The sequence below is a fragment of the Dendrobates tinctorius genome, unplaced genomic scaffold (genome assembly GCF_039654945.1).
Source record: "Dendrobates tinctorius isolate UK_male_01 unplaced genomic scaffold, ASM3965494v1 ptg000151l, whole genome shotgun sequence".
NCBI classification, from domain to species: Eukaryota; Metazoa; Chordata; class Amphibia; order Anura; family Dendrobatidae; genus Dendrobates; species Dendrobates tinctorius.
The window spans coordinates 7,238,091-7,359,986 of NW_027361818.1; the positions used below are offsets into that span (position 1 = coordinate 7,238,091).

At 47.9% G+C, this 121,896-nt stretch overlaps 1 protein-coding gene across 1 annotated transcript; it reads left to right on the forward strand.

Moving 5' to 3' along the window:
- Nucleotides 1–20,920: 20,920 nt before the first annotated feature.
- CHD3 (chromodomain helicase DNA binding protein 3) lies at nt 20,921–117,397 on the forward strand. The gene is made up of 40 exons (XM_073547040.1): nt 20,921–21,671; nt 52,781–52,908; nt 54,861–55,022; nt 55,121–55,242; nt 55,784–56,022; nt 56,154–56,278; nt 58,292–58,424; nt 58,594–58,778; nt 60,984–61,214; nt 61,409–61,612; nt 61,887–62,092; nt 62,363–62,494; nt 73,412–73,511; nt 73,591–73,782; nt 80,672–80,872; nt 80,948–81,085; nt 81,191–81,312; nt 91,202–91,375; nt 91,840–91,981; nt 92,159–92,290; nt 93,676–93,793; nt 93,873–93,997; nt 94,105–94,336; nt 96,452–96,618; nt 96,699–96,876; nt 97,065–97,130; nt 97,201–97,286; nt 97,671–97,804; nt 98,577–98,721; nt 98,792–98,957; nt 99,034–99,179; nt 107,267–107,411; nt 108,136–108,225; nt 108,345–108,497; nt 108,851–108,959; nt 109,521–109,653; nt 110,300–110,495; nt 111,145–111,308; nt 111,455–111,569; nt 116,729–117,397. Exons 1-40 carry the CDS (start codon nt 21,389–21,391, stop codon nt 116,827–116,829), a joined length of 6,120 nt encoding a protein of 2,039 aa, XP_073403141.1. The 5' UTR covers nt 20,921–21,388; the 3' UTR covers nt 116,830–117,397.
- Nucleotides 117,398–121,896: the final 4,499 nt, after the last annotated feature.

Consider the following 121,896-nt stretch of genomic DNA (forward strand, 5'->3'; position numbering starts at 1 on the left):
CCGATCGCTAGCTCTCTCAAGGGACGTCTTAGTCTCCTCCCAAATTTTAGAGAATTCTGAGGACAAGGAGTCCGCCGCCGGCACGCCCGAGGTGGGGGACACGGGAAGAGGAATGCCCGGATGCTGCCCAAAAACTACAAAAAAGGGAGACTTGGAAGAGGACTCGTTGGGGTGATTGTTGTGAGCAAATTCCGCCCAGGGTAGCAGTGAGACCCAGTTACTTTGGTGTGCATTAGAAAAATGTCGAAGATAAGTGGTTAACACCTGATTGATCCGCTCCACTTGGCCGTTGGATTGTGGATGATAGGCGGAGGAGAAGTCCAGGACTACCCCCATTGAGCTAGAGAGAGCTCTCCAGAAACGAGAGGTGAATTGAACACCACGGTCAGACACGATGTGCTGGGGAAAACCATGAAGTCGGAAAACATGATGCACGAAGATCTTCGCCAACTCGGGCGCAGAGGGCAGACCAGGTAGCGGGATGAAATGAGCCATTTTGGAAAAACGGTCTACCACCACCAAAATGACAGAGCAGCCGGAAGATGGAGGTAGATCCGTGACGAAATCCATGGCGATGTGGCTCCAGGGAACTGATGGAACCGGCAAAGGATGTAAGAGACCAGAGGGTAGCTGTCGTGGAATCTTATTGCGGGCGCAGGATGAGCAAGAAGCGGTAAATTCCAGGACATCCTGGCGGAGTGAAGGCTACCAATAATGGCGGGAGATGAGGGATAGAGTCCTCTTGGCTCCGACATGCCCGGCGATCTTAGAAGAGTGTCCCCAGTGCAGAACCCTTACTCTGTCATGGTCCAATACCAAGGTCTTGCCTGGTAGTGGGTTGACCAAACTTAGAGGGGCTAGGGTGACGATCTTTGCTGGATCGATGATGTGAGCGGAGCTCTCCTCTTCATCGGTCGGGAGAAACGATCTTGATAAGGCATCAGCTCTGATGTTCTTATTACCCGGACGAAAGCGGAGCTCGAAATCAAAGCGTCCAAAAAATAGGGACCATCGGGCTTGCCGGGGATTGAGCCTTTGGGCAGACTGAACATAGGCCAAATTCTTGTGGTCGGTAAATATCGTAAAGGGATGGACCGCTCCTTCGAGAAGGTAACACCATTCCTCTAAAGCCAGTTTGATTGCCAGTAGTTCCTTGTCCCCAATGGAGTAATTGCGTTCGGGGGGAGAAAAGGCTTTAGAAAAGAACCCACAGGTGACAGTCCGGCCAGAGGAGGTTCTTTGCAGGAGAACCGCCCCCGCTCCCATGGAGGATGCGTCGACCTCGAGAATGAAGGGTCTCTCGGCATCAGGACGGTGGAGAACGGGCGCTGTAGCGAATTCTCTCTTCAGAGTTTGAAAGGCGTCTTCTGCCTCGGGAGGCCAGAGGCGGGGATTGACTCCTTTGCGCACAAGAGCAGAGATGGGCTTGGTTATGGTGGAAAAATGAGGAACGAATTGCCTATAATAGTTAGCAAAGCCGAGAAAGCGTTGAATGGCTTTGAGACTAAGGGGAAGGGGCCAGGCCAGGATCGTGGACACTTTCTCGGGATCCATCCTCAATCCAGACTTCGAAACGATATACCCAAGGAACGGCAGGGACGGTTGTTCGAAGGCGCATTTCTCCAACTTGGCAAATAGGTGGTTCTCCCTTAGACGCTGCAACACTTGCCGTACATCTCGTCGATGGGTGGAGAGATCTGGAGAGAAGACAAGAATGTCGTCGAGATAAACCACGACACAGGAGTAAAGGAGATCCCGAAAAATATCATTAACGAGCTCCTGGAATACCGCTGGTGCGTTACAGAGGCCAAACGGCATCACCAGGTATTCATAGTGACCGTCACGGGTGTTGAATGCGGTCTTCCACTCATCCCCAGCGCGAATTCGGACCAAGTTATAGGCTCCTCGAAGATCAAGTTTGGTAAATATTTGCGCCCCTCTCAGGCGATCAAAGAGTTCGGGGATGAGGGGTAACGGGTACTTGTTCTTAATCGTGATGCTGTTCAGACCTCTGTAATCAATGCACGGACGGAGCGACCCGTCCTTCTTCTTGACAAAAAAGAAGCCTGCGCCCGCAGGGGAGGAAGACTTCCGTATGAAACCCTTGGCTAAGTTCTCTTGCACGTATTCCGACATGGCTTGCGTCTCTGCCGGCGAGAGCGGATAAATCCTACCCCGCGGAGGGGTGGCTCCAGGGACGAGCTCGATGGGGCAATCATAGGGTCGGTGAGGCGGAAGGTTCTCGGCCTCCCTCTTGTCAAAAACATCCGAAAAAGAGCTGTAAGCAATGGGCAACCCGGGGGGTAAGGAGGGGGAAGGAGAACCACCCACGGGACGCACCGGCAGCAGACACCTAGACCCACAGGACTCCCCCCAGCGCAGGATATTACCCTTATGCCAGTCTAAGGTAGGGCTGTGGGCTCGTAACCAGGGAAGGCCTAGAAGGATAGGGTGAGAGATGCTCGCTAGAACATAAAAAGCGATCCTCTCCTTGTGTAGGACCCCTACCTGGAGTTCTACCTCATGGGTGACCAAGGTAATGGTCTCTTGGAGAGGTTTACCATCCACGGAAGCAAGGATCCGTGGAGTTTCTAAGGTCTTGACCGGGACCGAAAATTTAAGAACCTCTTCGAGCCTAATAAAATTTCCCGCTGCGCCGGAATCCACGTAGGCGGCCAGAGAAAAACGTTTTCCACCAACGTGCAACAAGACAGACAGAGTGAGGGGTAGAGAGGTATCATACACACCTAGGGAGGCCTCTCTTACCTGACCTAGGCGGAGGAGTTTTCCGGACGTTCCGGGCAGGTACGGACCAGATGGGAGTCACTACCACAGTAGAAGCAGAGACCGTGAGTGCGTCTTTCCTCCCGGCGTTGTGCAGATACCTTAAGCCGGTCTACTTGCATGGGTTCTGGCATGGAAACAGAAGCGGATATTCCGGGTCGAAGACAGGGTAGAGCGCAGATAGTTGGGGAGGCACGGGGAAGTCTCCTCTCACGAGCACGTTCCTGGAACCGAAGGTCGATACGTGTAGCTAGCGAAATGAGGTCTTCTAAGGCAGTGGGAGTATCCCGCCCAGCTAACTCATCCTTAATTCGACCCGCGAGGCCTCGCCAAAAGGCCCCTACCAAGGCCTCGTTATTCCATCCCAAATCAGAAGATAAGGTTCGGAATCGGATGGCATACTGACCCACGGTTTGGGACCCTTGGTGGAGGTTAAATAAAGATTCCGTAGTAGAGGCCAGGCGACCCGGCTCGTCGAACACTCGACGAAACGTCTCGAAGAAAGTACCTAGCTGGGAGACTACCGGATCATCACGTTCCCAGAGGGGGTTAACCCACGCTAAAGCGTCTCCCTCAAGATGGGAGACAATAAAAGCCACCTTAGCCCGCTCAGTGGGATATTGCAGGGGCAGGAGTTCGAAATGGAGGCGGCATTGATTCAGGAAACCTCGGCACAGCTTGGGATCCCCGTTATAGCGGGGCGGCTTAGCTAAACGGGGTGGCGGGTGAGGCGCCTGGGCTGGAACGGGGGCTGCAGCGGCCGACTGTAAGGAGAGTAAGCGGTCATCTATGGAGGCCATATAACTAAGGATATGGGTCTGGGTATCTCTTTGCTGGGCCAGTTCCTGCTGCAGTCCAGCCAGTTGGGAGGCATTCCCAGGGTCAGAGGACTGGAGCCCGGAAAGACGAGAATCCATGGATTTCATGAAAGCCATGATACGAGTTTGATTCTCTCGCAAAAACAGCAACTCCTTTTGAGCCGCAGCGGCTCCAGCGGGGTCCATGGCCTGTTTGTTCTGTTACGATTCTAGTAGGAACCGGAGAGTGGACCCTCTGGGTCGTGGCTCCAGAGCCCCCGAGGGCGAGCGGCCCAGGTGATGACCACCCCCTATACAGGGAGTGTTAGGGGCAGGCCCAAGGGGGGTGAGACCACGACAGCCGGAACCAAAGGGACGACCCAGGGAGTGTACAGAGGGAAAGGCCAAAGGATACTGACTAGAGTAGGCCCGGAGCAGGAGGGAGACAGAACGTAGGGAACCAGGACCAATCAGGATGGAGCCAGAGCAGGAACGCTGGAAGAAAGAAGGAAGAAAGGTTAGGGGGGACTGACCTAGGGGTGAGGACGGAACCCTAGCTAAGGAACCACCGGTGACAGGAGCAGAGAAGGACCAGGCGAGGTACAGGCACGGAGGCAGCAGAGGGGACTGAGCGGGAGTCCAGTCGGGGCTATGGAGCGGAGAGCAGAGCGCAGACCAGAGAGAGGGGGGACCTGAGAGTCGGGTGCGACGCTGCGCAGGGACGCCAAGCGCCACAGAGGAAGACAAACAGGCGTCTTACCATTCCAGATGCCAGACAGAAATACCCGGTGGGCGCCGCCATGTTGGGGGCGGAGTCACCGGGTCACGTGCTCCCAGGATGCCCCGCGGTGAGAAACGAGCGAGTGCGCATGTGCGTGCCTCTGACGCGCCGTGACCCTGCAAAGCCAGACAGGGCACGGCGCGAGGAAGAAGGAGGGACGCGCCGGGAGGAGGGGGACCCCAGGTGAGCATCGGGGCGCGTAATAACGACCCTGCTCGTGAGAGCGTACAATCTACAATGAGGTGAGGGAGATACAGAGTACAGGTGTGTATTTACAATGGTGTATTTACAATGAAGGTCCAGCCATATTGCAGGAGTGAAGGATGGATGGAGATAGTGAATGGGCTACGCACGCACACTTACACAGAGAATGACTTTGATTAGTGAATGTGATAGGCCGCTCTGAACAGGTGTGTTTTGAGGGAGCGCCTAAAACTATGCAAATTGTGGATAGTCCTGATTTCTTGGGGTAGAGCATTCCAGAGGATAGGAGCAGCACGGGAGAAGTCTTGGAGTCGGGAGTGGGAGGTACGGATTAGTGCAGAGGTTAGTCGAAAGTCGTTTGCAGAGCGCAGCGATCGGCTAGGCCGATAGACAGAAATGAGAGACGCAATGTGTACATGTAGGAGGGGGAGCCCCCCGCTGTGTATCCGGGCCAGAACCAAGGGAACTGACACCAAGGTTCCTAGGGGGACTGTTTCCGGGGCACATAATTGGAGGACGGACCAGATAGGGTTCTAGAAGGGATGGGGGCGGAGCAATTATAAAAGGAGAGCGGTGGGACTGTGGACAGTTTGAGGGGTGGAGGCGGGACTGGGGTGGCCTGAAAATTTTGCTAGTATGGGGCCCCGAAAATTCCTAGTGGCAGCCCTGTCTAGGACCCCTACTCTTCTCAATCTATACACTTGGCCTGGGACAACTCTTAAAAGTCCCATGGATTCCAGTACCAACTTTATGCTGATGACACTCAGATCTACCTCTCTGGCCCAGACGTCACCTCTCTGCTGTCTAGAATCCCATAGTGTCTATCAGCCACATCCTCCTTCTTCTCTCGCTTCCTCAAACTCAATGTGGACAAATCTGAACTCATCATCTTTCCTCCATCTCACAGATCTTCCTTACCTGATCTATTACAATAAATCACGCCTTCCCCCGTACAGAAGTCGGCTGCCTCGGAGTAAAGCCCCCGTCACACACAGCAATCTCGCAAGCAAGATCGCTGCTGAGTCACAAGTTTTGTAACACAACAGCGATCTCATCGGCGAGATCGCTGTGTGTGACAGCTATCAGCGACCGCCCCCCCTGCCGGGTATCGCTGATCGTTGTTGCTAATCGTCTGGACATTTTTGGGGTCGCTGGTCTCCCGCTGGCCAGCACGCATCACTGCATGTGACAGGCGGGAGACCAGCGAGCAGGAGCTGGTAACCAAGGTACACATCGGGTTTCTAAGGGGCACGCGGCGCCTAGAAACCCGATGTGTACCTTAGTTACCAGCATGCTGATGCAGGGAGCTGGTAACCAAGGTACACATCGGGTTTCTAAGTGCCGCGCACCCCTTAGAAACCCGATGTGTACCTTGGTTACCAGCTCCCTGCATCAGCGCGCTAGTAACTAAGATACACTGCGGGTAACTAAGCGACGTGCGTCGCTTGTTACTGCGTGTCGCTGGTCCTGATCGCTGGTGAAGCTGCCTGTTTGACAGCTCACCAGCGATCATGCAGCGACACACCAGAGATCCTGACAAGGTGATATCGTTGTCGGGATCGCTGGTGAGTTGCTATGTGTGATGGGGCCCTAACCCTTGACTCTGCCCTGTCCTTCAAGCCGCACATTCAAGCTGTTTCTACCTCCTGTCGCCTCCAGCTCAAAAATATTTCCAGCATCCGTCCTCTGCTCAACCCTCAATCTACTAAAATGCTTGTGCATGACCTCATCATCTCCCGCCTCGACTACTGCAACATCCTCCTCTGTGGCCTCCCTGCTAACACTCTCGCATCTCTCCAGTCCATCCTTAACTATGTTGCCTGATTAATTCATCTCTATTCCTCCCCTTCTCCCCTCTGCAAATCTCTTCACTGGCTCCCATTCCCTCAGCGTATCCAGTTCAAATTACTAATACTGACCTACAAAGCCATCCATAACCTGTCTCCTCTATATACAGTATCTCTGAACTAATCTCCCGATATCTCCCCTCACATAATCTCCGGTCCTCCCAAGATCTCCTTCTCTCTTCCTTTCTTATTCGCTCCTCACCTAGTCACCTCCAAGACTTCTCCCGAATATCCCCCATTCCTCTGGAATTCTGTGCCCTAACAAGTCCGACTATCAACCACATTCGGATCCTTCAGACGAAACCTGAAAACCCGCCTCTTCAAGAAAGCCTACAGCCTGCAATGATCTCCGCACCTCCTCACCACTACCGGAGATATCACCTCAACCAACTCCGGAACTGCTGCCACCCACCAACCTACTGTCTCCTTCCCCACCATCCTGTAGAATGTAAGCCCACAAGGGCAGGGTCCTCTCCCCTCTATATCAGTCTGTCAATGTTAGTTTGTTTATTGTAAGTGATATCTGTAATTTGTATGTAACCCCTTCTCATGTACAGTACCATGTAATCAATGGTGCTATATAAATAAATAATAATAATAACCTTGTGAAGACTTACAGAAAACATTTGACCTCTGTCATTGCCAACAAAGGATATATAACAAAATATTTAGATGAACTTTTGTTAATGACCAAATACTTATTTTCCACCTTAATTTGCAAAATAAATCTTGCCAAATCAGACAAGGTGATTTTCTGGATTTGTTTTCTTATTTTGACTCCTATAGTTGTGGTCTACCTATGATGTCAATTACAGGCCTCTCTCATCATTTTTTTTTTAACTGGCAATTTTTCTTGAAATTTTAACAATTTTGACAAATAGTGAAGAGTCGAGTCAAACTTTAAGGGTATGTGCACACGCTGCGGATTCTGCTGCGTTTCCGCAGCGGTTTTGGCCGCTGCGGACCCGCAGCAGTTTTAGCTGCGGTGTACAGTACCATTCAAATGAATGGTACTAAAAAAATGCTGTGTAGACGTTGCGGAAAAATCCGCGCGGATTTGCTGCGGTTTTGAATCCGCAGAAAGAATTGCATGTCAATTCTTTCTGCGGAATCCACAGCGGGTTCCTATCTCCACCATTGTGGAGATGGTGAATCCGCAGGGCCAAACCGCAGGCAAAACCGCAGATAATCCGCAGGTCTTTTGACCTGCGGATTATCTGCGGTTTTTGCAAAATCCGTGCGGATTCCACAGCGTGTGTACACACCCTTACATTACAAAGCAGAGAAAATGAGAAAAATGTCAATGACTCACGGGCCACATTACAAAATAAAGCATAAACCATTTATCAAACATATAACCTGTATTTAAACAGACAATAAGACAGGACACACACCATAAGAAAAGGAAGGGAAGGGGAGAGAGTAAGTGTCAGGAGAAAGCAGGATCCAGCATTCCAGTACAGAGTTAGTCAATTCTCTGCGCCCAAAAGTAATCCCATGGGGCCCATACCGAGTCAAAATTCTCCACTTTTGCATTCGGTATTACCGTCATATATTCCATCCTTTGACTGTCTTTAACAAATAGCAAATGAATGTGTGATGGCGGGGAGACCTATCTCCAATTGAGGGCAATCAAACATCTAGCTGCGGTAAGAATGAGCAGTAGCAGTTTAGCTGGCCTTTTCCCCATCCCCTTTGGAGTAAGATTTAGCAAATAGATGGACGGATCTAAATCCACATCAGTAAAGAGAACCTTGGAAATCAGCGAGCCCACCTCCCTCCAAAAATTTCCAATCTCCGGACAAAACCAGAAGATATGATACAGGGTGCCCACATCCGAGCCGCAACACCAACACACATCCGGTATAGAAGGGTTCAGTCTATGAAGGAGGTAAGGAGTTTGGTACTAGAACATGAAAATCTTTTCCTATTTTTCCTTATAAAGGGTGCTGATAGAAGACTTTTTCCCAGATGACCTGCCAGTTTTGGGGGGAGAGTTCCTTTCCCAGAATAGATTCCCATTTGTGCATGTAAGAGTGTTTTGGTTGACACCCATCTTGGGGAGAACTTAGAATCTTATAAATCTCTGAAATCAAACCCTTGGTCGATGATCCTCTTTTGCAAATTCTCTCAAAGTCCGTCAGCAGGGAGACTCCAGACATACCAAAAAGGGAGAAGGCAAAATGCTTAATCTGCAGATATTACTAAAATTCTTTATTGGTAATAGAAAATTTAGATTCTATGTCATCAAATGTAAGGAGCTCCAACATGTCCCCGTCTACCATGTCTGCAAAGCTAAACAAGCCCGAAGAGGACCAAGGGTGGGCCATCCTATGTTCAAGACTGCTTGGCAGCAGGGGTTGGAATATAAATGAAACCATGGGCGAGTTAGGAGAGGCCAGGCCAAACCTTCACATACAGAAGAGCCAGATCTCTCTCGTAAAACGGATGGGGCCTAGTAGGGACTCCGGGGTCTTAAGTCATTTTTTTAAGTGGGAGAACTTGCACAATTGGTGGCTGACTAAATACTTTTTTTCCCCCACTGTATAACTTTAATAATGGATTCAATAAGTGATTGGTGGTACGAAAATGGAATTGGGAATAGCTAAAGGGTCTACAAAACCTGGCATGTTTGTGCATTATACATGGTGATCAGTGGCGGACACAGACAGAAGAGGGTCCCTGTGCTACAACAGTATATGTGCTCCTCATTGTGTCTGCGACAGGACCTTCTTGCTGATTTAAAGGGGAAAGAGGGCCCTTTTACCTCTTGGGCCCGTCAGCATCGGACTGGAGTACCTTGGACCCACCTGAGAAAATTATTCTTGGGGCCCACTATGTAGCTACATAGAAATAAATACAAGACCACCAATTGTGTGGTAAAACACGCTAATATCAGGTTATAATATAAGGTAGTACACATCTTAATTATGTAGCAGGGGTTGGGGTAGCCCCCCTCATAGAATATAAAGTAGGCAACTCATAGAATATAAAATAGCCCCCTCATAGGATACAATGCAGCCCCCTCATAGTATATAGAGTAGCCCCCTAATATAGTATAATGTAGCCCCCCTCAAAGAATATAATGCAGACCTCATATAGTATAATGTAGCCCTCCTCGTAGAATATAATGCAGCTCCCATAGAATATAATGCAAACAGCATCATAGAGTATAATGCAGCCCCCCATAGGATACAATGTAGCCCCCGTAGAGTATAATGCAACCACCTCATAAGGTATAATGCAGCACTTCCATAGAATATGTAGTCCTCTCATAGGGTATAATGCAGCCCCCCCATAGGGTATAATGCAGCCTCCATATGGTATAAAACAGCCCCCCCCAAAGAATATAATGTAGCCTCGTCAGAATATAATGCAGCCCCCTCATAGGGTATCATGCTGCATCCTCATGGGGTATCATGCTGCCCCCCCTTATATGGGGTATCATACTGCCCTCTCATACGGGTATCATGCTGCCCCCTCATATGGGGTATAATGGTGCCCCCCTCACATGAGGTATCATGCTTCCCCCCTCATACGGGGTATCATGCTGCCCCCTTTATACGGGGTATCATGCTGCCCCCATCATACTGGGTATCATGCTGCCCCCCTCATACGGGGTATCATGCAACCAGAACTCACTATATAATAAAAAAAAAACACTATACTCACCTCTCCTCCTCACTCCCACGCTGATTCCGTCAGCAGCTCTGCTCCGATGTCAGGAGCTGCGCTACAGTCAGCCCAGCACACAGCGGGGACGCGATGAAGTGACGTCATTGTGCACCCGCTGTGTTTCAGAGGAAGAGGGGAATGATGTGAGAGGCCGCGTGGGCTGGGGGCTCCTGGGGGGAGCGGGGACCCTGGTCTGTGGGCCCTTATAGCAGGCAGTGTTAGCCACAGCCTGCGGCAAACACTGACCGCTTAATATTCATGCCTCTCCACGCCCATGGGGGCGTAGGGAAGCGTGAATATTCATTTCACTTTAGCAGCGGGAACAGGCTTTGGCTTCCTGTCACCCGCTGCTGCTCTGCTGGCACCGGGGGCCCCATAGCAGCTGAGTGGTGTGCCGCAATTAGCAACACATCACTGGCTGGGGAACCCTTGAGCAGCAGGGGCCCTAGGCAGCTGGCCCTATATGCCAGCAAGTGTCAGTGCCTGGGCCCACCGGAGAATCCTCCATTTCTCCGGTGGCCCAGTTCGACCCTGGCCCATGCATCTGTACACGTTGCGCCAATGATATCTCTGCCCCTGACGATGATGTTACTCCAAACCTTAGAAAGAAATCTAATTAGTCTCAAAATCTTGTTATTTGTCATCTTCTTTTCAGCTGGGGCACTTTTTAGGCCTCATTCAGACATTAGTTATTTTTCTTGTCTACAAAATATTGTCCAAGTTTCATGACTTCCTTGAATCAATTTTTGGTCAGGGAGTCAGTTTTTACCACCAGAGTTTGGTCAGAGTTCAATCGTTTTTTCTCGGATTAAAAAAAATAAATGGAGTTTTCTTAAAGAGGTTGTCCACTACTAAGGCAACCGCCTTCTTGATCAAAATGTTTGGCCCCCATAAAATAATAAAACCTATGCTTACCTCCCATCCCGGGTCAGTTTCCGTGGAGTCAGCACTTGCTCTCCCCGAGGCTCTAATGCGGTGTTGTGACAAGAGCCCAATCAGTGCAGACGTCATTGTCTCTGTCTTCGGACAAATCGAACATGAAGTGGAAGTCAGGGCTGCAGCTGATCTCAGACTTCCTCTTCCTGCTCACTTCGACAGGCGGCGGGATCAGTGACACCAGCGCTGATTGGATGCTGGCGTCCCGTGTCACAAAAACAGCACGGGAGCCTCGGGGAGATTGAGTGCCAGCACGGGAGGTGAGTATAAGCTTTATTATTTGATGAGGACCAAGCGAGGGGTATGATTAAAATTTATCCAAATAGTGGACAACTTCTTTATGCTTCTCATATCAATCTGTCTGTGAAGGACGGACTGCAGACATATGACATCTGAGCAATGTATGGATTTTTTTTTAAGCATCCATAGACTTGCATTGCCGAGTTTGATCTGAAAGTCGGATGAAAATCGGTCATTTCGCCAAGAATACACAGACATGTGAACAGCTTCATGGACTACAATAGGTACAAGTTTTATCTGTGAAAACCTCATTTGAGAAAAATTGACATCTGAATGAGCCATTATACAGAGACAGATGGCTAAAACGAGTGCCACCAACTGCAACCAGCAGGGCGATCGTTTATCTTAGCACCGCTTATGCTGATTCCATTACAAGCCGCTTGGATTTACATTGGACAAGGAATGGAATTAATGTTTGGGCACTAATGTTGAAGTGTAAGGCTACTTTCACACTTGCGCTTTTTTGCGCTGCGCACCGTGCGCAGTGCAAACGCACATAAAAAATGCATCATGCATTTGTGTGCTTTTTTAGCGGGTTTGGGTGCGTTTTTTTTTTTAAAACGCATGCTTTTTTTGTGCATACGTGCACAATACCATGCGCACGTATGTGCACCCATAGACTATAATGGGTGTTTGGCTGTTTTTTGGGGCAAGTTGGACGCACAAAAAATGCAACAGGATGCATTTTGTGCACCCGAGCGCACACTACAAAAAAACGCATGCGCATACAAACGCATGTGTATGCGCACCTATGCGCACCCATGTAAAAGATAGGGAAAAAAGGCTGCGCTTATTTGCGCTAAAAAACAGCACAAAAAACATAAGTGTGAAACCAGCCTAATAGGTATTAATGAAAGCCTCTCCCTTTTTATCTTGTGGCTGCCTTGGCACAAAGACACTTTCCTTTTTTTTTGCAGCCATCTCACTGATTTCAGTATACACTAGGTTAAATCTTCATTTATCCTGTGGTGGCGCTGCAGACTCGCCCACAGAGTTGATTGCTCGGTGCCTCTTCGTAGTAGGACACCATGCGATCACTTTTATTATAAGGGTCTCTTTCAATTTCTACGACTATCTCATCCACGGTTTCCACTTATCACCGTCTTCCCTTTTTTTTCCCCTCTTGTGCCTTTTTGCCCATCTCCTGCTTTCGTAAAATTAATCGTAGGCTCGAGTGAAAATTATACATCTGTCTTGGCGCGTCGCGTGAGGTCTGTTCTTACTCTTCGTTTTTCGATAATTACGAAGATGAATAAGGATAAGGTTGAGTTTTTCTAATTGCTCATGTATCTATGCACGGAAGATCAAAATGTTCTGTGAAAATCTGGAGTCATTGCTTCTCTCCCGCTCCCCCTCCCCGCACTGAACGTTGCTGTAGAATCCGGACTTCTGACACTTTCTGAATGGCATTGTGATATATATTATTATATACAAGGGTAATGTAAAGACGATGGATGACCGGTCGTCAGAATATTTTTATGCCTTGTTATTATTTTTGCATTCTCAGCCTTTTTTTTTTGTTTTTACGCTATACATATATATTTTTTTTTTCTCCATTTCCAGACAAGGCATCCAGCTTTGCAGGCAGAGTTAAATCTTAATGTGAGTCTGATGTCAGACTGAGCATGACTGCTGAACGCCTCACCCCTCCCTCGCCTCACAAAAGAAATATATATTTATTGTCTTTCTTCTCTTAGCTGAAAGGAAGAAAGAAAAAAAAAATAAACAAATGAGAAGCGGCTTGCTGCAGGAAGCCATTTTGAGTCCTACATTTTTTTTTATTTTATTCTTTAAAGGACAAAGAAAAAAAAAAAAAACAAAATTGTGAAATGTATTCATTGCTGCTCAAAAGCTCGTAAATAAAAAATAAAACATTTGTATGTTGAAGGGGGAGGGGGGCAAGTGTAATAAAATTATCATCTTTTCCCCCTGACGGTCTGTAAAATTCATTTCTTTTATAAATGGAATGACATCTTTTCTTTAGCAGATCTTCCGTGTTGATGGGTCGTTGAGGTAATTACAGAATCTCTTCACCTCCGGGTCTGAGCTTCTTGGCACCATCGATGTTTGACATATGTTCCTTTATTCGAAGGGGATAAATCTGATTAGAAAAGGAAAATTAATGCGACACCACTTAAGAAGATGGATTCAGACAAGTGACAGAGCAAGAGGGTCTCCGAGACGACGTAGGAGGGGGCTTTGTACGTGATTCTCTGAGTCAAGATATAGGAGATAGCTCACTGATCTCTGGGGGACCACCACAATCTCAACAATATGTGGGGACAGGGTATAACTGACAATCTTGCGACAAACCCTTTAACCAATTCCTTTGTTTCCCATGAGCCAAAAGGCGCCAAAGTTTCTGAGCAATTCAACAGGAGTCATAAGAGGATGACTGAGTACTGAATTTACTGTCATTGCTCAGCCTAAATGTGCAGCGATTGCACGATCTGCCAAAAATGTAATGACTTTCCTGGGTTCAAATCTTTGGTAATGTCCTAAAAACTGCTGTCATATCCCCTTGTGTAAACAGGCTGCTTCTTGTCCTTACCGGATGGGCTAAAACAGAGCTTATAGGCAATCAAAATTAAAAAAAAAACAAAACATATGATTGTTTCATATTATGATGTAGGGGCAGGCACCAGGATTCCAGCAATGTGTCACTTACTGGGCTGCAGTTTTGATAGAATCCCTGTTTTCTCTGCTGTAGATGTAGCTGAGCTAGAATGCTGAGCTGTGTATAACCCCTCCCACGCCCCTGATTGGCAGCTTCCTGTGTACACTGTCAGCAAGTTGCCAATCAGTGGTAGGGGCGGGGTTACAGTTTAACCTAACTGGCCTGCACGTCACCTAGTCCTGCTGATAAAACACTAATTGTATTGAAACTACAAGTTGCTGAGAAAGTAGCAAATCCCTGGAATCAGGCTCTCTGCCCCTACATTATGCTGCTCTAAGATCAAATAGCAAAAACATGCTGACAGATTCCCTTTAAAGTCAGGTCAGGAATGACGCTGTGCAGGTAGCGTATATATGATCTTGAGTATTTTGGCCAAAATATCGACCAATACCTCATGCATTTCATACATAATTTTTCATCTTTTTACTGCACACTTTTCCATTTTTATACAGGGTGCAGCCAAGTCCTTTATTGTTGGTTGGACGAATTGCGGTGTCTGTCCTTGTGGGGTGAATGCCTGATCTAATAGTATGGGAGTCATCAATAATTTGTCAGCCAGACATTGTGCGTCACATGTACCTGTGTGACTGGCATCCTATGAAAGCCTCATCTGTGTGCATTTTTAATACTAAGCAGCCACCCCTTCCATGAATTGTTAGGTTTTTGAATGGTTGCTTCATCAGTATTTTGCTGACTCCGTTCTGCACAAACTAAAAATTGTTGTGAAATATGATAATTAGGTTGCTCGGTGCACCCTTGGTGTGGCCAAGAGTGCTTACAATACTAAAGGTGTGATTTTGAGAGGGGCTATATCCTCTACAAGGCCATGTGCTTAGTTTACACCATCAGTTTGGGTTGTCAAGACTCCTTTTAAATGCCAACCACATACAGACTGAAGCTGCTGCCATCTGAGCAACTGTTCAGCCACCAGCTGTCTTCTCCAATTCCCACGGAAAAATGAGTGTCTGCCAGATGCCAATACTGCAGCTCTTTGGGTCCTGTTGGACAATCCTTGAAGACATTACAATATCTGCAGCTAGTGATGAAAATTGATCAAATCTGGAATCTACACCTATTCCCGGCATCACACCTTAATGTATATTAATGTAAATGGCTTATAAAGACTTACCGACTGATAGGCTTTTTTCACCGAAATAGGGTCTTCCAGCACAATGTGATTTATTAGTTAATGTGTTTCCAGTGCTGGCACAAAAATTCAGGTCTTGAGATTCCTGTTTTGCCTCTACATACTGTATAATTGCTCCTTAATGCTTCACCAATAAAAATGTCAATTACTTGGTTGTTTAACTAAGTACTCAGTATTGCCCTTCACCACAGGCATCAGAAAAGACTCTAGACTTAAGGTACTGTCACACTTAGCGATGCACCAGCGATCCCGACCAGCGATATGACGCCGTCAGGATCGCTGGTGCATCGCTAAGTGGTCGCTATTGAGCTGCCACACAGGCAGATCTCACCAGCGACATCGCTGGGGACGGGGGTCGCTACTTACCTGTCACACTAGGCGATCCTGCGTCCTCCCGCCTGGCTCCACGCTCGTCGCTCGTCTCTCCGCAGGAAGCGCCGCAGGAAGCTGACGACGAGAAACGGTCCAGGACGTTCTCACACGATCAGCGATAACCAGCGGGGGAGCCGGTCGTAGGTTTGTATCACACACAGCGATATCGCTAGCAATATCGCTATAACGTCACAAGTTATAGCGATATTGCTAGAGATATCGCTTAGTGTGACAGGCCCTTAAGGGGATACCAACAGTGGGCCCTCAAGAATCAGCCATGGGTTGTGTCTCAAGCTTAATTATGCATGACTCAACTAATTGAATTCCCTGGGTTAATGATTAACTATTGGAAGGTGCTTATCTAGAATGGAAGAGGAGAGTACTTGCCATAATGGAAGTTTTGTAGTTTTTGTTTTAAGCACAAGAAAATTATTATATTGGAGGAATACCGCTTTACGACTGAAAATCTTATCATTGGGCTTTGTTGCTCCTGAGTATTGATTAGGCCTCAGTGGCCCTGTCGTACCAGTATACAGTAAATTTCCTAACTCTTACATGTTCTAAAGGTTTAGTTCCTCCTTGATATATTAGCTTTTGTATTCTTCCGCTTTTCCTACTAAGATGCTTTTAAAAACCTTTTGGGAGTATAAGGCATACAAATTATCCGGCATTATCTCTTATGTAATATCCCATTAATGACAAATAAATACATTATCCAAAACTGCTTTTCCACTTAAATGCCCAAAGACAATTTCCTAGTCTTCTGATAAAAATCCTCCCGTTAAGCAGTAACTTCTCACTGCTGCCAAAGCTACGCTCCACTTTACAAGAGCCTTCCTACTGACAAGGACTTCCCTACGTCATTGCTCTCCCTCTCACCTTTGACATGATCCCTTTGCCTGCTCTGCTCACAAAGCTTCTGCTTCCGTACTGAAGATATTAAATAATGTGTGTGCCAAGCCATTAATCCAACACAGGTAATTAGCAATAATTTAAGGTAAATCACACATATGAACTACTATTTGTTACCCTTAAGTGTCCTAATTGTGTCAAATATGTCCATCAAACTTCCACAACTCTACGGGACAGGAAAAGAGCAGCACGTTCTATAGAAGTATACAATTAGTGTATTTTCATGTGACGTTTCTTCACTATGGTTCTGACATTCTTGCCAACAAATGGGATTAATGGAAACCGGTGGGGCAGGAGAGAAGAATTTCAACATAAGTATACCAACAAATCTCCGTCAAGTGCAATTATTATTGGTCATTTGACCGTCTATCCTCCCTAGCCACCCAACACAACTCCATTTCATGAGGCAACTCCACCAGAGATAAATAAGAAGGAAAGCTGCAACAAAGAAAATCATCATGTAAACTGGGTCAATCGCCATCATTGTGCAACAGAGCTGGCATAGTATCGTGGTTTTCCGTTCTCAAAGGAAACCAAAATGCACATGTGAACAGAGACTTAAGGCCTGCATTCACAGTTAAGTTGGCCGAACTCGTCGATGACGACAGAATCGGCCGACTACCTAATGAATAGTTGAGCCAACTGAGGGCTCATTCCATTTTTCGAGTACGAGTTCTTTGACATCGTACCTATTATAGTCTATGGGGCTGTTCACATGTCCGTGTATTATTACAGACCCAGTGGTCAACACCAAAACCTCAGAGCCATGTCCAATCTTGACTCAAGATCCAAGACTTGAATTGACAAGTCCAAACTTGTCAATTCAAGTCTATGTGTCTGTAAAAAAAAAAAAATCAGACAGCACTCGGATATTTAGAGGTCTGTTTGATAAGATAAGCTTGAGAAATCTCCAGCCTTTTTTATTTGCATAGAGGAATAACTGATGAAATTTTCATGGTAGAAACTAAAGGGCCCGTTACACTATGCGATATCGCTAGCAATATCGCTATAACGTCACTGGTTTTGTGACGCAGCAGCGATATCGCTATGTCTTATACTTACCTCCAACCGGCTCCCCCGCTGATTATCACTAATCGCACGAGAACGTCCTGGACCGTTTCTCGTCGTCAGCTTCCTGCTGGGCTTCCTGCTGTGGCGACGAAACGCGTGGACGCGGGCGGGAGGACGTCAGGATCGCCTCGTCTGACAGGTAAGTAGCGACCCCCGACCCCTGCTATGTCGCTGGTGAGATCTGCCTGTGTGGCAGCTCACTAGCGACCACTTAGCGATGCACCAGCGATCCTGACCGCGTCATATCGTGGTCGGGATCGCTGGTGCATCGCTAAGTGTAACGGTACCCTAACACTCAAATCAATTTTTTTGGCTGACGAGAAAAATCACTGATCTCTGAATGGGTCCTGATGTGATATCAGAGGCAATTTAAAACTTGATCCTTCTGTTACATTGTTATCAGAGGTATCTGAGGAGACAAAATAGACCCCCATAGAAAACACTTAAAGAAGCTGATAGTTCATGCATATGGTGGAGTCAGGAAAGATAGCCCACGGCTATCTAAGGTGTTGTGGTCCACCTTGTGCTCGAGACTCTATTGTGCAATGAGCTTGAGGGGTACATTATCAGGAGCATTTCTAGACACATGCTATTGTATACTCATAAGGTGGCATCTACCGCCCATTAGTAAACATTTAATATGTATGGATAAAAAATAAACTGACTAAAAAAACACACTTTATGTTACATCACAAGCAGAGGTATCTGGTGGGGAAAGAGAAGCCCCCCATGGAAAACACATGAACAAGCCTAGTGTTTGCATGAATGGTGAAGTTGTGAAAGACAGCCGACAGCCATCCAAGGCGTTGTGGACCAGCTTTAGGGTCTTCACAGACTCTATTTTGCAATGTCCTTCAGGAATAAACATCGGGGGCATTTCCTGACGCATGCATTGGCCCATAGGCTCTTTAAAGGAAACCTGTCAGCTGGATTGTGGATAACCTACAGACAGTGTCAGGTCGGCGCCGTTATACTGATTAAAATGATACCTTGGTTGATGAATTCCATCTTGTGGTTGTTGTTTAATCTTTACTTGCAGTTTTGAGTTAATGATATTCTCGTGCCCCGGGGCGGCCTGTGGGGGTCTTCATGTGGTGCTCTACTTAGGTAATCATAATGCAGACTGCTGACAACTGACTGATCCCTCAGTGACCTCCCCCTGTTTGCATAATAAATATCTGTACATACGTAAAAAAAACCTGTTTCATGTGCCTATAATACATGTTCTCAACGTTATTCAGCTAGAAAAAAACATCAATTTGAAAATTGCGCCAGTCACGCCTGCACAGTAGCAGCTATCAGTGTATATATTATTATACATTTCTATAGCGTCACTTATTCCATGGTGCTTTACATGTGAAAAGGGGCAAATATAGACAAGTACAATAAACAAGAGCAAAACAAGGCACACACAAGTAACACTAGGAGAAGGTAGACCTGGTCGTGCGGCGGTTCAGTAGACTGAGGATCACTGCAGGTTGTAGGCTTGTCGGAAGAGGTGGGTCTTCGGGTTCTTTTTGAAGGTTTCCATGGTAGGCGAGAGTCTGATGTGTTGGGGTAGAGAGTTCCAGAATATGGGGAAAGCACGGGAGAAGTCTTCTATGCGATTGTGAGAATAAGAGATAAGAGGTGAGTAGAGAAGGAGATCTTGAGAGGATCGAAGGTTGTGTGTAGGTAAATACCGGGACACCATGTCACAGATGTAAGTAGACAGGTTGTGGATTGCTTTGTATGTCATAGTTAGGGTTTTGGACTGGAGCCTCTTGATGATAGGAAGCCAATGAAGGGCAATATAGCTGTGATCCGACAGCTGCTATTGCGCTGGTGGCGCCATCTTGCTGGAGAAGAAAAAAAAAATTCTCCAAGATGGTGCCACCTGCGGAGTAGCAGCTCTCCGAGATAGATGTTGCAGATGTTGCCTTTGGTTGGATTTGCACCCAAGACCCCATTGTTGCGAAGTGTATTCTCGAATTGCACTCTCACCGAAAATATGACCATGTGCACGAGTCCTAAGCCTCACTTATATGGCGCCATCAAGTCCCCATTGTGGACTCAAAATTTAAATTCCGTATCCGTTTTGAGTATGAGGAAACCCACGCAAACACGGGAAGTACAGCTTCCTTGCAGAAGTTGTGTTCAGTGGCATTTGCACTCAGGACCAACATCTTTGCGGAGTGTTTTCTCGAATCGCACTCTGACCGAAAAAATGGCCATGTGCACGAGTCCTAAGCCTGACTTATATAGCACCATTAGGTCCACATTCCGGGCTGAAAATCTAAATTCCCTATCTGTTTTGAGTATGAGAAAACCCACGAAAAACACAGGAAGAACTTACAACCTCCTCACAAATGTTGTCTTAGGTGGGATTTGAACCCATCGTTACAAGTGCTAACCACTGAATGGCCTGACATGTATGGAGACTATATAGCATCCATCAAGAATAGGCTCCCAAAGTATATATACTGTATATTGCATATATATGTGTGTGTGTGTATACATATATATATATTCAAGTGTGTTATTGTGATGCGTCCTGGCGTCAGAGGGGCGCAGTGCGCTTGATCGGAAGTGCAGAAAACCCGATGACGCCGGCACGCGTACACCCGGCTTCAGAGGAATCAATCCGGGGGGGAAAGAATCCCGAGGTAAGCGTAGCGCCAGCGATGACGCCAGGGATGTGATATCTCTAAGTTGGCCGACTACTCTGGGAACGGGAACGCCCCCCGGACTAGTCAAAGCCTTCACTTCCATATCAGAAACTTACTTTTCCTAAAGCTCTGTTTATGTGTAATGTAACAGCGGGATCGTTAGGCAGGGTGTCTACAGTACTTACGCCGACACAACTGCCGGTCATTCTTTAACGGGAACGCGACAGGTGAAATCATAACGTGGAAAAAATAGAAAAAAACCCTCTTTTGGGTCGAAAAAATGATATAAATACACGTCTAAAAAAGAGGGGAAAAAATGCAGCGAAAAGAATGAGCTTCACCTTCGTCCGTTGGATTTTTGTGTATTTTAGTAATGTTTTTTTTTTTAGTCTCCGACACTTCTCCCCCTCCTCCTCCTCCTTCCTCTTCTTTTTTCTTCTCTTTGCCTGCACATTTACATCTGTCTGGCCTTACTCTGATGTAGCCCCACCCCGGGATTATTATATGCCTATCATATCCTATATCTCTATATTTCTTTTTTTTTATGTTTTTTTTCTTTTGTGCCACTTCTTCGCTCTCTTCTCTCCCCCCCCCAGCCATTTTGTGCAGCTCTTTCACCAGAGAGAGGCTGCTGTGTATAATAGAAATGGTCTTAATAAAAAAGGGGGAGTAGCTGCTGTGTGATTCAGGTGGGGGAGGGATGAGGAAGGTTTATAAATATCTCACACAGCCTCATTTTATTATTTTTTTTTTTAACTTTACATATAATAATTGAAGGGGCGGCCATCTTGGTTCCCTGTCAACTTTCCTATTTGATCTGAATAAAAATAAATCCCTGATTCTTTTTTACCACAGATTTTTTTTCCCCAAGACTTCCTGACTATATATATATATATATCTTTTTTACACCCCTTTAAGTTTCTTCTTAAAGGGGAGGAAGGAGATTTTTTTTTTTCTGTCATTTTTTTTTTGGGTGCTGGTTCACAAATATAAAACACAGGAACAAAGAAAAAAAATAGTTTTTTTTTTTTGCTTTTTTACTCCCTCCCTTTTTTTTTTATTATTATTTGAGTGATTTGTGAAGATTTTACTGAGGAGAATTTTCTGGAATACCGTCGGATGAAGTGGTTTTTTCGATTATTTTTGCTTATTTGAAGCATTTTTTTTTCCTGTCAGGAAAGTTTATCGACTGAAGGGGGAAAAACATAAGAGGCAAAAAAAAAAGAAAAGGCGGGCGATGTCCTCCTTCCCGCTGAGGGACGAAGGAGAAGAAGAGGAGGAAGACGGAGAAGAAGAGGAGATGGCCGTGTCCGAAGAAGGGGACGGCGAAAAGGAGGAGGATGATGATGATGATGAAGAAGAGGACGGAGAGGAGGAGGAAAGAGACGACGACAACGAAGACGAGGAGCCTGAGGCGACACCGAGGCGCCATAGCCCCAGCCTTCTTTTCCCGCCAACGTCCTCCAGGGAGCCGGGGAGTGTTGAAACCGACGACGCGCCGACCGTCGCCGCTACCGCAGGTAAACGGGGGGGGGGAAGGGGGGGAGACAGGGACAAGAACACGGGGGCGGCTTCAAGTCCCCCCTCTCTGGCTTAGCCCACCGCATTAACCGTTGGACGGTCTCACTGCATCCACCTAGGGAGGGGTGGCGGGGGTGACTGGAGCCGAGTGTCCCCTTATTGTTTGAATTGGTGACGGCCCCCCCCCCCCGTGTCCACCTCACCCCTCCCCCTCCTCTCAGTGGTGTGGTCTTGTCCTGTCACCTTTAAATAGAGTGACACCACAGTGTGTTCCCGCCATTTTCTTAGCATGTCGTAAGCGTGTTCTCAGCTGTGTGACCAGGTCAGAGTCGTCCTCTCACTGCCAGGCTAGCTTCCGGGTGACTACAAGAGGCCCTAAATGATAAAAATGGGGGATTTTTCCTGTCAGAATTATTACCTGTGGTTCGATAAAAGGTACCACTACCTGCGATGGATTTAGAATGGCCGTAATATCAAATAAACTGATCGTTTTGCCTCGCTGCCGTGTTCTGTCAGCGCGACGTCCTCATTGTCTTATACGGGCGGAATACGGTCCTGAAAGTTGCGGAGTAATGGCGGCCGGAGGACGCAACCTTAATAATACAGAATTGTGCTTTCATGAGTCCAGTGAGAGGTGTCGGTGCTCGTCGTAAATCGCTGTCGGGTCACGATTTCCGGAAACAAAATGATTTGGGCACGATCTTAGAAAAGCACATCCGCAAAACGCGTTATTGACTGGTCATTAGAAAAAAAACTATCACAACACGTGTTAGTGTGGGTCAAAATAAAAAAAGACTCGTGAAATGCGTTATTGAGTGGTCATTAGAAAAACATGATTATCGAGAAACGCGTTAGTGTGGGTCATTCGTGACATATCGGGCATGAAGAGACGGCTCGTGACAGATCGGGCATGAAGAGACGGCTCGTGACAGATCGGGCATAAAAAGACGGCTCGTGACAGATCGGGCATAAAAAGACGGCTCGTGACAGATCGGGCATAAAAAGACGGCTCGTGACAGATCGGGCATAAAAAGACGGCTCGTGACAGATCGGGCATAAAGAGACGGCTCGTGACAGATCGGGCATGAAGAGACGGCTCGTGACAGATCGGGCATAAAGAGACGGCTCGAGACAGATCGGGCATAAAAAGACGGCTCGTGACAGATCGGGCATAAAGAGACTGCTCGTGACAGATCGGGCATAAAGAGACGGCTCGCGACAGATCGGGCATAAAGAGTCGGCTCATCACCGAGTAGGCATAATGAGCTAGCTCCCTACCGTGAACGAAGGGTGAAATGACAGTGATCGTCAGCTGACAGCATCGGACGACCATATGGGATCTAAATGATCTGTCTTTTTTTGGTGAGCCGAAAGAGCCGCACTGTCCATAGCCATAAAGTATTATCTCTGGTTCAGTAACAGGCATCACTACATGCAGCTATTAGGGTATTGTTACGCTGTTTTGCTGTCCTTATTAGAGCTTGTTCACACGTTGCTTTTCTTCATGCTGAAAAAAATGCAGTGTTTCTCAAAAAAAAATTTTCTTGTGTTCTTTGACTTGCGGCCCTTTTTTTTTTTTTTTTTTTTTTTTTTCAATTTTGTCAGAGTTGTTTTTACCCATTCAATTGAATGCGTAAAAAAAATGCATGAAATGTACTTACAAAATAGCACTGTGTTAATAAACCCTTAGGCCGTGATCACACATGTGAGAAACACGGCCGAGTCTCGCATGTTAATACCGGGCACTGCCTCCGGCACTCGGATCAGAGCGTGCGACCGCATAGCAATACTACATGCAGGCTCTGCTCCCGAGTGCCGGCGGCAGTGCCGGGTATTAACATGCGAGACTCGGCCGTGTTTCTCACGTGTGATCCCGGCCTTAGTCTAGGTTCCCACGATGAGTATTCGCTGTATTTGGAGCATTTCTGCACCTACCAGCTAAATTAAGATATTTGCGTATTTTTTAAAATTGATTTTGAGTGCGTTTTTTTCTTTGCATGCGTTTTTATCGCCTTTTTAATGTTGTGGTTTTTGTCTCTTTTTTGGTATGTCATGTTTTAAATAAAGCTGCATTGTTTTGGATACTTACTGTTAATTAGTTTTGATAAAACTTTATTGATAAAGTCATGTGCCAATTACAAAGTTTATTTTTGTGTGCTTCCACACACATAAGTGTGATTTTTACCTGCAGATTTTTCTCATATCATTCATCTCTATGGGGAAAAATCCCGGGTGAGTGGAGGCTCTTTTTATTTTACATGAAACAAATCCAAAGTGGAAAAAAGAGCCGGGCTGAATAAACCGCGCTGACCAGAAAAAAAACGCACCTTCGGCAGTCCATATAATAAAAAACTTCTTTAATAAGCCTACGTGTTTCGTGGCAAAACCAGCCACTTCATCAGGGCATAAAAAATAATCACAAATTCAGGATATAAATGCAATCACAAACTGTTTCAATACAATCACAAACTGGGGAAATATAGTAATTGAGAAAGGGTTGTCCAAGTAGTGGACAACCCCTTCAACGCAAATACGAGTATATAATGTAATTTTACTCACCTAGAGACCCATGACACTGATTGCACTGCACGTCTGCGTCTTGACTTCTCTTCGTAACTGAAGTCGCAGCGATCTTTCAGATCCGTTGCGAACAGGGATGTGAAGTTGGGGATGCCTAGATTCTGGCTCTTTATTTTTTCCAAATAAACTATCTGTATTCTCCTCCGGCGCCGGGTCTCCCGGGGCTCTCATGACATTATGTCATGTGAGCCCTGCAGCCAGTCACTTCCTTCAAATATAACTGACATCTGGAGAAGGTCAGAGAGCTGCAGCAGTTCTCACTTCTTGCGAATGTCATTTTTGTCCAAAGGAAGTAAGAGTCAAGTGGACGCTGATTGACTGTTGGGCTCACATGACATAACATCAAGAGAGCCTCGTGAGACCCAGCGCCAGGACTAGGTAAAGGCTGTGGAGTCAAGGACGCAAAGGTTTATGACTCTTTTTTTTTTTTTCCTTCCCCCCCCCCCCACACTCTGACTTCTTCATAAATGACCATTATTTAGTAATCCGAAATTTAATTTAGCAAAATAAAAAACATCACTGCGTCACTTTTCCTTTTTTTGTGCTAAATTGATAGGAGATTAAATATACGGTAGTTATGTTATTAACATTTTTTTAAACTTGGCTAAATCCCTATGAAAGATAATAGATTAATTTATCAATTTTTTTTTTTTAGTCGGAGTTAATACATTTTTTTTCAACTCTACCGACACTTGATTGTGAGATGGCTTTAACACGTCCCGTTGACTGTACGAGGCTTTGTCCATATCTCTTTCTTGGTTCTGTCAGAGATTAATTTGGGGGTCATTCCCTGATATGTATCGTATTTTTCGGACTATAAGACGCATCCCAAATTTTCGAGTGAAAAATAGCAGAAAAAAGATTTTTATAAGATGGGGGTCCGTCTTATTGTCCAAATTTAAGGTATCTTACCTGAGGGCCGGCGTTGGTACAGCGGGGTCACAGGAGGCATGGTCCCTTCCTCAGGAAGCCGGCGGCGGCAGAAGTGGGGCAATGCCCCCAGTCCCGGGGTGCAATGGTGAGGCAGAGCATCGGAGCAGCGTCCCTTCCTCAGGATGCCAGTGGCAGAAATGTGTCCACGCTGCGGCCCAGTGTCTCACTGGTTTCCCTGCGGCTCTCTTCCTGAAGAAGTGGGACGCCGGAGGCTTCAGGAAAATGGCCACTGGAGCCCGCGTGTGCGCAGATTGAGATCTCTGCGGCCATTTTTCTGAAGCCGAGTGACGCTGAGATCTCAATCTGCGCACGCACGGCCTCCGGCAGCCATTTTCCTGAAGCCTCCGGAGGCCAACGGCTTGAGCTTGAGAAAGATGGCCGCAGGGAAACCGGTGATGCATGGCTCAGCTCGGTGTGGACATCGGGCCGCGACGTCAGCACCGGGCCGCGGTGTGGACACATTTCTGCCTCTGGCATCCTGAGGAAGGGACCCTGCTCAGGTGCACTCTGCATCACCCACCGCCGCAGCATCGCCACACCTCTGCCACCGCTACACCACTGCCGCAATCCCCCGGTAAGCCTGCATTCGCACTATAAGATGCACCCACCCCCCATTTTCCTCCCAAATTTTTTGGGAATAAAGTGCGTCTTATAGTCTGAAAAATACGGTACCTCTGATTTCTCATTAGACCCCAAGCCCTCCAGAATGCTGTAAGATACATAATGCTGCTATTGCCCTTACGCCGCCCGGTTCCCCTCCTCGTCTTTCCTGGTCCAGAGCCTCAACTCCTCGTTCTATGAGGCTTTTTAGTTCTGGTGAGGAGCTAAGCGGCCGGTCCGTACGTCTCAGTCATTGAATGTCGGGCTGGTGAAACTGGTCTTATATTAAGTCTTGTTTAGTCGGACCCACGGGAGGTCCAGATACTGCAACTGCATTATGGACATCCGAGTGCGGCCTAATACTGTTGTACCATCGCTCTGTTGATGGTTAGTTTGAATAATTTTTATGTTTTTATGGATTTTGTTAGTCCATTTTAATTGTAATTTTTGTATTTGGAAAGGAATGGTGTATGTAAATTACTGCTGCTTTTTTTTTTTTTTTTTTGCAATATTTTATAAATTGGAATAAATACAAAAAGAAATGAAAAAATGAAATAATTGCCATAAGCCTACAATTACGGTACCAGCTCCGTTTAATTTTGCACTTGCAATCTTCCTACTCTCGAGGGCATTGTTCTATGATAATTCATCGACACTCCCTGCGGTTTGCTGCTTCCTAATCAAATGCATCAAGTTGCTTTGTTTTTTTTTTTTTTCCTTTCGGTATCCATTTTGCAAAATATTTTGGGCGTGTTCTGTCTTAACAATATTGGCAACAGATCAGGAGGTGCTGCCGTAAAGCTCCACATCCTTCAGCTTTCATTTGCCTGGAACATGTACTATTGCTTTTTTTGCTGCAGTCGTTTTTGGTTATTGCTGTGGTCTGTAGACAACACTTGTCATCGGTCTTGTAAAGGCTCCACGGCAGAATTTATTAACCTTTTGTGGTGTCTGTAGATCTCTAGATTACGGCCGGAGCCAGGGCTGTGGAGTCGGAGTCGTGGAGTCGGAGTCGGTGCTCATTTTGGTGGAGTCGGAGTTGGAGTCGGTATAAAATGGACCGACTCCGACTCCTAAAATATATAATAAATTGGGTACAGTAATTCAATGCAGGATGTGCTGAATATTTTTTTATAGGAGTTTAGGAAAGTTATGAAATGTCCTATAAATGGCTGTTATATTCCTGATCTAAGGCTACATTCACACACAGCGTTTTTCCTGTGTTTTTTAAGGATACGTTTTTCAGCTGCAAAAGCTGATCATCTTTTTAAAAAACTGCATCACCTGAAAGGTTTTTGAGCTCATAGATAATGTTTTCAATAGCAAAAGCAGATTAGAAATCTGCTCTATCTATATATCCATTTATCCATATCTGTCTATCCATATCGTATCTGTACCAAAAAGAATGAAAACCGGGTAGTACACCAATATATATTCTGTTCTATCTAAATATCTTGATTATTGGATCATAAAAATGATTAAATGTCTGAGGTTCACATTGTACTACAATTAATTTTTCACTTAAATATAAGCAATATGTGTGGGAGTCGGAGTCGTGGAGTCGGAGTCGGAGTCGGTGTAAGGGAAATTGAGGAGTCGGAGTAGGAGTCGCAGGTTTGGCTTACCGACTCCACAGCCCTGGCCGGAGCACTGTCTTTTGGAATCAGGGATTGTTTTTGGATACTGTGTGTGATACCTCAGTGTGGTTTTCAGCCAATACCTCGACCCTCAATTTTTATTACAGACCTCATTCTTCTTCCCCGGGGTTCCACCAGCATTTCATAATCACTGCCAGACCTTTCCATTGCAAGCCTCAGATTTATGTGCTCTTGAGGAATGTGCAGGCGGGAGATTTTAAATATGAATGAAAGGAAATGCAAAGCTGAATGTACAAGGCCCCCCGGGGTCAGGTACTGAACCATGATAAATATAGTCACCAATATGAGGGTCAGTGACCTATATAGAAATCACAGGGCCCCATAGCATAAGTCCTAATTGGTCCCCCCTTCCTCTTATGATGCTTGCCACAGTAACCCAGCACAGTATGTCTTTCACAGCATGTTGCCCTCAAAGTTCCCCCACACAGCATGACACAGCCACCTATACTGAACCTGATGACACAAAATCCCCCACAGGCAGTGTGAGAGTCACCACACACAGTATGATGGCCCCCACAGCCTCATTATACACAGCATGATGGCCCCATAGCCGTCTACGCACAATATGACACAGTCAGTATGAGGGCCCCCACTCAGAATATGATGGTTTCACAGCCACCACTGGCAGTGTGCTGGCCACAACACACAGTATGATGATCGAAGCCCCAACGGGTAGTATGAGTGTCCTCACACACAGTATCATGACCCCCACAGCTTCGTTATACACAGCGTGATAAACCCACAGCCCCCCTATACACAATATGATGACCCCAAATCCCCCACAGGCAGTGTGAGAATCACCACACACAGTATGATGGCCCCCACAGCCTCATTATACACAGCATGATGGCCTCAAAGCCCCACAGAGCAAAATGAGGGCCTTCAGCCTCCACACACAGTGTAATGTCCCCATAACCTTTCAGATTATGAGGGCCCACACAGCCATTGACACAGCATGAGGGTTTCCACGCACAGTGTAATGTCCTCACCAGCTTCTCAGACAATGTGAGAGTCCACACAGCACCAAGCACAGTATGAGGGCCTGCACAGAGAGTATGGTGACTCCTATAACTATTCAGATAGCATGATGGCCCCCACAGCCCCTCACACAGTATGAAGGCCCCCACACAGGCAGTATGAGGGGGACCCGGAGCCTCCTTCTCAGTATGAGGGCCCACACTGCCTCCAACACTGTTGTGGACCTCCAAACATAGCTGGACTGTCCTGCAGCCTCTGCAACACACAGTATAAGGCCGGGATCACACTACTGTGTGTGATGCAAGAAATTCGCACAAGTCTCTCGCGTCAACATCGGGCGCTGCCGCCGGCACTCAGAACCGAAGCTGCTGCTGCATGTATTTCTATGCAGCCCGCAGCTCCGGTCCTTCAGCACCGGGTGTTGATGCAAGAGACTCACATCACACACGGTAGTGTGATCCCAGCCTAAAGGCCCCCCCACACACAACTAATGGGTATAAAGAATAAAAAAAATACAAATTTCTCTCCTTCCGTCATTTGCCCGATGACTGTTTCGGTCAGTGCACTGTGCATACTGAGGCTCTGTCTGCATCGGAGGTGCGATCTAATGATGTTATTGCACTTGCTGCGCGGAGTCACTCAGATGGACACTCAGGGGGTTGCCGCAAGGAACTGTTCAAATTGTGACAAGAAGCAGAGGAAGTTGGGGTGGTCGGTGACGAGCCCCTCAGCTGATCTACCGCTATATTGCAGATTTTCTGCATCTATTATGTAAATTAGGTTACTCGCTTTTTTTGTACATGCGTTTTTGTTTCTCGTTTTTGATGCTGTGGTTTTTGTGTCTTTGTTATCTCTTGTTTTAAATAAAGCTGCATTGTTTTCAATACATCCAGGTACTTGGCATTGACAATATTTTATTGCTAAAGTTACCTGCGGATTATATGCGATTTTAGCACAAATATTCTTAAAACTCATACCTTATTTTTAAGATTATAAGACGCACTTTTCTTCCCCCAAATTTGGGGCGAAAATGGGGGTGCATGTTATAATGTGGATATGCCTTACCGGCCGCAAGCTGGGATGAGGGTGGTGTTCGGATGTGCGGTGCGGCTCGCCGCTGTGGGTGTTCGGAGCTGCGGGGGCTCTGCCAACATCTTGTGAAAGCCCAGAGCCCCCACAGTTACATGGTTTCCTAAGCAGTGGACTTGACTCCAGGAAAATGGCTGCTGGCCGGGGGCGGCGCATGCGCTGAGCTGAGATCTCATCTCTTGAGATCTTGGTGCCGAGATCTCCATCTGCGTATGCGCCACCCCCAGCCGGCAGCCATTTTCCTGGAGTCCAGTCCACCTGTGGGCTTTCACAAGATGTTGGCAGAGCCCCCGCAGCGGCGTGTCCGCACCGCACATCCGAACACCCCCTCATTCCAGCCCATGACGTATGGATTATAAGAAGCAGGGGTGGATTAAGGGTAGCCAGGGCCCGGGGCAGTTCAGACTCTGTGGGCCCCCCTTGTCACGTGACGGGGGTCACGAATCGTAGAGCCACACTCTACATAGAGAATAATGGGGCCTCCAGCACCGACCTCCACCCGCAGAGCCACACTCTACATAGAGAATAATGGGGCCTCCAGCACCGACCTCCACCTGCAGAGCCCCACTCCACATAGAGAATAATGGAGCCTCCAGCACCGACCTCCACCCGCAGAGCCCCACTCCACATAGAGAATAATGGAGCCTCCAGCACCGACCTCCACCCGCAGAGCCGCACTCCACATAGAGAATAATGGAGCCTCCAGCACCGACCTCCACCCACAGAGCCGCACTCCACATAGAGAATAATGGAGCCTCCAGATCCGACCTCCACCCGCAGAGCCGCACTCCACATAGAGAATAATGGAGCCTCCAGCACCGACCTCCACCCGCAGAGCCGCACTCCACATAGAGAATAATGGAGCCTCCAGCACCGACCTCCACCCGCAGAGCCACACTCCACATAGAGAATAATGGGGCCTACAGCACCTACCTCCACCCGCAGAGCCGCACTCCACATAGAGAATAATGGAGCCTCCAGCACCGACCTCCACCCGCAGAGCCGCACTCCACATAGAGAATAATGGAGCCTCCGGCACCGACCTCCACCCGCAGAGCCGCACTCCACATAGAGAATAATGGAGCCTCCGGCACCGACCTCCACCCGCAGAGCCGCACTCCACATAGAGAATAATGGAGCCTCCGGCACCGACCTCCACCCGCAGAGCCGCACTCCACATAGAGAATAATGGAGCCTCCAGCACCGACCTCCACCCGCACTCCACATAGAGAATAATGGGGCCTCCAGCACTGACCACCACCCGCAGAGCCGCACTCCACATAGAGAATAATGGAGCCTCCAGCACCGACCTCCACCCGCAGAGCCGCACTCCACATAGAGAATAATGGAGCCTCCAGCACCGACCTCCACCCGCAGAGCCACACTCCACATAGAGAATAATGGGGCCTCCAGCACCTACCTCCACCCGCAGAGCCGCACTCCACATACATGGCTGCTCTCTGTGCTGTGCGCACAGGACCTGTGATGAGGTCACAGGAGGGGAGGAGACAGGGGTCACATGATCGGGGGCCCTGACACCTTACCTCCTGTGATCTCATCACAAGCCTTTGCACGCTACCAGCAGCATCAGCGTTCACGCTACTTGTAGATGCTGCTGGTAGCAGAGCACATAATGCCGACCCACGGTCACTCACTTTTAGGTGGGGAGAAGATGGAGACCCATTGCAGCAGCCAGCAGGAATGTGGTGGGGGCCCCCTTAGAAGCTCTTGTGGTGGGGGCCCCGGGGCTGAAGCCCCGCCTGCCCTGCCTATAATCCGGCCCTGCGCGGTGGCGGATTATAATGGGGCAATTTACTGGCCTGGGCTGTGGGCCCCTTAACCCCACTGGGCCCGGGGCAACTGCCCAAATTGACCTCATTATAATCCGCCACTGATAAGAAGCACCACCATTTTATTAAAAAGTTTTTTTTCCTATTTTTCTCCTCAAAATTTGGGGTGCGTCTTTTGTGTATGGGGCTAAGAACTTATTCCCAGGTAGTTGCTAACTACCTGCCTGTTTTGCCGGGGACGATATCAGTTGGTGATTCCTTTCCTTCATTTCACCTGTCTTCGACAAAGCAACGTCTTTCTCTCTCTGCTCTACCTACGGGGTATCACTGCTGATGTCATGCTGATTGACAGCCTGCTCCCCGCAGCTAGGTAGCAAGGAGCTGGCTGAGAATCAGCATGACATCAGCAGTGAAGCCTCGTTGACAAAGCGAAAGCGAATACATCAACAGAAGCAGGAGAATCGCCTCATACCCAAAAGTAATAAAAGTCCCAGATAAATCTTTTTAATGAATCGGGGCTTTAGAGTCCATTCACACTGCATTAATAGTACAAGTCAGAGGTATTCATCTCCTATGACTATAGGCACACAGTGGCATTTGTCGCCTATATACTCCGACTGCAAAAACTATGTGATTGTAACCTAATGAACCATCTTAGGCCAGGTGCTCTTTTTCAGGAATTCAGATCAGGAGACCCACGGCCAAGCTGTGCATCGCGGTATGTACTCAGACCATGTTTCATGGATGTCTAAATGAGGCTTAAGGCCCCGTTACACATAACGATGTCCCAGCGATCCCACCAACGATTCGACATGGATGGGATCGCTGGGACATCGTTAGGCTGATCGCTGGTGAGCTGTCACATAGACAGCCCCTCCAGCAATCAGGACCAGCGAGCAAGCTGGTTTCCAATGTAAACAGCGAGTATTAAGAGCCGCGCAGCTCTTAGATACCCGCTGTTTACCCTAGATACCAGTGCGCTGGTATCTAGGGTAAACAACGGGTATCCAAGAGCCGCGTGGCTCTTAGTTACCCGATGTTTATGTTGGAAACCAGAGTCCAGCGTCACTGGTTTCTCGCTGCCACACGCAGCGATGCGTGCTGGCCAGCGGGAGATCAACGATCATAAAATGTCCCAGGACGATCGAGCACGATCAGCGATACCCGGCAGGGGGGCCGGTCGCTGATCCCCGTCACACACAGCGATATCGCTGGAGAGATCGCTGATGCGTCACAAAATCAGCGATCTCGTTGTGTGTGACGGGGCCCTTATAGTTACTTTAATTTTTCACTATGGGCCTAATAGTAACAGGCAGGTAGTTGCTAACTATTTGCCCTGCTCCAATCTCTGCCGGCACAGAGCAACTCCAGCTACCGTCATGTCATCAGTGGCTTCTGCTGTGCTGACAGGGCGTTACTGCCAATACCATGCTGATTGACAGTTGGCTCCCCGCTGCCTAACCTGCAGGGAGCCGGCTGGCAATCAGCATGACATCGACAGCAGCCCGGAAGAGGAAGAGCTGCTCTGTTGCCACTCTGAGCCTGCGATGGGTTGTGCAGGCAGGTAGTTAGCACGTTTGTCATTAAAATTTTGCGTTTGTAGATGGATAGGTGCAGATGAAAAAAATCATGGCAGTTCACTAGATCATATGATTATTTGGTCAGAGGGGGGAAGGGCAGTGAAGAGAGAGGATGTCTGAGATCACTCAAGAAACCCATTAACATTTAAGTGTGGAAGACGCCTAGAGCATGATTCCTACAGAAATACTTAATATTACAATATTGATTTCTTATCCTTAGGGTCAGCCATTAATCTCAGACTGGTATTTAAATCAATAGGAGGCGGATGTGTAGTACCCTGCCGTGGCCACTATCAGAAAACAGAGCAGCTCCACGATTGAGCAGTTCCGGCCAGCAGCTACACCGGCACCAGGAACAGCTGGCCGGGTTTGTGACCCCGATAGATCAGACATTGCATCAATGACAAAGTAGTGTACAACCTCTTTAAGCTCCATCCATGGAGTCTGTCAGGTTCTTCATTTTTTTGAGCAGCACCAACCACAGCCCCAGACAATGATCAGAGAGAGGACTGTTCTCCACTGAAAATCTCCCGTGTACGAAGGGCTCACAAGTTCTCACTAGGGTTTTGTCCGATGATGAAGTGGCCAGGTCATTATTTGTCATCTTTACGGCCTTTCCTGGCACCGTGCAGTAGAGCCTTTGATGCTGCAATGGAGCCGTGTCCTGCAGAACAATCCTGGTTTTCTTGAAAGATGCAGATATTTCCCTGCTCCACTGTTGGAAGAAAGTGTCTTCTAATCATCAGCAGGAGGTTTAGGGGTCGACTTTGAGTCTATCTTCAACCTAAAAACTAGAACTAGCTCTTCTGTAATAATCCCAACCCATAGCAGTGTCCACCTCCATCTCACTGGTGTCTGAGGGGAAGTGGAGATCTGTGCCCTGTACTGATCCAGCCCCGGCCCATCCATCTACTCCGTCCAGAATCGCTATCAACTCCTCAGTCCATAAAACCTGGGAACAATCTGTATCAGATATTTCTTGATCCAGTCTTGACAATTCAGAAATATTCTCTGATGAATGGCTCCAATTTTTCATGCATCCAACATAGGCCAAGAATGTCCCACCGGCATGTGCAGAGCATATCTTATTTTTTACTGTATAAGACATCTCCAGTATGTTCCTATTTGTTTTTTTGTTTTTTTTTTCGTTTTAACAATTTGAGTCAATAGTTACCATATGCCCATACATATAATGACATATGCTGAAAACTTTTGTCGGGGTTTTACTTCAAGGAATACTCCTGAGACAAACCTCTGACTTTGCTGAAGTTAACAGAGCCTCCAACTGAATTCTGACTGCCATAAAATGTTCAAATTTTAGCATTCACTTTACGCTATCAATATACACTCACTGGCCACTTTATTAGGTACACCATGCTAGTAACGGGTTGGACCCCCTTTTGCCTTCAGAACTGCCTCAATTCTTCGTGGCAGAGATTCAACAAGGTGCTGGAAGCATTCCTCAGAGATTTTGGACCATATTGACATGATGGCATCACACAGTTGGCGCAGATTTGTCGGCTGCACATCCCTGATGCGAATCTCCCGTTCCACCACATCCCAAAGATGCTCTATTGGATTGAGATCTGGTGACTGAGGAGGCCATTTGAGTACAGTGAACTCATTGTCATGTTCAAGAAACCAATCTGAGATGATTCGAGCTTTATGACATGGCGCATTATCCTGCTGAAAGTAGCCATCAGATGTTGGGTACATTGTGGTCATAAAGGGATGGACATGGTCAGCAACAATACTCAGGTAGGCTGTGGCGTTGCAACGATGCTCAATTGGTACCAAGGGGCCCAAAGAGTGCCAAGAAAAAATTCCCCACACCATGACACCACCACCACCAGCCTGAACCGTTGATACAAGGCTGGATGGATCCATGCTTTCATGTTGTTTACGCCAAATTCTGACCCTACCATCCGAATGTCGCAGCAGAAATCGAGACTCATCAGACCAGGCAACGTTTTTCCAATCTTCTACTGTCCAATTTCGATGAGCTTGTGCAAATTGTAGCCTCAGTTTCCTGTTCTTAGCTGAGAGGAGTGGTACCCAGTGTGGTCTTCTGCTGCTGTAGCCCATCTGCCTCAAAGTTCGACGCACTGTGCGTTCAGAGATGCTCTTCTGCCTACCTTGGTTGTAACGGGTGGCAATTTGAGTCACTGTTGCCTTTCTATCAGCTCGAACCAGTATGCCCATTCTCCTCTGACCTCTGGCATCAACAAGGCATTTCCGGCCACAGAACTGCCGCTCACTGGATTTTTTTTCTTTTTCGGACCATTCTCTGTAAACCCTAGAGATGGTTGTGCGTGAAAATCCCAGTAGATCAGCAGTTTCTGAAATACTCAGACCAGCCCTTCTGGCACCAACAATCATGCCACGTTCAAAGGCACTCAAATCACCTTTCTTCCCCATACTGATGCTCGGTTTGAACTGCAGGAGATTGTCTTGACCATGTCTACATGCCTAAATGCACTGAGTTGCTGCCATGTGATTGGCTGATTAGAAATTAAGTCTTAACACACAGTTGGACAGGTGTACCTAATAAAGTGGCCAGTGAGTGTATAGATGTTATATGCTTCTACTGAACTTAGGTAACCATAAGATCCAGTTCAGGGTAAGATGTTGCCTGGTGGAGTCTGGTAATTAATTAGTTCCACTCTGTCCTTTATTTAAAGGGAACCTGTCAGCCGGATTGTGCTCAGTAAACTACAGGCACTGTCAGGTTGACGCCATTACACTAAATAAAATACTACCTTGGTTGATGAAATTCGTCTTGTGGTTGTTGTTTAATCTTTATTTTCACATGTGAGTTAATGAGATGCTCATGCTTCGGGGCGGACTGTGGGCGGGCCTGTTGGCGAGGCTGTGGGCGGGGTATTGTGATACTCTGCTTACATATTCATCTGTATGGCTAATAACAGGTCACTGATCCCTCAGTGTCCTGCCCCTATTTTACATACTGCTTAAAATGTGCTGTAGCATGATTGCATGTATTAATGTCCATGTAATTATTTTATTTAGTTATATAACTTTCTTCAGAAAAATTAAAATGGCACCGCCTTCGTAGCAGCTTCTATTGGCGATCCGATAGATGCTACTGTGCAGGCGCCATCTTGTTGGAGACAATTTTTTTTTTCCTCTAGCAAAATGGTGCCGGTGGCAGCTGCGCAGTAGCATCTATCGGATCGCCGATAGATGCAGCTGCACCGGCGGCACAATTTTAAGAATTTTATTTTTCTGAAGAAAGTTATATCGCTAAATAAATTAATTGCATGGATACAATACATGTGATCATTCTACAGCGGCGGTGCCTGCCTGCTGAAGGTGAATTTTTTCCCCCAAAGCATATTATATTCAGTATGTAAAATAGGGGTCAGGTCACTGAGGGGTCAGTCACCGGTCAGAAGCCATACAGATGAATATGTAAGCGGAGCACCAGATAAAGCCCTGCCTACAGCACCGCCCACAGGCCGCCTACAGCACCGCCCACAGGCCGCCTACAGCACCGCTCACAGGCCGCCTACAGCACCGCTCACTGGCCGCCTACAGCACCGCTCACTGGCCGCCTACAGCACCGCTCACTGGCCGCCTACAGCACCGCTCACAGGCCGCCTACAGCACCGCTCACAGGCCGCCTACAGCACCGCTCACTGGCCGCCTACAGCACCGCTCACAGGCCGCCTACAGCACCGCTCACAGGCCGCCTACAGCACCGCCCACAGGCCGCCTACAGCACCGCCCACAGGCCGCCTACAGCACCGCCCACAGGCCGCCTACAGCACCGCCCACAGGCCGCCTACAGCACCACTCACAGGCCGCCTACAGCGCTGCCTACAGCACCACCCACAGGCTTCCTACAGCACCGCCCACAGGCCGCCTACAGCACCGCCCACAGGCCGCCTACAGCACCGCCCACAGGCCGCCTACAGCACCGCTCACAGGCCGCCTACAGCACCGCTCACAGGCCGCCTACAGCACCGCTCACAGGCCGCCTACAGCACCGCTCACAGGCCGCCTACAGCACCGCTCACTGGCCGCCTACAGCACCGCTCACTGGCCGCCTACAGCACCGCTCACTGGCCGCCTACAGCACCGCTCACTGGCCGCCTACAGCACCGCTCACTGGCCGCCTACAGCACCGCTCACTGGCCGCTTACAGCACCGCTCACTGGCCGCTTACAGCACCGCTCACTGGCCGCTTACAGCACCGCTCACTGGCCGCTTACAGCACCTCTCACAAGGCCGCCTACAGCACTGCTCACAGGCCGCCTACAGCACTGCTCACCGGCCACCTACAGCACCGCTCACTGGCAGCTTACAGTACCGCTCACAGGCCGCCTACAGCACCGCTCACAGGCCGCCTACAGCACCGCTCACTGGCAGCTTACAGCACCGCTCACAGGCCGCCTACAGCACTGCTCACAGGCCACCTACAGCACCGCTCACTGGCAGCTTACAGCACCGCTCACAGGCCGCCTACAGCACTGCTCACAGGCCACCTACAGCACCGCTCACTGTCAGCTTACAGCACCGCTCACAGGCCGCCTACAGCACCGCTCACAGGCCGCCTACAGCACCGCTCACAGGCCGCCTACAGCACCGCTCACTGGCCACCTACAGCACCGCTCACAGGCCACCTACAGCACCGCTCACAGGCCGCCTACAGCACCGCTCACAGGCCGCCTACAGCACCGCTCACAGGCCGCCTACAGCACCGCTCACTGGCCACCTACAGCACCGCTCACTGGCCGCTTACAACACCGCTCACTGGCCACCTACAGCACCGCTCACTGGCCGCTTACAGCACCGCTCACTGGCCACCTACAGCACCACTCACTGGCAGCTTACAGCACCTCTCACAAGGCCGCCTACAGCACTGCTCACAGGCCGCCTACAGCACTGCTCACAGGCCGCCTACAGCACAGCTCACAGGCCGCCTACAGCACCGCTCACAGGCCGCCTACAGCACCGCTCACAGGCCGCCTACAGCACCGCTCACAGGCCGCCTACAGCACCGCTCACAGGCCGCCTACAGCACCGCTCACTGGCCGCCTACAGCACCGCTCACAGGCCGCCTACAGCACCGCTCACAGGCCACCTACAGCACCGCTCACTGGCAGCTTACAGCACCGCTCACAGGCCGCCTACAGCACCGCTCACAGGCCGCCTACAGCACCGCTCACTGGCCGCCTACAGCACCGCTCACTGGCCGCCTACAGCACCGCTCACTGGCCGCCTACAGCACCGCTCACTGGCCGCCTACAGCACCGCTCACTGGCCGCCTACAGCACCGCTCACTGGCCGCCTACAGCACCGCTCACTGGCCGCCTACAGCACCGCTCACTGGCCGCCTACAGCACCGCTCACAGGCCGCCTACAGCACCGCTCACTGGCAGCTTACAGCACCGCTCACAGGCCGCCTACAGCACCGCTCACAGGCCGCCTACAGCACCGCTCACAGGCCGCCTACAGCACCGCTCACAGGCCGCCTACAGCACCGCTCACTGGCCGCCTACAGCACCGCTCACTGGCCGCCTACAGCACCGCTCACTGGCCGCCTACAGCACCGCTCACTGGCCGCTTACAGCACCGCTCACTGGCCGCTTACAGCACCGCTCACTGGCCGCTTACAGCACCGCTCACTGGCCGCTTACAGCACCTCTCACAAGGCCGCCTACAGCACTGCTCACAGGCCGCCTACAGCACTGCTCACCGGCCACCTACAGCACCGCTCACTGGCAGCTTACAGTACCGCTCACAGGCCGCCTACAGCACCGCTCACAGGCCGCCTACAGCACCGCTCACTGGCAGCTTACAGCACCGCTCACAGGCCGCCTACAGCACTGCTCACAGGCCACCTACAGCACCGCTCACTGGCAGCTTACAGCACCGCTCACAGGCCGCCTACAGCACTGCTCACAGGCCACCTACAGCACCGCTCACTGTCAGCTTACAGCACCGCTCACAGGCCGCCTACAGCACCGCTCACAGGCCGCCTACAGCACCGCTCACAGGCCGCCTACAGCACCGCTCACTGGCCACCTACAGCACCGCTCACAGGCCACCTACAGCACCGCTCACAGGCCGCCTACAGCACCGCTCACAGGCCGCCTACAGCACCGCTCACAGGCCGCCTACAGCACCGCTCACTGGCCACATACAGCACCGCTCACTGGCCGCTTACAACACCGCTCACTGGCCACCTACAGCACCGCTCACTGGCCGCTTACAGCACCGCTCACTGGCCACCTACAGCACCACTCACTGGCAGCTTACAGCACCTCTCACAAGGCCGCCTACAGCACTGCTCACAGGCCGCCTACAGCACTGCTCACAGGCCGCCTACAGCACAGCTCACAGGCCGCCTACAGCACCGCTCACAGGCCGCCTACAGCACCGCTCACAGGCCGCCTACAGCACCGCTCACAGGCCGCCTACAGCACCGCTCACAGGCCGCCTACAGCACCGCTCACTGGCCGCCTACAGCACCGCTCACAGGCCGCCTACAGCACCGCTCACAGGCCACCTACAGCACCGCTCACTGGCAGCTTACAGCACCGCTCACAGGCCGCCTACAGCACCGCTCACAGGCCGCCTACAGCACCGCTCACAGGCCGCCTACAGCACCGCTCACTGGCCGCCTACAGCACCGCTCACTGGCCGCCTACAGCACCGCTCACTGGCCGCCTACAGCACCGCTCACTGGCCGCCTACAGCACCGCTCACTGGCCGCCTACAGCACCGCTCACTGGCCGCCTACAGCACCGCTCACTGGCCGCCTACAGCACCGCTCACTGGCCGCCTACAGCACCGCTCACTGGCCGCCTACAGCACCGCTCACAGGCCGCCTACAGCACCGCTCACTGGCAGCTTACAGCACCGCTCACAGGCCGCCTACAGCACCGCTCACAGGCCGCCTACAGCACCGCTCACAGGCCGCCTACAGCACCGCTCACAGGCCGCCTACAGCACCGCTCACAGGCCGCCTACAGCACCGCTCACAGGCCGCCTACAGCACCGCTCACAGGCCGCCTACAGCACCGCTCACAGGCCGCCTACAGCACTGCTCACAGGCCGCCTACAGCACCGCTCACAGGCCACCCCGAAGCACGAGAATCTCATTAACAGACACACAAGACAGATTTCATCAACCAAGGTATCATTTTAATCAGTGTAACGGTGCCAATATGACACCGTCTGTAGGTTACTGTGCACAATCCTGCCGACAGGTTCCCTTTAAAAAAAAAATAGAATCTAAAGCAGTTATTGGTATAGTCGGGAGCAATGGTTGTCTTTTGTCAATCAGTTTTCTTAGAGAATCTGTCACCAGGTTTTTGCTACCTTATCTGAGAGCAATATGACGTAGGGCAAAGGCGCTGATTCTGGCAATGTGTCACTTAGTATACACGGTGCAGTAGTTGATATAAAATCCCTGCTTTCTCTGCTGCAGAACTAGCAGAGCTCGGAATGCTTAGCCCTGTATAACTCCGCCCATGTCCCTGATTGGCAGCTTTCTGTATATTGACAGAAAGCTGCCAATCAGTGATGGGGTGGGTAACTTAGAGGAGCAGGACTAGAAAGGATGAGAAACCTAGTCCTGTAGCGATAATCTCCTGCTGATAAAACCCTGATTTTATTGAAATACCGAGTGATTCATCACTGGAATCACGGTCTCTGCTCCTAGATCATGCAACATTTTCAGACACATCATTAGATATGTCAGTAGCCAAGATTCCAAGTGAACTGTATAAAATTGGAAGGTGAATGTCAGGGCCTACTCAACTGTAAAATTAGTAAAAAAGCAATAGTACATATAGGGTACTTAGCAAACACTGCTTTTAAATAAAAAAAAAAGTAAAATCCATCCCAAGGTGTACCCCAGTCGGTGCTATACTGTCTGTAGTATTAACCCTTTCATGAGCTTTTTTTCGTTTTTCGCTCCCCTTCTTTTCAGAGCCATAACTTTAATTTTTCCGTCAGTATGGCCATGTGAGGGCTTATTTTTTGCGGGACGAGTTGTAATTTTGAACGACACCATTGGTTTTACCATGTAGTGAACTCAAAAACGGGAAAAAAATTCCAAGTGCGGTGAAATTGTAAAAAAAGTGCAATCCCACACTTGTTTTTTGTTCGGGTTTTTTGCCAGGTTCACTAACTGCTAAAACTGCCCTGCCATTATGATTCTCCAGGTCATTACGAGTTCATAGACACCAAAAATGTCTAGGTTCTTTTTTTTATCTCAGTGGTAAAAAATTTTCCAAACTTTGCTAAAAAAAAAAAAAAAAAAAATGTAATCTATTTTCTGAGACCCGTAGCGTTTCCATTTTTCGTGACCTCGGGTCGGGTGAGGGGTTATTTTTTGTGTGCCGAGCTGACATTTTTAATGATACAATTTTGGTGCAGATACGATCTTTTGATCGTCCGTTATCACATTTCAGTGTAATGTCACGGTGACCAAAAAATGTAATTCTGGCATTTCGACTTTTTTCTCGCTACGCCGTTTAGCGATCAGGTTAATCCTGTTTTTTTATTAATAAATCGGGTGATTCTGAATGTGGCGATACCAAATATGTGTATGTGTGATTTTTTTGAATTTTTTTTATTGTTTTATTTTGAATGGGACGAAGGGGGGGTGATTTAAACTTATTTATTTTAATATTTTTAAAACTATTTTTCTTTAAGTTTTGGCATGCTTCAATAGCCTCCATGGCAGACTAGAAGCTGCCACAACTTGATCGGCTCTGCTACATAGAGGCGATGCTCAGATCGCCTCTATGTAGCAGAATTACAGCATTGCTATGAGCGCCGACCACAGGGTGGCGCTCATAGTAATTCGGCATCAGCAACCATAGAGGTCTCCAGGAGACCTCTGGTTGTTATGCCGATGAACTGATGACCCCCGATCACTTGATGGGGGTCAGCGGTGAGTGCATTTCTAACATTTAACTAGTTAATAGGTGCGGGTGGATCGCAATTCCACCCACGCCTATTGCGGGCACATGTCAGCTGTTCAAAACAGCTGACATGTCCTGGCTTTGATGCGGGCTCACCGCCGGAGCCCTCAAAGCAGGGGTACTGCCATTGGACGTACTATCCCGTCCACGTGTCATATGTAACCTCTTGCCTGAGGATAATGAAGCATCTCTAAGTCTCTCCGAAGTCATCGAGTTTATGTAACTCCACAATGAATGTGGTCACTGCTACTCTCTGTAAGCCGCAGTATTTCCCAATATTAATCTCCTTTCTATCAGACCCGCTTTAAAGGAAGACACTGAACTTAATCAGGTTGTTGGACTGCGTGATCCAGGTACTAGAACATGAAGCTGTGCAGATGGTACAGTGAACCGGAATGATGCCCTTTTAATCCTAATTTACGTAGTTACAGCAAACTATGAGATCCCACAGATTCTTGGGTGCTATTTTAGGGTATTGGTGGTGCCCAGTGTGTAAATACAGTGGGGGGAAAAAGTATTTAGTCAGCCACCAATAGTGCAAGTTCTCCTACTTATAAAGACGAGAGAGGCCTGTAATTGACATCATGGGTAGACCACAACTAAAAGAGTCACAATGAGAAAACAAATCCAGAAAATCACCTTGTCTGATTTTGTAAGATTTATTTTGCAAATTATGGTGGAAAATAAGTATTTGGTCATTAACAAAAGTTAATCTCAATATTTTGTTATATATCCTTTGTTGGCAATGACAGAGGTCAAACATTTTCTGTAAGTCTTCACAAGGTTGGCACACACTGTTGGTGGTATGTTGGCCCATTCCTCCATGCAGATCTCCTCTAGAGCAGTGATGGTTTGGGCCTGTTGCTGGGCAACACAGACTTACAAATCCCTCCAAAAGTGTTCTATGGGGATGAGATCTGGAGACTGGCTAGGCCACTCCAGGACCTTCATATGCTCCTTACGAAGCCACTCCATCATTTCCCTGGCGGTGGCCTTGGGATCATTATCATACTGAAACACCCATCCACGTTTCATCTTAAGTGCCCTTGCTGATGAAAGGAGGTTTGCACTCAAAATCTCACGATACATGGCCCCATTCATTCTTTCATGTACACGGATCAGTCTTCCTGGTCCCTTTGCAGAGAAACAGCCTCAAAGCATGATGTTGCCACCCCCATGCTTCACAGTAGGTATGGTCTTCTTTGGATGCAACTCAGCATTCTGTCTCCTCCAAACACGACGAGTTTTGTTTCTACCAAACAGTTCATCTTTAGTTTCATCAGACCATATGACATTCTCCCAATACTCTTCTGGATAATCCAAATGATCTCTAGCAAACTTCAGACGGGCCCAGGCATGTACTGGCTTAAGCAGGGGGACACGTCTGGCACTGCAGGATCTGAGTCCCTGGCGGCGTAGTGTGTTACTGATGGAGCCTTTGTTACTGTGTTCACAGCTCTATGCAGGTCATTCACTAGGTTCCCCGTGTGGTCCTGGGATTTTTGCTCACCGTTCTTGTGATCATTTTGACCCCACGGGGTGAGATCTTGCGTGGAGCCCCAGATCAAGGGAGACTATCAGTGGTCTTGTATGTCTTCCATTTTCTTATTATTGCTCCCACAGTTGATTTCATCACACCAAGCTGCTTGCCTATTACAGATTCAGTCTTCCCAGCCTGGTGCAGGGCTACAATTTTGTTTCTGGTGTCCTTCAACAGCTCTTTGGTCTTCACCATAGTGGAGTTTGGAGTGTGACTGTTTGGGGTTGTAGACAGGTGTCTTTTATACTGATAACAAGTTCAAACAGCTGCCATTACTACAGGCAATGAGTGGAGGACAGAGGAGCCTCTTAAAGAAGAAGTTACAGGTCTGTGAGAGCCAGAAATCTTGCATGTTTTTAGGTGACCAAATACTTATTTTCTATCATAATTTGCAAAATAAATCTTGTCAAATCAGACAAGGTGATTTTCTGGATTTGTTTTCTCATTTTGACACTCAGGCTATGTGCCCACGTTGCAGAAATGCTGCAGAAATTTCTGCAGCATTTCCGCAATTCCCTCCACGGGTAAAACGCATGTGAATTCGCAATTGTTTTTCCCGCTAAAAACAAGCGTTTTGCAAGCGTTTTTCGCTTGCAGAATGCTTGCGCATTCCAAGCAATTTGGCGCATCGCTTGGAAATGTGATTGACAGGTTGGTCACACTTGTCAAGCATAGTGCTTGACAAGTGTGACCAACTTTTTAATATTGATGCTGCCTATGCAGCATCAGTAGTAAAAGATAGGATGTAAAAAATAATAAAAAAAATATTGTTATTCTCACCTTCCGATGGCCCCAGATCTCCTTCCCACCTCTCTCCACTCTCCTGGCATCTTCCGGTCCCAGTAATGCTTTGCAAGAAGGACCTGCGATGACGTCACGCTCGCGAGTATGACGTCATCGCGGTCATTCGCGCAAAGCATAACTGGGACCAGAAGATGCCGGGAGCGTGGCAGACAGACGGGAAGGCTCGGCGCCCGTCGCAAGGTGAGAATAACAATATTTTTTATTTTTATTCTATTTTTTACAGGATTATGATACCCAGGACCTGGAGGACAGTCTCCTCTCCTCCAGACCCTGGGTACCATCCGTACATGAAGCGCTTACTTCACGCATGGTGGGCATAGCCACATGCGTAAAATGAGCGTTTCCATGCAATCCTATGGGTACAGAAGTGCTGCGATTCCGCAAAAAGAATGGGCATGCTGCAGATTTTTCCGCTTTGTGATTCCGCAGCGGAAAAATCCGCAGAATTAGCACAGCAATTGCGGAATCCCATATGATTGCTTGGGATGCTTTTTTTTTTTTGCGGGAAAATTGCGTGTTAGAAAATGCAAAAAAAACCCTATGTGTGCACACAGCCTCATAGTTGTGGTCTACCTATGATGTCAATTACAGGCCTCTCTCATCTTTTTAAATGGTAGAACTTGCACAATTGGTGGCTGACTAAATACTTTTTTTTCCCACTGTATGCCCTTGATATTTCTATTTGGCATTGGTTTTGAATTTTCTATTTGCATGACTTTTTTGTTCATGGTTTTCCTGCTTCCCTATTCTAAAATGTTCTTCAATTTTTGCAAGAAATACGCAGATGGATCTCTGTATGCACATGCTGGTCTTCATACCAATCATCAAACTGGGTTAAAATATTGCTTAATGAATGGCCAAAAGAGGGGCCAAAGAGAAAAACCCAACATGATGCCCCATTTTTCATTATCCACTAGTAAAGTTGTGATTATCAAGGTCCTTGTTCTGTCAAACATGTCTTGCCCTCCATCCCTTTAACTTTTCTATATTCCAGTATGTACTGCTCCTCTTTTTCTAATCCATCTCCTTATGGGGACCATTGGTTATTGGGCTTCCATTTGATTTGTCCCATAACATACGCCGTGTTTGAGGACCTTTTTTTTTTTTTACTTCTGTGAATACTGTGGTCGGTTTTGGAACACGATGGAGATATTATTGATCTGCCAATGATGGAAAAATGGGAACAAGTTTTTCCAAACATCTGTCGAGTTTTGGCACTACGTGCAGAAATTCTGAACTTCCAGCTTTGGCTGCTCTCAGTGAAGTTATTAATGGCTGTCTGAGGAAGGTTCTACCTTGCTGATCTAGACAAATCATCAATAGCCACTGCTGGCAGCTCCTGTGTAATCACCGACCAATGATGTCCAGGATGTGCTCAATGGTATACAAGCCCGGAGACGTTGTAGGTTATGGTAGCATGTTTAGGCCACTGTTGCTGCTCACAGTAGCACCAGGAACTAGCGGTATCGTTTTTAAAAGCAAATTCTGGAAAACATTGGAGAAATGGCCGAACCACTGGTTTCACGACTAATTGAATGTAGCAACGAACTGTGCATCTGATATGAAGATTGGAATGGTCCAGCTATTGTACATATTGGCTCACCACAACATAATCTCAGGAGTAGGAAAGGGACTATCCCTCGTGAAGGCCAATCTCCCGGGACTTCAGTGTATTCAGCACAGTAGAAAATTCCCTGTGGGCTTCATAGCTGGAGCTTCCACTGATCACTACTGTAGGGTTCCCAGGAATATGAAGAAAGAAAAGAAAAAAACACAAACATTTGTACAACAGCATGCTCATGTGAGGCAGCTCAGGGAACAAGCGACGCGTTTCGATCAATGAGATCTTTATCACAGGCTGTGATAAAGATCTTGTTGATCGAAACGCGTCGCTTGTTCCCTGAGCTGCCTCACATGAGCATGCTGTTGTACAAATGTTTTTAATGGAAAAATAAAAATCTATGATTTTATGGGAACTGGAGCGCTTTTTTTTTTTTCTTTTCATTCTCATTGGATCCACGCTTGCCCTGGCGGAGCTCCATGCACCTGTGGCAGACCGGTGAACCGGTTACTTTCTCTCTATTACTATCCCAGGCATATGACCCTGGTGAAAACATGTTAGAATACCGTAGCTCATAGAAAGCAACCAGCACTCTTTATTCTCTTGCCCTTTTTCTTTGAAATACTGTTAAATTCTTGAGATTAGAAGAAGATTCAACTCACTTTAGGATCAGGTTAAATGCTGCCCCTAGAAGTCTATGGAGAGCGAGAGCAAGGATAAACTGCAGAGTAAGCTGCAGAATAAGAGACATACTCAGAGACAAGTGTTTGAATTGTAAAGTGCTGCAGAATATGTCAACTCTATTGAAATAGAATTACGGTATTAATTACAATTATTAATAATCTTACTCTAGTGCTGGATTCACATCTGCACAGCTTAGCACTGCTGTATAATGTCCTTCATGCGGCTGCCGATTTTTATGGAGCATTTAATCTCATTTATTGCTGGATTTACAGTTACACTGATCAGTGCTGCTGTTTAATTTTCTCAGTGCTGCTCTGCTTTCTAGTAAGTTATTTTTATTTTACTTGACATCTGAATTCACAGCTACACTGTTCTGCTGTATTATAACTTTACTGTGATACTTTCAAGTAGTTGTTTGAATTGTAAAGTTGTTATGGACTGACCTGAGTTGGAGTAGTGGTATTGCAGCCGCTAGGGGCATCATCGGCAGGTAGCATAGTCAGGAATAGCCAGAAGTCGGTACAAAGGAGAAGCAGTATAGTTGGGAAGATAAGCAGGTTGTGTAGTCAGGAATAGCCAGAAGTCGGTACACAAGAGTAGCAGTACAGTTAAAGGATCAGCAGGTTGCGTAGTCAGGAATAGCCAGAAGTCGGTACACCATAGCAACACTATGATCTTGAGGATAAGCAGCAGAAGGAAAGAAGCTATGTTAGGCTAGTTTCACATTTGCGGACGGAGGGCTGCGGACTTCCTCCGTGAAACCCCGCCCCCTGCCGCGCTTCCTCCGGTCAGCTCTGCCTATTTCTGCATGCGGCTTCATGCGGCCTGCGTACCCTATCTTTAACATTGGGTATGCAGGCCGTGCCGCAGTATGCGGATGCCGCCGCATGCGTCATCCGCATGATGCGTTCTACGCGGGACGCCGCACCGTCAAAACGACACATGCGGCGGCATCCACATACTGCGGCACGGCTTGCGTACCCAATCTTAAAGATAGGGTACGCAGGCTGCATGAAGCCGCATGCAGAAATAGGCGGAGCTGACCATAGGAGGCGCAGCAGGGGGCGGGGCTTCAAACCAGCCTTAGAGATGTGGAGGCACAGGGGTTCATCCTGCCGAACGCCCGCTCTCCCTTTAACGTGGGCATAACGCTACTCAGACAACACAGATTGAGGGCAAAACAATGTGGCAATGCTTTATTGAACCACAAAACAGGCAAATAACACGTAGAACACTCCCAGCAAAATACCCCAAGATGGTGCACATTACAGAGTCTCACCCTTACGCTGACTCGCCGGGCTAATGGCAGCTGTTACTTCATAACTCCCAGGGTCGACTACCCCACCTGTGGCACGCACACAGAGAGGAGATAACGACAAGGAAGATGACAGTCCTTTCAGGTACAAGGCCAGCTGATCAGAGGGTCACAACCTAGCTTCTCCAAACATCTCCATGGAGTCAGGCAAGCAACGGGTCCCAATCCTGGCTTTCTCCAAAAGTATCCATGGTTTGGTAATGGTCAATGGAGCAGATCTACATTCTTCCAATCGGGGCTGAGGTCCCATAGGCTCTTTCCTGTAGAATGATAGATCCGTGACCCTTGTGATGGAGCCATGATGTCCTGTAGGATCCCCTGGATGTTTGGATGTCTTGGCAGAATCTCTGGCTGTCTCTCTCTCTGTCTCTCTCTATAGAGGCATGTAACCTCTTTTATACTTAACAAGTGTCCTTCATTCAGTATTGATAGAAAGGGTAACAATGGAGATTAAATCAAGTAGCATTACTTGATTTTTTAATCTATTTGTATACTTTTTCCTCCTTTGTTTTTGAATTCATGAAACTGGCCTACATAATGCTTAATTGGCATATCAGTAAACATCACTGGTCATCAAGAAACAGACTACAATATGTTACATCAAATGCCAACTTACAAGTGAATATTACAGGCTTACACAAGCAAAAGTATGTTTTCTTGACCAACCAGAAATCAACACTTAAAATCAAAAGCCAACATATACCATTTATACTTGCGGAGAAGCTGACCCTAGTATAAGCCGAGGCACCTAATTTTACCGGGAAAATTATTGACTCGAGTGTAGGCCGGGTATGCATTGCCCCCTCATCCCTATCCTGGTAGCATGGCCCCCTCATCCCCATCCTTGTCTGCTGCATGGCTCCTTATCCCCATCCTCGTATGCTTAGCTCCTTATTCCCGTCCTTGTCTGCATGACTCCTTATTCCCATGCTTGTCCGCACGGCTCCTTATCTCTATCCTAGCATGCATGGCTCCTCATCCCTATCCTTGCATTTGTGGCCCCCATGAGAAAAGCATTAAAAAAAACCCATCCTACTTACATTCCCTACGCACCCTTGCAGCATCTTGTTCCGGTGCCAGCAGCTCCTGCGGCCCGGTGTCCCCTCTCATTAAAGGAATTAATATTCACCTCTCTCCACTCCTATGGGAGTGGAGAGAGGTGAATTTTTGTAACCCTTAAGTAGCGCGCACTTGTGATAGCCCGGCAGCTGCGGCTGTAACTGTGCACACTGTAAGAGAAATGAATATTCATTGCCAGTGCAGTGAATATTCATTTCTCTTTAGCAGTGGGCACTGGATTTAGCCGCAGCCACTGGCTCCTTCCTCCTGTGACCCACTGCTCCGCCTCTCCCCTTCCCCACTGTCTTCTGGGACAATGACTCGTGTGTAAGCCGAGGGAGGACGTTTTCAGAACAAACATTGTGCTGGAAATACCTGGCTTATACACGAATATATATGGTAGATAACAGTCTATTCTTCCTGGCTTGCTAAAAATAGTCATCTGGTTAATTAAGATACAATGCTGTGTCTCTACAGGAAGCTAGTAGCTCAATAATCTTGCAAGGAAGGAAGTGCAGTGCCAGGTTTAAGTAGGGTGTTTAACCAGAAGATCTCAGGGTGGAGACAATAAGGAACTTAGGGTGGAGACAATCAGGAAAAACACAGGTACTAGTATCTGGGTTAGCAAGAAACTGCCCAGCGAGCTGAATAGCTCAGGGAAGAGCTGCCGCCTGGTGCACAAGAACTGCTGGGTTCGAGTCCTGACAGAAGTGCTGCAGAATATGTCATCGCTATAAAAATAAAATTATTAATTAAAATTATTTATAATCTTATCCTAGTGCTGGATTCACAGCTATACAGCTCAGCCCTCCATGCTGCTGTTGCTGCTTCTGATACAGTTGATTTCAGATTTGTAGTGGCTAAGCATCTATGGACATTACGTGTGATGCTGAATAAAATTCATTTCCTGCTAATTGTTCGCCATTATCAGGATGAAAATCAATCAGACTTTCCTTATACATTAAATGCAGCCTTAAAAATTAAAAAGCAATTAAGATACAACAGATGGAGGAAAGCGGTGGCAGCAGCAGCGCTCCGTTGATATGTGTCTTTATATTGCACCCTAATTCTTGCTATTTTTTTTTCATTTCTGCCGATTTTTTTTTATGGGATATGTGATGTTGTTCACAGACAATGTAAAAAAAAATAAGGACTGAGGAAGAAGAGAAAAGGATACACGTAGGCCTTTTTATCTAATGGTAACATTTGCTATACCAAACCGTTACAGAGACCCTGATCCCGTTCTTTTTGCATTCTTGAATGATGAGATTTCCTGATCTCTTACTGCTGATCAACAACTTTCTATTTTTACTTTCTCAGGTCGGATGGAAATAAATCCAGGGACGAGTTCCCGTAAAAAAAAAAAAATGCTATAATTCCTATCAATCAGCCACAGAAATAAATTATACAATTCTGTCTGTATGCTGCCACCACTAGGGGGAGTACACACAACTTACAGATTACTACATCTCCAAGAGGACTCACTAAGAAATCTGTCTACAGGAAACACAAAGCTCCCCCTAGTGGCATCGGCAAATAGCAAGAATTTTTATCAAATTCTTTTTTCCGTGTATGTGAACTGCATATGGTTCTCTGATCACAAAATACGGGATTTCCAACCTTAAAAACAATGTGGTAATTGTAGTTGGAGGTGCACTTTAAGAGTTTCTTTTTCCGCGTTCTGCAAGTGTCATCCATCTCGTTCTCGGCGCCTGGAGAATACTTATAGCCAATTTGGCTGACACAATGCACACGTCCCAGCTCAGATGTAATGAGTTATGTGTGACTGCTTAATTTGCAAGTATAATACTCCATGGTAATCCTTCTACCCGGCAATTAGCCACAGATTTTTTTTTTTTTTTTAACTATTATACCGTGACGGCTAAGAGTAAACTATAATCGGACACTGGGAACCAATGACCATCTAAGATACGTCATTAGACTTCCCAGACCACAAGTGGTGCCATGCACATGTCCTCTGTTGGGACACTGGCTCGATGTGATTTTAGGTCCCCTCTAGAAGATCCGCATAAAAGACCCCAGTCCACATTCAACGGATGTTTTTTAGACACGGATAGCCAATGAAGAGCGTACTTGTCTCAGTAGAAAGAGGGAGAAGTTGTCATGTGTGTGCATGAGAAATAACATTATTTCTGTCCTGTATATTACCTACTGTATATCCCTTTTTTGACAGTTTTTCCCTATACAGCCTCTATCATTAATTTTCAGTGTTCTCTGAGCTAGTGAGTAGACTTCCTGCTAAGGGGTTACCCATACACCACAAAGCCAGACATGGAAGGATCCCTACTCTCCTGTCTCTATGTAGCACATGTATTGGCCATTATATGACTTACATCATGCATTTTTGATAGTTTTTTTCCCCTCTGCCACCTTTTATATCTAGTTTTCAGTTGCCTTTGAGTTAGTGGGTGGAGATCATCTGTTATGTTGTTTCCCACACACTGCACACACACAGAAATTAGGAGTTCCTGTTCCCCTGTCTCTGTGTAGTACATGTTCAAAATCAGCAGTAGCAGCATGGAGTATAGTATATAGGAGAACTGTGCTGTGTGGCTGTGAGTACGGCCTTCTGAAAAGCCAAATCAGTCACTAACTACAGCAGGATCTGCTTGAGCCTGTATTCTCACTCTGCTCCTCACTTTTACTCCACCCTCTTCTGTCCATAAATGAGTAAAATAGACTGTGTAGCCCATCTTGCGGATTTGAAGTGTTTTTTCCAGAAAGGAGGATGACTTCACGAGGGAGGAAAATTAGTGACTTTCCTCTCTGCAGACTTTATCTCTAATTTTCTATTGTCTTCGAGCTAGTGAGTGGAGCCTTCCTACTACTACCTATACATCACACAAACAGACATGAAATGATTTTTGCTCACCTGTCTCTATGTAACACTTGTACTTGCCTACTTGCCATTATATCTCTTGTATCCTACATTTTCAATAATTTTTCCCCATTCATGCGCTTTGACAAATTTTCAGTTGTGTCTTAGCTGGTGGGTGGAGACTACGTGCTATGATGTCTCCTATATACAGCACACACGGACATGTGGGATTTCTGCTGACTTGTATTTTTGTGGTACACGTTAAATAGCATCATTCCCAGCATGGGGTGTATTATATAGGAGGACTGAGCTGTGTGGCTGTGAATACAGCTCTGGGATAAGCTAAATCAATCACTAACTGCAGCAGGATCTGCCTGTCTCCTCTGCCCCTGCCTGTTTTCTCACTCTGCTCCTCACTCTTCCACCCTCTCCTCTCAATAGAATATAAGAGACTCCATAGTCCATCTTTTGCATTTGAGGTTTTTTTTTCAGAAAGGATGATGATATCAGGATACAGGGAGGGAGGAAAATAAGTGATTTTCTTCTCTGCAGACGCTATCTTTAGTTTTCTGTTGTCTGAGTGGAGACCTCCTTCTAAAGTGTTACCCAATCACCACACTTACAGACATGAAGGATTCCTGTTCTCCTGTCTTCTGTGTAGCACATGTACAGAAGCCACAGCAACATGGAAAACATTATGCAGCATTACTGAGCAGTGTAGCTGTGAATCACTCTCTAGGATGAGATAAAGCACTTACTAAAATCAGTAGCACCGACATTCACGTGGCTCTTCCCCGTCTCCACTAACTTCAGTAAGCAGCTGTAATCTGATCCTTCAGTGGCAGTATGTCTTGTGCAAGAGGTATTTTAGCAATTTTTTCAAAGTGGAATGATGAGTTTATGGGGTGCAGGAAAGAGGAGATGCTCATAAGTCTAGAAAAAAGCATTTTTCTCCAAGCACATGTATAACAATTGCTTGCACTATTGATTTAGGCAAAGTCAGCAGCTGCAAAAAAGTTGATTTCCCGAGACTCTCAGGAGCTATAGCTGTGACCGTTCTGAGCTTTTCTGTTTCTTCAATGTCACAATTGTAATACTTCTTTGATTTCTCAATCTGTTTTTGTTTTTTTTTAACCAGAAGATGAAGAGTTGTCTCCTGTCCCTTCTCCTGAGATCATCGTCAAGAAAAAGAGGGGACCCAAGAAGAAAGACAAAAGCAAAGAACGAGCACCGCGAGCCATAAAAGAGCGGAAACGCAAAAAGCCTGTGAGGAATTTCATTCCTGTTCTTTATTTTTTTTATTGTCCTGCTCACACAGCTGACACGTGAATCATTGAATGAGCCTTGAGTCCAGGAATGTTAGGGCTAGAATCCATTGAGGGTACGTGCATACGTTGTGGATATGCTGCGGATCCGCAACAGATTTACAGTACAATGATAACCTATGGGGAAAAAAATTGGCTGTGCACATGCTGCGGAAAATTCCGTACGGAATTCGCAGCGGTTCACTTTCTGCAGTATATCAATTCTTTGTGCGGATTCCGCATCGTTTTTACACCCATTCCATTATAGAAATCCGCAAGTGTAAAAACACATGCCAAATCCGCACAAAATCCGCATAAAAAAAGCACGGATTCTGCCAAGAGATGCAGAATCCGCGCAGAGAAATCCACACAGCAATCCGCAACGTGTGCACATACCCTTAGGCTTGTTGACATGATATGTTTTTGCCGCATTTTACATCCATTAAAAAATGGGAAGAAACCACAAACAAAAACACACATATTTTACACAGTACATTTCCTGCCAACACTCAGGTTTTTGGTGCAGAAAAATCTGCTGCAAATATTCAACATTTGCACATATCCTAAGACCCGTTTTTTCATTTGCTTCTACAAATAATAAAGCCTGCCGATGTGAGATGAGACTTTATCAGGGCCCCTCACTTGCAGTCTGTGCACCAGAAAACTTGCACTATTTATTTATTTATTGTACTCATTTATACAGCCCCATTAATTCCACAGCGCTTTACACAGGAAAGATGTATATCTTTGTACCGTGTTAGCCAGTAGATAGAAAAATATTCAGAATTGAGAGTCCTCAGTGGTTGATACCTTTTAATGGCTAACTGAAAAGATGGTAACACACTGCAAGCTTTCGAGACTACTCAGGTCTCTTCATCAGGCATTGACTAATACAACATCTGAAGAATCACATATTTATACACAAGACAGCAGAGAAATAACGCAATAGCTAAGACAAGTGACGTGAAGGAGAATTATGATTATGGGAGAGGGATAACATAAATATTTGACCAGTTCATAGATAAGGAGTCCGGATGTTTTATTGTCCTCTGATTGGGGCCTTTGACACTCTCAATGCTGGAATGAATGTGTCGCATGGATTTATGTCTTTTGACATCAATTAAGGAATTTGCTCCTAAGACCTTGTGGGGGCATCACAACACATTAGGAGACCCCAATCAGAGGACAATAAAACATCCGACAATGAACTGGTCCAATATTTATGTTTCTCCCTCTCCCATAATCATAATTCTGCTTCACGTCACTTGTCTCATCTATTGCGTTATTTCTGTGCTGTATTGTGTATAAATATGTGACTCTTCAGATTATTTATTAGTCTATGCCTGATGAAGAGACCTGAGTAGTCTCGAAAGCTTGCAATGTGTTACCATCTTTTCAGTTAGCCATTAAAAGGTATCAACCACTGAGGACTCTCAATTCTGATTTCACAGCGCTTTACAGACATTATCATCGCTGTCCCCATTGGGACAGTGATCATGTTGCTGTCAGATTACATATTAAAAACTTGGTGACCTATTCCCTTTAAGCTAACATTCACCCATCTATAATTACAAATTTTTGAGCAACTTTTTTTTCTTAAATAAATTCGACCCCATGCAGACCTGCCTACAATCATACATTGTAACAACCACAACAGCTGTGTAAAAAATGGATAAAAATCCCTGAATATGGAAATGTCTGGTAAGTGGAGAGGGTGATAACATGAGGAAAGGTTCCTGTAACCCCCTCTGTGTCCCTTTTCTCCAGGGTCGCTGGAAGGCTGTACAGGCTGACATGTGACAGTAACAAGTTGTGTTCTCCCTGCCTGCTCTTACTTGCAGCTTCTTTTCTTCTACACAGATACAGAACAAGGAAGTAAAACTTTTCCTTTTCCACCTTTATCTGCCTTTCCAGGAAAGCGATGACGACCTTAAGTGGGAAGAGGGGATCGGAGGGCACATCTCTCAGGATAGCGACGTTGAAGCTGGGGGAAAGAAAAGAAAAAAGAAGCACAAGGAAAAGAAAGAGAGGAAAACCAAAAAGAGGAAGAAAGAGGAGGTGGTGGAAGAGCGCAAGGTCCGTTTCTACAGCTCTACGGTCGATGCTTGTCTGGAGGAGCGCTGCATGGTGACTGTGGTGCACTAACAAGTGCCCATGTGTCTTATATCTCTTAGGTAGAGCAGAAGTCCTCCGCGGTGCTGCTGGCCAGCTGGGGCTTGGAGGACGTCGATCATGTTTTTACAGATGACGATTATCACACCCTAACAAACTACAAAGCCTTTAGCCAGTTCATGAGGTACTGTGGTCACTGTGCACTTGGCTGTACGTGTCACCGTAACCCCCCGGGGAAGCACACCACCCTTCTGTCTGTCACTGCTTCACCCTACTGGAGGAGGAGCAAACCCATAGCTTCAGTCTGTCTGTATCACCCTGCAGGGGGATAAGATTCATCGCTCCTCCTATCTGTATCACCATGCACGAGGAGGAGACTCCGCTCCTCCTATCTATCAGTGTCTCTCTACATGGGTGGGGCTGACCATCCATGTCTCTATCATTGTGCCACCTTGCAGCGGGCAGCAAAAACTCATTGCTCCTTTATATATTTGTCACCCTTTAGAAGGGGCTTTTGCTGACCCTCCTTCTGTCACTTTGTGCGTCTGCACACTGGGGCACCGGTGTGCATCTTGCTTCTGTCTACGTTGCTTTGCAGCAGGATCTTGCTTTGTGGCTTCTGTCTTTCTCGCTCTCTCTATATCATTGGCTTCTAATTCTCTTCGTAATATCGCCTAATAAATACAGGGATAGACCCATGGCTTTTTGTCACTGTGTACCTTTAGGCCTCTCATTGCCAAGAAGAACCCCAAAATTCCCATGTCCAAGATGATGACCATTCTGGGTGCCAAATGGCGAGAATTTAGTGCCAACAACCCTTTCAAGTCATCGCCTGCGGCAGTGGCAGCGGCGGCGGCAGCAGCTGCAGCGGCGGTGGCCGAGCAAGTGACCATCACTCTCCCTGCTTCTGCCAGCATTCCCCTGGCAGTGCCAATTCGCCGAGCCAAGACCAAGGAGGGCAAGGGTGAGCCCTGCAGCATCAGTGCCCATCCCTGCAGCATCAGTGCCCATCCCTGCAGCATCAATGCCCATCCCTGCAGAGCTTTGCCACCTCATACTCGCCATATCGTCAGCTCACTATTATTTCTGTATCAGGTCCAGGGCATAAGAAGCCATACAAGAGCAACCGGATGTCTGAGCCCAAGAGGAAACCCGGCAAAAAGAAAATGACCCTGCTGAAGATTAAACTGGGTGGAGTGAAGAGGAAAGCTGGCAGCTCGGTAAGTACCCTGGCGCATCGATATCCTACTGTATACATAAGGGGCTCCGAGGCGCCACTTATCTGGGAATCTCTGCGTGTGGAAGTTTCATAGACGTGAAGGAATCATCTTACTAACGTTTCTCAACAACTAATAAACTGTAGTAAATTGATTCCGACCAACCCTCAAAATTTAATAGGACCATATACCCCTAAATCCACCGAGACCTCAGATTAAACCACAAACCAGACCTATGAAATTAGTTCAGACTCCTGACTGGACCACTAACTACCAAATATCACCCCAAAAATTAATTTGCACCCCTAGACCGAACACTAAAATTAATAAGTCCTCAGGCCACTAAAATTATTAGGATCCTACTCATGATGCCTAAAATCAATTCTGCCCCCAGACCAGTCCCTAAAATTAAATCAGACCCCAGAATTTATCAGATCACTAAGGTTGTTTTGGAACCCAGACGAGACTCCTAAAATAATTCAGTTTTCTAGACTTAACTTGATCCAAGCTCGGACCCCTACATTTAATTCGGTCCCCAGACCAACCCCCCAAAATTATTTAGATTATAGACCAGACCTATAACATTATTTAGACCTCAAACCAGGCCCCAAAAATGAATCAGGCTTTTGACCAGTCCACTAAAATGATTTACATCCCAGGCAAAAAAACCCCCCTAAAACTCAAGTTGATTCTTGCCCTTAAAGTGAATCTGTCACCTCATTTTTCCCCTATGAGATGCGGCCACCGGCTTGTACCCGATGTAACCTGAAAGATAAGAAATACTAGTTATATTATACTCATTCGGGGGGGCGGTCCGGTCCGATGGGTGTCGCAGTCCGGCTCCGGCGCCTCCCATCTTCTAGCGATGACGTCCTCTTCCTTGCCTCCTGTTGCGCTCCTGCGCAGGCGTACTGCTCTGCCCTGTTGAGGACAGAGCAGAGTACTGCAATGCACAGGCTTCGGGAAAGGTCAGACAGGTCCGGCGCCTGCGCACTGCAGTACTTTACTCTGCCCTCAACAGGGCAGAGAATTACGCCTGCGCAGAAGCCGCGACAGAAGCAAGGAGGAGGACGTCATCGCTAGAAAATGGGAGGCATCGGACACGGACCGCGACTCCCATCGGAGGCACCGGACCCTGATAAGTCCCTGATGGCGGTGGCCGTATCTCATAGGGGAAAAATGAGGTGACATATTCCCTTTAAAATTTATCAGACCCCAAACGACACCACTATAATTTGTATACACTCCATACTAGACCACTAAACATGTTTGAAGCCCAGACCAGACCCCCAAAATAAGTATGATACTTAAAATGAATGACACCCAAGACCAGACCCCTGAAAGTAATTCAGTCCTCCAACCGGATCCTTAAAATTATTCTGCAGCCCAAAATTACTAAGACCCTCAGACCTCTAAAATTAATCGGACCCGAGACAAGACCGTTGAATTAGTTTAAAGCCCAGACCAGAAATCCAAACTAATTCAGATCTGTAAAATTAATGAGACCCAAAGACCCCTAAAACTAGTTCTGTCCCCAAACCAACTCTTTATCATACCTCTAAAACCAAACCTCGGATCCCAGACCAGACCCCTAGAATTAGTTTGGAGTCCAAACAAGACCACTAAAATACTTTGGATACTTAAAATGAATGGGATCCCTTAAAATTAATTCTAGTCCCAGACCGGATCCCTAAAATTATTCAGACTCTTGTCCCCACTCATAACATTGAGATCCAGGAGAAAACCCATAAAATTAATTCTACACCCAGACAAGACCCCTAAAATTGACCAGACCCCTGAAATTAGTTTGAAGACCAGACCTCCAAAATAAATCAGATCCGTAAAATTTTATGAGACCCAAGACCAGACCCACAAAAGTAATTCATAATTCTGACCGGCCCCTTATAATTCAGTCCTTTGATGATGGAAGCGTTTTGCAGTGGAATCCACCAAGTAGTTATGTCTTATAGAAGGGCCACGGATATATTAGTCGTAGCTGTCTCTGTGTCCCCACAGAGTGAGGAGATGGAGCACCCAGAAGTGTCCGACCTAGAGAACTCCAGCGTCCACAGCTCCTCCGCCCCATCAGACAGCTCAGGACGAGTAAAGAGGAAGCGAGGGAGGCCGGCCGGGAAAAAGAAGAAGAAAGGTAAAATGTGGAGAGGTGAGAGAACCAGAGAGATAGCTACCGATAGAAGGCGAAACATAAGGCAGCAAGGACGACCTTTAGTTGTGGCCATAAGACAGATGTAGTCTGATGTAGTCTGCGCTTTGTCAGTCCAGAAACTTCTCACTTTCTCGGTTTTTTTTATGTTTAGTTGTCGTGGAGGAAGGGATCTCTGCTGGAGAGGGTTACGAAACTGACCACCAGGACTACTGCGAGGTCTGCCAGCAAGGTGGCGAGATCATCCTGTGCGACACTTGTCCCCGGGCTTATCACCTGGTGTGCCTAGAGCCGGAATTAGAGCGAGCCCCCCAGGGCAACTGGAGCTGCCCACATTGTGTAAGTGACAGCTGTGAGGGGTCATTTTTCAGCCCCTTCCTGCCACATGCAGTTATAAACCTGTCACGATACTTAACTGCCCCCAAATAATTGACATGACTGTGTAGCCATTTAAAGGATAAGCCAGTTCATCCCTTTATGGCCCCAAAGCTCGGCTCCAGCGACGCGAAATCACGTTTTGAAGTTATGCCTGGAAGTGCATTGGGGTGTAACGATGCACTTACAGCTTCTCAGCAGCCGCTGTACTCCCTGCCGGGACTATTGCTGTGTCTGCAGAACATCAGGAAGGAGGTAAAGCCTCATTCAGACGTCCCTGCATTATAGACATCTGAATGAGCAGAGCCGGGCATCTCATCCCACCATGTGTGACACGGTCTGCTGGATCGTGTATCCAGTCCCATCATGTGTAATACTCTGAGTCCTGTATCTAACCCCATCCTTTGTGGTACACTCTGTGTATACAACCACATCCTTTGTGATACACTCTATCTAACCCCAAGCATGTGATTCAGTCTGTGTATCTAATCCCATCCTGTGTGATATACTACGCTGAGTCCTGTATCTAACACCCTTGTGTATATGACCCCATCCTTGGTGATACACACTGTATCTAATCTCATCGTTTGTCATACACACCACTGAGCCCTGTAGCTAATCCCATAATGTGATAGCCATTGATGAGGCCTGTATCTAATACCATCCTATATGATACGGCGTATCAAATCCCAGTGCGGGATACAGCCTTTGTATCTAACCCCAGCATGTGATTAGGCGAGCAACACCAACTAACAGAATCAGCGCTGCCGTCCGTCCTCAATGACGCTGTCCACATGTCAGTATCACTTTGCAGTCACCAGTGATAGCTCCTCATTGTGACCCTAAACTTCATTCTTCCTTATCCTTTTGGAAACAGTGAGAAGGGGAGGAGACATCACACATGTGAGAAGACTCCGCCCACATTTGCAGCAATCATAAATTGAGCTTGCAGTACACTTTGTTTTCATGACAAATTTCAGCAGCTGCTCCCCCTGGTGTTTAAAAGAGGAACATCTCAAATCTTTTTAAATGATTTTTAATATTTTATGCTATGAAAAAAGTTGTATTTTTAATTAATAATTCACATTTTTTTTTATGACATATTCGTTTTCAAGGAAGTTCAATGGGCAAAAAAAATAACAATTTTTTGTTGTGTCGTTTTCATACGGGCTAAATAATTTAACATTTTGATGGATTGGACTTTTGCAGGTGTGATGATTCCAAAAGGGTTAACTAATTTGTATGCTTTTTTTAAGTTCTTAAGGCCTCATGGAGTACTTGAACCCAAGATGGAGGTGACTGGGGTATTCAGCTCAGCCCATGTTCCCCAGAAATATTTTTTGACTGCTTGGAGGGGGGGACACATTATGTAAAACATATAAAATCAATATAAAATACAAATGTTATTTATTTTTTTTTTTAAATTTTTGAAACAAAAAAAGTTTTGTAAAAAATAAATTAATAGAAGTAAAAAATTCCCCCCCCGCCTCGACCCCTCCCAAAAAATAAAATAAAAAAGAGTAATTATTGAAATGAAAAAAAAAAAAAACATTCTGAGAGACAGAAATCTGGGTGGGATCACACACCTTAAATGCCGCTGTCAGAGATCGCCAGAGGCATGTAAGGGATTAACAATAAAGATTGGAGCTTCTGTTGCCGGCAACGGTATCGGATGTAGGGTGCACGCGTATGTCCTATATCGGGAAGGGGTTTCCTGGACTAACTCGGACAACCCCTTTAATATAAGTTTACAGAGCTTATCATCAGAGGTCAAAATGTTATTCTATTTTCATAGTAATTTTTTTAAGGGGTTGGAGTTCATTTTAATTTACACAGAGCTGCAAATCTGTTGCTCCTCTTTACACAACCATGGTTTAATGACGATCCTATTACTGCCACTAGGGGGAGCTCACTGCATGCTCCTATAATAAGCCTGTCTTCAATAAGCTCCACAGCTCCCCCTAGCGGTGGCTGCAGGCGGCCATAATTATATGATGTAACTCTATCGGCCCTAAATAACAACACGGTATTAAAAGTTGGACGATACGTGAAAGGGAAACTCGCTGGATACAGCTGTCATGAAAATAGAGAAAACTAAATGTGAACTGAGGCCAGGCAACCACCCGTGTAATGGCTGAATATAATGGGGAAACCATTAATATGTTTTAGGAGAAAGAGGGAATCCAGTGGGAAGCCAAGGAGCTTGAGGAGGAAGAGCTGGAGGAACACAGGCGAGATAGGCGGGAGGAAGAAGACGACCACATGGAGTTCTGCCGGGTGTGTAAGGATGGAGGAGAGCTGCTGTGCTGCGATGCCTGTGTTTCCTCCTACCACATCCACTGCCTCAACCCTCCGCTGCCTGACATCCCGCACGGGGAATGGCTTTGCCCACGATGCACGGTAAGAATTTTCTTGGGCTATATTATGTGTAGCTTTGCCCATAAAAACAGTTCTGCAGTTTAGCTGAAAACATAAAACCAAGCCTTACACATCCACATTAAGTGAGGCAATATCTAAAAGCAACGAGGGCACAAACTTCTTGTCATCCTGGTTGCCGTGTTTGCATCACTCATCGTTTTCTTTTTGGTCTCCAGTGCCCAAGGCTAAAAGGTCGGGTGCAGAAGATCCTGCACTGGCGCTGGGGGGTTCCTCCAGAAGGAGTCCTACCTCCTCAACTACCTGCTCCTATTTTGGATCAGGAGCCACCCAGGAACTTGCAGGGGAGGTCTGAGAGGGAGTTCTTTGTGAAGTGGGCAGGAATGTCCTACTGGCATTGCTGCTGGATCACGGAGCTGCAGGTCTGTATCTTTATATGATCCTATCGCTTTTAGATTGATCCTAGAAACCAATAAGATATAAAAAAAACTCAACATCCTGACTATACCTGGCCCAGTGTGATGTCTACTGTTGTTTTCATATAATTTCCCGCTGATGTCCCCTACCTTCTGCTCCTCTTCCTCCCCTCCCACAGCATCCAGTCTCCGAATCAGAGCGAGAAGCTGCAGCTGCATCTCCCTCCTCCCCCTCCATCTTTTATTGTATTGATGTAACGTCCTCTACTTTTTTTTTCAGTTGGAGATATTCCACACCGTCATGTACCGCAACTTCCAGCGAAAAAACGATATGGACGAGCCACCGCCTTTCGATTACGGCTCCGGAGAAGATGAGGGGAAGAGCGAGAAGAACAAAGATGCTGAATACTCCGACATGGAAGAGAGGTTCTATAGATACGGCATCAAACCTGAGTGGATGTCCATACAGAGGATTATCAACCACAGGTGACACTTCAGCCTGCTCCATACACGGACGGTGCCAATTTAACCGTTTAGATGCTACAGTCAACAGTGACCACAGCATCTAAACAGTTAGAGAAGAGGCACCTTGTCACTTTATTCTTCACCCGCAATGCCATTGTTATTGTGTTGGTGGATGGTAATGCTAGTGAAGACCCCAGACTCTGCCATATTTCCACAGGAGGAGCCAGAACAATACACTACATTATCTGAGTATTGCAGTGCATTGTACAAATGAATTTTTTCCTTTGGCAGCTTGGACAAGAAGGGGATGTACCGCTACCTGGTGAAGTGGAGAGACCTTTCTTATGATCAGTCAACATGGGAGGAGGACACCATGAAACTGCCAGACTATAATTACCACAAACAGATGTACTGGAGACACAGGTACCGAAGAGAGGCTACATGAGTCCGGACTTCGTTCCGTATAGATCCTATCAGATGGGGATGATAACTTACTCAACCCTTTCAAAGCTTGGCATTTTTTTTTTTTTTTTTTACTTTTTTTTCTTAAGCCATAACTTCTTTTTTTGTTATTATGTAGTGATAACAAACACATATTTTTTCTATATTTTTGTTTTAAAGTCTTTCATTGGTTAAACCCTTCACAACTTTGCACCTATCAGTACATCCAAGGTCATGTCCCTACCTTTGATGCATTCTCCGGTGCTGAGCCGGCACCTTTTCCTTCACATGACAGCTGATCTGATCAGCCATTATGTGCCTCTAACAGCTGCAGGTGGATCAGAGATCCACCCGCAGCTGTTAACCAGTTAAATGCCGCTGTCAATCACTGACAGCTGCATTTAACAAGCACTGTCAGGAAGCGCGTCACAAGTCCCACCCAGTCCCATGGGATGTCAAGACAGCTGGTTGTCTACAGAAGACCCCTTTTGTCCAGCATTCATAGAAGATTGTGATTTCTGCTGTACATTCAGTGCGTAGCACAGGTGATCGGACGATCGCAGCTTCAAGTCTTCTAAGGGGACTATTAAATACAGTAAAAAGGGTGAAAAAAAAGTTTTAAAAAAACACAAGTTCAAATCGCCCCCCTTTGGCCACATTCACAATAAAACAATTTAAAAAATACACATATTTGGTATTGCCACGTTCAGAAACTCCCGATCTATCAAACTAATAAAGTAAAGTAATCCGATCAGCAAATGGCGCAACGAGAAAAAAAAAATCGAGACCCCAGAATTACATTTTTTTTGGCTGCCGCAACATTGCAATAAAATATCATAGCAGGTGATGAAAACATCATATTTATTCCAAAATGGTATAAATAAAAACGTCAGCTCGGCGCACATAAAATAAGCTGTCACCCAGCCCCATATCTTGGAAAATTGAAACGCTATGGGTCTTGGAAAATGATAACATAAGAAATTTTGTTTCTTACAAACTTTGGATTTTTTTTCAGCACTTAAATAAAAAATAAACTATAGATGTTTGGTATCTGCAAACACATAATTACCTAGACCAGGGGTCCTCAGACTTGTTAAACAGGGGGCCAGATCACGGTCCCTCAGACCATTGGAGGGCCGGAATATAGTTTTAAAAAAAATCTATGAACAAGTTCCTATGCACACTGCACATACAGTATCTTATGAAGTAAAACAACAAAACAGGAACAAATATAATATTTAAAATGAAGAAGTAAAGTTAAATCAACAGGCTTACCAATTTTTTAATGGGTTCTTTGAATATCCTACACTTCAAGTCAATTTTTTCTCTTTCTTGATATCATTGTTTCCTAGGGATTCAAAATTGATATTACTAAAATACCAGTATACATACAGTGATACAAAAATATACCAGCAATAAAATTACCCACACAGAGACATACAGACTACACTGCCCATCAATGCAGCCTCACCAGTGCCCATATTGGTGGAACTCCACTTACTCTCTCGCCTAATTGGGGGACACAGAACCTTGGGTGTTATGCTGCTGTCCACTAGGAGGCGACACTATGCATAATCTGAAAAAGATTAACTTTGGCTCCTCCTCTGCAGTATACACCCCTGGACGGCGTCAGCCTTCTCCAGTTTTTGCTTAGTGTCGCAAGGAGGCACACCTTTTTTCTTCCGTTTTTTTTTTCCTTTTTTTCACCGGAAATACAGATGAAGAAAAGTGGGTCTCCAGCGAGACTCCCGGCATGGCTCCCTCCTCGGTCCCCTATTAGGGGTACCCGGTTGAGGTCGAGGTGGTTTTTTTCCCCATGTCGCTCCCTCCCCAGTCCCTCGGGTCCTGGTTCGAGGTCGAGACCCCCCTCCTTCCCCAACCCCTTTAAGGGGTCTGGGTTGAGGTTGAGGCGAGGATGAAGACCCCCTGACGGTGACAGACGCACCCTCCCTAATCCCCCGCAGGGGGTATTAGGTTGAGACGCCTCAGGTAGGGTCGGAGATCAGGCAGCATTTCGCAGCTTCCAGGGACCCTAGGCTGGCTGAGGGATCCTGTTGGGGCCGGGGGAGGGTGCGGACTGGATGGCACAGCAGAGACAGGGCTTTTCTGCGTCCCTGTCTCTGCAACATCAGCGGCTCCATAGCGCTTCAGGGGCCCCCCATACAAAAACCGCTACCCCTGCTACCCCCACCGCTATCCAGTCGACCATTCTGGGGGGGTCTGGTACAAATCCGCCCCCCCCGGACTACCGCGCCGCTCTGGAGCCCTCCTGGGCATCAAGCTTCTAATTTAGGCCGCGGCTTCGGCCTAGCTGAAGCCGCCGCCTTTTCCCCGCCCCCCGGCCCGCCCCCCGGATGACCAAAATGACACGCTGGAGTGTCATAGAAGGGGCGGATTGAGGCAGAAAGGGCGCGTTTTTTACACAGCCCAGCGCGCCCTTTTCAGCTCTCCGCCCCCTCCTCCCTCTCCTCAGAGCCCCGGTGGCCATTTTTTCTGGATGAGATCCAGGAGAGGAGCATCACAGCGGTCTCCGGGGGGCACAGAACTGGGATCTGTCGGCGCTGGACCTAGGGGCACACCGGTGGGGTAAGCTCACAGCTGGGTTCTCATTACTCAGCTGTGAATCTATACTTCCTATAAGGCTTTCTGTGGGTTCCCTCTGCGTAGCCACCCCTGTACGATCCCTTATAGCCAGCCTCTGTGCACTATGCCGGGCTCAAGGAAGAGAACCAGGCAGGAATGTTTCTATGCATTCTGTACAGCCTGCAAAGCCACGCTCCCTAGTGGCAGCACGTATCCGCACTGCCGGGACTGCATCCAGAACTCTGGGTCAGAACCCCAGGGAGTCCCTACTGACGCTTCAGTGTCACAGGCCACGCTGGAATGGGCAACTCAGATGTCTCAGTCTATGTCACAGTCCATAGACAACCTAACTGCTACATTACTGCAAGCTCTGCAGAGTCGGGCCCCGGCTATGGACGGTACACAGCAAACGGACAGCTTGTCTCAGGAACATGCTGCTTCCGACTCTCACAGACGTAAGCGGACCCACAGGTCTCGATCACCTGAGTCGCACTATAGCACAAGGTCGTCCCCCTCTAGGGAGAGACAGCGTCATTCCAGGTCTCCTGGGCAGTCCCCTGCCACAGACAGACAGTGCAATTTACCACAGGGATCCCCCACCACAGAAGACCCCCGCCCCAGGTCGCCCTCCAGGGATCACCTTAGCGAGGCACAGGATTCGGAGGGCATCTGTGACTCCGACTCAGATAATGAAACGGTCAGGTCCGTGGTACCTTCTCCCCCTAGCAATACAGCGCTAGTTGAGGACATAATTTCTGCCATTCATCGGGTGCTAAAAATTCCAAGTCGCCCCCGGAAGTCCCAGAACATAGGATTTGCTTCGAAAGTGTTCAAAAACCACCTAAGGTCTTCCCTAATCACGATGAGTTTGAGAAAATACTTACCAAACAGTTTGCGCAGCCTGACAAAAAATTCGCTAATCGCAAATATTTGGAAGCGAAGTACCCCTTCCCACAGAAAGACACCAAACAATGGACAGATCCACCTGAAGTGGACCCTCCGGTTTCTAGGCTAGCAGCGCAGACTTTACTCTCTCTGCCGGATAGCTCAACCCTCAGGGACGCAGCAGACCGGCAAGTAGAACGCATGGCTCGTTCTATTTTTGAAGCGGCAGGCGCCTCTCTGGGCCCTGCGTTTGCTTCAGTTTGGGCAGCCAAGGCCATCCTGGCTTGGGCCAAAAAACTACAGGAGGGTCTTCAGGCTTCAAATCCTGAACTCTCGGACCAAGCGGTCCAGATGGCAGTGGTAGCAGACTACATGATTCATGCAGCCCTGGATTCCGCCAGAGGTGTAGCGGGAATAGCATCAAACGCCATCACGATCCGACGCATCCTCTGGCTGCGAGAATGGAAAGCGGATGCAGCCTCAAAGAAGTCCCTCACGCGACTTCCGTATTTTACTGGAAGACTTTTCGGCGAAAAGTTGGACACCATGATAGCCAATGCCACTGGGGGTAAGAGTACCTCTCTCCCTCAACTAAAACCGAAACGCACGTTTAAACGAAGAAACCAGACGCGATTCCGATCCTTTCGGAATTCCTCGGGCTGGTCCGTTTCGCGCCCAGTGCAAAACCGCAACCGTTCTCCACGCAGAGACAACCCACGGACGCAGCAGCGACCGGACAGGGCTTGGCAGTCGAAAGCAGGCCAAGCGAAACCCAAGGGAGGAAAACCTCAGAACTTCACTTCATCATGACTCGAGACCTCCGGAAGACACCCCACCAGTAGGCGGCCGACTTTTACTCTTTCAGCAAGTCTGGCTGCCTATTACAGAAGACAGGTGGGTCAGGGAAATAGTGTCTTCCGGATACAAGATAGAGTTCACTTCCGTTCCACCGAACCGGTTCTTCCTTTCTGTTCCTCCAACACCACCAGAAAAGGCTCGTGTTTTCCACCAAGCGGTTTCCTCTCTCCTTCAATCAGGAGTTGTGGTGCCGGTTCCCGCGAACGAGAGATTCCGAGGATTCTACTCAAATTTGTTCGTAGTCCCCAAGAAAGGAGGCGGCGTCCGACCCATACTGGACCTAAAACAGCTCAACAATTACGTACGGGTCCGTCATTTCCGCATGGAGTCCCTCCGGTCCATCATTGCATCCATGGAGCAGGGAGAATACCTCGCCTCCATAGACATACAGGATGCGTATCTCCACATACCAATTGCTCCCGCCCACCAAAGGTTTCTCAGGTTCGCGGTCAACCAAAACCACTACCAGTTTGTCGCCCTTCCGTTCGGACTCGCCACGGCTCCTAGAACGTTCTCCAAAGTCATGGCGGCCACCATGGACGTCCTGCACTCAAGAGGCATCCTAGTCGTCCCGTACCTGGACGACCTCCTCGTCAAGTCTCCCACTTTCAAAGACTGCGAGGTCAGTGTCTCAATCACTCCAGACACTCTGAGTCGCCTGGGATGGCTAGTCAACCTACAGAAATCGTCGACCATCCCATCTCGGACTCTAACATTCCTGGGAATGGTATTTGACACCGCCAGGGGCCTGGTGCTCCTTCCCAAGGACAAGACACTGGCCATCCGTCTGGGAGTTCGCACACTCCTTCGCAGTCCTCCTCGATCTCTCCGGTTTGCCATGAGAATCCTCGGCAGGATGGCAGCAGCAATAGAGGCAGTGCCATTTGCCCAGTTTCACCTCAGGGTCCTTCAACTAGCCATACTCAGATCTTGGGACAGGAACCCTCTCTCCCTCGACAGGGAGTTCAGGTTGACGTCATCAACCAGGAGGTCCCTGCATTGGTGGCTCAAACCAAACTCGCTTACACGAGGGAAGCCTGACAGGCTCTCAGGACAATGGAAGATCCTGACTACCGATGCAAGCCTGACAGGCTGGGGGGCGGTGCACCTACATCACAGGGCACAGGGCAAGTGGTCACCGAGGGAAGTGACATTGCCTATCAATGTTCTGGAAATCAGGGCCATTCTCTTGGCACTGAGAGCATTTCATCACTTGCTTGCAGCCTCGCACATACGGATACAGTCGGACAATGCCACGGCTGTGGCATACGTGAACCACCAAGGCGGGACCCGCAGCGCCCAGGCGATGAGAGAAGTGGCTCATATCCTCCGCTGGGCGGAAGACACAAGGTCGGTACTTTCTGCGGTACACATTCCGGGTGTAGAAAACTGGGAAGCCGACTTCCTCAGCAGGCAAGGAATGGACTCGGGGGAGTGGTCTCTCCATCCCGAGATTTTTTACCAGATCTGTCAACGCTGGGGAACCCCGGATGTGGACCTAATGGCATCCCATCTCAATACCAAGGTTCCCAATTTCATGGCCAGGACACACGACCCGCGGTCGCTCGGAGCGGATGCCCTGATCCAGGACTGGTCCCAGTTCCGACTCCTGTACATTTTTCCACCCCTCCCCCTAATCGCCAGGGTCGTGAGGAAGATGAAGCAAGAGGGAGTTCCGACCATCCTCATCGCGCCAGACTGGCCCAGACGTACTTGGTACGCCGACATCGTCCAACTTACGGCAGACGCCCCCTGGCGTCTACCCGACCGTCACGACCTTCTGTCTCAAGGTCCGTTCTTCCACCAGAATTCAGGGGCTCTCAATTTGACGGCATGGCCCTTGAAACCTGGATTCTAACCCAGGCAGGTTTTTCACCGGCAGTCATTGCAACTATGATCAGGGCAAGGAAGCCTGCCTCCGCCAAGCTCTATTATCGTACCTGGAGAGCTTTCTTTTCTTGGTGCGAATCTCATGGACAAGTCCCACTCCCTTATTCCCTCCCGAAGGTACTAGGTTTTCTTCAATCGGGCCTAGATGCCAAGCTATCCTTAAGTTCGCTTAAGAGTCAGGTGTCGGCGCTTTCAGTCCTTTTTCAAAAGCGCATTGCTATTAAACCGCAAGTAAGGACTTTCATCCAGTGAGATTCCCGATTGGTTCCTCCCTACAAACGTCCGCTGGATACGTGGGACCTCAATCTGGTCCTGACAGCATTGCAAGCTCCACCCTTCGAACCTCTTAGAGGAGTTTCACTCTCCATTCTGTCTCAGAAAGTGGTTTTTCTAGTGGCGATCACCTCGTTACGCAGTGTCGGAATTGTCAGCACTTTCGTGCAGACGGCCTTTCCTAGCCTTTCACCAGGACAAGGTGGTTCTCCGCACTGTACCATCCTTCCTTCCGAAGGTTGTGTCCAACTTTCACCTTAATGAAGAGATTTCACTGCCTTCCCTTTGCCCGGTTCCGGTTCATAGAGTGGAGAAGGCTCTGCATACGCTTGACCTCGTCAGAGCATTGCGGATTTACGTGTCCAGGACTGCACCTTTCCGGAAATCTGATTCCCTCTTCATTCTTCCGGAAGGTAGTCGCAAGGGGTTGCCGGCTTCCAAGGCTACCCTTGCCAGGTGGATCAAGTCCACCATACATGAGGCCTACCGACTTAACAATTCCCCTCTTCCGGCCGGTATCACGGCACACTCTACTCGGGCAGTAGGGGCCTCCTGGGCCATTCGGCATCAGGCTTCGGCACAACAAGTGTGCAAGGCGGCCACTTGGAATAGCCTACACACGTTTACGAAACACTACAGTGTTCATACCCAGTCCTCAGCGGATGCGAGCCTAGGTAGACTGGTTCTGCAGGCGGCAGTACCCCAAGTCTAGGGGACTGTCAGCACAATATTCGTCCACTGCTTCCCACCCAGGGACTGCTTTGGGACGTCCCAAGGTTCTGTGTCCCCCAATTAGGCGACAGAGTAAAGGAGATTTTTGTGTACTCACCGTAAAATCTCTTTCTCTTAGCCTTTAATTGGGGGACACAGCTCCCACCCTGTTGCCCTTACGGGCCGTTGTTTCCTGTTGAGTTCTCATATTGTTCTTTGAGCTCGTACATAGTAGCCTTCTTACAGGCATGGTTATGTTATTTGGTTTCGTTCCTCCTTATGCTTTGGCACAAAACTGGAGAAGGCTGACGCCGTCCAGGGGTGTATACTGCAGAGGAGGAGCCAAAGTTAATCTTTTTCAGATTATGCATAGTGTCGCCTCCTAGTGGACAGCAGCATAACACCCAAGGTTCTGTGTCCCCCAATTAAAGGCTAAGAGAAAGAGATTTTACGGTGAGTACACAAAAATCTCCTTTTTACCTCAGGCTCAGACTGGTGTGGTGCGAGAGTCCCCAATAGGCATCATAGGTCCCCAGTACGCAGCATAGGACCCCAATAGGCATCATAGGTCCACAGTAGGCAGCATAGTCCCCAATAGGCAGGTAAATGTCCCCAATAGGCAGCATAGGTCCCCAGTAGGCAGGTAAATGTCCCCAATAGGCAGCATAGGTCCCCAATAGGCAGCATAGGTCCCCAATAGGCAGCATAGTCCCCAATAGGCAGCATAGTCCCCAATAGATGTCCCCAATAGGCAGGTAAATGTCCCCAATAGGCAGGTAAATGTTCCCAATAGGCAGGTAAAGGTCCCCAATAGGCAGCATAGGTCCCCTATAGGCAGCGTAGGTCTACAATAGGCAGGTAAATGTCCCCAATAGCCAGCATAGTCCCCAATGGGCAGCATAGGTCCCCTATAGGCAGCGTAGGTCTACAATAGGCAGGTAAATGTCCCCAATAGGCAGGTAAATGTCCCCAATAGGCAGCATAGGTCCCCAATAGGCAGGTAAAGGTCCCCAATAGGCAGCATAGGTCCCCAATAGATACAGTGCCTACAAGTAGTATTCAACCCCCTGCAGATTTAGCAGGTTTGATAAGATGCAAATAAGTTAGAGCCTTCAAACTTCACACAAGAGCAGGATTTATTAACAGATGCATAAATCTTACAAACCAAAAAGTTATGTTGCTCAGTTAAATTTTAATAAATTTTAAACATAAAAGTGTGGGTCAATTATTATTCAACCCCTAGGTTTAATATTTTGTGGAATAACCCTTGTTTGCAATTACAGCTAATAATCGTCTTTTATAAGACCTGATCAGGCCGGCACAGGTCTCTGGAGTTATCTTGGCCCACTCCTCCATGCAGATCTTCTCCAAGTTATCTAGGTTCTTTGGGTGTCTCATGTGGACTTTAATCTTGAGCTCCTTCCACAAGTTTTCAATTGGGTTAAGGTCAGGAGAATGACTAGGCCACTCCAACACCTTGATTTTTTGCCTCTTGAACCAGGCCTTGGCTTTGTTGGCTGTGTGCTTTGGGTCGTTGTCTTGTTGGAAGATGAAATGACGACCCATCTTAAGATCCTTGATGGAGGAGCGGAGGTTCTTGGCCAAAATCTCCAGGTAGGCCGTGCTATCCATCTTCCCATGGATGCGGACCAGATGGCCAGGCCCCTTGGCTGAGAAACAGCCCCACAGCATGATGCTGCCACCACCATGCTTAACTGTAGGGATGGTATTCTTGGGGTCGTATGCAGTGCCATCCAGTCTCCAAACGTCACGTGTGTGGTTGGCACCAAAGATCTCGATCTTGGTCTCATCAGACCAGAGAACCTTGAACCAGTCTGTCTCAGAGTCCTCCAAGTGATCATGAGCAAACTGTAGACGAGCCTTGACATGACGCTTTGAAAGTAAAGGTACCTTACGGGCTCGTCTGGAACGGAGACCATTGCGGTGGAGTACGTTACTTATGGTATTGACTGAAACCAATGTCCCCACTGCCATGAGATCTTCCCGGAGCTCCTTCCTTGTTGTCCTTGGGTTAGCCTTGACTCTTCGGACAAGCCTGGCCTCGGCACGGGAGGAAACTTTCAAAGGCTGTCCAGGCCGTGAAAGGCTAACAGTAGTTCCATAAGCCTTCCATTTCTGGATGATGCTCCCAACAGTGGAGACAGGTAGGCCCAACTCCTTGGAAAGGGTTTTGTACCCCTTGCCAGCCTTGTGACCCTCCACGATCTTGTCTCTGATGGCCTTGGAATGCTCCTTTGTCTTTCCCATGTTGACCATGTATGAGTGCTGTTCACAAGTTTGGGGAGGGTCTTACATAGTCAGAAAAGGCTGGAAAAAGAGATAATTAAACCAAACATGTGAAGCTCATTGTTCTTTGTGCCTGAAATACTTCTTAATACTTTAGGGGAACCAAACAGAATTCTGGTGGTTTGAGGGGTTGAATAATAAATGACCCTCTGAATAAACTTTTCACAATTTTAAAAAAAATTAAACAAAGAAATAACAATCTTTTTTGCTGCAGTGCATTTCACACTTCCAGGCTGATCTACAGTCCAAATGTCACAATGCCAAGTTAATTCCGAATGTGTAAACCTGCTAAATCTGCAGGGGGTTGAATACTACTTGTAGGCACTGTAGGTAAATGTCCCCAATAGGACCTGGCGTTAAAAAAAATACAAGTACTCACCTATGTCCCCCGCTGCTCTGAAGAGGCGCCGCTACTCTGAAGAGGCGCCAGCTCGACTCCGTCTTCTTCTGGCACAGGCGGCGTAACTTCATCAGGCTGCGCAACGTCTTTCCTCCCCTCGTCTTTCCGCCCACGATTACAGGGCCCGTCGGCATTGAACTGTAGTGAAGTTCAATGTCGGTCGGGCCCAGGGGCCGGATAAAAGTCCTCGGCGGGACGCATTTAACCCGCGGGGCATAGTTTGAGGACACCTGACCTAGTTAATCATATTACCAGGTCAGTATTACCGTAGAGTGACCATGATATATAAAAAGCTCAACAATTGTGGAATTGCGCTTTCTTTTTTCAATTTCTCCGCACTTGGCTTCTTTTTTCCTGTTTTTCAGTACACTATATGGTAAAATCAATGGTGTCGTACAAAAGTACCACTCGTCCCGCAAAAAATAAGCCCTCACACGGCCATATTGAGGGAAAAATAAAAAGGTTATGGCTCTGGGAAGAAGGGGAGCAAAAATGAAAGCCCAAAAATGGAAAATCACAAGGTAGTGAAGGGGTTTAGAAAAAAAACAAAAACCTTTGAACTTTGTAAAAACAATTTGGTTAGTGTCGCCATTTTCAAAGACCTGTAACTTTTTTTTCTGAAGAGGTGTCAGGGCTTTTTTTTTTGTGTGTGTGGTGAGTCGTCATCTTTATTGATAGATGTTTTGAAAGCTTTTTGTTGCATTTTTTGGCTTGAACAACCGAAAAAGGACAGTTCTGCCATTTCGATGTTTCTTTTCTTCTCTTTTTTGTAGAATTTAAATAATTTTTACAGACTTTTTTTTATTTTTGCATGGTTTTTACTTGCCGTTTTTGGTCCCCGTCTAGGGACTTGAATCTACGATCAGGTAGTGCAGTATATAGTGTAACTGAGGAGCAAGATGGCAGCTCCTGAGCCCGCGCCATACACCGTGTATATGTACGTCGTAGGTCATGGAGGGGTTAATGCGTATCCTGATATCTTCTCCCTCTAGAGAACTGTCTGTGGGTGAGAGCAACTCCTGTCCGGCAAAATTCAAGAGGATCCCAAAAGAATCGTACATGGAGGACATCCCCAGATCGCCCACCACTGACGTGAGTATGCTCAGTGGCGGGAGGCGTCTCCGGCGTTCACGTACCCGTCCATCATGCGTGACCCCTCTTCTTCTCACAGCCCACCGTGAAATATGAAGAGCAGCCGGCGTTCGTCTCTTCTACGGGGGGCACGCTTCATATGTACCAGCTGGAGGGACTAAACTGGTTGCGGTTCTCCTGGGCACAAGGCACAGACACCATCTTGGCCGATGAGATGGGCCTGGGAAAAACGATACAGACCATAGTGTTCTTATATTCTCTCTACAAAGAGGTAAGATGGCAGAAATAGAAGTGTTTGGCATTAGTGAGGGTCCCGGGTATCAGCGATATGCCGTGTATTTTACGTGATCGGAATACCCGTTTAATTTGAGATAAGAGGTGTAGAGATCTGTACTCACTCAGCTGCGGTTGAGGTAGGCATTGGAAGCAGTATTGTTGAAATGTCCAAGCAAGTATATTAAAACTGCATAAACTGCTCTGGATAGGAAAAACAAATGAACAGCCTTTTCCGGCACAAAGTGAAAAAACAAAGATAAAAACAGTCCATATAGTACTGCGGGTCCACCCGCTCAGGTCAGTGTCTTTAGCAACACACACTGGAGGTTCCCCACACCTCCAGCCACAGACACTGCATGAGAGATTCGGCCTCCATTTTATCTGCCCAACCACACCCCTGGGGTTGGGATATGTGAGCGGTCATTCCCACCTATCTCTTATGACCGCTCGTAAAACCCAGCCTTGTAACAGCCAAATAACTGTCAGCACTATATGTGCTGGAGCATGCTTCCGAGCTCACATCACCGCAGCTAATAGCCGCAATGACATCTCCCCTCAAGGACTCATCTCACGGCCATCTTATATACCGTGCCCTCCCCCTCTGCCCAAAGCTGGGGGGCTTGGCACGTTTTGCCAACAAGCAGTGGACTCGACAGAGCGTCAACATTGCCATGCAGTTTCTCTGGCATATGATCCACATGGAAGTTAAAATCCTGAAGTGCTAGGAACCATGTGGTCACTTGGGCATTGTTCCCTTTTTTCTTCCTCATCTACTTCAGTGGTGCATGGTCTGACACCAGTCTAAACTTCTAGCCCAAGAGGTAGTATCTTAGAGTGTCTAACGCCCACTTGATGACTAAACATTCCTTCTCCACTATGGAGTAATTTTTTTCACAGGATGACAACGTTCGGCTGAGATACATTATTAGGTGCTCTTCCCCGCTCACCTCTGGAGATTGGATAGCTCCCAGCCCCACCTCTGACGTGTCCGTCTGGACCACAAACGCCTTGGAGAAATTGGGTGCTACCAACATTGGCTGTTTACACAGGGCCAGGTTCAGTTCCTGGAAGGCCGTCTTAGCTTCTGGGGACCACTTAGCCAGAGCCGACTTTGTCCCTTTAAATGAGATCTGTTATTGAGGCAGCTACCATGGCGAAGTTTGGGATAAACCGGCGGTAATAGCTCACAGTGCCCAGGAATGCCCTAACATACTTCTTTGAGGGGGGGTTGTGGCCAACCCTGGATCACTTCAACTTTATCTGGGGCTTTATTTCGCTCCTGCCTACAACATAGTCCAATTACTTAGTTTCCTCCATTCCCAAGGCACACTTCCTTGGGTTTACGGAAAACTCCACCTTCTGTAGAGTATCAGATATCGCCTGGACCTTGCTCAGATGGCTTCCCCAATCCTGGCTGAAGACCACAATATTGTCCAGGTAGGCTGCTGCATACCTTTTGTGGGGAGACAGGATCCGGTCCCTGGCTCTCTGGAACATTGCTGGAGCGCCTTGTAACCCAAACGGCATCCTTGTGTATTGGAAGCATCCGTCTGGGGTTGAGAACGCAGTCTTCTCTTTGGGACATGGGGATTTGCCAATACCCTTTTGTGAGGTCAAGGGTAGTAATGTACTGAGCCGGCCCTAGCCTCTCAATTAATTCATCGACTCGGGGCATTGGGTAGGCATCGGTCTTAGAAACCCTCGTTCAGCTTCCGATAGTCATTGCAAAATCTCTATCCCTGGACTTGACCAGAAAACAGGGAGCTTGCATGGTTTCTCTGCCCTGCCATGGTTTGATCAGGTTCACGTGGTACACCTGGTAGGGTTTCTGCTTCCCCGATTGGTGGACTTTGTAATTGACCTCACCAACTTTCTCCACTACATCATAGGGACCCTGGCACTTGGCCAGGAATTTGGTCTCCACCGTGGGCACCAGCACAAGTACTCGATCCCCAGGATTGAACTGTCTTACCCTGGCTGACCTATTATACACCCTGGACTGGGCTTCCTGAGCCTTGAGGAGGTGCTCCTTCACAATGGGCATCACGTTGGCGATCCTCTCTTGCATCTGGGTGACATGCTCTACCACGCTTCTATAGGAAGTGGTTTCAGCCTCCCAGGATTCCTTCGCCACATCCAGGAGTCCTCGAAGGTGTCATCCATAGAGCAGTTCAAATGGGGAGAAGCTAGTGGAAGCTTGGGGAACTTCCCGGATGTAGAATAACAGGTAAGAAAGCAGACAGTCTCAGTCTCGGCAGTCATTCTCCGCTGCTTTCTTCAGCATAGCCTTCATGGTTTTCACCTATCAGTCTGGGGATGGTACACGGAGGTTCTGAGTTGGGAAATTTGCAGGGTCTTGCACAACGCCCTCATGACCTTCAAAATGAAGAGACTCCCTTGGTCCGTCAGTTTCTCCTTCGGGAGCCCGGTTCGGGAAAAGATATGGATCAGCTACTTAGAGATACACTTGGCAGAGGCACTTCTTAAGGGTACCGCCTCTGGGTACTGGGTAGCATAATCCAGGACCACCAATTGATGTCCTCTTGCGGACTTTACCAGGGGTCCCACCAGGTCCATCACTATTTGCTCAAATGGCACCTCGATGATGGGCAATGGTACCAGAGGACTGCAGAAGTGGGCTACTTGGGAGGTCAGCTGGCACGTGGGGCAGGAACGACAATAGTTCACAACTTCTCTGTAACACTCAGGCCAGTAGAATCTCTGCAGAATGCATTCCTGGGTCTTATCTGCCCCCAGGTGATTACCCAACACATGGGAATGAGCCCTGTCTAACACCCTGTGCCTATAGGGCCCTGGTACCAACAGCTGCTCCATTACCTCACCTCTTGGCTTGGTTACCCTGTAAAGCAGATCACCAATCACAGAAAAATGAAGGAACCGACTGTCGGCCCCGGCTCCTGAGGCATACCATTTAACACTGTAACATTTTCAAACGCCCCTTTAAGAGTTAGGTCCCTGAGCTGGGCGGTTCCAAAGTTTCCCCCCAGACACCTCCAGCACAGAGACGTTGGCCTCAGTGGATGCAGCCTCATCCTCATCGCCAACCAGCACACAAAACGGAAACCTATCATCTGCAGCCTGCGACACGGTTTCTTTGGGAGCAACCTGGCTGTTGTCCGGACAACCAGACGTTCTCCCTTTCCCCCACAAGTCCCAAAATAAGACAAAGTCCCACCCTGTTACAATAGGGGGTAATAGGTCTTTGACTACACCGACCTCATGGGATTCGGTGCCCCAGTTTGTGCTTATGACCACTTGGGCCACAGGGTAGTTCTTAGCATCACCACGGATACAGCGGACGCCCACCCTCTTGTCATAAATCAGCCGACAGGAAATTGTAGCCCTCACTAGGGTGATCAAGCTCCCTGAGTCCAGCAGAACAGTCATTTGTACCCTGTTTCTGTTATGGGACATGCCTGCGGCACCTCTTTCAATTGGGGGGACAGCACTGCAGGCCGGATAGCCAAAATATGAGCAGTGCCGTCCTGTGCTGCAGTCCATTGGCTCGGTGGTCTTGGGACAACGGGCGGCTATGTGGCCAGGGGTATGACACCTCCAACAAATTACACTATGGGAAGGGACCGTGAGCACTAACTACGGTTCTCTTGGCCACCCCCTAGGTGTGGCTCTAGTTCCCCTCTTTTGGGTGTCAGCCCCGCTTTGGACACCCCAGTATGAATATGCCCCACCCCCTTGCTTCCCTACGGAACTCTCGACCGCCTGGTACCTCTCCACCAGGCTCACTAGGTCATCAGCAACGGGGATCTCCCTGGGCAACCCAGGATTGCAGCGGCCTCGGCAGGGAGTGTACTAACCTGTCCATAACGACCCTCTCCACCATCTGTGCTGGGGAGGAAGATTCAAGTTGCAACCAATTTTGGACCAGGTGTAGGAGGTCAAACATTTGGGACCGGGGAGGTTTGTCAATGCGATAGGCCCAATGGTGCACTCGCTGCACCCTAACAGTCAGAGTCACTCATAAGCATGCCAAGAGATCAGCTTTCAACTTGGCTTACTCCTTAGCGTCCGGCAAGGCCAGGTCATAATATGCCTTCTTCAGTTCAGCTGTTAAACATGGCGCCAGAACCTCCGCCCACTGCTCTGGAGGGAGTTTCTCCCGTTCCGTCACCCTCTCGAAAACCAGGAACACCTCAACGTCATCCCCCTGGGTCACATTTTGCAACGCTCTTCTTACCGTCTTCATGGTGTTAGGAACGGCGGAACGCACTAAATAAATAAATAATAAAGTGCGTTAGCCGCTCGGGGTCCACCGTGCAGAAGGTGAAAACACTGCTGCTAATTAATGGCAGACGCGCTATATGGCGGTATAATGCGCATGTGTTCACCGTCACCTGATGTGCGCAGAGCGGACTCTGTTAGCTCACAGAGGCGCTGTAACATAAACATAAACGCCGAGCCTGTTAGACTCACAGGTCTCAGCAAAATTGCACGCTCGTTATCCGGTCACAGGACACGGGCCCAAGACTGGGGTCGGTGTCCGTCTAGACCTACCGTGCGTGCGGCGTCGCTACTGCGGACGCCGGTAAGTGCTGCTGGCTGCAGTGCGGCGTCAGACACAGCCACTAAGCGATAGTGCCATGTGAGACGTGACACCATCGGACGCTAGTGTAGAGGTGCGGTGTGCACTGTGGCCTATGGCTTGCCACTGACTGGCGCTGACTCTTTCCCTAGTTCCCTATCCACATGCGTAATATCAGAGGGAGGGGAATCTTAATAAGTCAGTCACCAGAATCATACATCCATCACCATTCACACATCTAGCAAGAAGTGTCTATACTAGCACATGGCCGAGAGGCCATGCGGGCCTTTTATAGCCGTGCGCTGCTGGGACCTTCCAGATCTCTGAGATGGACCAATCAGATCTGGAGAAGGACCTGAGCACGTGACTCCCGACCTCCAATGGGAGATCGTCTCGTGAGCATGCTCAGTGGAGGGGCAGAGGGACTTGGCCTCAGGAATGGCTTGCTGCAGAGCAGCATGTGAGGCTCTGGATTCCTGTCATGCCGCTGCAGGAATCCGATGCCTAACACCTGGTGTACGAGTCTTCACCTGGAGTTGTGGAGGAGACAGCCAGCCTTCCTCGAACTGCCTCTGCGAGGAGTTCCATCTGCCTCGTTAGTGCCTCCTGCTGCTGCTGGTGTTGTAGCTGCTGTACCAACCGCTTATTTGTTTCTTGCTGCGCCATTTGCTGCTGTTGATTTGAGAGTTGTTGCTGTTGTTGCACCTGGACCAAATTCTTTACAAGCTCCTCCATGCTGTCAGACTTCCCTCCTGCAGCCGCTTTAACCCAGGACATGCAGTATCGGCAGTAACACTGCCTCTTGGGATTCGTGCCCGCATTCTCCACCAGTTGTAGAGATCTGTACTCACTCGGCTGCGGTTGAGCTAGGCACGGGAAGCAGTATTGTTGAAATGTCCAAGCAAGTTTATTAACACTGCATAAACTGCTCTGGTTAGGAAAAACAAACAGCCTTTTCCGGCACAAAGTGAAAAAACAAACAGAAAAACAGTCCATATAGTACTGCGGGTCCACCCGCTCAGGTCAGTGTCTTTAGCAACACACACTGGAGGTTCTCCACACCTCCAGCCACAGACACTGTATGAGAGATTCAGCCTCCATTTTATCTGCTAAACCACACCCCTGGGGTTGGGATATGTGAGCGGTTATTCCCACCTATCTCTTATGACCAGTCGTAAAACCCAGCCTTGTAACAGCCAAATAACTGTCAGCACTATATGTGCTGGAGCATGCTTCCAAGCTCACATCACCGCAGCTAATGGCACATATCTTTCCTCAAGGACTCATCCGGCGGCCATCTTACAGAGGTTAGGCACTGAACTTAAAGGGGGAGTAAAGGACAGGACGGGATCTGCTCTGTATCCCAGCATGACATAATGTATAAGGCAATGTTCCTCGTCCCAGGGCCATAGCTTCTGACTCTACGGCTGAGCAGTTTACATTTCTGAGACCTCTATTGGGTGAATGGGGGTCCTCTGACCCCGTATTTGCCAATCTGCAAGGAGAGAGCTGTAAAACACTTGTAGTTTTCATAACCCTCACATGTATAGCTTACAGTTTCCAGAACAATTCAGAAGACGAATCCCCCTATATCAGTGTCAACCACAGTATGCCCCCCATAATATTGCCAACCACAGAGTGTCCCCCTTATAACAGTACCAGCTTCACTGTCCCCATATAACTACCAGCTTCAATATGTCCCCTATAACAATGCCAACCACAGTGTGTCCTCCTTATAATAGTACCAACCACAGTGTGTCCCCTTTATAACAGTACCAACCACAGTGTGTCCCCTTTATAACAGTAACAACCACACTGTGTCCCCCTTATAACAGGACCAACCAGTGTGCCCCCCCTATAACAGCACCAGCTTCAATATGTCCCCCTATAACAGTGCCAACCACAGTGTGTCCCCTTATAACAGTATGAGCCTCAGTGTGTCCCCTTATAATAGTATGAGCCTCAGTGGGTCCCCTTATAACAGTACCATCCTCAGTGTGTCCCCTTATAACAGTACCATCCTTACTGTGTACCCCTATAACAGTCCCAGCCTCAGTCTGTCCCCCTGTAAAAGCACTGGCCCCAGAATTGTGAATGGAGCTGCTGTACAATGGCTGCTCTCCATTCTCTGCATCAGTAGGATGTTTGTGTCTTTTATCACCTTTAGACAAGCGCACCTGTGTCCTGATGGATTGGGGGGCTGCATAGACCATCATTGCACCCCTCACCCTGGGGTCGCAGGTTGTGCACCTTCGGTGTAAGGCCATGTTTGATGCTGAAGTGGAAGTGAATGGTGGACCTTATGAATTTCCTTTCTCCACAGGGACATACGAGGGGTCCTTTCCTTGTTAGCGCCCCATTATCTACAATCATAAACTGGGAGCGCGAGTTCCAGATGTGGGCCCCCGGCTTCTACGTGGTGACCTATACGGGGGACAAGGACAGTCGGGCCGTCATCCGAGAGAACGAATTCTCTTACCAAGATAACGTCATAAAGGGTGGGAAGAAGGCCTTCAAGATGAAGGTGAGTTGTGTGTTACATAATTTTACCAGTCCTCGTTTTCTTGCTTATTATTTATCCTTTTTGTTTAACTTCCAGGCTCAGGCTCAAGTGAAGTTTCACGTTCTTCTCACCTCATATGAGTTGGTCACCATCGATCAGGCTGCCTTAGGATCAATACGTTGGGCCTGTCTGGTGGTGGACGAGGCTCATCGTCTCAAGAACAACCAGTCGAAGGTGTGTATCTTAGGAGTTGTGGCAAGGAAGTAGTCAGCGTATTTTTAAATGGGGGCTTAAAAAACATCAGGATGGATGTGTTACTCTATATTTTACTATTTGCAGTTTTTCCGGGTGCTCAATGGATACCAGATTGATTACAAGCTGCTCCTCACAGGAACCCCTCTTCAGAACAACCTGGAGGAACTCTTCCATCTTCTCAACTTCCTTACTCCGGAGCGATTCAAGTGCGTATTACAATGGATTGCTGGCTGCTCTTTAAAGGGTACCCCTGTCACTTGCCAAAATGTATATATTTTGTATACCTGGTGTAAACGCCGCTGTTCTCCTGAAACCGGCGTTGTTTTTCTTTTGCTCCTGCGCCTCTCCATTCCCGAGATATTGCCAACTCTTCATTGTATATAAAACCAATCTTCTTAGCCAACTGGGTGTGTTTGTCAAGAAGACGCCCACAGAGAAGAGTTGGAGACCACATCCAGTTGTCTAAAAAGACTAGATTTACGTACAGGGGAAAAGGAGTTATATCTCAGGAACGGGGAGGAGCAGGAACAAAAGAAAAGCTATGCCAGATTCAGGAGAACAGCGGCATTTACACCATGTGAAGAAAAAACATATAAACTTATGGTAAGTGAATGTCTTAGGCTACTTTCACACTTGCCTTTTTTTGCGCCTACATGCGCATGCGTTTTTTTCCCCTATATTTAACATGGGTGCGCATTGTCATGCGTTTGTATGCGCATGCGGTTTTTTGTAGTCTGCGCCCGGGCGCACAAAATGCATCCTGTTGCATTTTTTGTGCGTCCGACCTGTCTCAAAAAAACGCATGCGCACACAATGCGCACAAAATTCACCCAAAACCCATTAAAGTCCATGGGAGCGCTGACGTACGCATGGTCCTGTGTTGTGAGTTCATTTTCCGGTCCACCAGTTGTGAGTTCTCCTTCCAGGCTCCCTCTGGTGGTAACTGGAGGTAGTGAGGCAGATTTAATCAGTAGAGATCTGCCACCTGATAATGAGGATGATGATTGGACCTCAGGAATCTCAGATTGGATTTAAGACAGCCGACGCCCTAGTCTGGTGCTGGTGATTCCTTCTGGCTTTTCAGGTCCTGGTTTTCAGCTCTGTTCCAGTCTTTTCAAGCTAAGTTTTTCTGCTAATGTTCACACTTGATTTTGTTGGTCTATTCAGTTTTTTGTGTGGTCAGCCAGCCCCGGCTGGGGCTGTGCTGAATTTCCACTCTTATTTATCTGTATTTGCCAATTTGCTTTTTTGTCCCTTATTAGATTGGCTTCTTTTTGCTCTGTCTCAGAATATTTCAGAGTGCTGATATAGTGGGAGAAGTCTAGTGACTTCAGGGTTAATTTTGCTATCAGAAGTGTTGGACTTTATTTTTGTAGGGTTTTTTGCAGATTGCAGACAGTGTCTTTCCTTTCCTATCCTTTCTAGTTAGTTTGGGCCCCATCATTTGCTCAGCCTATTTTCCTGCCTGTGTTTGTGCTTTCATCTTGTTTCACCGTCATTACATGTGAGGGGGCTGTCTTTCCTTTGGGGTCTGCTCTGGGGCAGTTAGTTTTCCCCTTTTCTTGCTTTAGGCTTATTTGGTCCTCCGGCTGTGACGAAGCGTCTAGGACCATCGTAGGTACGCTCCACTGCTGCTGCTAGTTGTTGTGGTTAGGATCAGGAATCTGCATAGTTCCTCTCTGGTTTTCTGTGACTTAGCTTGTTTAGTCTTTTCCTCCTCGGTGACCCATTCATAACAGTCATGCGCATGTCAGCGCAAAAAACCACATGCACAAAAACAAGAAAACGCATTAAAAACGCATGATGCGTTTTTATGCGCGTTTGCACTGCGCACGCAGCGCAAAAAACGCTAGTGTGAAAGTAGCCTTAAAGGGGTCTTTTTCGATTATGAGATAAACATAAAAAGTGACATTAATTAACTAACACTTTTCTCAAATACCTTTCATTAGCAAATCAAATGATTTATATCAGTATTACAGGGGCTCAAGATTTACTTTCATTTTAGCAGAGCAAGTTGTTAGGATGGCGGAACGCACCAAATAATAAAGATGATAATGAGGTGCGTTCGCAGCCTGGGGTCCACCATGCAGAGATGTAGAACTGCTGCTCGGTAATGTTGGAGGTTATATGGCAAGTAAATGAACACTTGCGGGTTAGCGTCACCCGGTGTGTGCAGGAGCGAGTTCTGTTGATTCACAGAACCGCGGTGCCTCACAATGTAAATGCCGAAGCCTGTTAAGCTCACAGGGCTCAGCCGGATGAGCGCTAGTATACAGACACAGGACTCTGCCCCAAGGACACAGGGTTAGAGTCCCTCTAGTCCACTAGCGCTCAGCGCCGCTGCAGCGGAGCCAGCAAGAGACAAAGAAATAACGCAGTAGTGTGCACTGCACCGCTCTGGCGGAAGCCACTAACCACCCAGACTAAGGAGGAAAGCGCTAGACCTGCGCACGGCGCCGCGCTCGCGGATGCAGCCACTAGGTGCCTTGTGCTGGATGGCACAATATGGCACTGAGAGAGATGCTGTGATTAGGAAGCACTGTGGCGCTAGGCTTAGCCACTACAAGGCACTGACTCAAACTAGATAACCCTACAACATGCGTATCAAAGGGAGGGGTTTCATGATAAGTCATTCACCAGTTCCATGCATCCATCATCACACACACAAGTTATAATAACTGTCTATACTAGCACATGGCCGAGCGGCCATGTGACTCTTTTATAGCAACGTCCTTCTGGGACCTTCCGAATGCACCAATCCGAACAGGAACGGACCTACGCATGTGACCTCCGATCTCCAATGAGAGGTCTTCCCACGGGCAAGCTCAGTAGGGGAAAAGCAGGACTTATTCCCAGGAGCATCTGCTTGCTGCTGACTCACGCATGATACAATAGCAGAGCCAGAAGGAGCAACCAAACACCTAGCATCAGCCTGGGCAAGACGCCGGGACCGACGTCTCTGCTTAGCAGGAATCTCTGCGGCTGCAGAGGACATGGCTTGAGATTCCCCCTGTGCAGTGGGGGAAACTCGACGCCTAACACAAATTTTTTTGCGCAGAGTCAAATTTTTCCTCGCCTCTAGCTGGGGACTGAAATATTGTTATATAATAATAATAATAATAATAATAATAAATTTTATTTCTATAGCGCCGACATATTCCGCAGCACTTTACATTTCAGAGGGGACGTGTACAGACGAAAGACATTACAACATAACAATAATCACATAGATCATAACAGATACCAAAAGGAATGAGGGCCCTGCTCGCAAGCTTAATCAACCATGTGATATGATGTTCCTGTGTGTTATGCAGCATTAAAGCAGGATACAGATACTTAATCTGCAAGAGGACATGCTTGTATAAGGGTTAATCTTCTAGAGGAGGACATAGCTGCTTGTACAAAGTCAATTTACTCTATCGCTTCATTGGGGTACACAGAAACCATGGGTGTATGCTGCTGCCACTAGGAGGCTGACACTATGCAAATAAAAAAAAAAGTTAGCTCCTCCTCCGCAGTATACACTTCACCGACAGGAAGTAAGATATCCAGTTTAGCTTAGTGTCAGTAGGAGGTGGACACGGGTCTTTCATTAGACCCATATCTACCTCAGTGTGCGTTTTTCTTTCAGGTTCCGGAGGGATACAGAGTGAATAGTCACATCTGTAGTCCCACAAAGAGACTATGAGTACGGTGTGTACTGCCACCCCGTATCCTCATAGCGCTGCATGGCAGGACCAAGAGCCTAGCATGGGCGCTCAGCACATATGGTCCTCGCCCCCCATCTCCCACCCACTCGCCTACAAGAGCCTGTCGGATGAGGCGTGGACATCATTCTGACGGATCAGACAGCGTTGGATTTTAGCGGTACTCAGCAAACGGATCACAGATGGGCCCCCGAGTCGCGTCCTCAGCAGCTTCATACGGAGGCGGTGCACCACAGAGCGGTCGCTGTGTCAGGGCTGCGAGACCTCTGCGCCGCCCCGCGCCTCCCGGCGGCCTCCGCATTTACGCCAGGACCCGGCTTCACAGCTCTTCCGTCTCATCTTTAGGCGACCTTCCCTCCCGCCTGGCCAGCGGCGGTCCTCGGGAGCGGTCGCCGCGGAAGGGCTCCGAGGCCTCCGACCCGCGCTGACAGGCGGCCGCCGCAGTTAATTTAGGCCCCGGCTTCAGTTGCGGCCTTGTCCTGCGTCACGGCCACGCCCCTCCCGCCTTCAGTCATAGACGGGCTTCTTTCCCACCCGTTTTAGGCCCGCCCACCGGCTCTTCCCTGACTAGCCTCTTCTATTACAGCGGGCAGTGCCATCTTCTCTCTAGGCGATTAGCTCCGCCCATCTTCCCTGGGAGCGCGCTCCTTTTCTTCTCCCCTCAGGCTGCCGCCATATATTTATTTTTTTCTTCAGCCTGTCAGCGGACTCCTTTCTCTTCTGCTGGGGCATGCAAGCCGTACGAACCGTGTAGCATCACTTAGTGGGGGTATCACCGGACCGTGAGTAGCTCTGCATCTGCAGAATGACACCTCTGTCATTCTGTCCCCCAACCTTCCGGCACTGCTTCAGGGACCTTACTTCATTATGTCTATCCCTATCTGTTCGTGCTCGTCCTTAGTCTCCCACTTGCACTTTAGTCAAGTTCTTAACGTGCAATCGTACTCTGCCTAGACTGCAGCAATCCCATTCAGTCCGTCGCCGCCCGGGAGCCATCTATTGCTTCACGTGGGAGTGAACCCCCCCCCATTCCTGGCTGGGCTTTCTCTATCACAATCAGTGGCAGAATTCACCAGGGTGGCTCAGTCCCTAGTGGCCGTTCTTGATAAGGTGCCCCTGGACACTTCTGCAGGATCCAGCAGGTTACAAGAGGCCCAATCTAAGCCAGCCATCATAAGCCGCAAAAGGCCCAGAATCCTCCACTCGCCCCATCTCACTGCATAGTCCTTCCCAGCAGTCTAGTCAGGCGAGGCGTTTTCAGACGCGCCATCCGAACAGATTTTACAGCTGGATTCGGACCATGACGCGGACATGAAGGTTACGGTACAGAACCTCATTGCAGCGATTAACCACACCTTCGAAATCACAGACTCCCCTGCGAAATCCTCAGATCAGGAGGTTTCATTCAGACGGGCAGAAACACCTTCCAGAGTCTTCACTTCGCACTCTGAGTTGGGCAAGCACCCTGCCAGGGAAAGAGAAAATCCGACCAGGCGCTTTCAAAAAGGGAAGCGCCTCGGCGTGCTGTATTCATTTTCTCAAGAGCTCACCGACAACTGGTCGGCTTCCCCCTCTGTTATCGCTCCCGTGTCCAGACTATCTAACAACATGGTCTTTCCGTTTTCAGGTGTGGCGTCTCTAAAGGATTCTAACGACAGGATCATAGAATCTTTAGCAAAGTCAGCATTCGAAGCGGCTGCAACGGTGCTAAGCCCGGCCTTCGCTTCCACTTGGGTAGCAAAGGCCATAGCTACTTGGGCGGAGGATCTCCGCCAGGGCATTCTGGATAGAGCTCAACCAGAGCGATTGGCCGAGCTAGCCAACCAGATCTCCCACGCGGGGGTTTATCTGGTCTCGGCCTCCTTGGATGCCGCATCCTGCGCTGCTCCAGCGTCCAGCAACGTGGTTGCAATCCGGAGTACAATTTTGCTCAAAGCTTGGCAGGCGGATTGGTCTTCAAAAAGTTCCTTACCAATCTGCCTTTTCAGGGAGTGCGTCTTTTCGGATCCCAGCTGGACCAGACTATTAAGACGCCACTGGAGACACAAGCTCTCTTCTCCCTCAGTCCAAGCCTTGTAGACCCCCTCAAGGCGTCAGTTTCGGCCCTTTCGGTCTTCCGCTGCTTCGCAATGGCAGAATACTCTTCCAACCAACAAAGGCCGCAAGTACGCCAGGATAGAAACAAGGTCTCCTTTAGGCCCACTCCCTCCTGGCGATCTCACCCAAGGCAGATCCTCCAGGTCCAGAACTGGACGGTCCACATCAGCATGACTATCAACGAAACCCGAGGCGCCTTCCCAACTGGGCGGTCGACTCCTTTTTCTTCTCAGACTTCTGGCTTGCCTCAGTAGAAGACTCTTGGGTCAGGGAGGTTGTATCCTCAGGATACAAGATAAAGTTTGCTTCTTGGCCCTGGACCCTATCTTAGTTCCGGGTTTTCTTTGCATCCATCGCCTCCCTCCTTAGTTCCGGGGTGATCGTGCCCATTCCCGAGTCAGAATGTTTCACATGGTTTTATTCAAACTTGTTTGTAGTACTGAAAAAATGGCGGCGCGGTCCAGCCATCCTGGACCTCAAGTTACTGAACAACAGAGTCCGCCTACGACATTTCAGGATAGAGTCTCTTCGTTTAGTAATCGCTTCCATGGAAGCGCAGTAATTCATGTGCTCAATAGACATTCAAGATGCCCTTCTGCATGTTCCCATCTTTTCCGGGCATCAGAGATCCCTACATTTCGCGATTCACCTGGACCAATACCAGTTTGTCGCCCTGCCGTTCGGTCTCGCCGCCGTACCCAGAGTATTTACAAAGATCATGGCGGCGTTGATGGTCTTGTTAAAGATCAGAGGTCTCGTCCTCTTTCCGTACCTCGACGACATTCTGATCAAAGCTCTGTCTTTTCACCAGTCTCGACAAAGTCATACCATCGTTTCCGACACCCTGTCCAATTTCGGGTGGCTTGTCAACAAAAAAGAAGTCCTGCCTTGTTCCGACACAACGTCTTGTGTTTCTAGGCCTATCGTTCGACACCCGTCGATCGAGAATTTTTCTTCCACAAGAAAAGATGATATCTCTGCGGCGAGATGTACGATCACTGCAGAGCACACAGCCTCCATCACTCCGGTCAGCCATGAAAGTCTTAGGAAAGATGGTGGCGTCGGCCGAAGCGGTTCCCTTTGCCGAATTTCACCCAACACCGCTTCAACAGACCATCCTGTCTCGGTGGAACAGGTCTGTCCTTTCCCTAGATTGGCCAATTCTCCTTTCGCCCCGGGTCAAACAATCCCTCAATTGGGGGCTGACGTCACCTCTCATTCCTCTCGGCAGGTCATTCCTCCCGATTCACTAGCAGTTTGTGACAACGGATGCCAGTCCTCTCGGCTGGGATGCAGTGTTTCGCAATCACACTGTTCAGGGTTGATGGTCGACTCAAAAGACAACCTTGCCCATCAACGTCCTCGAGATAAGGGCGATTTATCTATCTCTCATTCACTGAGAAAAGGCTCCTCAGCGGTCGGCAATCCGAATTCAGACAGACAATGCCACAGCGGTGGCATATGTCTATCACCAAGGGGGGACACGAAGTTCCTCAGCTAGCGGTAGTGTCCAAGATTCTTCACTGGGCACAGGTATCAGTCCCAGCGATTTCTGCGGTGCACATTCCCGGCGTGGACAACTGGGCCGCCGATTTTCTCAGCCGCGAGAGTCTCGCAGCGGAAGAGTGGTCCTAACATCCGGGCGTCTTTCATCAGTTTTGCCGTCGTTTGGGGACTCCGGACGTACATCTGCTGGCGTCTCCCCTGAACGGGAAAGTCCCACAGTTCGTATCCAGGGCCCGAGATCCTCTCGCAGTGGGCGCCGATGCTCTGACCACTCCCTGGTCTCAGTTCAAGCTCCCCTACCTGTTCCCTCCCCTTCCTCTTCTTCCCAAGCTGTTGAAGAAAATCAAGGCGGTAGGGGTCCCAGTCATCCTCATCACTCCGGATTGGCCCAGAAGATCTTGGTTCGCGGACATCGTCAACCTGCTCGCGGACGCCCCCTGGAAGCTTCCAGACAGAGCAGATCTGCTGTCTCAGGGTCCGATTTGCCATCCCAATTCTCAGCCGCTCAATTTAACGGCGTGGCTGTTGAGACCGCAGTTCTGAAACGGCCAGGTTTTCGGATCCGGTTATTCACACCATGATCTGGGCTAGAAAGCCTTCGTCTTCCAAAATATATTATCGTACGTGGAAGGCCTATTTCACTTGGTGCAAGGCCAATGACATTCCGCCCATGTCCTTTTCACTCCCTTCTGTCCTGGCGTTCCTCCAGACAGGCCTTGATACGGGCCTTGCCCTCAGCTCTTTAAAAGGTCAAGTCTCGGCGCTTTCCATTCTGTTCCCGAAGACGTTGTCCTCCCTTCCGCAGGTCAAGACCTTTCTTCAGGGAGTGGCTCATGCGGCACCTCCGTACCGCGTGACTGTGGATCCATGGGATCTTAATCTGGTTCTCGAGGTTCTGCAAGGTCCACCCTTCCAACCTCTCAGGGAAGTTTTTCCTATTCTCTCCTGGAAAGTAGCGTTCTTGGTGGCCATCACCTCCATCCGGCGCGTGTCGGAATTGGCGGCCCTTTCTTGTCGCTCCCCTTTCTTGGTACTCCACCAGGATAAGGTGGTCCTGCGGCCTCCGCCCTCTTTCCTTCCTAAGGTGGTGTCCACTTTCCTCCTGTATGAGGATGTTGTTCTCCCGTCCTTTTGTCCGGGTCCAACTCATCCTCTTCAACGCTCCTTGAACAAGCTTGACCTGGTCAGGGCGATGAAAGTCTACCTCGCTAGGACGACTCCCTTGCGGAAGACAGACTCTCTTCGTCATTCCAGATGGTGCACAGAAAGGTCAGCCGGCCTCCAATGCTACTATTGCTCGCTGGATCAGATCGGCAAATTTGGAAGCCTACCGGGTCAAGCATCGAGTGGTCCCTCCTGGAATTAGAGCTCACTCTACCCGGGCAGTGGGTGCCTCCTTGGTGGTGCACCACAGAGCTTCCGCGTTGCAGCTTTGCAAAGCTGCAACCTGGTCTTCTGTTCACACGTTTGTGAAATTCTACAGGGGTCACACCTACGCTTCGGCGGATGCCAGCCTAGGTAGAAGGATCCTGCAGGCAGCGGTGGGGAGTCCGCTGACCTGATGGAAGTTTGCTTTCCCTCCCCAGGGACTGCTTTGGGACGTCCCATGGTTTCTGTGTCCCCCAATGAAGCGATAGAGAAAACAGGATTTTTGGGTTGCTTACCGTAAAATCTGTTTCTCGGAGCCTTCATTGGGGGACACAGCACCCTCCCATGTTCTGCAACTCCTGTTATTTGCTATGTGTCTTATGATTACAGTTGAGTTGTCTGTTTATTCTCTATTCTGTTGTTTCTCCTACTGCTTTCTCACTAACTGGATATCTTACTTCCTGTCGGTGAGGTGTATACTGCGGAGGAGGAGCTAACTTTTTTTATTTGCATAGTGGCAGCCTCCTAGTGGCAGCAGCATACACCCATGGTTTCTGTGTCCCCCAATGAAGGCTCCGAGAAACAGATTTTACGATAAGCAACCCAAAAATCCTGTTTTTTGTTTGCAAAGAGATAATATTCTAGAGGAGGACACAGCTACTTAGAAAATGGTTAATCTTCTAGAAGAGCGCGTAGCTGCTTGTACAGAGTTAATCAATTAATCTTCTAGAGGAGTATATAACTGCTTGTACAGAATTAATTTTCCAGAGGATGACATAGCTGCTTCTACAGAGTTAATCTTCTAGAGGAGGACATAGCTGCTTGTACAGAGTTAGTTTTTCTGGATGAGGAAATAGCAGCTTGTACAGAGGTAATTCTCCAGAGAAGGACGTAGCTGCTTGTAAAGAATTAATATTCTAGAGGCAGACATAGCTGCTAATAAAAGGGTTAATCGTCTAAAGGAGCATGTAGCTGCTTGTACAGAGTTAAACAATTAATCTTCCAGAGGAGGACATTGCTGCTTGTATAGAGTTAACCTTCCAGAGGAGGACATAGCAGCTTGTACAGAGTTAATCATCTAGAGGAGGACATATCAGCTTGAACAGAGTTAATTCTCTAGGGGAGGACACGGCTGCTTGTACAGAGTTAATCGAGGACACAGCTGAGTTTACAGAATTAATCTTCCGCAGGTGGCAAAGCTGTTGCTAAAGGTTAACATTCTAACTCATCAGCACCCCACGATTGTGCTGTCAGGGCGCCAATGCGTGGAGCTTACAGAGGAAGTCCATTCTTTCTGTAAAACCCCTAAGATACTTTGGGCACTATTAGATACAGCAACTAAGGGATTAAGCAACCCGAATTATTATTGTTGAGGTTTTTTTCGGCATTCTATAACTTTAGTTTCTTATACTTGCAGTAACCTAGAAGGATTTTTAGAAGAATTTGCAGATATTTCCAAAGAAGATCAAATCAAGAAGTTGCACGACCTCCTGGGTCCCCACATGCTGCGCCGACTGAAAGCCGACGTGTTCAAGAACATGCCGGCCAAGACAGAGCTGATTGTCCGGGTGGAGCTCAGTCCCATGCAAAAGTGAGTCCCCCCAATAGATGCCATGACACAGACGGACATTGCAAGGGAAAAGACCAATGCATAAAAATAGCGCACACCTAAATATGAAAAAAAATTATATATATATATATAAATATACACATATATCAATAATTTTATTCAAATACCAGACCACAAGAAGACACATACATGATAAAACACCATTAAAAAACTACAATGACAATAACACATCACCCAAGGTCCTGTGCTTATAACAAGTGGTATATAAACCTCCTATATGACACAGACATATGTATGATAAAATGACCAAAACACATTTTTATGCATTGGTCTTTTCCCTTGCTTTTGTCCTTGCTATTTGTACAATGAACTATGCAGCACCCTATCAGCTAGTATTACCCTATTGGTAGTGCTCCTTATAAATTTACTGTACAGACGGACGTTGCATCTCCTCCGATATAATCATCTGTTCCCGTTTCCCACAGAAAATATTACAAGTTTATCCTGACCCGTAACTTCGAGGCTCTGAACTCACGAGGAGGAGGGAATCAAGTGTCGTTACTGAACATCATGATGGACCTAAAGAAATGCTGCAACCATCCGTACCTCTTCCCTGTGGCTGCAATGGTGAGATGCAATTTTTTTTTTCAATTTTTTCTTTGCAACATTGAAAAATAAAAATTCACTGACACAAAACCCTCAGCATGGTGGAGCCTATGTGTACATGTATTATCTATATGTAATACCGTGTACATGAATTATCTATATGTAATGCCTGTAATGATCTTTTCCTGTTCTGTCAAGGAGTCGCCCAAACTTCCGACTGGTGCCTACGAGGGAGGCGCGCTCATCAAGTCCTCCGGGAAACTGCTCCTCTTACAGAAGATGCTTCGGAAACTGCACGAGCAAGGACATCGAGTGCTCATCTTCTCCCAGGTCTGGTCCCCAATGCCATGACATGCAAACTTTTCTGAGGCCATGATGCCTCCTCAACGTTTGCAGCCTTGTTTCCGGAAAAAAATAAAAATAATCTTTGTTTTACCAGCGATCATTCGCGTCTAACAGGCATGGGTGGATCGGAGCTCCACCTGCTAATGTTAACCAGTGAATTGTCGCTGTCAATCAAAAGCAGCGGCATTCAACATCCACCGACAGGAAGCGCGTCATTGATCAAACTCATCGGCGTAACTGTCACATGATCGTAGGGCGCCGATGGGTTGTCATGACAGCCGGGTGTCTGCTGAATACCCCTCTGCCTGTCATCACTATCCTCCTGTGTCCGGTGTTCATAGGAGATCGTGATTTATGCTATACATAGCAGGGCTGATGCACTGCTATGTACGGCATAGGTGATTGGACGATCGCAGCTTCAAGTCCCCTAAGGGAACTGTTAAATACAGTAAAAATAAAGTTTTTAAAAAAATATAAAAAAAATAAAATAAACACAAAAGTTCAAATCACCCCATTTTGCCCCATTAAAACTAAAACAGTATTAAAAAAAATCCATTTGTTATCGCTGCTTTCAGAAGCGTCCTATCAAAATATAAAGTAAGTTAGTCTGATTGATAAACGACGTAAAAAAAAATCAAAACTCCGGAATTACGGTTTGGTGTCTGTAACATTGCAATGAAAGTTATCAAAAAATCTTATCTACCCCAAAAATTCAATTGGTAAAAACGTCAGCTCAGGGCGCAAAAAAAAAAAAATCAGCCTTCACCAAGCCCCCCAATCCCGGAGAATGAAAATGTTACGTATCTCTTAAAATGGGGACAAAAGCAAATTTTTTTATTTATTTATTTTTACAAATTTCTGCATTTTTTTTTTCATCACTTAAATAAAAAAGAATCTATGCATGTTTGGTATCTGTGTACTCGTACTAACCTGGAGAATCATATTGCCAGGTCAGATTTACCACAAAGTGAACGTGGTAAATAAAAAACTCAAAAAACAGTTGTGGAATTGCACGTTTTCTGCAATTTCACCACACTTGAAATTTTTTTTTTCCCGTTTTCCAGTACACTATGTGGTGAAAGCAATGGTGTCATTCAAAAGTGCAACTTGTCGTGTAACAAACAAGCCCTCAAATTGTTAGGCGCTGGACAGGACCCCTGTGATCCGCCTCTTCTTGATTAGACGGCCTGGTCAACTCTGTCGATGCTGACGTCAGGCCAGGTCGAATAATTAAAAGAAGAGCGGCAGGTAGGAGGCAGTTCACAACGCTCCTATCAGATTGGACATGGCTGCTAGACCAGGGTCTTTTTAATAGATTGTGTAAGATGAGCCAATGTTCCCAGCCATTCACTTGCTCTACTTTTTTGCAGATGACCAAGATGCTGGACTTGTTAGAAGACTTCCTGGACTACGAGGGCTATAAATATGAGCGGATAGATGGTGGGATCACCGGCTCGCTAAGACAAGAATCTATTGACAGGTTTAACGGTGAGAACGCGTTCCGGCCACCATTCGGCTTTACCCTCTGAGATTTTCCCTTGTCTTTATCCGCCCCTCTGTTTTGTAGCTCCTGGAGCTCATCAGTTCTGCTTCTTACTCTCCACTCGCGCTGGGGGCCTGGGGATCAACCTGGCGACTGCGGACACCGTCATTATCTACGATTCCGACTGGAACCCCCACAACGACATTCAGGTAGATACAAGACCCCTCCAAATGATTAACACCAAGAGTGACTTTGTAGCCACACGTCAGTTTGCTTGGTATGATCAATATCATCCCTTCTCGTTCCTCTTCTCTAGGCCTTCAGTAGGGCTCACCGGATAGGCCAAGCCAACAAAGTGATGATCTACAGATTTGTGACGCGGGCGTCCGTCGAAGAGCGTATTACACAGGTGGCCAAGAGGAAGATGATGTTGACCCATCTGGTGGTCAGACCAGGGCTCGGATCCAAGGCCGGATCGATGTCCAAGCAGGAGCTCGATGACATCCTGAAGTTCGGGACAGAAGAGCTATTCAAGGATGAGATAGAAGGTGACCGGGGGGGGGAGTGGCCTCGTACCACGTGAAGCACTGGGCAATGTCCGCAGGGGCTCCCCTGCTTATGATCCTGTGGTTTTTGCAATGCAATTTTTTTTTTTTTTTTTTTTTTTTTTAAACTTTTTTCCTAGTTTGGATTTTAGACATTTGCTGATGCCAAATTCATGATGGATTTTTTTTTCCCCATTGTTACACTCATGTTTTCAGTCCCAGTCATTTTTTGGGGGTGAAGTGGGGGGGGGGTGCTCGACAATTTGTGGTTTTCATCATCCATATGGTTTGAACTAATTTATTTATTTATTTTTTTTCTTGAAACTTTTGAAAAAAACTTTTGTCGCTGATTTACCAGTCATGGAGCGTATAAAAACCAGATAATGTATTTATATTTTTTTTATTTTACAATAATTTACTAGAAAAAAAATTGCGAAAGAGAACTGAAAAAAAAGAAAGCATCCTGGAATTTGTTAATTTTTTTAATGCTGTATTACCTCTGGAGCTGTGCGAGGTCTCCTTTTCTTTGTGCCGAGCTGTAGATTTTATTCCATTTTAATTATTTTTTTTACAATGTTTTGATCACTTTTTATAGAATTTTTTGTGGGAGATGCAGCAGCCAAAAAAAAAAAACATTTCCGGTGTTTCGACTTTTTTTTCTTTTATTTTTTTTTTATTTATTGTGTTTACCTGATGGGATAAATAATTTGAGATCTTCAAAAATTGCTTTAAAATTTCTTGGAAACCTTAGTAGAAATCTTTTTTTTTTTTTTTTCTCATCTGTAGTTTTTGAGGGGTTTTTTTTACGTTTCTTTTTTTTTCCTGAAGGGGATTTGATTTATAAAAAAAAAAAAAAAAAAAGGGCTGGTGGAAGAAATTGTATGCCTAATGTCCTTGTTTTTGCTAAGAAAAAAAAAGCTAGTGAATTTCTTCATTAATCAATTGAGTGAAAAAAAAAAAATTTTGGAAAAAATGATGGCACGAAAACAATGAGAAGAAAAAAAAAAAACCCGCTGTCTGAAACAACCAAAACAGGACAAAGAAAAACTTTTTCGTGAAGGATCTTTGGTACGTCTGGGTTTAAGAGACATTGTGTGCACCTAACCTAAGGGTATGTTCACATCGTTTCTTTTTGCAGAGTTTTTGTACCAGAAACTGAGAAGAACCTCTAAGGGTATATGCACACGTTGCGGATTTTTCCGTGCAGAATCCGCAGGTAAAATGACCTGCGGATTTCCTGCAGATTTTGTGCGGATTTCGCCTGCGTTTTTACACCTGCGGATTCCTATAATGGAAGAAGTGTAAAAACGCTGCGGAATCCGCTGCGTTTCTGCACAGAATTTTCCACAGCATGTGCACAGCGGTTTTTGTTTTGCATAGGTTTACATGGTACTGTACACCCCATGGGAAAACTGCTGCGGATCCGCAGCCAAATCCGCAACGTGTGCACATATCCTAAGTCTCTTGAGGAGCATTTAAAGAGCGTTTCTGCTCGGTTTCCATTTATATTTTTCCTCCTTCAAGACCTGTGTGAACATAACCTAAAACTCAATTTATGCACACACTGTCTAATCAAAAGACTCCAAAAAAAAAAAAAAAAAAAAATGCTTCACAAAAAAAAAAACTCCCCCAAAAAGGAGAGTTTCCAAAAGTGTCCGTCGAAGAGCGTATTACACAGGTGGCCAAGAGGAAGATGATGTTGACCCATCTGGTGGTCAGACCAGGGCTCGGATCCAAGGCCGGATCGATGTCCAAGCAGGAGCTCGATGACATCCTGAAGTTCGGGACAGAAGAGCTATTCAAGGATGAGATAGAAGGTGACCGGGGGGGGGGGGGAGTGGCCTCGTACCACGTGAAGCACTGGGCAATGTCCGCAGGGGCTCCCCTGCTTATGATCCTGTGGTTTTTGCAATGCAATGTTTAGATAATTATAGGGGTCCAGGCATTGAAGAAACACTAAAGTATGGTAATCAGTAGGAAGTGTCCACACCTGTCACCTGCTCCTCACCTCCACCTGCCCCGATCACACCTCTTTCATCCTGTGTCCTCAGTGATGCAGATATGGATAGGAGCTATATACACAAAACGGAAGCAGACTTATTTTTTCTCTCTGTCCAGGTGACAACAAGGAGGAGGACAGCAGCGTGATTCACTACGACAATGGCGCCATCGCCCGGCTCCTGGACCGCAACCAGGATGAGACGGAGGACACCGAAGTCCAGAACATGAACGAGTATCTCAGCTCCTTCAAAGTGGCACAGTATGTGGTGCGGGAAGAGGAGAAGGTGAGATGCGGCCTCCGGGGGGTGCTGCACCATCGCAACCCAGCAGGATTTTCTTCATGTTTTTCGCTTGCCGTTTTCAGCTGGAGGAGCTGGAACGGGAGGTGATAAAACAGGAGGAGAACGTGGACCCCGACTACTGGGAGAAGCTGCTGCGCCATCACTACGAGCAGCAGCAGGAGGACTTGGCACGTAACCTGGGCAAAGGCAAGAGGGTGAGGAAGCAAGTGAACTACAACGACGCCGCACAAGAGGACCAGGGTAAGAATCTGCTGGGCTGAAGCTAGATTCCAGCTCTGAAGTCTCAGCTGACCAGCCCGGATTCCATATTGATCGTGCTGCCTGTACTGAAACTCTGTGACATGCTATTAGGATAGGTTCTTATTATTCAAAGGAGTAAATATAAGACCTGCAACTCTGCTAACGCGGCACCTCATTCCTTCGTACAGATAACCAGTCTGAATACTCTGTGGGCTCGGAAGAGGAGGATGAAGATTTTGATGAGAGAACAGAAGGTGAGGGTAGTAGTAGGAATACCTCCGGGGGCCGTGTGGTCTCGTTCCTGACCTTTTTCTGTGCTCGCAGGTCGTAGGCAGTCTCGCCGTCAACTGCGCAATGAGAAGGACAAGCCACTGCCACCGCTGCTGGCCCGGGTCGGTGGCAATATAGAGGTGAGGACTCTGGGGGGGGAGATATTTACCTTTACGCCACGGTCACACATTGTGTTTTTGCAACGTGGTGTTTTTTAAGCACAAATTTTCAGCTGCATTTGACAGTACCAGCCAAGTCTGAGATTTCAAAAATCGTTCGCACAGACATATGGTCTCTCTTGCGTGACAATCGGGATGATTATACTAATGACACTTGGCTCACACTGTCCATGACTGTCCATGCTCTTTATGGGGGGAGCTGACTGTGCACGCGCTGTGTGGGGAGGAGCTGACTGTGCACGCGCTGTGTGGGGAGGAGCTGACTGCACGCGCTGTGTGTGGAGGAGCTGACTGCGCACGTGCAGTATGAGTGGGAGCCATGTACTAATCTGTGTCTCCTCATAGGTTCTGGGGTTCAACACACGGCAGCGGAAGGCCTTCCTGAACGCTGTGATGCGCTGGGGGATGCCTCCTCAGGACGCTTTCACCACACACTGGCTGGTGAGAGACTTGCGGGGCAAGTCGGAAAAAGAATTTAAGTAAGTGCACTTTCCCCTCAGATTTGTGAACCTACAGGATCATACATGTACACCTCACTCTTCATACTTACTGCTACAGACACACGCACTATATGACTGTTACTTGACTATATGCTCGCTCACATCCCCACACACATTCAGCATACACGCCTGTACCTGACCGTATGCCCCCCTCAAAACCCCCTACACATCGCATCTGTGTGCTCCCCTCACACATCATACATGGCTGCTACCTCACTGTATGCCCCCTCACAAACCCCAACACATCAAACATGCTGGTACCTGACCGTGCACTCCCTTCACACCCCCCCATGCATCATATATGACCGGTACTTGACCATGTGCTCCCTCAGACACCACACACACACATATCGTACCTGACCGTGTGTTTCCCTCACACACCCCACGCACCTAACAGCTACATATGTCCCATGTGATGATGTTCTTACTCATCTGATGCCGCTTGGTCACCCGTCTGTTTCCTGGTGGTGGTCCGAAGCCACGTACCTCCTCCCTCACACAGACTGACACTGATCTGCACCAGGTGACCATGGGGGATGGCAGAGCTGTGCCGTCATACTCTCCGCCTGGTGCAGGACACGTATCAGAGGTCTCCGTACCCTGACATCATAGAGGCTGAGCGGGCAGGATGCTGAGGCACGTCTGATGGGGGCATTGTGTACTGACATGTCTATGGATCTGCTGTTATAATCAGTGCCCAGTAGGGGGCAGCGCGGCATGGGGTATCCTCACCCAGGTCTTTTGTCTCTAGAGCCTACGTCTCTCTGTTCATGAGACATCTGTGTGAACCGGGCGCGGACGGCTCCGAGACCTTTGCAGACGGCGTCCCTCGGGAGGGGCTGTCCCGCCAGCAAGTGTTGACCCGTATCGGTGTCATGTCCCTGGTGAAGAAAAAGGTGAGTTCTGCTCCGTAGAAAACACAGGGATAAATGCAGCATATTTTAACCCTTTGTGTGCCCACATTAGGTGCAGGAGTTCGAGCATATTAATGGACGCTGGAGCATGCCCGAGCTAATGCCAGACCCCAGCCTGGAATCCAAGCTGTCATCACGGGCCTCTTCACCGACCATAAAGACCAGCACCACCACCCCGGACCCCAGCCTCACCAACACCCCCTGCACCTCCAAACCAGGTACAGGACCCTCTCTGCAGAGCTGACCCTCTAATAACGCGTCACCCCTTTCTCATCTCTCTAACTTATTTCACAGCCACTCCAGCACCCAGCGATCGAGCCGAGAACGGCGGGACCCCGACAGATAAAGAGGAGGCGGAGAGCAAAGAGCCAAAAGAGAAGGAGGTGAAGGGGGCGGAGAAGAGAGAGGTGGAGGGGGATCACACCGCGGGGAACGTGCGGGTAAGGCTGGAGTCACACTAACCTGCGCAAAATACGGTCCGTAGTTTACATGCGTAATATGGATGAATGACCCCTAAATAGTGCTCCGTAGGTCATCCGTAAGCCAGGTGAGGTCGCGTATTTTGCGCATGTCTGCATCCGTATGTAATCCGTGTGGCATCCGTATGCAATCCGTATGGCGAGATTTTCTCGCAGCCTTGCAAAATGGACATTTAACGGTTTTGAGGCCTGCAAACAATTTAAATCATTAGCCTGCACCCTATTTATACACTCTGAAACAGGTGGCTGCCTCCATTCTGTCCATTTGTGACCTTGCTTTCACGAGGTGTGTTGGTGTTCTTTGTGCAACATGGCAGAGGGTCTGAGAATCAATACAACTAAGCAGGTTCTCTTTACCTGGATTTTGTCACGGCGCTTTGGGCAACCTTACCCAGTGATAGTGGATCCGCAGAGGAGGAGACGCATGTGGGTACATCCACTTTTGAGGCAACGACTCACAAGAGGTCATTTTCACCGCCTCTATTCTTCTCTGCGGGAGCATCCGGAGAAATTTTACCAGTACTGTCGCATGAGCATTTCCACATTTGATCGACTCTTGGAGACAGTGCGCCCTGGGATAACCTTTCAGGACACAAGGCTGCGCAAAGCGATATCTGCAGAGGAGCGACTTCTACTCACAATACGGTATGTACTACACAAAGTTTAATGCCCTCATCTTACTCCAAATATGTTTCAACTGACACACCAGAATGTTAGATCTAATATGTACTGCATATCACTTAGTCATTGTGCCACCAAATATGTGTGTCTTATTCTATCTCAATTCCTACCAAGTTTGGTCGGCATGTAACTGATTTTTTTTGGACTTTAGGCATTCTAAACTTAACAACTTCTGTTGTTCTACAGCTTCCTGTCCACTGGCCTGTCTTATGCCGTCCTCCACCATGAGTTTCTCATTGGAAAGTCAACCATTTCAGGCATAGTGAGGTCTACATGTCCAGAAATCTGGACAAGACTCCATCAAGTGGTCATGCCCGAGCCCAGGATGGAAGACTGGTTGAGGATATCAAAGGACTTTGAGGAGGAATGCCAGTTTCCAAATTGTATTGGGGCCCTGGATGGCAAACATATCAGGGTGCGTAAGCCGCCGAACTCTGGCTCCCAATTCTTCAATTATAAACAATACTTTTCTGTTGTATTGTTGGCTCTGGTAGACCCTCAATACAAGTTTATAATTGTTGACATTGGGGCCTATGGAAGGACGGGAGACTTTAGAGTCTTCAATACTTCCATAATGGCTCGGCGGCTACGCACCAACCAGTTGGATCTACCACCACCACGCCAGCTACCAGGCTCCCCTGAAGAATCCGTACCTTATGTCCTTGTGGCAGATGAGGCCTTTCAGTTATCGCGCAATGTCATGAGGCCATATCCCCGGCGCAACCTTGACCACAGGCGCAGAATTTTTAACTTGCGCCTATCACGTGCTAGGCGACTGGTGGAGTGTTCATTTGGGATTCTTTGTGCCAAATGGCGGGTACTCCAGTCTGCCATTCAGTTGAGTGAGCAAAATGTGAATGAAGTCGTGAAAGCCTGTGTTCTGCATAACTTCACCAGGATACATGATTGTTCCTCCTCTGATGGTGTTGTGCATAGGCCGGACAATGTACGCAGGGTGAGACCACCTATGAACCCTCAACGTAGACCGCTCTCTGGCCTAAAAGTGTGTGATATTTTCACTAATTACTTTATCTCGCCTGAGGGGGGCAACTTCTTGGCAAGAGCATGCTGTGTCTATGTTATAATTTTTTTCTTTAATTGTGTCTAAATATATATTACTCAAGCCCTTATGATTCTATGAGTGTTTCATTGCATTGGTTTGTGTCTGTTAGTATGTTGTGAGGGATTGTGAAAAATCACACAGACGTTAACTAGAGTAGACAAATTTTTAGTTTTGCCTTTTTTTTTTTTTTTGGTTTGCTTAAAGGCAAACATAATATTGCCATAAGAACATTTTGGCAATGAGCAAAATGACCCTTTGTGCCTTCTTTAACTTTTTTGAAAAGTAACATTACATAACAAAACACAAAAAAAGATTAGGCAATAACAACATTGCTGCATGACAAGATTAAACTAGATTTGCCAAAAAAGGTGAGCTCCATCACCAAAATAAAGGCTACAAGATAACACTCACATTTCCTCATAATGTTTTCCAATCATAGAAAGATTCCACCATGACAGGCAAGGCTACCTCACAGCTTTCAGACAGATATTACCTGTCTGTAGAACAGAGAATATTTAACCATGCTATACTGGAAAGGATGAACATACAAAAATCACTTGTTAAGACATAGAGAGAGCATGATATTCTGAATGCTGGTCGCCTTGAATAGTTTTACTAGAGATTGCCACCAAAAAAGGTGACTACTTCACTAAGGCCAGCATGCCTTTCCTAGGCCTTAGCAAGTGAGTAGTGTATTTTCATCCTTTCATTTTACAGTATAGCGCGTTGAAATATTCTCTTTTGTACACACATGTAATATCTGTCTGAAAGGCGTGAGGTAGCGTTGCCTGTCATGATGGATTGTTTCATATGTTTGGAAAACATTGTTTAAAAATGAGAATGTTAAATTCTGTACAAAATGTTGGTGATGGAGAACACCTGTTTTTTCCTTTCTATTTGGAGCACTAGTTAAAACCCACTGGACATCTCCCGCCATCAGAATCATAAATCCTCATAGGTTGGGGAAGGGGAACGTGGAAGAACAGCCTGTGGGTGCTGCTGGACACTGTGGCCAACATCGCCCTGTGTGGGGCCATACTGTTGCCCATGATGCTGGAATTGTCCTGCCTCCTGGGACTGTTGGGAATACTGGCCAGAGTAATGATGATGGTGAGGGGCTTCTTGTTGGCTCTGGTAGGCACGTGGCTCATTCCCACCAAGATAGCCAGATTGTCCCCAACCAGGTTGGGACCAGCCTCCAACACTGGGTGGGTACAAGAAGCCATATTGGTAGGGTTGGCTTGAGGCTGACATTTGGGGCTGCGGAATAGAAGGTTGGGGAGGAAGGGGTTGAGGTGTTGGCCCACGTATTAGGGGCTGTTCAGACCCTGCTTGAGCAAGCATCTGTGTGGATGGTCTCATGCGCATTAGATTTCGTGGTGAGAGCTGCCACCTCTACAGAAATTCAAAAACCTTATATGGGGTATTGGGGGGGTGCTTGCATCAAGCAGGATCTGATAACATCCCCTAATACAGAGCCGGACCTCACGGGTAAGGGCACGGAGATAAAGGGTGAGGCTACGTGCATAGGCCTCCTCCCCATCATCTGTAGTTACTCTAGACAAATAATTGAGCACCCCTGTGTCCACATTGGTCCTGCTCTCTTGAATAGTGACCTGGCGCCTTCTTGTTCACCGTGATGTAAGAGGAGCCTGTGGGGATCCCCTGATATGGCCAGTTGGGCTCAAGTTGCCCGGCTCTTCCAGGATGGGTGATGGGGCAGCAGCAGACCGTCCTGGTGGTGTTGTGTGTAGGCCAGCCATTGTGTTGTCCTGTGATGCCTCATCTTCAGCCATCCTTCTTGTAGGGGGAGAAGATGGGCTAGCCACCTCATCCCCTACAGGATCTATAATGGGCTCTGCCTCTGAGGCCGTTCCTCGATCCGTAAGGTTGGATTGAGTTCTGTTATGAAATAGAACAGAGGCAAAAATGCATCAATATTTTTGGCCCTGTAAAGTATTTGTGTAATGTGGTGTGAGGTATCTACTTACGGTCTCAGATCCAGAATTGGGGCGAAGAAGGACAGCCGGTCATAGTATATGTACTTCCTTTTTACATATCCAGCATCCCCGCTCCTGGACCGCTGCTGGCATTCCCGGCGGAACTGGTCCCGGATGCTTCGCCAGCGTTTCATCACATCTTCCACTGCAATGTGACAGGAAATATTGTCAAATTCACATATTTGAGAGGTCACATTTTCTACCAGTAGTCTAGCCATCGGGCCTTCTGGGGTGTGCTTTCTACCCATGGTGGCATATGTAAATGGGCAGATACACAGGGTCTCATTAGCTACACTTAAAATAATTTGTTTGGCTAGGAGGATGAGGAGCTTGTGGCCTGGCCCAAATTATGGCTGTGTGAAGCCACGTGTCACATCCAAATGTAACGGCCTCATGAGGCTAAAAGTACATGCACAGGAAGGGGGGTGCTGATTCTAGATTCCTTTTTTCTTGCGCGCTAAGGTTAATGATGTTTTGCGTTGCACTTACGAATTTTATGCTGCTCATCACGTGGTCGGTCACCAAAGTCATGGTACATCTGGCGACAGATTCGCCTCCATGACGCCTCCTTTCTTGTCCGGTTAGCATAATTTGCATCGCATGGGTCCCATATTTCAGGACGCTCCTGCACCAGGACAATGAGCATCTCCACATTTATGTACGTGGACGCCATGCTGCTGCTGTACTCCGTGGAGGCGTACTTTCTGGATGTCTGGAGCGCTTTTTGAGCTCATTTGCATGTCTAGGTTTCCTGATGATGGATTAGCCCATTTCCTGTCACCAGCCAAAAGACCTGCGTATTGCTCGCAGGTCACATGTGTGGTCCGTGTGTAATCCGTATTTTTTGCGCACCCATAGACTTGCATTGGCGTAGTACGCTGACAATCGCAGCATGCTGCGATTGGCAAGGAGCGTAGGATACGGATGAGAAATATACGCCTGGTGCGAGTGACCCCATAGAAAATCATTTGTCCGTGTCTAATGCGTGCTTTTAGCGCCTCTCACTCGGCCGTATTCCTCGCCAGTGTGACTTCGGCCTCACCCTTATCGGATTCGGGAGGGGTGTCAGGGACGTAATAGGCAACCATCCTCCCCAAATCAGTCTCCAATAAAACGTCAGTGGGCAGGTTTTCGGATACTCCCACTTCCCTCACCCCGCTTCCAGCACCCCAATCAAGAAATACCCAGGCCACTGGCAAGGGACAGCGGGTACCCCCGATCCCGGTGACAGTCAGGGTTTTCCCCTCAAAAAACTCTTCAGGGGCCGCCAGTCCAGGACGGATGAGGGTTCTTTCAGCCCCGGTGTCCTTGAGGCCTGTAGCAAAATGGGCCCCCACCTGGACGTGCTGAACGTTGTCATCAATCCTCCCAACCACACCTCCCACCAAAAGAACAAAGGCGTTGGGCCCAGAGGCCTTGGCTGGGGGGGTCTTCTGCTTTTCCGGACAGGTGGCACTGACATGACTAGTCCGTCTTCAGTTGTAACACTGGCGACTGTCAATAGTAGGCCTGGTGTTGGCAACAGGGACAGGGCCTCCGGAAGGATGGCTGGCAGGGGCACTGGGGCTGGTTGCAGGCTTACCCCCTCTCCTCCAGCTGGCGGTGACTGGCCTCCGAGTCTCTGGCTTCTGGTTGGCCTCATAGTTGTCGGCGATCTGTGCAGCTTTGTCCGCATTCGCTGGTTCCCCGTCCAGGATGAACTGTCGGACCTCAGCTGGGCAGAGATGCAGGAACTGGTCTTTGATCATAAGGTCCCGTAGCAGCTCAAAGGAATCAACGGACAGTCCATGGATCCACTGGTCAAAGTGGGTCCTGAGTCCTTGCACCACATCACTATAGCTATCGTGTAGGCCACGTTGGAGGTTCCGGAACTTCTTTCGGTATACCTCAGGTGTCAGCTGGTATTTGGCGATCAGGGCCTGCTTGATGACATCATAGTTATCTTCGTCTGGCCGGAGAAAAGCAAACGCCTCCAGAGCTTTGCCTTTTAGCCCTGGGGTCAAGTACCTGGCCCATTGGTCTGGATGCAGCTGGTACTGTCTGCAGGCTTTCTCAAAGGCCTGCAGAAACATGTCCAAGTCCCCATCCTTTTCCATCACGGGAAAATGCTCTGGCCGGGGCTTCGCACGGAGCGCTGTTGGGCTCACTGCTCCGGGTTGTGGAGGGTGTTTCCCTCAGCCGGGCCAGCTGCAGTTCATGGGCTCTCTGAGCTTGGGCCTCCCGCTCAGCTCTCTGCTCTTCTCGAGCTTGCTGGATCAGCTGCAGACGTCCAACATGGTCTTCGGCAGGGAGCTGCTGTAGGGCCATTTGCAGATAGCGGTCCATGACTTCCTGGCTGCCGGTCAGGCCGACCTGCACCAGCTGGACCTCCGTGGCTGCACCATCAGCACTTGTGCTGCCTTCCGTGCCCTGGCTCTCCTCCCATTGTACCAGAGCCACGACCAACTGGGCTTTGGTCATGTCGGCGGCGTCAATCTGGTTTGCCGTGCACAGGGCCCTGAGGGAGTCCTTGTTAAGCTGCTTATAATGTGCTTCTCCCCGCGTAGCCATGGTTGCCAAATAAAAGATAAAGAGGAGGGAGGGGATACTTGCAAGTACAGATAGTTGTCTCAGGACTAGTAAACACTGAGTCTGTTCTCCAAGACCTATGACGCAGGGCCCCGCAGGAACCGTGCAGGCTTTTAGAGAGGAATGAATGCTCAAACCAGATCACTAATGCTCTATTATTATCCCACCGCGCTGCCACCAATATGTCACAGACCCGCCACTGACACCGGTATGTCACGGACGGAGGGATGCGACGCACACTGCCAACACACGGCTATCACAGGCGCAGGGGGGGCTTATCTTAGTTATCCCACCGCTGGCACCATGTGATAACAAAAACAGCAAGCTAGTCTTGCCCTAACAATTTATTGCAGGGGGGTTATTTTGGTTGTCCCACCACTGCACACAATACTTCACGAAACTTTTCAGTTCCACTTTGGAACTCGCAGCTCTCCGGCGCCCCCCTTACCCTCAGGGCAGTCCCTTACCCTCAGGGCAGTCAGGGAACTACACCTGGGATAATTGGTTACCGGCCGGCTGTTTCAATGAGGTCTGGCCACCCGGCACGCTGCAGTGAGGGAATTATTAAATGCTCTGGCCGCAGCCACCCAATAGCTTATAAAATCCCTTCCGTCACTCTCAGCAGTACCCAGGGCCCAGATCACACTTTGCCGCCACCAGCTCCAGAGTTTCTCTGATTAAGTTACAAGCTTAATAGAGGGGTTCGAAGCCAACCCAATTCAGTAGCAATTATCTTAAAGGCACGTGTTTGTTTGTAGAGCAAGAAGACAGACTAATAAAGTTATAATTTATTCCCCAAAAGGGGGGCAGTGATTACACAGATAAAAGATGTTACAAAGATGAGACATTAGGTATGTACAATGCAAATATAAAATAAATGGGATTAACATAGAAAATCAACACTTACAGTTGCTTAATGGTCTTTAGGCTAACCATGTGGGAAGGCGGGGCCACACGTTGCCCTGCATCTGGGGTCCTTTTGGCATTAAACCTCCAGCTCGAATGACCAATTTTATGGAGGGAATGCCTTATAGCTTTGGGTTTGTGACATCACAAAAGGGGCGGTCTAGGAATGTTCCTCCCCCTGCTCTAGGAGTTACAATTCTGACTACAAAACTTATGACTATATCTCGCAGAGGATACCTCGTATAAACAGGCACATGGTATCATTCTATTTAGCCTGTCGCAGCAATAATTAAATACCAAACATGCAGTAATTATGTCACACTGTTTAGGAGAAATCCATTTCTCAGTTTCTGTGGGTGCTGGAACCGTGAAAATTATGGGCCAGAACGTTGGTTTCGTGTCCTACGCGGATATGTGATTTTTATATCTGTCGTGTATCGTTTTCGCAATCCAGTCTCTTTAATATTACCCATACTTATATCCAGCCGCATGGTGCTTCAAACAAAGACATTCTTCCCCCTTATCTTAATTAACATTCCTTAGCTGTGGAGCGGAGAATGTTTGCACAGGAAGCATCTGGTGTAGGATTACAAGCAGGCACATAGCTGCAGTGTGAGTGTAAGTTGTGGGTGAAAAGAAGAGGGGTTGCAGCTATGTGACAGGATGGCTCTCATCTGTAGTGTAAGAATCAGGGAACCTTAAGTCATACCTTATAGTCATATCTTACTTATCATTACAATGGGAAACTAAAAGTTAACACTAAAGGAAGAATCGAGAGGCTAATGAGTCAGGGGGTTTCATTCACATTCTGCCTTTTACTCGTTTTGCAGACCCCCACTCCTCAGGATACAGCGAGTCCACCTGCCAGCATTGCTCCAGAAACAAGCGACGAGAAACTGATGCCAGAAACGTCCGATCAGTCACAAGGGAGACAAGAGTCAGGGTCTCGGACCCCGGTGGTGGAAGACCGGAGCGGTGGGTATATACTGCTAGTGTAGGATAATGGGAAAGATGCCCTGCAACCTGCTATTGTCTGCCGGCATCCCTAGCTCCTCTTTCAAGTTAGTTGGCTTTATCGCAGCACTGTATGTGCATGCGGTGTTGTATGGATGCGTTGCATGGGTCTGCAGTGTTATGTGGGTCTGCGGTGTATGTATGTGTTGCATTATATGGATCCGCAATGTTGTTTGGGTCTATGGCGTTGGATGGGTGCGTTGAATTTGTATGGGTCCGCAACGTTGTATGTGTCCGCGGCGTTATAGGGGTCTATGGTGTTCTATGGATGCGTTGCACTCTATGGGCACGCGATATTGTATGGGTACATTTGCTTTGTATGGGTCCGGGATGTTGTTGTATAGATGCATTGCGTATTATGGATCCACGTTGTTGTATGGATGTGTTGCATTATATGGATCTGAGATGTTGTGTGGGTCCGTGGCATTGGATGGGTGCGCAGTGTTGTATTGGATGCATTGTATTAAATCGGTCTGCGGCGTTGGTGCGTAGTGTTGTATGGAAGCATTGCATTATATGGGTCCATGATGTTGGATAGGTGTGTGCGGCATTGAATAGATGCTTTGCGTTCATGCCTACAGATCAGAACAGACGCCAGGGATTCCAGCAGGGAGGCAGAGATCACCAGGCTCCTGTCATACCAGGGATCTCCATTCATATTAGATATGTCATTCTCATCCATTAGCTCCCCAGACAGAGAAACCACAAGATGGCGCCACCGAGAAGGACGTAACAGCAGAAAGGCAGGACCCCGCGCAGGGAGAAGTGCCGAGGGGTGAGTTTTCCAGAGTCCAGTCCATGTTGGTCTTCCTAGTAGTGATGGCTTCCAGCCTTCAGCTTGTGTTTGTCGTGGTGGTGGTGATGACACATGCCGGTTGTCCTGTGACTTCTTAGGACCCGAGGACGTCAAGTTCCAGAGGGAAACGCTAAAAGAGCTGAAGACCAACAATCAGCGTGACGAGACGAGGAACAGCAACGGGAGGAAGGAGGAGAGCCGACCCGAGAGGGTGCGCTTCATGTTTAACATCGCAGACGGCGGCTTCACAGGTAAACGTTGGGAATACGTCCACGTCTGCATCCCTCATTGGTCCTGTGCATCTATAATGATCTGGATTCGGTCTACAGCTTCCTTGCATAGCCATGTGTCTCGGGGGTTAACAGTCACGTTACTTCAGTCCATATGCCCCTTTCCTAATGTCTGTCTATAGGGGGCTCTTGGATAAGTGCGACTACAGTATTCAGGTTTGTAGTCTGTTACTATAGAGACACATAGCTAGGCATGGGAGCTGCATACTGAGGCTGTTCGATGTATTAGGACAATTATAGAAAAGTGTCCACACCCGCAGTTGAAGGTCTGATCCGAGACATTGATGTGTGTGTTTTGTTTCTCACTCTCTCAGAGCTTCACACCTTGTGGCAGAACGAGGAGCGGGCAGCCATCTGCTCTGGCCGGCTGAATGAGATCTGGCACAGGCGCCACGATTATTGGTTACTGGCCGGAGTCGTCATGTATCCTTTTATCTTAAGGCAATTTTAATTATAGTAAATGTGCAGGTTCAAATCCCATACAGAAGACTTAAAAGGAATCTTTCAGTAGGGTTTTACTATGTACTCTTGACAGCAGCATGATGTAGGGGCAGAGACCCATATTCCAGCTATATATCACTTATTAGGCTGTGTTCTCTAATTACAATACTATCAGTGTTTTATTAGCAGGAGATTATCACTGCAGGGACTAGGTGTCACATGCAGACCAGTCGAGCTAGTCTGTGTAACTCCGCCCCCACCACTGATTGGCAGATTGCTGACAGTGAACACAGGAAGCTGCTAACCTGTGCTGTGGGCGGAGTTATACACAGCTCAGTATTTTGACCATCAAACTTTTAATTATACCGAGAAACCCTGCAGTGCCGCCAGCTCCTCCCTACAAACTGGAAGTGTTGTCATAGGAACACAAAACTGGGGAAGCCTAAGCTTTGGGATGGAAATTTCCACCAGAAATCTACTAACCCCCATTATCAGTTGTTTCTCAGAGTGGTCTTGTTACACTTTTCCTTAGCCCCATCTCAGACATGGATACGCGCGATGGCAGGACCTACAAAACGACCCTCGCTTTGCGATGATTAATGAACCGTTCAAATCTGAAACCAACAAAGGGAACTTCCTGGAAATGAAGAACAAGTTCCTAGCCAGAAGATTTAAGGTACGAGTTACAGTTATGAGTGCAGCTCTGGAGAATAATACAGGATGTAACTCAGGATCAGTAATGTAATGTATGTACACAGTGACTGCACCTGGAGAATAATACAGGATGTAACTCAGGATCAGTAATGTAATGTATGTACACAGTGACTGCACCAGCAGAATAGAGAGTGCAGCTCTGGTGTATAATACAGGATGTAACTCAGGATCAGTAATGTAATATATGTACACAGTGACTGCACCAGCAGAATAGTGAGTGCAGCTCTGGGGTATAATACAGGAGGTAACTCAGGATCAGTAATGTAATGTATGTACACAGTGACTGCACCAGCAGAATAGAGAGTGCAGCTCTGGTGTATAATACAGGATGTAACTCAGGATCAGTAATGTAATATATGTACACAGTGACTGCACCAGCAGAATAGTGAGTGCAGCTCTGGGGTATAATACAGGAGGTAACTCAGGATCAGTAATGTAATGTTTGTACATGGTGACTGCACCAGCAGAATAGTGAGTGCAGCTCTGAAGTATAATACAGAATATATCCTATAGTACCATGATTTGGGAGGTGGACATAGGAGGATCAGCTGTAGATAATCCACATTGTGATCTCTTCCTCTCATCAATATTCCTGTTTTCTCTGACAGCTCCTGGAGCAGGCGCTGGTGATTGAGGAGCAGCTGCGCCGTGCTGCCTATCTGAACATGACCCAGGACCCGTCCCATCCAGCGATGGCCCTGAATGCTCGCTTCTCGGAAGTGGAGTGTCTGGCGGAGAGTCACCAACACTTGTCCAAGGAATCGCTGGCGGGAAACAAACCGGCCAACGCAGTCCTCCATAAAGGTAAACCGAAGGAAGGTAGGAGGAACAGAGGAAAGGAGAGAAGGTGAAGCGGGCAGGGAGGGTCACTGCACCTATTGACGCATAACATGTAGGTACGTTCCGAGCTCTTCCTGTCTGGAGACATCCGTTGCTGCCATATTGGGACCTCGGAGCAGCACGTACAATATAGGGCTGAAAGTAGCACGACAGGCCATTTTTTTTTTTTTTTTTTTTCTTATGACCATTCGACTTTGTACTCTAATCACATCCAAAGCTGCATTGAGCGTTCCACTGATTTCCTGTAACGTCCTCAGGCTGGATCTCGCAGCGATCTGTGACAGCTGCCTGCCCTGTAGATCTCATCTGTCATCTGCATATTAGTCCTTGTGCAGCTTTGGATTTGATTGGAGCATAAAATACGATTTCCACATTGACATCTGCAATGACCATTGGCTGGCAGACAAAGGGTTAAAGGGTTATTTGTGAACGATCGTCGTAGACAAGGGGTTCTGCATCCACCTCCAGTGCAGGAGTTGCAACTCTCAGCCAAGCTGCAGCTAGAAGGGCATTCTGTGAGTTGTAGTCCTCAAACTACTGGTGAGGGAGGAGGGGTCTTGGGTCTTATTTCTTGGGGATCTGGTTTCAGTGTCTGAGCTCTCGCTCTATTCAGTGTTGAACCAGCTGGAGGAGCTGTTGAGCGACATGAAGGCGGATGTGACGCGCCTGCCGGCCTCCCTCGCACGCATCCCGCCCATCGCAGCCCGACTGCAGATGTCCGAGCGCAGCATCCTGAGCCGACTGGCAAGCAAAGGGAGCGAGAGCGTCACTCCTCCGGTGAGAGACCAGGGTTATAGCCTGTGGGCGAGCGGGAAGGATTGGTGGGGCTGTCGGGGGGGGGGGATTTCAGGGATAGAGGGCTGATGTCAGGATATGATCTGTGTTTGTCACGCAATTCCACTAAATTCTCTCTACCCTCCCAGGTTTTTCCCCCTGGTCCTTACACTACGCCTCCTCTCTTCGGAGGACATTTTCCGAGCAACCCTCCACATACTGGGACAAATTATAATCAAATGCCCCTAGGGTCCTTCCTGTCAGGTAAGAAGACGGCCATCTTTGTCCTCTCCTTTCAGTCTCGTCTTACTGTTCTTTGTACCTCGTCTGTGTACATCAACTCCTACTGGATGTTCTGTTTTTACTGTCTGGTGTGTTTGTAGCAGCAAATAGTCCCCTCTTCCCTCTGATTTCCATAGTAAATATTGCTCTTAATCTGCACCTTAGTAGACACACGGCTCCAGTTTAATGTCATCTGCTATTTTGAGGTCTAGCCAAAGATTTTCAATGATGTTCACATCAGGGGACTGTGAAAACCTTCAGCTTGCGCCTTTTGAATTCGTCCATTGTGGATTGTGACGTGTGTTTAGGCTCATTATCCATTTGTAGATGCCATCCTCGTCCTCTTTTCACCTTCAGCTTTTTTACAGATGGGGTTATGTTTGTATCAAGAATTTGTTGAAATTTAATTGAATCCATTCTTCCCTCTACCTATGAAATGTTCCCTGTGCCATTTGACTGCAACACAATCCCAAAGGACGATTGATCCATACCCAGCTTAATCGTTGGAGAGATGTTCCTGAAATTCTGTGCCTTTTTTTTTTCTCCATACATACCTTAGATGATTGTGGCCAAAGAGTTCTACTTTCTCTATCTTTTCATTGGGGGACACAGGAACCATGGGTGTATGCTGCTGCCATTAGGAGGCTGACACTGTGCACAAAAAAAAGTTACCACCTCCTCTGCAGTGTACACCCCACCGACTGGCACTAGGATATTCAGTTTAGCTTAGTGTCAGTAGGAGGTGGATACACAAGTCTTCTGCTAGACCCATATCTACCTCAGTGTGCATCATTTCTTTTCAGTTGGATCTTATTACTCCAGAGGGATACAGAGTGAACAGTCACAACTGTACTCCCAAGTAGAGACTGAGTACCGCGTGTACTGCCACACTGTATCCTCATATGTCTAGCCGGCAGGACCCCAATCCCTAACACAGAAGAGTGTTTAGGTGATCCAAACATTGATCCTGGCCCCTGTCTCCTACCCACTTACACACCAGAGCCTGTCGGTTTCAGGAGGCATGGACGTTCCACATTCCCAAGAGGCTTGGACGTCCAATGAAAGTCTGGATGGAGAGGTAAATCTCTCTCTTTTCTCTCAGTTAGGTGCCCAGAGGTGTCTGTAATGAAGATCCGGACAAAAAAGATGATAAAGAAGAAGGAAAACGGAAGGATGAAGATAATGTAAAGATGGAGGAAGATGACAGAAGAAGGTGAATGAGTTCTACTGCCCCCCCCCCCCCAGTTGTTTGTTTGTTAGAGGGTTGTTAGTTAGGGGGAGTCTTCTGTTTCCCCTATCTTTTATTCAGTGTGTCTAGTACAGTGGCCTTTCTTTTAGATCTAGGCCGCTTTTGATCTATAGGGGGCCTGGCTTCCCCTTCATTCTGGGTTACTTGACAGGCAGTCCGAGCTTCCGCGCCTCCCTCCCCTGTCTCCGGGGCCTCATTTATAAGTTTAGGCACCGGCTTCTGCATGGTCTAACTCCAGCAGTTAGCTCCGCCCCCTTATCGGCATGTTCGGGCAGCCTTTTTTCCCACCCGGCGATAGCACGCCTTCGACCCTACACCTTGGATGTGCAGGGTTTCTTTCTCTCTTTCTTCTCCTCCCGCCGGGTCCCGAAAGGTAGATCCCTGCAGAGATGCTCTCTCATCTCCACGATTATCCTGGAGCTCTCTACAGTCTGGAAGCAGACCTCAGGACCTGCCTCTTCCTGTGAGTAGCTTGCACTGCAGACTGACACTCTCCTCTGCAATCTCCTTTTGTCCCCTGACCTCCTGGCACCAGTTAGTGGGTCTGCTTATCATCATGCCTAACCCTAAAAGAGAGCTCTCTCGCGCTCCTGCCTCCTCTTCTTCTTCCTCTGGGCTACCCCTCTGTCGCAGTCAAGTTATGGACCACACCAAGGTATCGCAGTCCCTGGTGTCCATCCTTGACAGATTTTCCCTTCCTACCTCTGCTGTTATTAGTGGATCGCAGGGGCCATAATAGATCTAGGCGCGTGCGTCGTTCTAGTTCTTCCTCCAGCTCCTCCTGACCTCTGCCGACGGACATCTTTTTCCCGGTCCTCTTCCCTGGAGTCTGCCATGGCAGTTTCGGATGTACTGTCCAAGGATTTACTCAGAGGTGGACTCTCACCGAACCTCTAATAGGAGAGCCATGGTCCAGAGCCTCATTGTGGCTGTCAACCAGACATTTAACAATAAGGATACCGCTACAGAACCTGCAAAACAGGCGGTTTCGTTTAGACTGTCGACACCAGCTCCTAAGGTCTTTGCCCCTCATAGAGAATTTGAGGAGGTACTTTCCAAGGAACTGGAAAAGTCTACCAGCCGCTTTCACAGAGGGAAGCGCCTCAGCATCCTATATCCCTTGTCCCCTGAGCTCACTGCTAACTGGATCACTTCTCCGACTGTGGACCCTCCGGTTTCCAGACTTTCCACCAATACAGTCATCCCTCTTCCGGATGGAACATCTCTCAAGGACACCAATGACAGGCTCATAGAGTCCTTTGCAAGGTCAGCCTATGAAGCGGCCGCCTCTTCATTGTTCCTTGCCTTTGCCTCCACCTGGGTGGCAAAGTCGATAACGGCATGGGCTACTCAGCTCAGTCAGGGCATTCTTTCTGGAGACTGACCTGAGGAATTGGCAGACCTCGCTGACCAAATTGCTCATGCAAGGAAGTACATGGCATCTGCTCCCTGGACTGTGCTGCTCGAGCGTCCAGCAATATAGTGGCTATCCGAAGACCATTTGGCTAAAAGTGTGGCAGGCGGACTTATCCTCAAAGTCCCTTACCAACTTGCCTTTCCAGGGCTCCCATCTGTTTGGCTCGAAGTTGGACTAAATTATTAAGGAGGCCACCAGAGGGACGAGTTCTCTCTTTCGTCAGGCCAAACTTCGCTGTTCTCCTTTGTCACGTGAGTTTCGGTACTTCCAACGTTTCCCTTTAACGGAGGAGTTGTCCTACCAAGAGAAACCACAAGCTCGCCAGAATAGGAAACAGGTTTCCTTTAAGTTTTCCGAGCGTTTCCTTGACGCAAGGAGTAGACCCCCCCCCCCCACCGGGACCAGTTCTGGTAGACTTTCCTCCATGTGACTCGTTATGGATCTAAGATTACTGAACGGAGGAGTCAGTCTTTGTCTTCTCAGGATGGAATCTCTTCGTTCAGTAATTGCTTCCTGGGAAGCCTTTATCCATGTCTTAATTTCTTCAGAGCATCAGAGATTTCTGCGTTTTGCGACGGGCGGGTCCATTTTCAATTTGTCGCCTTCCCTTTCAGGCTTTCGACCACTCCCAGAGTTTTCGCAAACACTGTGACAGTAGTTTTTGCACATTTTGCGGATCACAGGTTCAGTGCTCTTCCCGTACCTCGCGAACGTTCACATCATGGCTCTACCCGTCATTCTTTATTTCCTTCCTTTTCATCTGGCTCGGACTCGTCCTTCTCTCATCAGGTTACCTGGTCAGGGAGACGTGCGTCTATCCGGCTAAGGCCGCCCCCCCCTTCTTTTTTGGAACACTGGCTCGTGCGTATAGAAGTCCCCCGGCCTCCAGGTCAACGATTGCTCGCTGGATACGGACGGGAAGTGGAGGATTACCGGGTCAGAGCAGAGCGCCTTCTCTTGAGATTAAGGCACACTCTACCTCAGCAGTGTGCGCCTTCTGGTGGTACTCATAGGTACTCTGCCCTGCAGCTCTGCAGAGCGATAATCTGTCCTCCAACCACGTTTGCAAAATATTTCAGGGTCCATGCCTACGCTTCAGCAAATGCCAGCTTAGGTAGAAAGACCTTGCAGGCGGCAGCGGTAAGTTCTTTGACTTGAATGGAGTTTTCTGCTGTTCCCTCCTCATGGGTACTGCTTTGGGATGTCCCACAGTTTCCTGTGTCCCCTAATGAAGCGAAAGAGAAAACAGCATTTTTTTGGCTACTCACTGTAAAATCTGTTTCTCTGAGCCTTCATTGGGGGACACAGCACCCTCCCAAGCTTAACAGCTCTGTTTAGTGTATTATATTGTTACAGTTTGAGTTTGTTTTCTTTCTCTTGTATTTGTTGCTTCTCCTGCTGCTTTTTTAATGATTGAATATCCTAGTGCCGGTCGGTGGGGTGTACACTGCGGAGGAGGAGCTAACTTTTTTGTGCATAGTGTCAGCCTCCTAGTGGCAGCAGCATACACCCATGGTTTCCTGTGTCCCCCCCAATGAAGGTTCCAAGAAACAGATTTTACAGTGAGTAGCCAAAAAATCCTGTTAACTTTGTTGGACCACAAGACTTGTTTTCAAAATGCATCAAACATGTTTAGATGTTCTTTCGCATACTTCTGACACTGAATTTTATGGTGAGGACATAGGAGAGGTTTTCTTCTGATGACTCTGCCATGAAGGCCATATTTGTGCAGTTGTCTTTGAACAGTTTAACAATGTACCACAACTCCAGAGTCTGCTAAATCTTTCTGAAGGTCCATTGCAGTCAAGCGGGGATTCTGATTTGTCTCTCTAACAATCCTACCAGCAGCTCTCACTGACATTTTGCTTGGTCATCCAGAAGTTATCTTGTCCTCCACTGTTCCTGGTAACTACCATTTCTTAATTACATTTTTGAACCGAGGAAAGGGTAACTTGAAAACACTTTGCTCTCTTCTTATAATCTTCTTCTACTTAAAGCTGGGAAATTTGCATCACCTGTTCTTCTTGGGATGTGCACTTATAGATTCAGACTGAAAGCAGCAAAACCATAAAGGAAGGAATATGGAAAGGAGCAGTGAAGGAATAGTAGAAGTCTGACTGTTGGGACCAATATTGATCCCAAGAATAGGGGGTCTCAAAATACCATGTGTTGATGGAGTGGGGGAGACCACATGCTGCCACCACTGCTCTATTTGCTGTCTTATGGTCACACACTTTGTTTTTTTTTTCTTTTTAGACCCCTGTTCTTGGGCTCAGTGTGGGTCAAAATCGATACGTGACAACCCCTTTAATTATAGTACTGTGATCTGAGTATAGGGGCAGCAGAATTGTGAATGTAGCTCTGGATTTGTCTCAGTTAAGTCTGCATGTATAGCACTGGATAATCTTGCACATTTACCTTGATATATTTTTTTTTTTTTTTTTTTTTTTTTTTTTTTATATTTTATTTCGGCAGCTTCTAACGGGCCTCCCATCCTGGTAAAGAAGGAGCGGGAGATGGATCTAATGGAACGGAAAGACGGACGATCCGGAGAGGTGATCTGTATCGATGACTAACTGCTTTCCCCTCCCGCCTGGTGTTTTGCTATTGAATGGGAAAGCCTTGTGCAAGTCCGGGGGAAGCAGTGACCGACGCACCCGTCCAGAAATGCCACGCCCCTATCGGGTTGTCGCCCATATTCCCACTTTTGCACCGGCATAAAACAACGATGCCTACAATGAATCCTTTCCCATCCCTGCAAGGTGGCATGGACGATGGATGAGCTCCCGATGATGTGAGGAAGGTGAACTGGGATCTGCGTCCCCTTCTTCCCTGCACCTCCGCCCCGAGGGCATCACCGGCAGCAGTAAGCTTGCTCCCTCCGCAAGAATGAGCAGTGGTCTCCGATAGAGCTTAAAGTCTGTCGTCAGTCTCTGTTCCTTTCGTCCTCTTGCCGATGGCCTGCCTTCCCCCCGGTGTCCTCTGTTCTTGCTAATGATGTATACCATGTATATATACGATACACATACACACATCGCTTTCCGTATACCTCTGCCTTGGCCTCGCAACGCCACACGTGGTTGTTCTTATTTCATGGTTCGCTTTTGTCTCCTGATGTACATATAAATTATACTTTTTATTTCAGCCCGTTGGGGTACACAGAGTATTTCTTTGTCTGTGTGTTTGATGAGCGCGTTTTGGGACCTACGGTATGTCTCATCTAACGAATCATTACTAGAAAGTTACAGGCCAGATGAATGGAAATTCACTAAAAAGGGATAGGAGGGAGATGCGGCTGAAGCCTTTTTTTTTTTTTTTTTTTTTTATACTCTGAAAACAGATAACACATTGAAATGGTGAAATCCTGGCTCCTATAACCATTAAGAGTCATAATATCCAGGTACAAACTTTGCCTATATAAGCGATTAAAAAACCGAAGATTCCTCGGGGTCCTATTATAAAACCTCCTACTGCTAGAGACGAGTGAACTGATTCACAAGCCCCTTGTCTAGTGGTCAGGTCACTAGTCTGTGTCTCCTAATGGCATAATAAAGCCGGTACCTTACATTTACTTGTCTGCGCACTGACACTGGATGATCGCTCGTCGCTCACAGTGTAACATGGAGATTTGATAGAGACCTGCTGCAAAAAAGGGGCAGGATTTAAATCACAAGCCCGGCCCTTAACCATTTGTTTTGGTAAATTTTTGTGCTTTCCCAAAGTAAAGAATCTCGTACACCAGTAATAACCGGATTACTTACCGGTAATACTCTTTTGTAGAGTCCACGACAGCACCCACTGAGGGGATCCGCCCCTAGGAACAGGAAACCTACAGAGAGATAAATAGGGCGGTCCCCCTCACTCCCTCAGTTTGGATTACAGAGAACAACGGAGGAACTGCCAAACATGTTTTAGTCCATTTGTTTAGACAATTCATCCATCCATATTATATATACTGTATATGTGTGTGTGTGTGTGTGTGTGTGTGTGTGTGTATATATATATATATATATATATATATATATATATATATATACTTGCTAAAGTTATCTACATATTAATTTTTAATTCCAACCTCCACCACCAAGAAGAACCACTTGTGAAATCTTACGGGCGGGAAGTGAGCGGGTGCTGTCGTGGACTCTACAAGAGAGTATTTCCGGTAAGTAATCCGGTTTTTCCTCTTCGCCACGACAGCACTCACTGAGAGATTTTCAGAGATAATCACCTGGGAGGGCACACCGTGTTAAGGACCGATCTACCAAAGGTCAAATCCTCTGTAGAGGGCAAATCTAGTCTATAGTGACTATAGAGGGTAGATGGAGAAGACCAGGTTGCAGCCTTAAATATATGCTCAATTGGGACGTTCGCCCTCTCGGCCCAGGAGGATGATATGGCTCTGGTAGAGTGCGCCTTAATACCCTGTGGAGGGTCTTCTCCTTTTGCCGAATAAGTCATCGTGATCGCATCTCTGATCCATCTGGACAGCGTGCCTCTCGTAACTCTAGCCCCTTTCTTGTTTCCCTGGAAGGAGACAAAAAGAGACCTACTCTGCCTCCAGGGGCCTGTCCTATCTAGGTAGGCTAGCACTGCTCTCTTTACGTCCAAGGTGTGATATTTAACCTCCTCTTGTGTTGTTGGGTTCTCATAGAAGGAGGGTAGGCAGATCTCTTGAGAACTATGAAACTTAGTAGCCCGTTTGGGAAGATAAGACGGGTCCGTTCTCAATACTAGTCTGTCCTGGGTTACTGACGGGAACGGGGGATCTACCGATAGGGCGTGGAGATCGCTTACTCTTCTTGCCGATACTAAGGCTACCAGCAGGACAGTTTTTAATGAAAGGCATTTCATTGATGCTGAATTCATTGGCTCGAACGGGGCCTGCGTGAAGGCATCCAAGACGAGGCTAAGGTCCCATGTTGTAACTGAGGAATGTGGACTGGATCTGACCGCTGAAATGAACCGGGTCACCCACTTATTACTTGCCACATTGTGGTTAAACAAGGCTCCTAGGGCCGACTCATGGACCTTTCACTGAGAGCCTCAATTCTCGGCCTCTCTGAAGGAATTCTAGAATGGCTGTAATGGGTGCTTCATCGGACAATCCTGCTGGGTGAAAGGCCAGGAATTTCCTCCACACCTTAGTGTGTAGATCCTTGTGGATTCCTTCCTACTTTGTAGAAGGGTGTTAATCACGTTGTTTGAGAAGCCTCTCTGCTTCAATAGCTCCCTTTCAAATTCCAGGCCGCTAGGCGCAGGGCTTTGACCTGTGGATGGTAACAGGGTCCCTGAGAGGGAAGTTCCTGGTGTAGCGGCAGAATCCATGGGTCGGTTATTGACATGGCTCTCAGCCATGAGAACAACGGCCTCTTTGGCCAAAGCGGGGCTATCAAGATGACCCTCGCCTTATCTTCCTGACCACTGTTGGTAACAGAACCATTGGAGGGAAGGCATAGGCTTGCCCGAATGTCCAGGATGCTTGGAGGGCATGTAGTATGTCTGGGTTGTCTGCTCTGTAGAGAGAAGTGAACCTTTCTACGCGCCTGTTGGCTCTGGTCGCGAACAGGTCTATCTCCGGTCTGCCCCATCTTGCAGCTATCATCTCGAAGATGTGCCGGCTGAGGACCCACTCGCCCTGATATAAGGTTTGGCGGCTGAGGTAGTCTGCCCGAGAATTGTCCACTCCTCTTATATGGAGTGCAGATAAGGAGTGGAGATGCACCTCGGCCATCTCTAAGATTTTTTTCTGCGATAGACATCAATGGTCCTGATCGCGTGCCTCCTTGCCGGTTTATGTATGCCACTGCCGTGGTATTGTCTGATTGGATCCTCACGTGGGTTCCTCTTACCTGCGGGAGGAATTCAGATATAGCATAAAAAATTGCTGTTCCTTTATATTAGAGGAGCTTTCTGTTTTATGCTCCAACCACTGGCCTTGCACCATCTCCTCTAGATGGGCCCCCCACCCTAAGGGGCTAGCGTCCGTGGTAACTACCCTAGAGGGAGTAACCCACCATTGAACCCCCTTTGACAAATTATTAAGGTCTAACCACCAATCTAGGGAGTTAATTACTTCAGGCGATAGGGATATCCTTCCCTCAACCGTCCTCCCCGTCTGTCTCCTGCAAAATAGCCCACTGCAATTTTCTGGAGTGGAATTGGGGCCCACTGCACTGCCGGAATGCATGATATTAGGATCCCCAACAACGACATACCCTGTCTTAATGATATTGTGGGTTTCTCAGTAATTCTCCGTATCTAATTAACTATGGCCTGCGCCTTTAGTGTCTGGTAAAAAGCATTTCTGACTTACGGAGTCTACTTGGAGGCCCAGGAATGTTTGACAGGTTACCGGTTGCAGCCTGGACTTCCCCCAGTTGATCAGCTAGCCTAGTGTCTGTAGGGATGAGACAATATCAACTATTCTTTTTTGACATTGGGAGACCGAATTTCCTACTATGAGTAGGTTGTCCAAGTAGGGGACCACTAGGGTGTCATTCAGCCTCATATATGACATCACCTCCAGCATCAATTTGGTAAACACTCGAGTCGCCATAGACAGCCCGAACGGCATCGCCGTAAACTGGAAATGTTGAATCCGACCTCTGAACCAGACTGCTACCCGCAAGAACTTCTGGTGGCCTCGGTGTATGGGGAGATGGTAATAGGTCCAAGACTGCCATATAGCACCTGAGGAACAAAAGTTTTATTGCTGAACATATTGTCTCCATTTTAAATGGTCTCAGCCTCAAGAATGTATTAAGCTTTTTTAAATTTATTATCGTCCTAAAGGACCCATCTGGTTTAGGGATTAAAAACAGGGGAGAATAGAAGACCATTCCTTTTTCATCCTCTGGGACGTTTATCAGAACACTCTTGGCTAACAGTGCTGCAATCTCCATCTCCAATGCTTCCTGCTGCGTTTGAGACTTCATCGAAGTCAATAGGAAGGAGTTCGGTGGGTGCCGAACAAAATCTAGCTCTAGGCCTGATGAAACGATATTAATGGCCCAGGGGTTGGATGTAATTTTCTCCCATTGGCGACTGAATTTTAACAGCCTGCCACCTACCGGTGAACTGGTGCTATCGGAATCTGTCCCCTGGCCTGAAGGGACGCTTCCCAAATAGGTTTCCTCTCTGTTTGGGATCCTTACTGCCCCAGCGGTCCTGAGGTTTGAAATCCTTCTTTTTCCCATACGGAGGCTTTATGAAGGCTCTCGTGTTGAAGGGAATATACGGGTTAGGGAAACCTTTCTTCCTCTCACCCGCCTTGGTTAGGATCTCGTCCAGCTCCGTGCCAAATAGGTACTTACCCTGGCAGGGTATAGCACAAAGCTTAGTCTTGCCGGCCTGAATTGGTTAGCCCTGCTGCTCTAGCAGATAGTCTGGAGGAGTCGGACAGGAATGCCGCTGCCCCTTTAATCAGGGGAATAGAGGAAATGAGCTTGTTTCTAGATACTCCACTTTTAATCTTTCCTTCTAGGTCATCCAACCATATCAACATCGACCTTGCTGCGCATGTGGCTGCTATTGCTGGCTTAAAGGCTGCCGTGCACACCTCCCAAGATCGTTTAAGGAAGGTATCTGTCTTACGATCCAACGAATCAGCCAGTGTCCCTGAATCTTCCACCGGCAGGGAAGAT

Bases quoted from the DNA above. Each gene is read 5' to 3' on its own strand.
- CHD3 (XM_073547040.1), top strand. From the start codon at position 21,389: ATGTCCTCCTTCCCGCTGAGGGACGAAGGAGAAGAAGAGGAGGAAGAC. The intron at 61,215-61,408 runs GTAAGAATTTTC...TTTGGTCTCCAG, and splicing joins GGCTTTGCCCACGATGCACG to TGCCCAAGGCTAAAAGGTCG. The intron at 110,496-111,144 runs GTAAACCGAAGG...CGCTCTATTCAG, and splicing joins CAACGCAGTCCTCCATAAAG to TGTTGAACCAGCTGGAGGAG.